The 139478-nt window shown below is 51.9% G+C and overlaps 6 protein-coding genes and 1 long non-coding RNA gene across 10 annotated transcripts; 2 read left to right on the forward strand and 5 right to left on the reverse strand.

Moving 5' to 3' along the window:
- Nucleotides 1-10455: 10455 nt before the first annotated feature.
- Nucleotides 10456-31839, reverse strand: FRMD8 (FERM domain containing 8). Of its 2 annotated transcripts, XM_005894051.2 has the most exons (11): nt 31680-31839; nt 31285-31369; nt 29466-29633; nt 27195-27296; nt 26808-26866; nt 26517-26683; nt 24039-24263; nt 22566-22689; nt 21516-21659; nt 15158-15356; nt 10456-12151 (listed from the first exon to the last, which is right to left on the reverse strand). In XM_005894051.2, exons 2-11 carry the CDS (start codon nt 31367-31369, stop codon nt 12033-12035), a joined length of 1392 nt encoding a protein of 463 aa, XP_005894113.1. In that variant the 5' UTR covers nt 31680-31839; the 3' UTR covers nt 10456-12032. The 2 variants fall into 2 exon arrangements, with proteins under 2 accessions (XP_005894113.1, XP_070215224.1); XM_070359123.1 differs by lacking the exons at nt 31285-31369; nt 31680-31839 and adding an exon at nt 30747-30893.
- Nucleotides 31840-38433: 6594 nt separating this feature from the next.
- On the forward strand, nt 38434-48872 carry SLC25A45 (solute carrier family 25 member 45). The gene is made up of 6 exons (XM_070358926.1): nt 38434-39694; nt 40603-40646; nt 40834-40905; nt 41222-41407; nt 43546-43804; nt 43929-48872. Exons 1-6 carry the CDS (start codon nt 39658-39660, stop codon nt 44195-44197), a joined length of 867 nt encoding a protein of 288 aa, XP_070215027.1. The 5' UTR covers nt 38434-39657; the 3' UTR covers nt 44198-48872.
- A 7369-nt stretch (nt 48873-56241) lies between these two features.
- Nucleotides 56242-60402, reverse strand: TIGD3 (tigger transposable element derived 3). The gene is made up of 2 exons (XM_005894054.3): nt 59192-60402; nt 56242-58271 (listed from the first exon to the last, which is right to left on the reverse strand). Exon 2 carries the CDS (start codon nt 58253-58255, stop codon nt 56840-56842), a length of 1416 nt encoding a protein of 471 aa, XP_005894116.1. The 5' UTR covers nt 58256-58271; nt 59192-60402; the 3' UTR covers nt 56242-56839.
- A 1944-nt stretch (nt 60403-62346) lies between these two features.
- Nucleotides 62347-75088, reverse strand: DPF2 (double PHD fingers 2). Of its 2 annotated transcripts, XM_070358944.1 has the most exons (12): nt 74930-75088; nt 70554-70714; nt 70062-70169; nt 69572-69735; nt 68668-68760; nt 68427-68505; nt 67876-67917; nt 66749-66886; nt 66493-66621; nt 66240-66352; nt 65638-65719; nt 62347-63645 (listed from the first exon to the last, which is right to left on the reverse strand). In XM_070358944.1, exons 1-12 carry the CDS (start codon nt 74959-74961, stop codon nt 63569-63571), a joined length of 1218 nt encoding a protein of 405 aa, XP_070215045.1. In that variant the 5' UTR covers nt 74962-75088; the 3' UTR covers nt 62347-63568. The 2 variants fall into 2 exon arrangements, with proteins under 2 accessions (XP_070215045.1, XP_070215046.1); XM_070358945.1 differs by lacking the exon at nt 67876-67917.
- A 9906-nt stretch (nt 75089-84994) lies between these two features.
- On the reverse strand, nt 84995-90917 carry CDC42EP2 (CDC42 effector protein 2). Of its 2 annotated transcripts, none has more exons than XM_005894056.3 (2): nt 90774-90917; nt 84995-86424 (listed from the first exon to the last, which is right to left on the reverse strand). In XM_005894056.3, exon 2 carries the CDS (start codon nt 86130-86132, stop codon nt 85500-85502), a length of 633 nt encoding a protein of 210 aa, XP_005894118.1. In that variant the 5' UTR covers nt 86133-86424; nt 90774-90917; the 3' UTR covers nt 84995-85499. The 2 variants fall into 2 exon arrangements, with proteins under 2 accessions (XP_005894118.1, XP_070215473.1); XM_070359372.1 differs by lacking the exon at nt 90774-90917 and adding an exon at nt 90079-90729.
- On the forward strand, nt 89883-98821 carry LOC138984661 (uncharacterized). Its single transcript, XR_011461908.1, has 3 exons — nt 89883-90081; nt 96592-96696; nt 97458-98821. It is a non-coding gene; the product is annotated as an uncharacterized lncRNA (long non-coding RNA).
- Nucleotides 98822-109281: 10460 nt separating this feature from the next.
- Nucleotides 109282-136311, reverse strand: POLA2 (DNA polymerase alpha 2, accessory subunit). The gene is made up of 18 exons (XM_005894058.2): nt 135855-136311; nt 132733-132857; nt 132147-132244; nt 131720-131777; nt 128278-128384; nt 125385-125578; nt 124654-124742; nt 123060-123215; nt 122485-122547; nt 121485-121527; nt 117994-118118; nt 117168-117206; nt 116073-116146; nt 112504-112612; nt 112144-112250; nt 111257-111316; nt 110488-110614; nt 109282-109775 (listed from the first exon to the last, which is right to left on the reverse strand). Exons 1-18 carry the CDS (start codon nt 135931-135933, stop codon nt 109626-109628), a joined length of 1803 nt encoding a protein of 600 aa, XP_005894120.1. The 5' UTR covers nt 135934-136311; the 3' UTR covers nt 109282-109625.
- Nucleotides 136312-139478: the final 3167 nt, after the last annotated feature.

The following is a 139478-nucleotide window of genomic DNA, read 5'->3' on the forward strand; positions in this document are numbered from 1 at the left end:
CAGCAGGGGATGCCTCTCCTCTTGACGGTTACCAAGATACCGACTCCAATGGCAACAACTTTCCCGTCTTACCAGATTACCAGAAGCAATGTTTTAAGTGAATGGGTAACCTCGAGAGAGTGAAGGGGAGGAGGGGGAGTGGGGGGTGGGCAGAGTGAGCTCGCAGAAGAGGTTAGCGCAGAACCTAGAGGAAAAGTCCAAAGGGGAGCACTGCCACCTGGAAAATAAAGTGAGGGTCAATTTTGTCTGCCTACAGCTCCCGCCTGCCAGACATAATAGTAACCGCTTGGACCGGCACCTTACCTCCTCACTCACTCCCTAGACCACCCTCACACCCAGACCTGGGTTTCACCAGGCTGGGCCTGGCTGGACCCTGTCCCGGGCCGAGCCAGACTTACATACCGCCCTGGGCCAGAGCTGTCAGCCCCGCGAAGCTAAGGGCAGCTTCCACCACATGAGGCCTCATCCCCAGGCAGGCTCACAACCCTTTGTCTGGAAAAAAAGGGGGCTGCTGGTATTGACAAGTTCAAGTCCTGCCCTCCCTGCCCACCTGCCACCCTGCACCCCACTGCCTGCCTTCCAGCTCCTTTTCAAAGCATCGACTGACCAACTCCGCCTCCAGCAAGGGAGACAAGACCCTCAACCTCCTCCACCTCTCCGTCTCTGTCTTCCTCCTCCTACACAAACCAGGGCACCGGGGGCCGCTCAGCCTACGCAGGAGCGGCGCCCACCCGAAGGTCAAGTTCCCCTTCTCCAGCAGACAGCTGCGACAGCCAGGCCTGGGGTGTCGTCTTCCCCCTGGACTACTAAGAGCCCTTTCAACACAGCTCTCCCCAGCACAATTTCCCCAAGATCTAGTCCGCCCGTTAACCCTCCTTCTCTTGGCACCCCAAATCCCCCAGGCTCATCTAACTCTGCCATCGCTCTCATCGGTCCCCTAAGACCCTAAACTGGTCTACTCCGCCCTCCACAACTAAGCCCAGGCCCCCGGCCCTCCCTGTCGCTAACTCCTGCTGGACAGGCCACAACTTTTGCTTTTATAGTCCTGGGCCGCGTCACTGGGGCACTGCTCAACGGGACGATTCCTCCACTGCCACTAGAAAAAAAGTCCCTCCCCGACCCTGGCCAAGTAGACGACTCGGGGCGGCTCCCAGTTTCCCGAGTGTCCAGGTCTCGAATTCCCCAATTATCCCCACTCCTCTAAGCAAGTGCTTCCTGAGATCGACGACAGATCTCAAGGTCACCTTGGGGGGGAGGCGGATTCCAACGGGGACGAGGATGGGGAGAGAAATCCCCTTCTCAGCCTGTGATGGAGCCGAGGGTTGGCAGGCTTCCTGTTCCTTGAGGGGAGGTGTGGGTGGGGAGTGGATGAGGCGGGTTGGGGCTGCTCTCTGGAAGCGAAGGGAACTGCTGGGGGTCGCCTCAGGTCACCCCTGCCCAGCAGAAGTCCGAAAGAAGCGCCGGCAGAGCGTCTGGAAAATTCCAGGCGGCGGCCGCGGAGGGATCTCTGCAGAGGGCGCATCACTCCCTAGCGGCGGGGGTGGGGTTGGAGCGGCAGCGCGTGACTCCTCGGGCGTCGGCTGGGCCTCGTGAGCGCCGGTGACGTCAGCGCTGAGGCCTGCGGGTGGGAGCGGGGCGGGGGAGGGGAAGCCCGCGGCCCGACGGGCTGGAGCCAGGGCTCCGCCTGCGGGGGTCGTGGATTGTGAGCACGTCTGCACCGGGGCGGCTCTTAGAGAACCGCACCCACAGCTGTGCTCAGTGTCTCTGGCTAAGAAACATCGCTGTGATTTTTAAAACGTTGATTAAAAAGTTAAGCCCCCATGTTGCTGCTTGGTAGCTTGAGGACGTGTGTCATCGCTTTGTTATTCTGTTACCAGGGGCCTGGAAGCTTGAAGTATTTCATCAGAAAAGTTGTGCCTGTTGGGTTAGAGTACTTTATGATTATTCATTCTCTATTAACTGGGAAAAGGTAGTTGTGAGGTAATGAAAAGCAAGAGCTTGTTTGTGCAGAAAACAAAACGTGTAATTGTATGGCAACAAGACTAAAAGGATATAGATAACCCTCTTTCCTTTGGGGTTGGGAGGTGAGGGAAAACATTTGGGGTGCGAAGGGAACTAGTTTGTCCAAGCTACTTGACAACCTGTGATGGGCCTCAGGGAGTCTGCCTGATGATTGTGGGGGGCACCTCCCGGTGACTGCCTACAGGGAGCAGGCCCTCAATGTGGCTCTTCCAAAGTGGAAGCAAAAGCAACCCCGTGAGCGCCTGTCCACTTCACCGAGGCCTGGCAGCGCCTGCGGGACTGGTGAGAATTTGGAAAGGGTCGCTGGCACCTCCCTTGCCCATGTAGGGACCAGAGTAAGGGGAGTCGCAGCCCCAGACCCCCACGGGGCGTCCTCTCAGCCCTGCCGCATGGGATGGAAGGACAGTGGTCAGGAGTAAGGAGAACTGAGAAGGGCCTCTTGGACCAACTCCAGCCAGGAAGTCTTCTCCCAGGATAAACACCCACACCCTAAACAAACCCACCTGTGACAACAGGCTCCCTTGGCAACAAGGGGAAAACTGGGGAAGGAGGTTTTTCCCCTCAGCCTCTGCAAGATGGCATCTGCAGCTGCTAGGTGGGGGCTGGGGCCAGCTGCTGCACCCTTCCTGGTTCTCGGAAAACTGCTGTTGCTCATGTGACCGTCGACCCAGAAGGTTGAGTATGTGGCAAGCCCAGGCTTGTTCACAGGGCAGCTCAGCTGCTCTCTCCAGCCAGGGAAAGATTATGGAAGCTCACTTTTCCCCAAGGTCTGGCTCATCTGTCTTGTCCTGACATTTCCGTAGGTGGGTTGGGGAGACTAGACCTGAAAGAACAGTGTGGAAAAAGGGAATTGCATGTCAGAATGTTCTAGAAAGGCTGAGAGGTGTGTGTAATACCAAGCAAGTACCTTCTCTGCTGAGTCACAGTACCAGGCTGTGGGCTCAGCTCTATATTTATCTACAAGGTGCCTGAGAGGATGTAGTCACTGCTGTGTGTCTGCTTGATGTCTCAGCTTGCCGCTTTCTGTGTGTTAGTCTCTCGGTCGTGTCCGACTCTTTGTGATCCCATGGACTGTAGCCCGCCAGGCTTCTCTGTCCATGGAATTCTCCAGGCGAGAATATTGGAGTGGGTTGCCATGCCCTTCTCCAGATGCTGCTCTCTACCTGGTCTAATAACTTTCTCATTCACACATACTCCCAAATTCCAGGACCACACTACCTTAGGTTTTCTTTTTCAGGAGAGCAGGAGTACGTGGAAGTAGGCACAAAGAAAGCATTAGGATCCTACAGATCTGATGACTCCAGCACAAAAGGAATGAACCACCTCCTCTGTGCCCTTATGTCTGGAGGAGCCCAGCTCCATTTCAAGGACAAAATGACAGGGTTGCAGTGGGTCCTGGTTTGTTTCTCCTGGCCATGGACTTTTCCACAGCTAGTTTTCTTTGGAAACGGGATGTGGGACGTGTTTGAGCTCAGATGAGGGTAGAAAGCCACACAGGGACCACTCTGTGCTGCCTTAAGGGGCCAAGGCAGTGCTCACAGTACGGTGGACAAATGTGGGACCTGGGTTCTGCCTCTTTCTCTGCAAATAAGGCTAAAAATACTTCCATCCTGACAGAGGAGGAGGGGCAAGGCGGCCAGTGTGTCAGCAGATTTCTGTAGATCAAAACAAGCTGTTCCAGGAAACAGGCGTAAACAAGATGACCTTGGATCCCTGGGTGGGGCTGGGTAGTGATGGGTCTGCCACACCCGGGTGGGTGGCTGAAGCCTGCTGCTTCTGGCCAGCCAGCTTAGGAGCTCATGGTTGGAGGGGAAAGGAGGTTAGGAAGGACCCCTTGGGCAACCGGTGTTGCCCAGGATTTCAGGGTCAAAGTCCAGGTTCCAAGTCTTTTCTCACAGCCAGGGTTGCCTCCCCGACTTGTTCTGCAGCCTGCTCAGCTGGATTGTTAACTAGCATACACACCACCTGGAAAAGGATCCAGCAGAGAGAAGATGAGGGGTGAGGGACATCCCTGGTGGTCCAGTGGTTAGAACTCCTCACTTCCACTGCAGGGGGAACGAGTGCCATCTCTGGTTAGGGAACCAGGATCCCATAAGGGGTGAAGTGTGGCCAAAAATGGAGAAGGAGAGGGGTGAGAAGGGGTGGTACTTCAGGTTCAAATGGGGACAGGATGACAGTATTGCTGCAGCCATTAGAGAAGGTGCCAGAACCCTGCCCCCCACCGCCCCCAGGTCCAATTCCAGAGCCATGGCCTCCTGGGTCACCTTGGGCTCACCACTCACAGGAGACCAGCGGCGGGGGCCTTTTCCCTCTGAGCCCTGAGGCCCCTGGTCCCCGGGCCTGAGTGAGGAACTGCACAGTCACCGCGTACTGGCCCAGAGCCCTTCCTGCCCTGGCCCGCCTCACTGCAGCCCAGCAGGAACCACAACCGGGAACTCCTGCCCAGCCCGCCCTGGCCTCTCCTGCCCTGGCAGGAAGCGGGCCTCAGCCTGGGCTTCAGCCTGCTCCCCGCACCCCCCTGCAGCATGACCCTGGCAGGCCCTCACATGCTCACAGCGCGCCTTCCTGTTCTCACTTCATAATTCTGATGAATACTGTCCTGCCTAAAAGCACTTCACCCAGTGGTCGCCTGGCCCAGTCCACACTCAGCTCCTCCTGGCTTCTGCCGGGGTCACCTTCTCATTGAGTCCCCCGCTCCCTACCCCTTCCCTGTGGCTCAGATGGTAAAGAATCTGCCTGCAATGCAGAAGACCTGAATTCTATCCCTGGGTGGGAAAGATCCCCTGGAGAAGAGAATGGTAACCCACTCTAGTATTCTTGTCTGGAGAATCCCATGGACAGAGGTACAGTCTATGGGGTAGCAAAGAGTTGGACATGACTGAGCCACTAACACCTTCATCCTACCCTACTCCACCCCCACTGGGACTTGAGCTCCTCAAGGGAGGGGTTTCTCTCTGTTTTGTCCTCCACTGGGCCCGGCAGTCTCTGAAAATGGCTCTGGCATGGAACAGACCTCCAGGCATGTGTTGACCACACAATTTACGTTGGTTTGGTTTTGTTATTTTGTCACTCAGCATGCAGGATCTTATTTCCCTGACCAGGGATTGAACCTGTATCCCCTGCAGTGAAAGCACAGAGTCTTAACCACTGGACTGACAGGGAAGTCCCTAACAATTATGTTTTGTAAAGGTCACTTTGCAAAAGGAGGTTATGGTTGGATGGCATCACTGACTCAACCAACATGAATTTGAGCAAACTCCAGGAGATCGTGAAGGACAGTGAAGCCTGGCAGGCCGCAGACCATGAGGTTGCAAGGAGTGGAACACAACTTAGCAACTGAACAACAAAAAGCTTGCTGTCCACTGTGAGGCTCTCAGTAAATATTTGGGATGTTTCTGGACAGATGGAAGGAAGGAAATGAGTTCCCAGGTCAGCAGCAGGCCCACAAGCTCGATTACAGATCCAGCTCTGGCGGCCTGTCCAGCCCTGGACTCCCAGGTCTTGAGAGGAGGAGAAAGGAGAGGGTTGCTCCCTGTGGCCCCCGACCAGCAGTTCACATGAAGGGTGGCCCTGGTCACTGCTGAGCAGCTCCAGCTGGGCCTCCGAGGTGGTGCTAGTGGTAACGAACCCCCCTGCTAATGCAGGAGACATAAGAGAGGCAGGTTCGATCCCTGGGTCTGGAAGATCCCATGGAGGCATTGGACAAGACTGAAGTGATTCAGCAGGCAAGCTCTTTTTTTTATGGCTCCCCTGGTGGCTCAGCTGGTAAAGAATCTGCCTGCAACGTGGGAGACCTGGTTCAATTCCTGGGTTGGGAAAATCACCTGCAGAAGGGAATGGCTACCCACTCCAGTATTCTGGCCTGGAGAATTCCATGGACAGAGGAGCCTGGCAGACTGTAGTCCATGGGGTCACTAAGAGTTGGACACGACTGAGTGACTTTCACTTTCATTTTTTGGGCGGCTAAGGGAACCAGGGGGCGCCTCTCTCAGCCACTGCTGGTGGGAGGCATTCCAGGGAGAGGGTGCCAGGGGTGGATACTCCCAGACCCTGGTGTGTAAGACAGAGGAGTAGATGGGCCAGCCCACCTGCAGTTCACACTCATTTTTTGGATCCATGTGTGTAGAAAAGTGGGAGGAAGGCAAGGAGGGGATGCTAAGTTAGGAGAGGGCTTTTCACAGGTGTGACCCACGCCTCCTCTGGGGGTCCCAGGCCACGTAGGTTCTGGGTTCCTGAAGTCCTTTCTTGGCCACTGCCAGGCAGCTCCAACCAGGAGCACCACCCAGTTCCTAAGGCCAGGCCTCAGGCCTCAGGCCATGCCTCCAGGAAATAACTTTGTCAATGTGTTTCTTGCATCCGGATGTTTGGGACTCCCTGCCACGTAAAGGGCATCAGGCCCTTGGTGCCTCAGCCCTTCTACCTGCCTCCCTGCCATCCCTGAGCCTTGCCCATGCTGGCCTCCTGCCTGGAGCTCTCTCTGCCCTTCTCCTGCCAGCTCCTTTACAGGTTCATGGTCCTTGTGCCCTGAAGCCCTGCCCCTAAGTGCTGACCAGATTCAGTTGTCCCCTCTGCCCCACCCTGAGCGGTTGTGTCCTCACCCCCAAGCCCCCAGCAGAGGGAAGGCCTGTGGAATGAGGGACTTGGTCCCACACGTCTTGCCCCCCTTGACCACTGTTGCCCCACTAGTGGCTTCCAGATCTCCTTGCCAGCCCCCCTGTTGCAGACTGTCAACTACAAATTGGCACGTGCCAAAAGCTTTGCCAAGGACTGAACAACAAGGCCATTTGCCATCTGCTTCTGTGGAGACTGAACCCTGTGCTCTGCAGCTGTTGACCTTCAACCCCTGGAGGGAGTTCCAGGTGGAGTGAGGCACTCTGTACCCTGGTAGGGCAGGTCTGTAGATAATTGGATATTTTCAGGAACTGATTTCATGGTCTCAATCCTGCATCTCCTCATATCTAGAAAAGCACTAAATCCCTTCATGATGACATCAGATGCTTGTGACTAGCAGAAAACCTCTTGTAAAGTAAGTGCTTGATTGCATGGAACTCCCCCTTCACCAAATCTTACATATTGACCTTCCGCCACTGCCTCTCTTTTGGACAAGGAAATGGCAACCCACTCCAGTATTCTTGCCTGGAGAATCCCATGGACAGAGGAGCGGTGCTGACACCTCCCATGTCTGGGTCTGCACAGCCCCCCTCCTCCTCTCCCAGACCCGCCTGCAGCCCCCACTGCCAGAGCTCGCTTAGGCTGCGTCCCTGCGGATGGGACTGTCTTCCGGCCTGAGCCTGTCTCACCCCCTCAGTGACCTCGCTGGAGCACTGGTTGTTCAGACTCTCCTTGACCCTCTGAAGGAGACTTTTCTGTTCCGACTCCCTTTGGCCGCCTGAGTGGCATCGGAGGGAGAGAGAGAGAGAGAGAGAGAGAAAGAGAGAAAGGCGTGTGTGGTGCCAGGGCTGCCTCTGGGCAGAGGAACCCCTCCAAATGGTTCATCTGCCCCTGGAGGCTGCTGACCTTGATGCTGGGAGCAAGGCCTGTGCTTACTGACCCAGAGAGTCAGCTATCACCACTTCCCCCTCCTCCCCAAACGCCAAGTTCAAAGGGGTAGGGGACACAGAGGTCCTGGGAAGAGCTGGAGCTATTATTACTCTGCTGCTTGCAAATTATACCTATGACAAGTAGCTCAAAATAGCTGAGGGCGCAGTAGGGGTGGGGGAAGGGAGGTGCTTAGAGATGGGCGGGACTGCCAGGAAGTGGGGTGGGGGGAGGGTTGGGGCCTGGGACAGTCAGCTCCTCCTGTGCGCAAGGTGGGGAGCAGGGCGGACCCCGGATGTGCCCACCCCACTTCCTGGATTCCATGGTTTTAAATATTTTGACTCTGTTTTCATTACATACACACAGCACACACACAATCCCAAAGCAGAATCTGTTTTCATCACACACACACACACAGTCCCAAAGCAGAATCTGTTCTTGGGATGTAGATCCTGATCTTTGAAGAACATGGTCCCTCACCAACCTAGACAGCATATTAAGAAGCAAGCAGAGATACTACTTTACCAACAAAGGTCCATCTAGTCAAGGCTATGGTTTTTCCAGTAGTCATGTATGGATGTGAGAGTGGGACCATAAAGAAGGCTGAGTGCCGAAGAACTGATGGTTTTGAACTGTGGTGTTGGGGAAGACTCTTGAGAGTCCCTTGGACTGCAAGGAGATCCAACCAGTCCATCCTTAAGGAGGTCAGTCCTGAGTGTTCATTGGAAGGACTGATGTTGAAGCTGAAACTCCAATACTTTGGCCACCTGATGTGAAGAGCTGACTCATCTGGAAAGACCCTGATGCTGGGAAAGATTGAAGGCGGGTGAAGGGGACGACAGAGGATGAGATGGTTGGATGGCATCACTGACTCAATGGACGTGAGTTTGAGTAAACTCCGGGAGTTGGTAATGGACAGGGAGGCCTGGCATGCTACAGTCCATGGGGTCACAAGAGTAGGACATGACTGAGCGACTGAACTGAACACCAACTGGGGACCACAGGGAGAAACCCTGTATCTGGTGCTCTTGAAGGCCCAAAACCCCTGATGGTGGACCAGAGGAAGGTGGCGGCGGTCAGAAGCCAGGGGGCCCCTCTGAGAAGCAGCAGGCATGCAGCGCCAGACCCGAGGACCGCAGAGCTGCTCCGGGTTCCGGGCTGCGTAGGATACGGGCAGGAAGTGCGGGCTCCGCCTCTGCCGCTGAGCTGGAGAGGAAAGGGCGGGCTCAACTGCCCCCTGCTGGCCACAGCCGGACCAGCAACCTACAGGCAGCCGCTCCAGCTCCCCTGCAACTGCCTACGCAGGCCTGGTCAGAGCCCGCTGAGAGGAGTCAAACCCATTGCCGCATGCAGCACAAAGCAGGAAAGATGGCGCGGTAGACAGAATAAGGACCCCCAGGATGTCTGCATCCTAACCCCGGAGCCTGTGAATGTTAAGTTACATGGCGAAGGGGAATTCAAATTGCTAATCAGTAGACTTTAATAGATGGACTTCCCTGGTGGCTCAGATGGTAAAGCATCTGTCTACAATGCGGGAGACCTGGGTTCTATCCCTGGGTCGGAAAGATTCCCTGGAGAAGGAAATGGCAACCCACTCCAGTACTCTTGCCTAGAAAATGCCATGGATGGAGGAGCCTGGTGCAGGCTACTGTCCATGGGGTCGCAAAGAGTCGGACACGACTGAGCAACTTCACTTTCACTTTCAGACTTTAATAGGGAAATTATCCTAGATTATCTGCCTTCAGTTCAGTTCAGTCGCTCAGTCGTGTCCGTCCCTTTTGCGACCCTATGGACCACAGCACGCCAGGCTTTCCTGTCCATCACCAACTCCTGGAGCTTGCTCAAACTCATGTCCATCCAGTTGGTGATGCCATCCAACCATCTCATCCTCTGTTGTCCCCTTCTCCCGCCTTCAGTCTTTCCCAGCATCAGGGTCTTTTCCAATGAATCAGTTCTTCCCATCAGGTGGTCAAAGTGTTGGAACTTCAGCATCAGTCCTTCCAGTGAATATTCAGGACTGATTATCTGCCTTGGCCCAGTGTAATCGTGAGGAAGAGGAAGGCAGAAAAGCCAGAGAGAAACATGGAGAGAGAAGGCAGAGAGCACTGCTGTGAGGACCCCACTGGCCTTCACTGGCTTTAGGGATGGAGGAAGGGGTCCCAGGAAATAGATTTATTCTCCCTTGGAGCTTCCAAAAGGAATGTGGCCCTGCCGACATGGATCTCAGCTTGGTGAGACTTCAGTTCAGACTGACCTCGAGAACTGTGAGATCATGAATGTGGGTTGTTTTATTTGTATTTATTTGGCCATGCCACATGGCTTGTGGTTTCTTCATTCCTGCACCAGGGATTGAAGCCGGGGCTTTAGCAGTGATAGCAGTGAGTCCTAACCGCTGGACCACCTGGCAATTCCCTGTGGGTTGTTTTATTTACTTTTTATCAAGTATTTTAATTGATTTTTTATTTTAAAAAGTATTTATTTGGCTGTGCCAGGAGTCAGTTGCAGCACGTGGGATCTTTGATCTTCCTTGCAGCACTTGAGATCTTAGTTCCCCAACTAGGGACTGAACCTGTGCCCCTTGAATTGGGAGCATGGAGTCTTAACCACTGGACTGCCAGGTAAGTCCTTCTTCATGCATATTTAACAAAAAACAAATATGCAGCCTATAATCAACTCCCAGACTGTAATTAACACACTCTCATTATTTGATAACATAAACCACCCCACAGTTTGCTGGAAATGGATTTTATTAATAATAAGTCACATGATGAGATGGTTGGATGGCATCGCCAGCTCAATGGACATGAGTTTGAGCAAACTCCGGGAGACAGTGAAGGACAGGGAAGCCTGGAGTGCTGCAGTCCACGACTTAGCAACAGAACAACAATAACAAAGTTTGCTGGAAATTGATTTTAATAAGTCACATGATACAAAAGGATAGGAACATTCAAAGGGCACTTAGTGAAACACTGCTTTGTCCCACAAGGGCAGAGAGAAAAAGTTAAGGCACAATGGATGCTCAGAAAACAGGAAGAGGAGGCTGAAGAGTCAAAACAAGTAATCTGTGTACACACACACACCCATCACGTCCCTCAGGCCCCTCAATCTGTCAGATAAGAATTCACTTGGCATCAAAACAGTGCACGGGAGCAGATAACCAGAGGGCTAGGAGCCGGAGGGGCTGGGAGCCAATGAGGTCTCCAGGAGAGATGAGATGTCCTCTAGCTGGGACATTTGCAAAGGCTGGAGACACCTATTCATTATGACAGATAACAAAGGCCCTACTGCTGGAGGGCAAGCCCCCCCCCCCAAACATCTGGAGTGTTCAAGAGCCAACAAAGGGAGGAGGAGGTGAGTGGGCTCTGACATCCGGAGACAAGAGGTTCACATTCCCTTCCCCACATTCTCCACCGGGAAGGAAAGACAATGCAAACCCTGTGTCGGGCTGGATCTGCCTCCTTCCTGTGGAAAGTCCCCGGAAGCGCCCCAGTGGTGGTGGTGAGGGGGGTGACCGCTGAGAAAGAGCCCAAGGCTGAGAGGCCAGCTCTTCTGGGAGGAGGCAGGAGGCCATGGGAAGAGCCCCACCCAGGCCACATCCACCGCCCTACAAGGTCCCCGAGAAAGAACAGACCCCTCCCTGCCAGGGACTTCCCGTGCATGGGCCTAGGGCTGGATGAAACCTCAGTATCATCCTGGAAGGAGCGCCAGCAGCTCCGAGATGGTGGGGGCACCCTCGTGAGTAGCCTGAGTTTGCAGGCTTCATGGAACCAAAGCGGATCAAAAAAAGATCAAAACTGAAACTGGAAGCCTCAAGGGGGTTTGGGAGCTCCTCTGGGTGTGGAATGTGGGCCCGCGGGCTGGTGGGTCCACAGGGCAGCCACCTCCCAGCACAGTGACATCACCAAAGATCAGCAGGCTTGCTTTCCTGCTGGTCAGAGTCTCCTGCTTACAAAGGAGACCAGAGTGAGGGGCACAGGGGGCCCTCCAGTTCCATCGAACTGGAGAGGGTTTTGTGGGGGCCTCACTGTGGAGGCCCCGACCCTCTCCTCGCAGGGCCATGTCCCAGCCTGGCCACATGAGCTGGAATGTGGGGATGTGGTCACCAATGTCCAGGGAAAAAACCAAAGACACACATGCTCCTCTAGAGTGTCCTGAGCCCTACTGCTCAGCCACCTGCCAACCGAGGGACTTCAGAGCGGGGGATACTCTGTCTTGAGAGGGCACAAAGGCGAGTCCCTGGGTGGGAGGGGGTGGCTGGGGCCTAGTCAGATTGGTTCTGAGACTGCAGCGGAGCCCGGAGTCCAGGGACAGCAGGCAGGCTGCAAGAGGGTGCCTGCAGCAGCCCCCAGCCAGTTCTGCACACCCCAGCCCGGCACAGCAGCGGCTTGGCCACACACGGAGGCCGCCCTACCCCCGGCACACGCCTTCAGGCAGCACGATGCCCCCATGCTCTCCCGCCTGCACGGCGGCCCTCAGCCTTGCTCCAGGCTGTCGGCGGGCTGGACCACGGTGTAGCTCCCCTGGCCCAGGGACAGCTGCCGGCTGAAGAAGGATGTGGTGCGTTTCGGTTTCACCCGCTTGATCGTCTCACCTGTTGGGGGAACAAGAGGGACGCACTGAGGAGGGTGCCCCCCCGGGGAGGGGCCCGGCCCCAGGGGAGCCCCTTCTGGAGCCTGTTCAGGCTGAGCTCCCCTCTTCACTCCCACCAGCTTCGTGAGCCTCAGCCCGACCCCCAACCCTCCCATAGTGAGAGGATCGGGGGTGGGGGGGGGGCCCAGTCTCCTATATCAGGTCACCAGGGTTTCCATTTGATGGTGGGCCTGCTGTGGTGTCTAAACCTGTTCGAAAAGAGACTGGAGAGGGGTACAAACGTCCAGCTAAAAAAGAACTCACAGGGATGTCCTGGATAGTATAAGGAATATGGTCAGTAATACTATAGTAACTCTGTATGGTGACAGATGACCAGACTCAGGAAGATCACTTCATAACGTATAAAAATACTGAATCACTATGGCAAAATCACTATATATACGAATATATAATATGTCAACTGTAGTTCAGTTCTGGAGTAGGAAAGGGCAGCCCACTCCAGTATTCTTGCCTGGAAAATCCCATGGTCAGAGGAGCCCGGCGGGGTGTAGTACATGGGGTCGCAAAGAGTCAGACATGACTGAGCACACACATCATTCAATTACAAAAAAGAAGAAAGAAGAGACCAACATCACAAAATACCTACACTACATACCACTGGCTGAAAATGATCCGTGATGAAACAGACAGACTTTTGCTGGGGGAGGGAGGAGAGGGTGGTGCTTGTGGAATTTTAGTTCCCCAACCTGGGATCGAACCTGGCAGTAGAAGCCTGGAATCCTAACCAGTGGACTGCCAGGAAAGTCCCTAAAAAGACTTCTTAAAAGTTAAAAATTTCAAGCCAGGTGATCAAGGTCAACATCAAAAGTCACAAATCATGTTGATAATGCACCTTTGATATGATGTGGCAAAAATGGCACATTACCTCTGTGACTTTCCTCCCCCAAACCCTTCACTCTTGTCTAATAAGGAGAAAAACAGAAGAGAGATTCCAGTAAAGGGGCATCCTACAATATGCCTGACCAGTCCTCCTCAAGACTTCAAGGTCATCAAAACCAGGAAGGTCTGAGAAACTTGTCACAGCCAAGAGGAGCCTAAGGAGACACAACAGCCACATGAGGTGTGGTGTTCTGGATGGGACCATGCATCTGAAAGAGGATGTTAGGTAGGTTAAAACTAAGGACTTCAGTTAATTTACTGCATCGTGTCAGTTCATTAATTCTAACAAACATACCGTATTAACATAATACGTTCATGTTAAAAAGCAAGTGACAGAAGAAAAACAGGCAACAGAAATAAATGGTAACGCATGATGAAAGTGAAAGTGGAGAGTGAAAAAGTTGGCTTAAAGCTCAACATTCAGAAAACGAAGATCATGGCATCTGGTCCCATCACTTCATGGCAAATAGATGGGGAAACAGTGGAAACAGTGTCAGACTTTATTTTTTTGGGCTCCAAAATCACTGCAGATGGTGACTGCAGCCATGAAATTAAAAGACACTTACTTCTTGGAAGGAAAGTTACGACCAACCTAGATAGCACATTCAAAAGCAGAGACATTACTTTGCCAACAAAGGTCCGTCTAGTCAAGGCTATGGTTTTTCCAGTGGTCATGTATGGATGTGAGAGTTGGACTGTGAAGAAGGCTGAGCGCTGAATTGATGCTTTTGAACTGTGGTGTTGGAGAAGACTCTTGAGAGTCCCTAGGACTGCAGGGAGATCCAACCAGTCCATTCTGAAGGAGATCAGCCCTGGGATTTCTTTGGAAGGAATGATGCTAAAGCTGAAACTCCAGTACTTTGGCCACCTCATGCGAAGAGTTGACTCATTGGAAAAGACCCTGATGCTGGGAAGGATTGGGGGCAGGAGGAGAAGGGGATGACAGAGGATGAGATGGCTGGATGGCATCACTGACTCGATGGACATGAGTCTGGGTGAACTCCGGGAGTTGGTGATGGACAGGGAGGCCTGGTGTGCTGTGATTCATGGGGTCGCAAACAGTCAGACACGACTTAGCGACTGAACTGAACTGAACTGATGAAGAAACTGCACGGAAAAACGGCCCTGCTTCACCAGCATCCGAACACCAACTCTGATGAGCCCACAGCCCTCAGGGTGATAACACCTGTCATGGGTGAGGATGGAGAGGCACGTGCGTCCTTCTCACTGGGGGGGTACAGTGGCTGCACACTTTGACCTGGCAACCTTATTTCCAGTAATTTATCTCGAGGAAACAGTTATGGATTCCAGGTAAGGATCTGGTATGCTGTTTATAGTAGCTGATGAACTACAAATACAGTTGGCCCTTAGATAACAGGCGGGTTGAGATGCCAACCCTCTGTGCAGTCGAAAATCCAAGTATAACTTCTCGCTGGCCCTTCATAGACGTGGTTCCGTCTCACCCACCAGTTCAATCAACTGCAGATCACGTGTGTATGTTTGTTAGTCGCTCAGTCGTGTCTTGCGTCTGCGATCCTATGGACGGTAGCCCGCCAGATTCCTCTGTCCATGGGATTCTCCAGGCAAGAATACTGAAATGGGCTGTCATTCTCTTCTGTAGGGGATCTTCCTGACCCAGGGATCAAAACTGCATCTCCTGCACTGCAGGCGGATTCTTTACCACTGAGCCAGCAGGCAAAGCATGCATTAGGGCACCTATGTCATCTTTACCAGCTGCACCGATTCCACAGGGTGTGTATCCGTCCTTCCTATACCCATAGCTTTAGTAACTAAGAACTACTAAAAACCAGTAGTTTCTAGTTTTTCATGTCTGGATATGCCTGTGGACACAGCAGTGAGGGGCTCTTACTGCTGGGGCCCCAGAGAGAAGCCTCCGACTCTCCATCAAACGATGGGATGCTCAAACCCAGCCCTTGTCCCCCGCCAGGTCCTGCCGGCTGGAAGCTAACTCATTGCATCTGGAACTGCTTCCCACTTCCAGAACTCCCCGTGGTGTGCATGTGCACCACGTGTAGGTGTGTGTGCACAGCATGAGGTGGTCACTCACCCTCCTCCACGTAGTCGATGGTGGAGAGATGCTGGATGCGGCTGCACACCACGCTGCCCTGCCTCCGCAGCTGGGGGCGCTGGTGAGGGGGTGGTGAGGAGCCAGAGGCCGAGGTGGGGCCGGCCTCCTGGGAGGCGGCGGGCTCTGCAGCCTGGCTCAGCTCGATGCAGTACTCGATGAGGCTGCTCATCAGCTCGGCCTGGGGAGGAGAAGGGGCTGGTGTGAGGCCTGGGGGGCTCTCTATTACCTGCTGCAGAGCGAGAGGATCCAGACCCACATGCCCTACCAGCTGGTGAGGGAGGCCGATGAGGAAACAAATACCTTTTACACAATAGAAGAAGGGGAGTCTGCTCTGTGGGCCAGGGGAGGCACCCCATTTGGGTTGACTTCAGGGGTCAGATTGTTGCTGTTTAATTGTGTGGTTGTGTCTGACTCTTGCGACCCCATGGACTGTAGCGCTCTAGGCGCCTCTGTCTATGGGATTTCTCGGGTAAGAATACTGGAGTGGGTTGCCATTTCCTCCTCCAGGGGATCTTCCCGAAAGAAAGGAGAGTGAAAAAGCTGGCTTGAAACTCATCATTAAAAAAATAAGATCATGGCATCCGGTCCCATCACTTAATGGCAAACAGATGGGGAAAAAGTGGAAGCAGTGACAGATTTTATTTAATTGGGCTCCAAAATCACTACGGATGGTGATAGCAGCCACGAAATTAAGATGCTTGCTCCTTGGAAGGAAAGCTATGACAAACCCAGACAGTGTATTAAAAAGCAGAGACATCACTTTGCTGACAAAAGTCTGAATAGTTTGAAAAGCAATGGTTTTTCCAGTAGTCATGTATGGATGTGAGAGCTGGATCATAAAGAAGGACCATAAAGAATTGATGCTTTTGAACTGTGGTGTTGGAAAAGACTCTTGAGAGTCCCTTGGACTGCAAGGAGATCAAACCAGTCCATCCTAAAGGAAATCAGTCCTGAATATTCATTGGAAGGACTGATGCTGAAGGTGAAGCTCAAATACTTTGGCCACCTGATGTGAAGAATTGACTCATTGGAAAAGACCCTGATGCTGGGGAAGACTTAAGGCACGAGGAGAAGGGGGTGGTAGAGGATGGGGTGGTAGGAGAGCATCACCGACTCAGTGGACACGAATCTCAGCAAACTCCAGCAGAGAGTGAAGGACAGGGGAGCCTGGCTTGCTAAATAGTGAGGTCAGCTGAGTGGAGTAGGCGGTTCCCCTGAACACATTCCTGAAGCCTTCTCAACAGACTTGAACATCACACACATTGACATAAAAGGTGATGTGACCAGATGTGAGAGGGCAGGGTCTGGGCACCTTAGGGCAGGGACAGCCAGGGCTGGCAGATCCACAGACAGAAAGTTGCCAGCAGGTGGCGTCGCCTAGGCAGGGCATGTTCAGGGAGCAGGACACAGCAAGGACTGGGGTAGACACAGGCTGGCCTTGGACCCCAAGATGAGAACCCACTGGGGAGCAGGGTCAGAGGCCAAGGGGGCGGTCGGTGACTGCCTGCCCGATGGGGGGACCCGAGGCTGCTCCAGAGCAACACAAGCCACCCTGAGGAGGGCAAGCAGGGCAGGAAACTGCATGGGAGGTCCGGGCCCCACACACCCTCCTCTCCTCCCTGAGGGAGCTGCAAGGAGCTGAGCACACCAGGGCGCCCTCTGAGATCCTCCAACACAGCTCCTGAGGTTGGGGGAGGCTGCCATTACAGCTCAGCTGCCTCCAACAAAATGAAATATTCACTCAGGATAAGACTCAGCAAGCTAGAAATGGAAGAGAACTTCCTTGACCTGATGAAGGGCATCTATGAAAACGCACAGCCAACACCACGCTGACTTAGAGCAAGACTGAAGGCTTTCCCCTCAGGCCCAGGATGTCTGCTCACCCCGCCTCACCAGGTGAGACCAGGGAGAGGCACGCAGCCTGCAAAGTTAGAACACAACTGCCCCCTTCACAGACGACGCTGAACGGCCCAGAGACAATCCCAAAGGAGCCTCAAAAAACCTGCTTTCAACGAGTGAGTTTCACAGGGTTATAGGATATGAGGAAAACAAAATCAACTGTGTTTCTATACGCCACAGCCAACAACTGGAAATTGAAATTAAAAAACGGTGTACCATCTCTGGCAGCACCAAACAAATAGGGAGGGGGATAAATCTAATAAAAGATAGATACGATATGTATGCTGAAAACCACAGAATGTTAGTGAAAGAAATCAAAGACAGATAAATGGAGATGTAAAATAAATGGACCAGGGGCTTCCCTGGTGGGTGAGTGGTAAAGAATACCCCTGCCAATGCAGGAGACACGGGTTCGATCCCTGATCCCGGAAGATCTCACGTGCCAAGGAGCAACTAAGCTGGTGTGCCACAACTACTGAGCCTGTGTCTAGAGCCCACGTGCCCCAACTACTGAAGCCTGTGCGCCTTAGAGCCCGTACTCCACAGCAAGGGAAGCTACCACAATGAGAAGCTCTATACCAAAACTCTGAAGTAGCCACCGCTCGCCACAACTAGAGAAAAGCCCGTGCAGCAATGAAGACCCAGTACAAAGTCAAAGTCGTGTGTTTGACTCTTTGCGACCCCATGGACTGTAGCTTGCCAGCCTCCTCTGTCCATGGAATTCTCCAGGCAAGAATACTGTAGTGGGTTGCCATTCCCTTCACCAGGGGATCTTCCTGACCCAGGGATCAAACCTGGGTTTCCTGCATTGCAGGCAAATTCTTTACTGTCTGAGCCACCAGAAAAGCCAAAAATAAATAAATAAAATAATTTTTAAAATATCATTTAAAATAAATGGACTGGAAGATTTAAAAACATCTCTTCAAAAGACACTTTTAAGAAAATAAAAAGTTGTAGACAAAGTTATAGACTTTGTCAAGTTATTAGACAAAACGTTTGTAAAATATTTATCTGATACCCTTATCTGATAAGGCACTGGTATGCAGAACATATAATGAACTCCTATAGCTCACTAAGAAAACAAATAAGCCAGTTCAGGAACTTCCCTGGTGACACGAGGGATCAGAACCTGCCTGCCAATGCAGGGGACACAGGTTCGATCCCTGGTCCAGGAAGACTCCACGTGCTGCAGAGCAACTAAGCCCACGCTGCAGCGACGAGCCTGTGCCACGACCACCGCAGCCCCTAGCGCCTGGAGCCCTTGTTGCTCTGCAACGAGAGAGGCCATCGCAACAAGGAGCCAGAGCACCGCCATGAGGAGTAGCCCCCACTTGCTGCAACTAGAGAAAGCCTGCACAAAAAGCAATGAATACCCAGCACGGTCAGAAATAAAACACATAAATAAAACTATGTTACAAATTTCCCGATTTTAACCAAGTGGAGAAATGATTTGAACAGACATTCCATCAAAGACCTACAGATAACAAATAAACACACAGAAGGATAATCAACATCATAAGTCACAAGGAAAATGCAAACGACAGCCACACTGACCTGTCACTACCGCAGTCATTACAATGGCAAACTAACCAACAACACTGACACCACCAAGCGCTGAGCAAGGATGCGGAGCTCTGGACTCGGACGCGGCTGGAGGGACTGCAGGATGGCACAGTCCCTTTGGAAGACGGTTTGGTAGCTTCCAGTAAGGCTGTTCTGATACAACCCAGTAACCCCACTCCTAGGTATTCACACCAGAGAACTGAGGCATATGCCACCCAACAGCCTGCACACAAATGTCTAGAGCAGCTTTATTCACAGAAGTCCCAAACTGGAAATACCCTTCAGTGGGTAAAGAGTATCCGCCCGGTGGAACACTACTCAACAGTCAAAAGGGAAAAACCGGTACACTGTGAAATGTGGACCATCTCAGGGGTGTGAACCTTAGTGAAAGTGGCCAGGCTCAAAAGGCTGCAGAGAGTGTGTATGCTGCAGCGTTGGGTTGCTATTTGTTCATCATCTACCAGCTGACAGGCATTCGTGTGGTTTTCAGTTCTTTGGTTATGACACACAAGCTGTATGAACATCTTAGTGTAAGTCTGTATGTGGACATATGTCTCTTTCTCCTGGGTAAATAAGATAAGTGTGTTTATATGACATTCTGGAGAAAGCAAAACTCTAGGTACAGCTAAGAGGAGGTATCAGATAGCAAGTGAAGAGATGAGTCTGAAGTCAGAAGAGATATGTATAAAACAGTTAAAAAAAAAAAGAGAGAGAAAAAACTCCAAAGAAAAATTGGCAGACTTCAACAAACAGGACATCCACATGGCAGATATATATGAGCCATCTATATATATATAAAGGTTGAGCATCATTATATATATATATATATATAAAGGTGCTCAACCTCATTTGTGTGTGTGTATGTGGGGGGAATGCCAACTAAAATCACGTGGAGATTTGGGGGTGATGGAAATAATGCCCATAAAAAATGGGCAAAAGATGTGAAGAGACGTTTCACTTCTAGGAAGATACGTGGACAGCAAACAAGCAGCTCTGTAGTTTGCCTGTGGTGGCGGTGGGTATGTGAACATGTTAAAACTCACCTCTCAAAACGGGTGCATTTTATTGTAAATTATATCTCATAAAGTTGACTAGAAAGTAAAGAAAAGAAGCACGAGGAGATATCCCTCCTCAACCACCAGAGTGGCTGAAGGGACCAGTCGGCTCCTGGGCCTGAAGCTGGGCGTGCACACAGAGGATACAGGCAGCATCTTCTGCCACAGTCAGAACTGAACACCCAAGGGCCCGTCAGCAACGGGACGGAAAAGTCAAGAGGGGCAAATTCATACGCGGGACTGCCCAGTGCAAGTGGGAGACCACGGCACTGGCACCTACAGTGGGGACGAGGATGGAGCCCCCGATACAGGGCTGAGCGCGAGACTGGGCAGAACAGAACGCGCCGTGGGGACCCTCTGCCGTAAAGCTCGAAGCCAGGCACAAAGACTCTGGGGTGACACAAGTCAGGATGCGGGGGTCCCTGGGTGGGAGGCACGGCTGGGAGGGGGATCGAGGAGGGGACTTCTTAATCTGAAAGGTGTTACATGGGTTTCTTTTTTAAATATATAATTTATTTAATTTTGGCTGCACTGGGTCTTCGCTGCTGCTTGGACTTTTCCCTAGTTGTGGTTAACGGAAGCTACTCTCCAGGCACGGGCTTCTCATCGCGGTGGCTTCTCTTGTTGCGGAGTGTGGGCTCAGCAGTGTGGCACAAGGGTTTTTGGTTGCTCCTCGGCCTGTGGAATCTTCCTGGACCAGGGACCGAACCTGTGTCCCCTACACTGGCAGGCAGATTCCCACCCATTGTCCACCCGGGAAGTCTGTTTCACGGGTTTCTTTTAGGAAATGTGTTGAGCCATATACACTTAGGAGTTGGGCACTTTTCTGTATGTATGTTGTAATTCAATAAAGTGGAGACTTCCCTGGTGGTCCAGTGGTTAAGAATCTGTCTTGCCATGCAGGGGACACAGGTTCGATCCCTGGTCAGGAACTAAGATTCCACATGCTGCAGAGCAACTAGGCCCGTGCACCGCAACCACTGAGGCTGTGTGCTCCGGAGCCCACACGCCGCAACCAGAGGACTCGTGTGCTGCGACGAAAGATCCCGCGTGACGTGACAAAGATCACGTGTGCCGCAGTTAGGACCCAATGTAGCCGAATGAGCATATTTTTAAAAAGAAAAGGACGTTTGAGATTTAGAAAAAAAAAAACTGTGCTAAAGAAATAAAAGAGAACATTTAGATTAAAAAAAAGAGACCTGGGTAATTCCCTGGTGTTCCAGTGGTTGGGACTCTGCTTTCATCACTCAGGGCCCAAGTCTGATCCCCGGTCAGGGAACTAGAATTCCACAGGCTCCAGTGTGACAAAAAAAAAAAGTCTAGGCCAGTAATAAGCGGGGGCAGAGGGAGCAGAGTGGCCAGGAGGGGTGAGAGGCTCAAGGTGGCGGCAGGAAGGGCCGTGTGCTTTCACCGATGGGGAGTCCCTGGAGCGTATCTCTGTGCTTGGGCAGGGCAGCACCGAGGCACACAGTCCTGGAAGGGCCCTCGGCCGTGACCAAGGTGGGAGGAGAAGGGGCAGGGGTGGAGTTTGGGGTGGGAAGACAGGGTGCTGAGCACACAAGAGTGAAACAAAGGCACGCTGGTCACACAGCGCTGGGCAGCCCCCCACCAACCACTGCCCCAGCTGCCCCACCACCTGGCTAGGCCTTCCCAACCCTCAAGGGTGGCTCCCGGTCGGCAGCAGTCACCTCCGTGGTGTCCAGGCCCTCAGCAGCCCTCTCACCTCTTTGCTAGCCAGGCTGAGACCTCCAATAACCTGAGGCCCCTAAGTCCACCCTCTCCACGCCCATCCCCGGGATGCAGGCAGCACCCACCCCTACCTGCTTGGAATAGATCTTGAGGAGTTTGTTGACCGGTGTGCCCTCGTTGTCGCCGTCGAACTCCAGCCACAGCACAGACTCCTCCTCCTCGGGGGAGGTATGGTCCCAGGACAGCTCCTGGAAGCGCAGGCCCAGCAGGACGTGCTGGCCAGCGGGAAACAGAGCTTGGACTCCTCTGGGCTGAGGCCCATTGCCCTGCCCCATCCCCGAGGGCATCACTAGGAGGGGACACCTGGCCAGGCTAATATTTACCTCCAAGGCTGAGCTGAAACTCACGTATGAGTTTCTCTCTGGAGAGGAATCCCCGCTCCCATCAGACCCTCAAGGAGGGCTGTGGTCCAGGAACTGAGACCCCGTAACCCACAGCCCTTCTCATCAGTGGGACAAGCCCCTGAGAGTTGGGATGGGGGGCAGGGGAGACCCTCCTTCCCCAGAGATCAGCTGGGTGGCATCTCGGCAGGAGGTGCAGCTGGACCCGGCATGTCGGGGAGCAGGTGCCCAGGAAGGGCTGGGGTCCCTCTCTGGGAACCACCAGAAGTACCCCCAAAACTTGTCTGCTGGCATGGGAGGGACTCCCGCTCAGGTGCATAGAAGCCCCCAGGGCGGGCTGTTGACACCACTTCTACACAGACTGAGACAACCAGCGGAGACAGCCAGCGCCAAAAGCAGGAGGCAGAGCAAGACTCCGACAGCCAGGAGGGCTCCCAATCGTGGGGTTTTTCCAGAAAACCACCAGTGTGCAGCCCCTGGTCGGGCAGAGCAGCCAGGCCCTGCCAAGCGCTCTCCATCAGCTGCAGCCCCTCCCCCCGGTCACCTCCATGCCCTGCAGGCTGGGCAGGAAAGCTGACCCACAGTAGGCTCAGCAAAGCCCCCAGAATGACAGTGGAAGCCCCAGAGACATCTGAGAGAGGGAGGCCAGAACGGCTGCCCACCCTGCCCCGAGGCCAACCACAGGCCCCAGGGAACCAGGAAGGCCTGGGTAAGGACCCCACTGCCCGCCTCTCCACTGAGGCTCCCGCTCCAGGTGCCCCCTGGAGGAGCAGGACGTACCTTCTCTCTGCAGTCGATGACATGCACGCCATCCAGGCTGATGGCCACAGACACTGGCTTGCGCCCGCCCCGGTGCAGAAAGCCCTGGGCCGGCTTGTCAATCTCGCCGTGGAAGAAGGCACACCTGGGGAGGGAAGCTGGGGTTAGTCTGTCCCCTCCAGCACCAAGAACAAGGCCAGGGTCGGGGTTCAACCACCAGTGAGTGCACCGGCCAGGCCCTGTCCCAGGCACCTGAGATGCTTACGCTGTTTGGGTGACTAAAGGTTAAGTGGAAACCCATCCCAGGGAGGGAGGAACAGAGGAGGTGGGCAAGAGAGAGGCTTTGTGGAGGTGGTGGCCTCTGAGCTGATCGGGCAGGATAGGAGGGCTGGAATAGATAGGACAGGAGGGGAACTGGGTGGCTCAGAGCGAGCTGGGCACCATGGGCAGAAGGCAGAGCATGAACACAGGTGTCAGACAGAGTGAGTGATGTTCCAGGAATGGCCAGGAGCCCGAGAGCTCAGAGATGGGAGCTGAAGCTGCTGGAGGCTGGGAGAGCCTGGGGGCGGAGGCTGGGACAGCCTGGGGGCTGAGGCTGCCCACGGTCCCCCGACGGGCTGCTCAGGCAGGGAAGCCACTTCAGGACTCGACGCTGACAAAGGGAAAGGGGCAGGGGCCTTGGGACACGCAGGCACTGAGCTGCCACCCTCTCCCTCCGGCCCCCTCGTGGCCTGTCGCACTCCGGCTGCCCTGGGCCCTCACCCCTGGCTAAGCCAGTGAAAGCAAAGGTGTTAATCGCTCAGTCGTGTTCAACTCTTTGAGACCCTATGGACTGTAGCCCGCCAAGCTCCTCTGTCCATGATATTCTCCAGGCAAGAACACTGGAGTGGGTTGCCATGCCCTCCTCCAGGGGATCTTCCCAACCTAGGGATCAAACCCAGGTCTCTGGCAAAGCCAGAGCCTTAGTTAAATCCTGAAGCCCCAGGAGGGGAGCAGCACCGCCCTCGGCCTGAGCCTCGGCACTCTCTGGAGTGTGGCCACTGTCCTCACAGCTCATCCTGCCTGCCCACGGTCTGTTCTCTGATTCTACTGTTTGCTGTCTCTCTTGCCCCTAGAACAGCCTCTTCACGGGCAGGAAGGTGGTCTCTTTTGCTCACCGAGGGGTCTCTAGCACCTCAAGGGTGCTGGCACCCAGTAGGAACCCAAGAGCTAAGGGCTAGAAGTGCCTATGTGAACAAGAGCTGGCGGAAGGGGAGGTGGCAGGTCCACGGGCCATGTGACTGTAGCAGGAGAGAGGAGAGGACCTGCCCGGTGTCTGAGCTCGTGACAGGGGAACGGGAGGAAGAGTGTCCAGCCCGGGACCCGCGGAGCCTGAGGCGCTGGCATCTAGACGCACCTCGAGTGAGGACAGAGCTCAGTGGGATTGGAGATGGGTTCACAGGCCGGGGAGGGACACAGCGCCCAGGGCTGTGGCCGCACTTGGGAGCTGCTCACCCGTAGAAGGGCAGCTCGTGGCACTTGAGGAGGTAGGCGCGGTAGTGGGGGCTCAGGGAGGCCTCGCGCTCGCCGTCACTGCCGGCCGCCTCCTGCACCCGGCGGTAGGCATTCAGCAGGCCCTGCTCGCCCGTTCCGGCCTTGGCCCCACGGCCCCGGAGAGCAGCGAAAAGCCCGTGGCCCCGCTTGCAGAGGTGGGCAGGGAGGAAGGAGTCCAGCTTCTCCCTGTGGAGGAAGGGAGATGGGGCTGGGCTGAGGACGGCTCCGTGCCTGCGGGCTGGGAAGATGCCACGGTCCTGGGGTGTGGGGAGCATGGGGGGCGCCTGGACACAAGCCCCCAGAGAGCCCACTGCCCCTATCCCTGCAGCGCGCCTGGTTGGTGAGAGGCCAGAAGGCAAAGCCAGGAGACAAGATGAGAGCTGAAACCAGGCCCACCCCAGAACCAGACTGTGACCAGAGGGTCTCGGGATCAAGTCTGTGTCATCAAGTCAGGAAGCTTTGGAATCCTAAGCCAGCAATTTTACGATCAAAAGATAGTGCAAATGACCTAGAGCTGGTGATGTTCTGTTCTGCTAAACACAGATGTTAAAAAAAATCACCACCAGCACAGGCTCATGAAGGAAAGGGCATTTTCAATCACACAGACTCAAGAATCCTGGCGTGACAGCACCGTGTCTCCCCCTCAGGCAGCCCTCCGACTGTGGCTGGGCGCCGCCCCTTCCAGTGGACCGCAGCTGGGGCTCGGGGCATGAGCGCCTCTCCAAGCCCGTTTCCCCATGTTTCAATGACAGGGATCCCTACTTATATAGATGGGTGCTGACACGTGCTTGGCACATGGCAGGGGCCGAACACACACAGTTGAGGTTGTCATTTTCACTGAAGAGGGAAGGAGGCTTTTGGAGGAGCAAGACTCCAGGCCACGGAGGGGGTGGCCAGCCCTGCGGCCCTGACACAGAAAGGAACATAATGCGGGGAGAGGCCTGGCCGTAGAGCAGCAGGAGGAGGGGCGTCCAGGGGGCTGCCCCTCCACTTCTCAGGGCCACCCACATCTCTGCTTCCAGCCACAGCTCCCCCTTGTCGTTTGGAAATCTGGCCTCCTACCCTCAGTCCATGGGGTCTGTGCAGGCTTATGGCGGGTCCAAGGGAGGATCTGGACCTCAGCCAATCAGTGTCCTGGCCACGCTGTCTCCTTTGGGTGGACCTGGGCCTAGCCGTCATCATGAGTCTCAGGACTCTGGTCACGTGAGGGATGAGGTCTCTTCTTGCCAACGTGCAACCACTGTGGCCACCTGGCCACTGTGAGGCAAGAGCTTGCCTGAGTGCAAGCTGGTCCAGAGGACAAAGGGCTGGCCAAGGAGAGCGAGGACCGGGTCTGGTGGGTGGGAGGGACCCAATCAGAGCCCCTGAACCTCAGTCACCCTCCACTGTCTCAGTTGTGTTCGACCTTTTGTGACCCCGTGGATTGTAACCCGCCAGGCTCCTCTGTCCATGGGACTCTCCAAGCAAGAATACTGGAGTGGGTTGCCATTTCCTTCTCCAGGGGATCTTCCTGACTCAGCGATCAAACCCGGGTCTCCATCATCTCCTGCACTGCAGGTGGATTCTTTACCCATCGAGCCACCTGGGAAGCCCTCAGTCACCCTGGGCCCGTCCATGTCCTGACAAAGTCCCTCAAGTCCAAACAGTCTGAGCTGGGTCTGCTGTCACCCGCAACAGGACCAGACATGCCATCACAAGAGCCGGGATTTCTATGGCTGCCAGCCTCAAGCCAGCTCAGCTGGGCGCGTTCAGGCTCCGCTGAGGTTGGGTGGCCCTGCTAGGCCCCAGCTGTTAGTCACCAGGCACAGGGCCCAACCTCTGCACATCCTTCCCCCCGCAACACAGCCATACACCGAAGGGCTGGTGTGGGGGGAACCCTGAGTCTAGGACAGGCTGTGTTTCAAGTACATCCTCATTGCAATTATTGCTAAACCTCAGGATTTGTCTACAGAGGTCAGAGGCAGGCCTGGTCTACTACCCGGGTAGACTCAGTTGTCACAATCCCAGGCCCTGCCAATCAAAGAGCACAGTTTCTTGAAAGACAGCTGGGAAGCACGGACCAGCATGCTGGAGTGTCAGGAAATGGGGCCTCTTCCCTGGAGTTCAGGACTAAACAGGACAATCGGTGGCAACTGGGACTCAGAATGTGGTCAGTCCCCGGCGATGACTTCCAAGAGAACAAGCCCAGCTCCCTCTGACCTCAGACGGGGGCTGGGCTCCACCCTTGTGCACAAGTAGGGGTCCTCTCACGGGTATCACTTCACCTGTCTCCCACTGCCCAGGCCCCTCAGCCTAGAGCAGATGAGGAAGAGGAGGTCCAGAGAGGTGGGGTGACTCACTCAAGGTCACACAGCATCAGGGCCTCCTGACTCCAGGACCTGGCAAGACCACTTGGAACCAGGATTCCGAGACCAGGGGCTCCCCTCCATGGGCCCTCACCTCAGGGCGCAGGCGGTGGGCTGGCCAGGCTGGTAGGGCCCAAGCTGCACGCGGCACACCAGGGCACCCAGGGCCTCGCAGTCCTCCACGTCGCAGGGGTACCGGGAGGCCAGCACATTGCCCTTGGCCTCCTCGTAGAGCAGCCGCAGGACCTCCTTGTCATGGATCTGCGAGCCGGTGTGGCAGGGAGGAATGGCTCAGTCCAGAGGGACACCCGTGTCCAGGGGCCAAGGGCCAAGGGAAGGCTGGATACCCTGGGGAGGTAGTACCGCCTGGGGCTCCCTGACTCACCTGGAGCTCCCGCCGTTTGGGGAAAAACACGTTTCTCCGGAACTGTAGGGAAGGCTCATCTGGGGAGAGAGGAGGGGGTCACCGGCCGCCTTGCACAGCCACCCTGCCTTCCCCACTGAGTGACCCAGTCTCCTTAGTCTTGGGGGAGTCTTCTCCACTACCGCTCAGGAAACCCCAGAGCCGTCCAGAGATGTGTGGCTTATCTCGAGGTGCTCACTGTTCCCCTCAGCCCACCCTATCCTGGGCTCCCCTCCCCTGGGGGAGATGCCGGCCCTGCCCTCAGCGAGCACAGCTCCACCTGCCAGGGGAGGTCTGGATGGGCCGGGAGGTCACACCCCAGACCCAGGTGGGCCCCCAAGCCAGGGACACACAGGCAGCAGCACTGACCCATGGCCACGTCGTCGTCCGGGGCGTCAGTGAATCGCAGCAGCAGCTCCTGCCACTGGCGGCCCAGCTTGTAGGGCTGGTGCTTGGGCTTCAGCTGCACCTCTGCGAGAGGAGAGGGAAAGCAGCTGTGAAGCCGTGAGCAGCGCAACTGCCCACGCTCACAGCAGCGATGCGCTCAGGGCCAACGTTCACCAAACCATGTCAAGTGCTTTACAGCAACTGCCCTGGAATAACCCTACTCTCACTTCATCCACAGGGAAAACTGAGGCTCAGAGAGGTTAAGCTGTTTGTCCAAAGTCAAACAGCAAGTGAGAGGGGGTCAGGTTCCAGGCAGCCAGCCTGACTGTTCCCTACAGTGCCCAGGGTGGGCTATAGCCGAGAGGCTGAGGCAGACGGAAGGTGCTGGGGGTGGAAGTCCTGCTGCCCCTGGCACTACCTGGAAAGCAGAGCCCAAAGCTGGTGACAGGCTCAGAGGCCCAGGGAGCTGTTCTCCCTGCTCCAGGCCCTGCCTGGGCCTCTCCCTTGCCAGCCCCCACCCAAGCATGTCCCCTGGGGGCTCTGGGCTCCAGATGGCCTTACCCCAAGCCCCGGCAGCTCAGAGGACTCCTGTTATCAGTATGGGACCCTGGTCCCACACTTCCAGATGGGGCCTTCCTGCCTAGAGGTTGGCCCCTCAGCGAGACGGACTGTCCCTGGAGCCCTGTTCCACGCAGAGTAACAATGGCACTCTGAGGGTCAAACCCTCCCAAACATCCAGCTTGAAGGGTGGCTCCAGCAGGCAGCACCCCTCCCTGCCTCACAGCCCTGGGGCGTGGGTCACCACCACACCCACTCTGGGGGCGGACTGGGGCCAAGAGTCCTGAGGGCCCGCGTCAAAGCTGAAGTGGCCTTTCAGCCTTCCTGAACCCAGCCTGGGAACAGAGTGGGCGCTGACCCCGTGCTGGGGCCCCCTGGCTGGGGTGGTGCCCAGCATAACCCACTGGCCACACAGGCAGCCCATTCATGTTCTTGTGAGGGGGCAGATGGAATGCGACGAGGAGGGAGTGGGGGAGGAAGTCAGCTGGCCGACTGCAGGGACAGGAGCTGAAGGCCGGGCAGGGGCCACATGAAACCACCACCCCCAGATTTCCAGAGACACAAGCAGAGGGGCCCGCAGTCCTGCCCAATAGCCAGAGGGTGAAGGTGGGGCGGCTGAGCTGGGTGGGGAGCGGCCAAGAGAGACTGGTCAGCAGGAAGAGGGTGGGCGAGAGCAACAGCTGGGCAGGAAGCTCCCACCGGTGGGTGGGGGTGGGGAGACAGGCATTCCCCTTCCCACCAAGCCAGCATATCTTCCCTCCAGGGCAGAGGCACAAACTCCTGGGGGCCCAGGGACCAGGCATACCCTTCTGCCCCTGTTTCTCTACAAGGGAGAGTATCTAATCCCAGAACAAGCCTGGCCCTGGCACCAGTTGGAGCATCCTCTCACTGGCCCCTTTCCCAACCAAGTCAGCAGGCTAGTGGCCCTGTTCAGAGGCCCTGGGGGCTCTCTGCAAGCCCGCCGCACATCCCCCAGGCCTGAGGGCTGGAGAGCCCCCACTGCCCTCACTCTTGCTACACTCCCACCTTGGGATCTCAGCCTGAAAAAGCAGGACAAGGTGATCAGAAACCGGGCAGGGCTGGAGGGTCCCTGCAGAGAAGCTGGGTTCCCACTCATCATCCGCGCTCTTTAAAGTCTCACCCTTGGGGTGGCTGCGTCCTGGGGCAGGTCCCACCTTCCTCCCAGCCTCCAAAGAGCAGGGTGCAGTTCAAAGAGGCTGGTTGGGGGCCCACCCAGGCTTCTGTTCCGATCTCTGTCCCACCACTCAATGCCCCCGCTGCTCCAAACCTCAATTTCCTCATCAGTATGATCAGGCTGGGCCATGAGGATAAGGTGAAACTCTACTTGCAAAATGCCAGCTCAGGTTGTGGCATGGACCATGTGCTCTGTGAACGTGCACAGCTCCCTCTCTGTCCCCCATCCCACTCCTCCTGATGATCAGGCTCCAGCAGCCCTGAGGTAAGGGGCAGGCACGGCCTCTTCTCTGCCACCAGCATCAAGAAAGGAGACGGGGGCAGAGAAGCCAGGCATCATTCCAAGGCTCTGGGTCCTGGAAGGCATGGGTGGCTCCAGGACACATGTGAGTCCCACCTTTCCCTGATGTAGAGTGGCCAGAGGTTCTAGAAGCTGCCCCCTCCTCCCCTGCCTGTGCCCTTCCAGCCCCCCAACCTGGGCTTCTCAGTGCCAAGCCTTACCCAGCAGAGGGGAGACAAGCCAGAGTGCAAAGGCGTCCAGGGCGATGTCTGGAAGCTGTAGGACCTCGCGGATGGCCCGATGCAGCTCGTGGGCGCTGAGTGAGGGCAGGTTCTCCACGGCCAGGGGCACCATCGAATCATCCGCCAGGTACACCAGCACGTCGGCTGCTGCAATGAGGGCCGGACAAGGTCAGCTGAGCCAGCTGGCACAGGCGTGCCATCTAAGCATCTTCCATTCCCCTGCTAGGGTTGGACCCTGTAACCCTTGGGGTGACCAAGGCTACACTCCAGAGGCAGAGCCCCAGCATCCCCGAAGGACACTGTGAAGAGTGCTTGTTAGCTCCATGCTGTCAACGCAGAGGCCCCAGGTTCAATCCCTGGTCAGGGAGCTAGATCCCACGTACCTCAACTAAGAGTTCACATGCAGCAACTAAAGATCCTGCACATGGCAACTAAGCCACAGTGCAGCTGAAATAAATGCATAATTTTTTTTTTAAGTCTGTTAGGACTTGCTGGAGACCTTCAAACCACCCAGGAAGACTGCAACTCTGGCCCAGGAATCAGCCTTGTCCCACCCTAAACCTCCAAAGTTTCAAACTGGGGCTGGCTGCTTCACCGGCAACACACTCCCCCGGCAGCCCCAAGGACTCTGCTGTGCTTCTCCCCTGAAAGAGAACATTCCACAGGTGGGACTGGGGCAGAGAGACTGAACCCATCCTGAGGTTACAGCAGTTAGTAAATCAAGCAAGGAGGAAGAGAGCTGGTGACAAGCTATTACCTTAAACAAGCCACTACCTCTCTCTGGCCCAAGCTAACGTGGGGACAGAGGAATCCCAAGGCCACCCCGCGGTATAGCAAGTTTCAGGGCTCAGCCTCCTTAGGATTCTTCAGGCCTCAGGACTCAACACAATGGCCTTTCAGAAGGACTTAAGTCTTAAACAGGCCAGCTGAGGTACAACCCTGAAAGCTGAGTGTTCCCTGGTGACAGCCTATGGATGCCTGTTTGGAGCCTGGAGCCCAAAGGAGACCCTTGGAAGGGCAGCTAGATTCAAATCTCCATCACTGGAACCACAGGCACTGTGAAGAAGCCCTGAGGGCTCCAATCCTGCCTGGCCTCCGGCTGGCTGACTGGCTTCAGCAAGTCAGTGCATCACACGCCTCAGGCACCAAGTAGGGCTAATTCCTATTCCCCACTACCCATCACCCTCTACCCCACCCAGAGCTTCTGTGAATCAAATGAGGTGAAGCCTGCGAAACACATAGGTATAGTTTATTACTAACACAAATGAAAGTGCTTTTTGGATCCCCAGTCTGTTAGGCTCTAACAGTCACTTTCTTGAGAGATCATAAAATAGTGTTCAGTTCAGTCAGTTCAGCTCAGTCGTATCGACTCTTTGCGACACCATGGTCTGCAGCACGCCAGGAGGCTGAAATTCAGAGGGACGTCTAGGGCAGTAAAGGCTCCAGTGTCCTGTACTTAACCTCTCTAGGGCCCAATTTTCTTCCTACAAAATGTAAATAACAGAGAAAGTGAATATGTCACTTTTCATTCATGAGATTTTATGTGAATTTCACAGCTACCTAAGGTTTTACAAGTGAGGAAGATTTACAAGCGAGTACCCAACTCTGCAAGTAGCCTAGTGTGACAGAGCCCAGGTCCTCGGACTGACTTGTCACTTTTCCACATCCCAACAGACCTTACTTGTTAATTAATAAATAAAATTCTCTTCAATGACAGAGATGATGAGCCAGGGCCACTTCCTCAGGGCTGGAACCCTAGGAAGTTACGGCGGGGTGGGGACTGGGGTCAGGGACCCACCTCGGGCTCCCACGGAGGACACACTGCTTCGATGGGACCGATCAGCTGGGCCGGGCTGCCCGGTACTGTCTTCCGGCCCGTCCATCTGCAGAAGAAAAGAGAAAAAGTTGTTCCTGGAGGGTCCAAGGATGGGGGTGCTGGGAAGCCCTTCAAGCTGTCACTGAGCAAGGAAGGGGTTCAGAGCTATCTACGAAGGTGAACACCAGGGCTGAAGGCACAGGTGTGCAGACTAGCGGGGTGAGGGACTGCGGGGGGCGGGTTCCTCAGTCAACTTTAGATCGGGGCCGTGGTGGTCAGGAGAAGGGTCAAGCTCGGCTCGCCGAGATGCCCAGGCACGACACTGCAACACCCCTGTCCGGGGCGGAGGCCCGTGCAGGGCGTCGCCGCTCTCTCACCTCGCAGGAACGCAGCGCCCGCTGCCTCAGTCCAGGTTCCTGCCCTGACCCGGGCCCCCAGGTGCCGCTCCGACCTCACCGCCACCGGAGACGCAGGATCCCGCCCGCGCCCGGGTTCCCGGGGCTGCGACGCGGAAGCCGGGGCGGAGGAAGCGCGGCGCGCACGGCCCCGCCTCTTCGGGCCGCGCGAGCCAATCGGAGCCCGGGGCCGCCGCGCACGCGCCCTGCCTCCCGCCCGCGCGCGCACGCCCCTTGCAGGCTCGCGTTTATCCCGGCCGCCCGCCTAAGGCTCCTGGTGGCCGACCGAAGAAACTGCCCCGCCACCTACCAGAGTAACTAGGGGGCCCGTGATCCCCACACACAGGCCCCGTCTGTTGGCCTGTAGCAGAATGTGGCGAAGGTTCAAGGAAATAGGGAATGGGGGCGCGAGCTCTGGCGCTCACACGCGTGTGACTTTGGGCTAGTCCCCTCACTTCTGAAAGGGAGATGCTTCGTGGGGACGTGTCCTGGAGCCACACTGTGCTGGGTGCTGGGTAAAGGTGATGCTGGCAACCTGCTGTACCGCAGTGCCTCGAGGCCGGGAGTGGGGATGAGGTGGTCAGTTCCCCACAGTAGTCAGGAACTGGGGTACCTGTCTTGACTATTCCAGACAAGTCCTTTCCCCTCGGGTCCCCAGTTACCCCTTCTGTCAGACGAAGACATTGGATTCGATGACCTCCAAAGATCCTCAGATTACGTGTCAGGAATCCAGGCTGGGCACTCTTGTTAATCCAGGGAGCAGTCACATGAGCCTTCACTATCTTAGACACACATCCTGGGACACCTTGCGGCATTCCCAGGCTGGGTAGAGGGGTTGGGGCCCAGAGGAGGCAGGTGTGAAAGCACCTATCCCCAGGGTCATGTCACCAACGTGTCCTGGCAAGGCCAGCATGTGTGTGCCTGGCGTGTAGATCTCAGAAAAAACAGGTCCGTGGATCACCTTCCTGAGACAGAGAAGCCAGAGATTGTTCCAAATGACAGCAATGGGCTGGGTGATCAGGAGGTGGGGTGAGGGGTGGAGGGTAGAGGGCTCACCTGCCCTGATTGCAGCGTGTTGGAAGGCAGCTCCAGCCTAACACAATCCAAGTCTCAATATTTGAAACAGCTCTCTGCCTAGCCTCCAGGACCCAGGTTGCCCCACGATTGGCCCATTATATCTTGTCTTCCTTCCCAACATGACCTAAGGACTCAGAGAAGTTCAGATGTGAACAGTGGGAAGCGGCACCCGCCTCCAGGTTCCCGGCTCTGGGATGGGACACAATGGCTCGGTGTCTTCCCTAAACTGGCTGGGGTAAAGTGCAAACACAGTTCAGTACGTTGAGTGCTTACTGTGGTGTCAGGCTTGGGCTGGGGCAGGGCGTGGAGACCTTGGTGAAACAAGGCTCCTGCCCTCAGAAAGGTTATGTTATGGTTTCACTGAGGGGGTGGGGGTGGAGGGAGAGAGGAGAGAGAACACTGAGAAAGATGCATGTTTTTTTTGTTTTTGCATTAAAAATTTTTTTAAATTGAAGTATAGTTGATTTACAATGTTGTGTTTATTTATTTATTTTAAAAATGTTGGCTGCACCCTGTGGCATGCTGGATATAGTTCCCTAACTAGGGATTGAATCCATACCCTCTGCATAGGAAGGCAGAATCTTTACCACTGAACTGCCAGGGAAGTCCCAAGTTGCGCCACCTGGGAAGCCCTAAAGCCCCATAAGGTGACAGAAATGCCATAAGAGCTATAAAATGTCAAAAGCAGGAAGAACAAGGTCCTCAATTCCTGAGCACCTACTGCGTGCTAGGCCCTTTCATGTGTGTTTCCTCATGTCAACCTCAGGGACGACCCTGTGAGTGCTGATAAGAATAATGGTAGCTGCTATTTGTGGAGCATAGAAAACGTGCCAGATCCTTTTCTAAGTGCTATAATCTTTCTCAGACGTTAAGAGGTGAGCATCAGATTTCCATTTCATGAGAAAACAGGATCAGCAGGTTCAATAACAAAGCTGATGTCTTGCAGTATGTGTGGTGGTGGTGGTGAAGCGACGAACCCAGGTCCGGCGAGGAGGGGAGCTGGAAGAGATTCCTAAAAGCATTCCAGGTAGTGAGAGCTGCAGGAGCATGGTTAGGACACCAGGGAAGGCCTGAGCAAACAGCACAGCAGGTGGGAAGGTGGGGTGGCACCCAGTGGGGGTCAGGGATGGCATGAACACCAGGAGTAGAAGTATGTGGGGGTGGGCACGGAGGGGGGTGTTGGCAGGCAGTGAAGCCATTTTGGAGGTTGTGAGCTAGAGAATGTCAAGACTTGAGCTCTGCTTTGCCAGGCCGAGGGTTAACCTGGTAGACCTTGCTGGAGAATTGGAGAAGAGCTAGCCGGGCGTGGGGTTGCCCTTCTGTAAGGCTCTGGGGAGTGGTCTCCCTTGAGCTGGGGGCGTGTGGTAGGCTTAGGGGACAGACTGGGGCCCATTCTGAAGAGACAGGCAGCCTGATGGCCTTTACAGCCAAGAAGCCTGGGACTCAGCTATCTGCTGGGCTGGTCCCTGACTTTTGCAAACAGTAAAGGCCCACGGAGGGATTGCCCAGCATCACTCAGGAGAGAACAAGCTGCAAAACTAGGATTACAGCTTAGCCATCGTGAGGGACCAGGGCTCGGGAAGGTCTTTGGGGGCAGCCTAAAGAGCCCAGGATAGTTCCAGGGGGAGGAGGTCGGAGGTTCTGCTCCCACCCACGAGTAAGTGGTGGTGGGGGATGCGTTCTGCTTTGGCAGCTGTGGGAGAGGAGAAGCACCATCAGGACTGATCCTTGGGCTGGTGGGAAACTAAGAGCTGGAGGAGACCTGGAGGGGCAGGTAGGGGGTGTTTGGGAACTGTACATTCTTTGGGGCCCTTTGGAAACGGGGAGAGAGAACTGGAGACCCAGGGCTCTCTAATGCTCTTCCCTGACTTGTCCGCTCATTCATATCTCATTCATTGCCTACTCTGTACCACGCATAGTTCTAAGCCTTTAAGATAACATGAGGGAACAAAACAGCCAGAGATACCTGCCCAGACAGACAAGTTAATTGCTTGGTGTGTCAGAAGGTGATGAGTGAAAGAGAAGGTTGGGCTAGGGAAGGGGCACCGGGAACGCTGGGCAGGTGGGGCAGACGACAGCGGTCACCGAGCCAGTCAGGGCGGGCTCACTGTGTAGGCGATGTCTGAGCCCATGGAGAGGAAGCCAACTGGAGGAGGGAGCAGCGGTGTGGGCCATTGCAGGGTGTGGAGCAGGGGAGAGACATGGTCTACTTCAATTTCAGTTGCATTATCGGGCTGCTGGTGAAGGACAGGCAGGAAGGGGAAGTGGAAGGGATGGGGCGGGGGCAGAGAGGCCAGCTGCAGGGAGGTATTCAAGTGGCTGTGATGGTGGTCTGGGGCCAGGGCAGAAGCAATGGGGGAGCCGGCAAGAGATTGGATTCAGGGGTATGTTTTGGAGGTACTATGAATGCGTTTCCTCATGGAAAGGTGGTGAAGTAGAGAGAAAGGGAGGTGTCCAGGCAATTCCAGGGGTTGGGGCTGCTTTGGGGCCATCACAGCTTTCTCTGAGCAGTGACACCTGAGCCTGAGGTCTCCGTGCCCTTGAGAGAAGACCCCTTTCTCCTCAACCTCCACCCCAAGGCCCCAATTGCCCAACATTCCTGAGAATAGAAATCGGAGAGAATATTTCATGTTTGTCAATGTGAAGCCCGTGTTCCATTGGAGTGCCCCCATGCTCTCCTAATGCCATATTCCTCCGGGTTTGCAGCCAAACTTGCAGTCAGCACCTTGCCTGCATCCGGGCATACCTCATAGGAATACATGTGAGATTAACAGACAATCAGAAACATGATCCTGCATGATGTGGTCCTGAACGGGGACACTGACAAAAGGAATGTTCACTTACTGAGGTGTGGGGGAGTCACTCTGGCTTATACATGAGTTAACTTGAATTTGATGCTAACTAAAACAGCCTGTTTGTGGCCTATCAAACATACACTGTAGATCTGCTTTAATTATTGACCAGAAGTAAAGAACATCCATGTTAAGGGACTTCCCTGGCAGTCTAGCAGTTAAGACTCTGGGCTTCCACTGCAGGGGACGTGGTTTCGATCCCTGATCAGGGAACTAAGATCCCACATACTGGGCAGCCGGAAAAAAAAAACAAAAAAAAAGAATGTCCATCTTAAAAATAAAGATGAACTGCCCCTCTTCCTGGGACACCAACACAGGTGCTCCCTCAGTGATGACACCCTTCCCAGGCACCAAGGCCATATTGCCTTGCCGTGTTTGTGCTGATTTGTTTTTCTGAAACTTTGAAGGAATATATCACTGATTCGCTTGATGTTCTTTGTCCTTGTCCTTGTTGTTCAGTCACTAAGTCTTGTCTGACTCTTTGCGACCTTATGAAGTGCAGCAGAGCAGTCCAGCGGGGCAGAAGACAGGCTTCTCTGTCACTCACTATCTCCCAGAGTTTGCTCAAACTCATGTCCATTCAGTCAGTGATGCCATCCAACCATCTTATCCTCTGTCATCCCCTTCTCCTCTTGCCTTCAATCTTTCCCAGCATCAGGGTCTATTCCAATAAGTCGGTTGTTTACATCAGGTGGCCAAAGTATTGGAGTTTCAGCTTCAGCATCAGTCCTTCCAATGAATATCCAGGGTTGATTTCCTCTAGGATTGACTGGTTGGACTTCCTTGCTGTCCAAGGGACTCAGGAGTCTTCTCCAACACCATAGTTCAAAAGCACAATTCTTCGGCGCTCAGCTTTCTTTATGGTCCAACTCTCACATCCATACATGACTACTGGAAAAACCATAGCTTTGACTAGACGGATCTTTGTTCTGATCAGACATAAAACTGTGCTGAAAACCATGCTTCTCCAGAGCTGTTCCTCAGGGTTATCTGAGGCTGTCTTCTGGGGCATAGTCTTCAGTTTGACTCAAATAAAACTCTTTTCAATTCTTATTGCAGATTGTTGTTGATTATTTTTGTAGACAACACCAATACCTGGAAAGCCCCTTTGATGGCCTCCCAAGCCTCCCAGATGACATGGGACAAGAGAGCCTCAAAAAGCACGTGCCTGACCAGATCACCTTGCTGGCCGGGGCAGCTAAGACTGGAACTCAGTTTCAGATTAGATCAGATCAGTCACTCAGTCGTGTCCGACTCTTTGTGACCCCATGAATCGCAGCACGCCAGGCCTCCCTGTCCATCACCAACTCCCGGAGTTCACCCAGACTCACGTCCATCGAGTCAGTGATGCCATCCAGCCATCTCATCCTCTATCGTCCCCTTTTCCTCTTGCCCCCAATCCCTCCCAGCATCAGAGTCTTTTCCAATGAGTCAACTCTTCACATGAGGTGGCCAAAGTACTGGAGTTTCAGCTTTAGCATCATTCCTTCCAAAGAAACCCCAGGGCTGATCTCCTTCAGAATGGACTGGTTGGATCTCCTTGCAGTCCAAGGGACTCTCAAGAATCTTCTCCAACACCACAGTTCAAAAGCATCAATTCTTTGGCGCTCAGCCTTCTTCACAGTCCAACTCTCACATCCATACATGACCACAGGAAAAACCATAGCCTTGACTAGACGGACCTTTGTTGGCAAAGTAATGTCTCTGCTTTTGAATATGCTATCTAGGTTGGTCATAACTTTCCTTCCAAGGAGTAAGCGTCTTTTAATTTCATGGCTGCAGTCACCATCTGCAGTGATTTTGGAGCCCCCAAAAATAAAGTCTGACACTGTTTCCACTGTTTCCCCATCTATTTCCCATGAAGTGATGGGACCAGATGCCATGATCTTCGTTTTCTGAATGTTGAGCTTTAAGCCAACTTTTTCACTCTCCTCTTTTACTTTCATCAAGAGGCTTTTCAGTTCCTCTTCACTTTCTGCCAAGGGTGGTGTCATCTGCATATCTGAGGTTATTGATATTTCTCCTGGCAATCTTGATTCCAGCTTGTGTTTCCTCCAGTCCAGCATTTCTCATGATGTACTCTGCATATAAGTTAAATAAGCAGGGTGACAATATACAGCCTTGACGTACTCCTTTTCCTATTTGGAACCAGTCTGTTGTTCCATGTCCAGTTCTAACTGTTGCTTCCTGACCTGCATACAGATTTATCAAGAGGCAGGTCAGGTGGTCTGGTATTCCCATCTCTTGAAGAATTTTCCGCAGTTTATTGTGATCCACACAGTCAAAGGCTTTGGCATAGTCAATAAAGCAGAAATAGATGTTTTTCTGGAACTCTCTTGCTTTTTCCATGATCCAGCGGATGTTGGCAATTTGATCTCTGGTTCCTCTGCCTTTTCTAAAACCAGCTTGAACATCAGGAAGTTCACCGTTCACATATTGCTGAAGCCTGGCTTGGAGAATTTTGAGCATTACTTTACTAGCGTGTGAGATGAGTGCAATTGTGCGGTAGTCTGAGCATTCTTTGGCATTGGAACTCAGTTTAGAAGATGCCAAACCCTGTGCATCTTTCACTCCATGTACATGTCTCCCCTTGTGGGGCAGAGAGAGATGACAGAGTAGGAAAAATCAAAGTACCAGACACTTATAGAAAACACAACCTGTGAGCAATCATCTGATTTATAAAAAGAGGCAACAAAATTTTTTAAGTCGAAGTATCGTTTATTTATTGGAAAAGACCTTGATGCTCAGTAAGATTGAGGGCAGGAAGAGAAAGGGGTGACAGAGAATGAGATGGCTGGACGGCTTCATGGACTCAATGAACATGACTTTGAGCAAACTCCAGGAGATAGTGAAGGGCAGGGAAGCCTGGCGTGCTGCAGTCCATGGGGTCGCAAAGAATGGGACAGGTCTTAGGGACAGAGCAACAGTAACACAGTTGATTTACAATGCTGTGTTAGTTTCCAGGTGTAAGGCCAAGAGGCAACACATTTTCAAATGATACAAAATAGCATTTTCAAAACAAAGCATGTGTGTTTTGGGGCTTCCCGGGTGGCCCTAGTGGTAAAGAACCTGCCTGCCAATGCAGGAGAACTAAGAGATGCTGGTTTGATCCCTGGTTGGGAAGATCCCCTGGAGGAGGAAATGGCAACCCACTCCAATACTCTTGTCTGGAAAACCCCATGAACGGAGAAGCCTGGCCGGCTACAGTTCGTGGGGTCACAAAGAGTCGGACACGACAAAAGTGACTTAGCATGGCTTAGCTCATAACAGAGCAAGAGGGTGACTGGAGTAACCTTTCGTTTAGTGAGCTGGCAGCAGGGGAAGTAGGTTTAAGAAGGCAGAGAGGAAGACAGGGATTCCGGTCCCTAGCCCGTTGGCTTGAGTTGTTGCCCTCAGAGAAGTGGGCATCATAGCTTGGTCACCCCAGGCAGAGAGACACACCATCCTTTATACAACATGTCCCTAGCTCTCCCCTGGGAAAGAGGCTCCAGGAGGAGAAGGCAAGGGAGGCTGTTTCTGACACATGCTGGGGAGTCCGTGGTAAACAACCCTCGGAGAAGGTGGCTTCCGGCCCTGGTGAGTCACTCCTCTTGGCTGGGCCTGGTTCCTGGTGGCCAGGCCCCACCTACCCAAGCTGGGGTGAGCAGCCTGCTGTGCAGGGCTGGGGGATGAACAGGAGTTGGGCCAAGGGAGGGTGGCTCCTTAAATCCTTGTACACTGAGGCAGCCCCGGAGGGACGCCCCCAGGGCCCAAGCCTGGCTGCCGGGCCTGGTCACACCACGAGGCCCTCGCTGGCTGTCAGGGGGCTCAGGCCACGGTGGGCCATCCTCCCTGCCCCGTGAGATCTCACACTCTGCACATCTCTAGAGCTGGTTGGCTCCCCATCCTGGTCCCCTGAGGTCTTGGCACCCGGCCCTCACCCAGGGTTAAACATTAGTAGCAGATTATCAGTCCAGGGTCCGGGGAGGGTGGAATTACACTTTCACCAGCGTCTCCTCTGCTGGAGCCATCTGTGCCCGCCCCTGCCAGACATGCCCGCGGAGGAGTTTGTGGCCGGCTGGATCTCCGGTGAGACACTTTTCTTGCCTCTGTCATATCAATGCCAATTGCAGGTCACTCTTCCTGGGGAAGGTGGGTGACCTGAGAGGAGCTGAAGCCAAAGTCCTGGTGGCCTGGGAGTGTCCAGAACCAGCCGTCCCTGGGCCTCCTGGGAGTTGCCCGAGGGGGCGAGGAGAGGACGGTGCAGTGGGTGGGGGCTACTGCCAAGCCCCAGGCTGCCCCCCGCCAACCTGGACACCTGTCAGGGGTGGGGCCGTGGTGAGCGCTCTCCCAGACTCACCTGTGCCGCAGATCCATCTCCAGGGCTCAGAGGACAGTTCACCTTTGACATCACCCGCTGTCCTGCATTCCGCTCTGGACCTCTGTCCTACCTGGCAATGGGCTGTGAGCCCTGAGGCCAGCTGTGCTGTCGCCCCGGCCCAGCATCTGAGTGACCTCCCCGAAGCTCCAGGACCAGCTTCTGCTAAGCAGAGCAGGACCAGGAGGTGGGGAGATGCTGGGGGGCTGGGCCCCCCTGGTGCCAGCAGGCGTCCTCTCAGAGCCCCCAACTCTGCACTGCCCGGGCAGAGCGCTGGGAAGGCGGGGCCTGGACCAAGGCCCTGCACTCGACAGCAGCTGTGAGCTGAAGGGAGGCCGGAGCCCTGGAATCCCCCAGTTAGACAAGTCAGCAGGATGCTCGGGGGTCAAGTCCGGACGGGCGATGACCCTGTGTGTCTGGGGTTGGCTCCTCCCCTCTGCATGTGCGTCCTCCAGGCAGGGCCAGGCTCGCTCTCTCTCTCTGCTCCCCACACCTTCCCTGCCCAGTGCCTGGCACGGAGGAAGGTGCCAGGGGGCAACTTCTGCTCCCCCCTGACACACCCTGGCTTCCTCAGCCCAGTCCAAGGGGCCTAACTCCTAGCACCTTCTCGTCCCCACAGGAGCTCTGGGCTTGGTCCTGGGACACCCCTTTGACACTGTGAAGGTGAGTCTAGGGGAGGCGCCCAAGGAAGGAAAGATGTCGCCTGAAGCAGACATCAGGGAGAGAGCAGGGCCTGGCTCGCAGAGGCTCTCTCCGCCTCTCCTGCCCTGCTGGGGTCCTGCCCAAAGGGCCCAAGGAATGAGCCGGCTGGACGCCCGGCCTTCCCGCCTGCTCTGTCCTCCCTGTCCAGGTGCGGCTGCAGACCCAGACCACATACCGGGGCATCGTTGACTGTATGGTCAAGACTTACCGCCATGAGTCGGTGGGTGGCCTGCGTTGCGGGGTTTGCGTGTGGGAGGCCTCTGGACTGTCGGGGCCAGCTTCCTTCTCTCCCAGCAGGGCTCTGCCCCCGGGAAGAGAGAAAGAAGACCCAAGTCTGGGGCCACCAGGGGATGGGCTGAACAGTAGCTTCATGCCCCCCAAAGTGGAGCTGAGGCCATCCCCGGCCTTAGCCAGCCTCCACCTGCCTGTGGGCGGACTTGGGAGTGGTTTCCAGCCAGAGGAGGCCGTGCCAGGCCTGGAGAGGGCCAATGGGAGGCTCCCAGAGCCCCTAGCCAGCTCGCACCGTGTCTCTGCAGCTCCTGGGCTTCTTCAAGGGGATGAGTTTCCCCATCGCCAGCATAGCTGTGGTCAACTCCGTCCTGTTCGGGGTCTACAGCAACGCCCTGCTGGCGCTGACGGCCACCTCCCACCAGGAGCGGCGGGCCCAGCCGCCCAGCTACACACACGTCTTCATAGCTGGCTGCACCGGGGGGTTCCTGCAGGTGAGGGGGTGTACAGGCGCGCGCACACACGCACACACACACACACACACTTGCATAGTGATGATCAGTTCACTCCTTTCCCTCCAACCCGCCTCTAGTGACCCACAGCCACAGACCCCCGGCCTTCTCAAGGGGAACGTGAGGAGTGGTGGGGAAAGGCCTGCTCCTGGGACCTGACCTGGCCGAGCAGTGGCCTTCTAGGCTCTAGGTCTGGAGGGGAGAGTCATGGAGAACAGAAGGGGCAAGGGGCAAGAGAGCTGGGGTGAGGGGGGAGACAGTGCCAGGAGGACAGCCGTTGGTGCCCACCTCGGGGGGGGCGGTCTGTTGCCATCTCTGACCCTCACCTGTGGCCCATCCACAGATCTCGCTGGGAGAGGTCCAGGGTGTTAATTATTAAGTGACTAACCATTTGGTTCTGGTCTTTGTTCTCGGCGCTCGAGTACTGGGTTTTGAGGGGTGGGGTGGAGGGGACAGGGCAGCAGGGGGAGCCCTAGCTAAGGGGGGCCCTGAGTGCAGAGGTCCAAGGGTGTGCACCTGGCTCCACGCCCCCCCAGCTAGTACCCCAGGTCACCCTCTACTTGACACCTGCCCTGATGCTCTGTCCACTTCAGGGTAGAGAGCAAGGACAAAGAACAGAGTCAGGGGCTCATTGAGTGAATTAATAATTCATGAGACGTGAAAGGTCCAGGCTTTGCTTCTGCCCCTAGTGCGGGGTTCATGCCTGCATATTTCCCAAACCCTGAGACATGCATCCAGCAAAAACAAGGAAGAGAGTGAGCCCCCAGGCCAAGTGGCCTGATTTAGGCTCAACCGGGCCCAACTTCTCCATTTCCTTCCTCTCTGGTTCCTCAGAAAGCAGAACAGATGGTGGAACTGGGGACTGTCCAGTCATTGATGGGGATAGGGTCCAGGGACCACATGGAGCCCCGTTTACTACCAAGACCAAGGCTCTGATTTCCACCTGGGACGGAAAATGTATATTTTGCGTGGAGATGGACAGGAAGACTCTAGTTAGCATAAAGCAGGGAATGACAACCTCTTGTGTACAAACGTTGCATTTGACTCGGCTAAGTCTGGTATAGTGTCTGACATCCCCACGGCCCCTGTGGTGGGCACAGGGTGGGGAGGGCAGGGACCCGAGCCCACCTCTCCCCGCCACCCTGCCTTTGGCCCAGCCATGTCTTCACCCCCAGGGACCCACCCCCCAGAGCAGCCCTCAGCTCAGTACTGCCCATGGGCTCTGCTGGGAGGGTGACATCACAGCACCACCTCACAGGGAGGGACCCCAGCCCACGGCCCTTCCTGTGGGGGCGTAAGTAAGCCAACTGCCACCCTCTAAAGATCACCACCAGAGCCAGCCTGCAGGCTCTGCCGCCGTCAGCCGTCTCCAGGGCTGCGAGCTTGGGTACCTTCCACGAAAGAAAAACAAAAAACACCCAAGTCCAGAAATGATGTGCCGATCTCGGCTGGGACTTCAGTCCTCACCTGAACGTGCCCTAGTTGCACCCCTGACTCACACCTCGGCCCCTCCCTTCCCTCCGAGCCCCCAGCACCAATGTTACCCCAGATCTGTCTCGTCCGCCTCAGCCATCGTGTTCGAGGACCGTCAGATCCCACCCTGTCACCCACCTTCTTGGGACGCTAGAGTCTGGGGCTTTGTGAGGCCAATTTCCCCACCCAGGGGCCTCTGAGAGGCGTCTGGCAGCAGGTGAGGCCGGAGGAGTCTATGAAGTTGAGTCCTCAACACTATCGAGGTGACCTCTTTATCCGTGGGGAGGGGTCCATCCCCCGCTGTTTTGTGAGCACAGATGGAATTCTCTTTTTGTTTTTTTTGGGCCCAGCCATGGCAATGAAAGCACCGAGTCCTAAGCACTGGCCCGCTAGGGAACTCTTTCTTTAGCGCCATGGGTGTGTCAGCAAGTTCGGCCGAGGGGAGGGCCAGGGCTCCTTGCTGTCAGGGGTCTCTGGCCCGTTCCCCACTGCGCGTGAGAGAGGCTGAGAGCGGCCACGGGAGCCCGCAAGGCCCTGCGGAAAGATGCTGCCGTGTCTGCTCGCTGCCTTCCTCCCGTCAAGACAACTCGGAGGGATTGTTCCTGTCCCAAGGTCCGCCCAGGCCCTTCCTGCTTCCTTCCCTACAGGCCTACTGCTTGGCTCCCTTTGATCTCATCAAAGTCCGGCTACAAAACCAGACGGAGCCCAGGGCTAAGCCGGGGAGCCCCCCGCCCCGGTACCGGGGGCCCGTGCACTGTGCGGCCTCCATCTTCCAGGCTGAGGGGCCCCGGGGGCTGTTCCGGGGAGCCTGGGCCCTGACCCTGAGGGACACCCCCACTCTGGGAATCTATTTCGTCACCTATGAGTGGCTGTGTCGCCAATTCACGCCGGACGGCCAGACCCCCAGTAAGTGAAGTGGCGTCAGAGGGCGGGGGACAGAGAGGAGGAAGGAAGGGGAGGACGGGGAGGGGGACTGTGACGGGGGCTGTTTCGTCCGTCGGCTGAATGCCTCTCCACTCCTGCCCCCCAGGCTCGGGCACAGTGCTGGTGGCAGGGGGCTTTGCCGGCATCACCTCCTGGGTTGCCGCCACCCCCCTGGACGTGATCAAGTCCCGGATGCAGATGGCGGGGCTGAAGCAGAGGGCCTACGGGGGGCTGCTGGACTGCATGGTGAGCAGCGCCCGGCAGGAAGGACTGGGGGTCTTCTTCCGGGGGCTCACCATCAACAGTGCCCGCGCCTTTCCCGTCAACGCTGTCACCTTCCTCAGCTACGAGCACCTCCTCCTCTCCTGGGGGTGAGCCGCCGGGCGACTCCGGCAGCTCCCTGGAGGGACCACCGCCCACCTGCCCAGACTGGAGGCCAAGCTGAGAGCACTGACTTGTGGGTCTGATGCAGAGGGTGAACCCCCTTTTACCAAGTCACCTCCAGTGCTCAGACCAGATGGGGCTGGGGAGACGGCATGGGAGCAGGAGGCCTGGGGTCCCTGGCGCGCCCCGCCCCCAAAGTCCAAGGCTGGCCTGGGCCTCTTGGCAGCACGTGCCCTGATTCCTTGGCTTCCTGAATCTGAGAAGTAAACTCAGAGCCAGCGGTGCTGGTGACATTCCGGCCCCCCCACCCCACCCGTCCTGTGACTTTGCCCCTTTAAGAGCTGCCTGGTGCTAACCACCCTCCCTGGATTTGAGTGAGGAGATCCTCATTGGCCCCCCACCTCACTTCCCTTCAAACCTCTCCGTGCAGGACTTGAGGGTAGCCTTTATGCCTCCTCTAGTCCAGAATCCTTCAGTGACTCCGTCACCTTCAGGAAAAGGCCCCCTCCTCCCCTCTGCCCCCCAGCTTTCTTCTCCTTCTGTTCTCAGCAGCCCAGTCCTGCTTGAGGTCCCTGAACAAGCCGTACTCTCTTATCGCCTCCCACCTAGAAGGTTCCTTTCCTCTCAGCCAGCAGTGGGCAGTGCTTGCAGGCTGACTCCCCCATCCCAGGGCTGAGCCAGCTCCAACCTGGGCCTGTCTCCTGGAGTTCTTCCTTGGCTTGCCTCCCCCTGCCCGGAACTGACTCTGGGGTTTCCAGACCTTTCTGCTCATCCCCATGCCTTGATCACAGCCTTGGCCTATACTTAATCATGGTTGCGGGTTTGCTTCTCGGCTTCCCAATTAGACTGGGTGCTCCTTGAGGTCAAGGGTCCTATTTCTGGTCGTTTCCCAGCACGGAGCCCCATGCTTGAAGGAGCCTGATAAATGCTTGTGAAATGAAGCGCAGTCCTAACCTCCATCCTTCACTCCAACCACCACACCGTCCTCCCGGGCACCCTCTTACCGGCTTCCACTGAGATCCCCTCCCCCGGCCCCTCTTGGGGTCTCCAGCGGAGTAGTGTCTGCCTAGCCCAATCCCATCGAGGGTACTTGTTTTCTTCACCATCTCTATTGCTAAAGGGGAAATAAAAACTAGCTGAAAAGGTTCACTTAATTGGCAAATAAAGTGAGCAGACATCCTAATCTAGTCTGGGATCAACCAGGGCCCCCTCCGCCCGCGCATGGTGACCTGAACGCCTGGGATGCCTGCCATTTACTGGGGCCCCCGTATAAAGACAATCACAGTATTATCACCACGGTTCACACAGGAGGTGGCCTTGGCTCAGAGACAGCGCGTCACCCGTCCCAGGCCGCACGGCTGCTGCTTTACACAGCTCGCCTGCACGCATCTGCGCCTCTGCCTCCAGAGCTCAGTTGCTCTGCTATCCTGCTCTGCCTGGGGCTTGTGACCGTCTCCCACAAGACACCTAAGCTCAGATTCACCCGGACTCGACCTCCCCGTGTGCTCTTCGGATCCCTTGTTTATGGGATCATGTGAAACAGCAGCAGACAGGACCCTAAGCATTCTTCCCTTCTCACAGCATGGCCGCTGGGCACGCGGCCGCTGAGTGAGGCTCTGTTCCCCTCGGTGGGGACTGCTGCTTGGCTTCTTGCTAGCGACATGTGAGCAGAAGAAATGTGTGCAAATTGCCCATCGCTTGCTTCAGAGGAGTTTCCTCACTGTTGGCTGGAAATAGGGGCCACTGGTGAGGATATAGGGGGCTCCTGGAACCCAGGGACTCAGTGAACACTGCTGACTGGCCGCCCTGGGCTGCTGCATTCTGACATCTCTTTAGCCTTCACCCGAACTAACACAGTGGGTAAGGTCGGGGTGATCCCAGCGTGGTTCATGGAGCAGCAGCAAGAGGACTTCCTAGAGGGGGTTAGAAAGGCAGAGTCCCAGGCCCCACCCTGAACTGACGGAATCAGAACCTCTGAGGCTGGGGCCTGGGAATCAGTGTTGCACAAAACTCTCACTGTGATCTTCTGTTGTTGTTCAGTTGCTCAGTCGTGTCCGACCCTCAGTCGTGTCCCATAAACTGCAGCACGCCAGGCTTCCCAGTCCTTCATTATCTCCCGGAGTTTGCTCAAACTCATGTGCATTGAACTGGTGATGCCATTTAATTGTCTCATCCTCTGTCGCCCCCTTCAATCTTTTCCAGCATCAAGGTCTCTTCCAACGAGTTCACTCTTTGCATCAGGTAGTCAAAGTACTGGAGCTTCAGCTTCAGCATCAGTCCTTCCAATGGATATCCAGGGTTTCTTCCCTTTGGGATTGACTGGTTTGATCTCTCAAGAGTTTTCTCGAACACCACAGTTCAAAAGCATCAGTTCTTTGACACTCAGCCTTTTTCTATTGTCCAGCTCTCACATCCATACATGATTAGTAGAAAAGCCATAGCTTTGGCTATATGGACCTTTCCAGGCTAAAGTTTAAGAAATGGTGCTCTGGATGCTTCTAAGGGAAGAAACGCATCACCTTTTCAAGCTGAGGAAGCTGTCATTCTGGTGACTGGAACTCCAGTTCCGGTGGCCTCCTCTCTTACACAGATTTCACGCAGATTCAGGCAGCCCATGTTCCTGGTGTGGAAAAACAGGGTCTGTCTGAGGCAGCCAGTGCCCGTTCTGTGCCCCAGTTTCCTCTGAGATCCCTTCTAACTGGTCCGTCCTTGAGCCCAAGTGGCCAGTCCAAGATCTCCAGGGTCACTGCAGTGTCAGGGATTTCAGGCCAGACACCGCAGTGTTGGGGAGTAGTCATCGGAACTTCTCAGGGGAGTCGGGGGCTGGTTCCGAGGGAGCGAACAGCATGCATGTGAAATAGGAGGTGGTTCTTAGAAATGGGGCAGGAGGCCAGAGTGGTCCTCTGTAGTTCGTCATTTCTCACCACCTCACCAGTTAGCAAGAAAAGAAAATTTAAAAATGCTTTTTTTTGGACTTTCGTGGTGATCCAATGGTTTAGCTTCAGCACTTCCAATGCAGGGGGTGCAGGTTCGATCCCTGGTTGGGGGACTAAGACTCCACATGCTGTGTGGTGCAGCCAAAAAATAAAAAATAAAACAGAATCACACAGCTTCAAAAAAAAATTAAAATAATAATGATAAAATTTCCAAAATTCTTTTTTGACTTTTTTTTCCCCAAGATTTTTTGATGTAGATCATTTTTTAAAAGTCTTTGTTGAATTTGTTATAGTATCGCTTCTGTTTATGGGTTGTTTTTTTGGCTGCACTGTATCTTCCTTGCTGCAAGCAGGCTTTCTCTAGGGGTAGAAAGCGGGGGCTACTCTCCAGTTGCGGCGCACAGGCTTCTCACTGCAGTGGCTTCTCTTGTTGCGGAGCACGGGCTCAAGGCGCTTCAGCAGTTGTGGCACAGGGCTCATTCGGTGTGGCTCACAGGCGCCAGGGCAGGCAGGCTTCAATCATGACACGTGGGCTCAGTCATTGTTGCTTGCAGGCTCTAGAGCACAGGCTCAATAGTTGTTGCACACTTGCTTAGTTGCTCGGCGGCATGGGAAATCTTCCCAGACCCGGGATCAAACTCATGTCCTCTGCACTGTCAAGCAGATGCTTATCCACTGTGCCACCAGGGAAGTCCTGCAACTTTGTTTTAATTAGATCCTTTGGGGGCTGTAATTCCACCCGCAAGCTTGCCTTTGCACTGCAGGGCACAGTTTCTGTTTCCTCACTGTGTGGAGGGGCGGGAGCTCCCTTCCTCTGTGCTCCTCGTTAGAACCAGAGAGAGTGGCAGGCCCCCCTCTGGCTGGCCATGCGGTCCCAAGCCTGAGTCGCTTCCACTGGCCTATGGCAAGGGCTGCCAGCTGGCCTGGAGAACAGTGCTGTGGTGAGATGAGGGTTAAGCGCAGTGTGATTAAAGAGAAAACAACTCACTCCTCTTGGAAAGGAGGGTGGAAAGACAAACAAAGATCAGGCAGGAAATGACCAAAGATATTTTTAAAAGCCAGATGGTTTCATATCAGCAGGGGGTCAGAATATGCCTGTTAAACTCCTTAAGGAATTAACACATGTTGTTTGGCCTTATTGGCCTTCCCTTATAGCTCTGCTGGTTAAGAATCCACCTGCAAGGCAGGAGACCTGGGTTTGATCCCTGGGTTGGGAAGATTCCCTGGAGAAGGGAAAGGCTACCCACTCCAGTATTCTGGCCTGGAGAATTCCATAGACTGTATAGTCCATGGGGTCGCAAAGAGTCGGACACGACTGAACGACTTTCACTTTTACGCATCATTATTTGAGACTCATTCAGAGAGGAGTCCCTGAGAACTAGGAAATAGTACAGGAACCTGCTTTGAGGTTGAACATGGGGGTGGTGTCTGAGGGTCACAAGTAAATGGTTTACAACTTGGGTAAACATGTTAAACAGTGTCTCATTGGATTTGGGTCATCAAATGTCTTACTTATTTTCTTAAGGTCTTTATTGAATTTGTTACAGTTGTGCTTATATTTTTTGTTCTGGTTTTTTGGCCCTGAGGCTTGTGGGGTCTTAATTCCCTGACCAGGACTCAACCTGTTCCTCCTGCACTGGAAGGTGAGGTCTTAACCACCGGACCATCAGGGAAGTCCCCTGTCGTATTTATTCTTACAGCATCAATCACAGTAGGAGAAATGGAGGAGATTAATTTCTGGGTATACAGACTTAAGGGCTACACATGCAGGTAAAGGGGGACAAAGCAGAACCCTGGGATGATTCTGGTTAAATCACTTTTGCCAGACTCACTGAGCCAAGAGGAGTCGCCCTTCATTGGCATCTCTGGCCTGAGTGCTGGCCTGAGCTCCCGGCCCACGTGGCCAACTGTCTCTGGTCGCAGATCCTTGAGCATCCCACACGTGCCTAGAGTTTCGGAGGCCAGAAGAGCAGCTTTCCTTCTCCCCTGCTCCCACTTCAAAAGGGTCCCCAACCCCTGTGAATCCTGCTGCTAAACTTGGGACTTGTTCTCCCTTTTCCAATCCTACTAATGCACCCCAAGTCCTGTCTGGAATCTGGACAAATAACTTTTCAAATGCGAATCTGATCAGGTCCCTCTACTCCTCTTGCCCCTGGATGGCCTCCCATTGCTCTGAGGAATCGAGGCAGTTTCCTTCCACGGCCTGTAAAGCACTTGGACATTCCTCCTCTCTCGCTTCCCTCCCATCGCAGGACATCTGCGTTGTGCACGCTATTCTCACTCTCTGTGCCTCTGGCTCTCAGTTCAGCATCACCTCCATAGTGAAACTGTCCTCAGCTCCTCTTTCTAGGTCAGTGTCCTTTGGTTTAGAGAGGGTCTGAGAATTTGCTTTTCACTATATTCCTGGATGCTGCTGGTTTCAGCCGCAGTTTGAGAACCACTGGCTTGTACTTTGATGTTCTCTCCCCTTTTCAGTCTGGAATCACATACTTTCATTTGTGTGGCCCTGGTGGTTCAGATGGTAAGAAATCTACCGCAATGCAGGAGACCCAGGTTCAACTGCTGGTTGGGGAAGATCCCCTGGAGACGGGAATGGCTACCCGCTCTAGTATTCTTGCCTGGAGAATCCCATGGACGGAGGAACCTGGTGGTCTATAGTCCATGGGGTTGCAAAGAGTCGGACATGACTGAGTAACTAACATTTTCTCTTTGGTTATAATTGTCTCTTCTCTAAACTACAAGCTCCACGAGGCAGAGATCTTGACTCTTTTGCTCATTAAAACACTAGTGGGCTTACAGAAGCTCAATATATAATTGTTGAACGAACGAATGAATGAATGAAAACTGGTCTTCCCCACTCTAGATTTTACACAGAGCCCTCCTACTATAAGGCATTAGGTTTCAACCATGATAACAAACATGATTGTAAAACCATTGCTAACTTTGCAAGACGTGAAGGAACGTCCCAAAGACCCCTTCAAAACAAGGCAGTGAGCATGTGTTGGAACTGTGCTGCCCTTGAGGCAAACGGTGACACTGAGAACTTGAAGATGAAAGAAACACACAAGAACAGAAGACTTTGGCCCAGAGAGTGAGGCAGCCGAACACAACCTTCATAAATTAAGTCAAGATCCTGGAAAGGGCTACACCTTTAGTGAGAGCAGAACAGAAAAACTCCACCCACCAGTAGAGGGAACCTACAAAGAAAACTGCCTTTCCCTGTGGTGGGAAAAAATTCAAAATAAGATGGCCTCCTGAAACTCTGGTCAGTATTATGTAACAACCCAAATAGGAAAAGAATTTGAAAAATAATAGATATATGTGTATGTATAACGGAATCATTTTGCTGTACACCTGAAACTAACATAACACTGTTAATCAACTATAATCCAGTTAAAATAAAAAGTTAAAAAAAAAAAAGATGGGCTCCTATGAACCACAGCATCTGCTACGGGAGTCCTTCAGCTCTGGGACACCTTCCTCCCAGGAATTAATTTATCATGAATGTACTGCCCCCTTGTGTCTCATAGGAATAACTACAGGTTTTTCCAAAGGAGAGTCCCCAAATGGGGATTTTCAGGTTTTCCAGAGATTAAGTGCAACCAATAAAAAAAAATTCCAGGACCAAAAAACCACCAGACCCACTAAGAAAAAAGCCACCACGAATTAAGGCATCAGGAGAAACAAAAGCAACAGATTTAGCCCGCCAGGATTTCAGGTATTACACTCAGCAAATGCAGAATTTAAAATAACCACGCATGAAAGATCTAAATATATAAAAGAATTAAAAGAGAGGAAACAAGAGAGTACAAAAATGACTATAGGGCTTCCCTGGTGGCTCACTGGTAAAGAATCCACCTGCCAGTGTAGGAGGCATGGGTTCGATCCCCGGTCCAGGAAGATCCCATATATCTCGGGGCAACTAAGTCCGTGTGCCACAACTACTGAGCCCATACTCTGAGCAAGAGAAGCCACTGCAGTGAGAAGCCCGTGCACCGCAACTGAAGAGTGGCCCCCACTCACTGCAGCTAGAGAACGGCCTGTGCAGCAGCAAAGGCCCAGCACAGGCAAAAATAAATAAATAAAATCATTTTTTAAAAGTTTTAAAAAATGAGTTATTGTTGTTGTTCAATCGTGTCTGATTCTTTGTGACCCCGTGGGCTGCAGCACGCCAGGCTTCCCTGTCCATCACCAACTCCCGGAGCTTGCTCAACCTCATGTCCATCGAGTCGGTGATGCCATCCAACTATCTCATCCTCTGTCGTCCCCTTCTCTTACTGCCTTCAGTCTTTCCCAGCATCAGGTCTTTTCCAATGAGTTGGCTCTTGGCATCACATAGCCAAAGTATTGGAGCTTCAGCTTCAGCAACAGTCTTTCCAATGAATATTCAGGACTGATTTCCTTTAGGATTGACGAGTTTGATCTTGCAGTCCAAGGGACTCTCAAGAGCCTTCTCCAACACCACAGTTCAAAAGCATCAGTTCTTCAGCACTCAGCCTTCTTTATGGTCCAACCCTCACATCCATACATGACTACTGGAAAAACCATAGCTTTGACTAGACGGACCTTTGCTGGCAAAGTAATGGCTTTGCTTTTTAATACGCTCTCTAGGTTTGTCATCGAAGGTGATGGCACCCCACTCCAGTATTCTTGCCTGGAAAATCCCATGGACGGAGGAGCCTAGTAGGCTGCAGTCCATGGGGTCACTAAGAGCCGGACACGACTGAGCGACTTCACTTTCACTTTTCACTTTCATGCATTGGAGAAGGAAATGGCAACCCACTCCAGTGTTCTTGCCTGGAGAATCCCAGGCACGGGGGAGCCTGGTGGGCTGCCGTCTATGGTGTCGCACAGAGTCGGACACGACTGAAGCGACTTAGCGGCAGCAGGTTTGTCATAGCTTGTCTTCCAAGGAGCAAGCGTCTGTTAATTTCATGGCTGCAGTCACCATCTGCAGTGATTTTGGAGCCCCCCAAAATAAAGTCTGACACTGTTTCCATTGTTTTCCCATCGTTTTGCCATGAAGTGATGGGACTGGATGCCATGATCTTAGTTTTTTAAATGTTGAGTTTCAAGCCAGCTTTTTCACTCTCCTCTTTCAGCTTCATCAAGAGGCTTTTTAGTTCCTCTTCTCTTTCTACCATAAAGGTAGTGTCATCTGCATATCTGAGGTTGTTGATATTTCTCCCAGCAATCTTGATTCCAGCTTGTGCTTCATCCAGCCTGGCATTTCACATGATGTATTCTGCATATAAGTTAAATAAGCAAGAGGACAATATATAGCCTTGATGTACTCCTTTCCCAATTTGTAACCAGTCCATTGTTTCATGTCTAGTTCTAACTGTTGCTTCTTGATCTGCATACAGGTTTCTCAGGAGGCAGATCAGGTGGTCTGGTATTCCCATCTCTTGAAGAATTTTCCACAGTTTGTTGTGATCCACACAGTCAAAGGCTTTAGTGTAGTCAATGAAGCAGAAGTAGATCTTTTTCCGGAATTCCCTTGCTTTTTCTATGATCCAACGGATGTTGGCAATTTGATCTCTGGTTCCTCTGCCTTTTCTAAATCCAGCTTGTACATCTGGAAGTTCTTGGTTCACGTACTGTTGAAACCTAGCTTAGAGAATTTTGAGCATTACTTTGCTAGCATGTGAAATGAGTGCAACTGTGAGGTAGTTTGAACATTCTTTGGCATTGCCTTTCTTTGGGATTGGAATGAAAACTGGCCTTTTCCAGTCCTGTGGAGTTTCCAGTCCTGTGGAGTCCCTGCTGAGTTTTCCAAATTTGCTGGCATATTGAGTGCAGCACTTAAACAGCATCATCTTTCAGGATTTGAAACAGCTCAGCTGGAATTCCATCACCTCCACTAGCTTTGTCCACAGTGATGCTTCCTAAGGCCCATTTGACTTCGAACTCCAGGATGTCTGACTCTAGGTGAGTGATCACACCATTGTGGTTATCTGGGTCATGAAGATCTTTTTTATATAGTTCTTCTGTGTATTCTTGCCACCTCTTCTTAATATCTTCTGCTTCTGTTAGGTCCATACCATTTCTGTCCTTTATTGTGCCCATCTTTGCATTGGAGAAGGAAATGGCAACCCACTCCAGTGTTTTTGCCTGGAGAATCCCAGGGACAGGGGAGCCTGGTGGGCTGCTGTCTATGGGGTCGCACAGAGTCAGACATGACTGAAGCGACTTAGCAGTAGCAGTAGCAGTTGCATGAAATGTTCCCCTGGTATCTCTAATTTTCTTGAAGAGATCTCTAGTCTTTCCCATTCTATTGTTTTCCTCTATTTCTTTGCATTGAAAAAAAATGATTATATATATTAAAAAAACAACCCAAAAGAATTGTCACAGCTGAAGAGAAGCGGAAGGTAGATGGAGAGAGATTTCTCACAGGACAATGCAGATATAAGAAGACAGGGAACCGATCTTCCTGCTTTGGGGATCTCTGCACCCCACGTTCATCACCTCTAGACTGATGCTGATGATGAATGTAACAACAGCAATAATTTCTATTGTGTGGATGCGTGCTCAGTCGCTTCCAACTATTTTCTGGCCCCGTGGACTGCAGCCCACCAGGCTCCTGCGTCCATGGGATTTCCCAGGCAAGAATACTGGAGCGGGTTGCCATTTCCTTTTTTCAGGGGGTCTTCCTGGCCAGAGATCAAACCCGTGTCTCCTGCACTGGCAGGAGGATTCTTTACTACCGAGCCACCAGGGAAGCCCTCTCTAGAACGTCGTTATTTTATTTTCATCTTGCACTTATTGCTGTCCAAAATGACCATGTGTATTTCTTTACTTGTCTCTTCTTTATCCCCTCTACCAGGAAAGAAGGGCTTAGCGAGGAAGATTCTCTCTTTTTTCTCTCTGTCTTGTTCAGCACTAGCTTCAGGTCCTGGAATAGGACCCACTTCACAAGCAAAGCATTCAGTAAATGTCAGTGAATGCTGCTTAAATGAGCACATGGAGCCACCCAGGAAGAGGTAAGTATGACACCTGGTAACAGTACAAGAAAGGAAGACGTAATGGATGGGTTTAAAAAAAAGAAAAAAGGCTCTGGGATGAAGTCAATGAGAGAACCCCATGCTGTATCCTGCTCCTGCAACAGGAATAGGACCCCTGGGAACGGAGCTCATCCGTCCCCTCTGTTACTCCGGTCAGGTCTTCACAGATCCTCTAAGTTTTGGCTTCAACATTTAAAGAGTTATGTCAGAACTGGAATGACTTTAGAAAAGGACAACTTAAATGAGTACAGGCAGGGGGACTTCCCAGGTGGTCCAGCGGCTAAGACTCTCACTCTCAGGGCAGGGGCCCTGGGTTCCATCCCTGGTCAGGGAACTAGGTCCCACATGCTACAACTAAGAGTCTGCACACCTCAACTCAAGATCCCAAGTGCCGCAACCAAGACCCAGAGCAGGGAAATAAACAAATACAAGGAAAAAGGAGTGAATGCAGGTAGGAAAGCAGAATCTGTGGGGAAAAGCAGGTGATTTGGGATCTTATGTTGGGAGTGAAAGCTGGCAAGAAGCTTCAGAACAGTTTACGAGTGGACCGTGACATAACTTTGTCTCACTGTTGAGCAGCCAGGCATAGAGGTGGTCAGTGAGGACGACGAGCCAAACTGAAAGAACAGTTGGCCTTATTCACTGAGGTGTCCCTGTGAGGAGCAAAAAAAGGTACCAGCTCCCCAGGGGCCCGTTTTCACCAGTCTGGAGGGGAGGGTCAGATGGCAGGCTGCTGGAGGGGCTCCTTCCACTTTATGGGCTCTGGGGGTCAGAGTAGGGGAGGGAGGAAGGGCTGGGAGTGAAAGATGCTGCATCAGGGTGGAAGAAGTGTCAGCCCGCAACCCCAGTAAGGATCCCAGTAAGACCCAGTAAGGGTCTTGGCTGAGGCCCCATAGGGAGAGGCCTGGACTGGAGATGCACAGCTGACCTGCGTCCTTGCCAGCGATGCCCCCAGAAAACTGCACTGTGCTGGCTTGTGATTCCTGCAGTCGACCTGAAAGGCCACATGAACGATTTCTGCCATGAGCTGGACTCCTCACCAGCCTGAGTCTGTCTGCGTCCAAAGTCCCGATCCTTTCCAGGTAAACTATGCCCTTCCTGCCCTGCTGCCTCGATCTGGCTCGGGCTGCCCCATCTCTCACGGGGACCAGTGAGTTTCTCTTCCTCTAGGTCTCACATCTCTGACCCATCCTCCACATGTTTTCTAGAACCTTACAAATAACCTGAAACTCTTTGGGGGTGCCCCACCACTAGGCTCAGTGGGCTCCAGGCCCCTCCTGCTCCCCCTGGGCCTCCCTGTGCGCTCTGGGAAAAGCTGCCTCCAAGCCCGCTGCCTTTTGGCCAGGACTGTCCTTGACTCTCCTGTCTGTCTGTCCTTCAGCTGCAACTCAAAGCTCCCCTCCTCCGGAGGCTTCCTGGGCTCACAGCCCTGTGCACACGCCTTTAGGATGGCCGTTAATCACACTCCACCGCCACTGTCTGCAAGGTCCTGCCCGGCAGGGACACGGCCTTTGCAACCTTGCCCTCAAGAAGCCTTGCTAAAGAGATGTGAAATAATCAGACAAATGAAAAAAAAAAGAATGAATGACTTCCAAGTTCTGGCTCCTTCTGTTTCCCTAGAATGTTCTTAGCCTGCCCCTTTTCCTTTCTCAGACAGCACCCCAATAGAGGTGAATTCCCCAAAGAGGGAAATGATCAGAGAAGCAGAATGTCCTGGGAATCTGTCTGTTAGCCCATGAGGAATCCCCATGCCCAGGGCTCCTTCTTGCTGGAATTCTGGGAGAGGAGGTTCACTCCTGGTCATTTCTCAGACAGCTCTAGACATCTGCATGGCAGCAATCTTTGGCAATCAGTTTAAAAAATCTGAGTCTTGGGACTTCCTTGGTGATCCAGTGTGTAAGACTTCGCCTTCCAATGCAAGGCATGAGGGTTCAAATCCTGGTTGGGGAGCTAAGATCCCACATACTTTGAGGTCAAAAACCAAAACATAAAACAGAAACAATACTGTGACAAATTTAATAAAGACTTTAAAAGTGGCCTGCATAAAACAAAAACAAAAAAACCTGAGTTGAAAGTTTCTATACCCTCCTTTCATGAAAATAATGGGCTTCCCAGGTGGCACAGTGGTGAAGAATCTGCCTGCCAATGCAGGAGATGCAAGAGACACCGGTTGAATCCCTGGGTCGATAAGATCCCCTTGGGGAGAAAATGGCAACCTACTCCAGTATTCTTGCCTGGAAAATTCTATGGACAAAGGAGCCTGGTGAGCTACAGTCCATGGGGTCGCAAAAAGTCGGACATGACTGAGCACACATACACACATAAAGATAAAACCTTGGCCGCTTTTCTGATTAAAAGCTTTATTTCCAGAAGCAGAACTGTTTTGAACACGGAGTTCAAGGGGTCGGTCTGTCTGTAAATTCCTATTCCACCTTCCTAAGTCCCAGCCTCCACAGAGGTTCCGAAACTACGCAGCTGAGCTTCACTGCCCCACCGCCCTGTGTTTAGACTCTCTTTTCTAGGGGTTGGACAACTTTTGCTCAGAGCCTAGACTTGGTCTCCCAACCTGTCTCCCTTCAACACCTTTCACAAAAGCTCCATTTCCACGGGAAAGAGACCAGCCCCCAACCTGCCTTCTGAGAGAGGGCGTTTCCATGGGAAACAGGAGAGAGGGCTGCGGCAGGAAGAGCCCTTCACAGGCAGCAGAGTCGCTCCACCCCCTCTTCACAGGCATAGAAATTTTCAAATAGCTCTGGGGTGGTGCCACTGCACTCCAACCACCTCCTCAAGGTGCCCAGAGCCTGGAGGGCATCAGCCTTGGTGGGCAGGGGCTCGAAGCCGTCCTCTCCGCCTCCCGCCTCGTCTGCAGGGCCCACCTCCTCTTTGCACGCTCCAGACACAGGCTCCTCACTCTCCAGATCCACAAAGCGGGAAAATTCCTCGAGGCTCAGCCCACCGGGGACCTGCAGCACCTCTGAGGCTTGGTCCTGGGCCACTGGCGTTTTGCCGGGAGCCAGCCCTTCCTGAATGAAGCTGCTCACAATGAGCTGGAGAGGCACCTTGGCCCAGGCCGCTGCTGCCATGTGCAGAGCGTCCAGAACTGTGATGCCCGCCCCGATCTCGGCCAGCAACGTGCCAGCCCTCTCGCTCTGGGCGGCAGCCAATTTGCTCAACAGACGCCGCCGATAATGGGCCTTAAATGCCCGGACCACGGAGCTGGGCAGGGGTTGTGTGGGGCTCGCAGCAGACAGAGGCAAGAGCCTCACGTGGCAGAGCCCAGGCAGGCCAGCCACCTCCTCCACCACTCGGGCAGCCATCAGCAAGGCCACCTGCCGGCCCTGCCGCCCCATGTCCCGATCGAATTGTGACAACCACTCCGACCAGGGGATGGCCAGGTCAGGGTGGTAGGAGGCAGGCAGGGCCTCACTGCTGACCCCAAAGAAGCATCGTGGGGCAGCCTGGGGCCCACAGACCAACAGCCGCCGTTTCTCTGTGCCCCTGCTGTTGGCACACAGCAGCACCTGCACCCGATCACACGTACCCGCTCTGCCAGGCACTGCCCGATACAGCAAGGGCACTTCAACACAGCCAAAAATGTCCTCTGGGGAGAAATCTTTAAGAGAAAGAGGCAGCTGGGCCTGGGGAGTGGGAGTTGGGGGAGGCGGCTCAGGGGGGAACGGAGGCGCCAATATGTGGCGGGCCCCGAAGCCCACGTTGTTTCGGCGTTTCCAGCGGACCAGCCAGCCGATGCTGGGCACAAAGTCCTGGCCCAGGATGTCGGCCAGCTCCTTGGCTTTGTGGAGCAGCATGGGCCCTGTCACGTCCCAGGCCTTGGCCCGGGCAATGTGGTACCAGCAGAGCAGAGCCTCGTCGATGCCACTGTACTTGGACTCCCGCTTGCGCTTGCGCTCCCGGTTGGCCGTGCCGCTGCACCAGTCCGCCAGCAGCTTCTCTTTATTCTTGCAGATGCGGGAGATCTGAGGCTGGGAGACCTGGAAGCGCCGGGCCACCTCCGACTGGGACATCTTGGACTCATCCAGGAGTTCCAGCACCTGGATCTTCTCGGCCAGGGACAGGGCGTGAAGCTTCTTCTTGCCACACAGCTCCATGGCCTCTCGGCGGCACCTGGGCAGGGAGGAAAGGGTGAGCGGGGGACTGACAGTGGAGGCCACGCAGGTTAGGAGAGGAGAGCAGCAAGGAAAAGAGAGTATATGAGGCAGGGAGACAGGTTGGTGTGGAGGAGCGGGGGCAGTCCAGGGAAGGCTGGACCAGCTGGGAGAGGGCGAGGGTACCCTGGGTAGGAGGTGAGAAGGCTGGGCTGAAAGGAAGGGAAAAGGCCAGGCTGAGTGGGCAGTGGGCCGGGCGTTGATGGGAGAATGACAGAACAGAGCCTGGAGGGGATGGCCCCCTGGTCAGAGGGAGAAAGGGGTCCCCGGGAGAGGGATGAATAGAGACGAGGGGACAGCTGCAGACACAACAAAGGAGCGTGGACGGGGGAGGACAGGGGCTGGGGCCGAGGGGGGCAGGTGTAGGGGATAATCAGAGCGGGCGGGAGGAACCCCCAGGACAGGGAGGGGGCGCCGGGCCTAGGCTGAATTTAGATGATGTTGGGGGCGGGTGGTGGAGTGAATGAACAGAGTTGGGGTGACAGGTGTACAGACGACAAAGAGGGACGGACTAGGGGCTGAAGAAGCAAGTCTAATTTGGGGCTGGGTCCTGAGCAGGGAAGGCTGGGCCGGGGTCCGGCCTGGAGAGGGGGTGGGTGGAAACACAAGGCCGAAAGGCAGGTGCACAGGCGACAAAGGGCAGGAGGGGTTAGGAGGCCGCGGGCAGCGAGAGGGGCGGGTTGTCCTCAGCGGGGAGGCTTGTGGCCTGGGAGGGCGGGGGGACGAGCGTCCGGGACCCAGGCAGGCGAGGAGTCGGGCTCCGCAACTCGGCTGGCCTCTCCCTCTGGTGACTCGGAGTCCATCGGCAGGGCGGACCCAGTCATCTGCCTGCCCGGCCTCCCCGCCTCCCGGCTTCCAGCCCTTCCGCCCTGCACCCACCTCAGGCGCTCGTCCCGCGGCTGCCGCCCCGGTCCCAACTCTGGCTGGGGCCGGACTCCCGAGCCCCTCTCCCGGCCGCTACCGGAGAGCAGGAGAGGGACGCGCCGAGAGGACAGAGGGGCTGCGCGGGCGGCGGGCGCGCGCACCCTCTGCGCGAAGCCCGCGCGGGGGTCTCTCCTGGCTGGGAAGACCGATGTCCGCCGATCAGCATCCACCCGCCGCAGCCCCGCCCCGAACCAATTAGATAGGCCTTCGGTGAAGTCCGTCCCGCCCCCGGCTAAGTCTCATTGGACATTGCGAAAGTGGCGGGTCGTCAGGTCCCCGAGGGGACGGAGCTTTCTGCAAGAAGGGATGGCGAGGCGGAGACTGGTCCCGGCGGGAGTCCTGCATGCGCCGCCAGCCTCAGGGACCCGGCCCTCGGAGCCTGACAGGACTCGACAGCGTGGACGCAGTACGTCTTCCTGGCCGTGACCCTAGGCAGCTTCCTCATCTACCAAACAGATCTCGTTCCCCTTACCCAGTGGTCTTTGAAAAATAGAAGCAGGTTATAAGCCACACAAAAGATGTTACCATGGACAGCACTGACCTCAGGTCGGTCAGCCAAGATACAACAGACTGTTGTAGCCATGCATTCTGGGAAACAAACTCACTCAGAAGGACAACGCAGATAGTGGAGTGCAGTTTATTACACCGGCGGGCCCAAGGCAGAGTCTCCTCTTAGGTAAGGACCCCAACCAGTTTTTGTGAAAACCTTATATACCCGTGAAGGAGGAAACAGAGCAAGCTTCATCTTGAAAGCAGGACTCCATCTTCGGCCATACTGTGGACTTTGAGCTGTACGCCCAGTATCTATGGAAATGACATACCAACTGGAAAACCAGACCCCCCTGGATGGAAGAGCCCCAGGGCTCATACCTAGACTCTCTGTCGCCTGAAAGAATACCCTTATTATCTGTGTAACCCAATGGAATCATAAATTTTATTATACTTCTTGGGGTATGACCACAGACCTATTGCTAATTGTCTACTGTTAACTACCTAGGCTACTTTGTATCTTTCTTTTCCTTTGTTCAGACTAGTTACAGGGAATTTGGGGAAGTGGGTTTGGGCACTGTACACTTAGGGTATATAAGGTTTTCACAAAAACCGGTCGGGGTTCTTGGCTAAGCGGAGACTGCTTTGGGCCTGCCGGTGTAATAAACTGCACTCCACTATCTGTATTGTCCAAGTGAGTTTGTTTCCCAGAATGCGTGGCTACAATACCCTAAGTGTATCTGCCCAAACCCACCTCCCCAAATTCCCTGAAACTAGTCTGAACAAAGGAAAAGAAAGATACAAAGTTAACCCATGATTCATATGCCTTAAGTCTACTGTGGTTAACAGGGGACAATTATCAACAGGCCTGTGGTCATACCCCAAGAAGCATAATAAAATTTATGACTATTGGGTTACACAGATAATCAGGGTATTCTTTCAGGCCATGGAGAGTCTAGGTATGAGCCCTGGGGCTCTTCCATCCGGGGGTCTGGTTTTCCTGTTGGTATGTCGTTTCCATAGATACTGGACATACAGCTCAAAGTCCACAGTCTGGCCCAAGATGGAGTCCTGCTTTCAAAATAGAGCCTATTCTGTCTCCTCCTTCAAGACTACTTGCTTGGGGCTAGTTCTGAGTTAGGGCATGTGGAGATTAATTTTTATTTAGTTTTGGTATCTTTTTGGCAAGACTCAAGTTCCTAAAGTCAAGATTTAGTATTCCTTTCCTTGGTAGACTTCAGTTCTTTGAAGTCCAATGTAGACTTTAACCCCGAGTCTGGAGTGCCGAATCCTCAGCTCTAGACTGCTTTCCTCTCCCTTCAGTCAAGTCAAAGTCTGGGGCCACAGGTGAGCCCCCTTTCTCACAGGCTTTCCTTCCTATCCCAACCCTGATCCCTCTTCCATCCTTCTATGTCCCATCCTAAATCCTCCTTCAGCAACCTTTCCAAATCTCTTCTCAATGATACAGGGCTCTCATCAGCATCTCATCTTCTACACTTAATCCACCAGCAAGGATCATTTCACTGCTTTACCCCCTCTGCTCCAGGCCTACTTCCAGGTACAGACAGGAGGATGGGGGCTGTGCTGTGTCCCTAATACGATTCCAAACTGGAGCACCTGGCTTACTTAACTGAGCACAGGGGCCCAGGCCACTCTGCCTTCCAGGAGGAACAAGTGGCCTTCAGGCTGGCCCAGAAAACCCTAAGCATGTTTCAGGGGGTTCATAACTGATTCATACCTTTCACGTGTTGGCTGAAGGAAAAAGAAACTCCTTTTTGTGCTCATAAATCTGTCTGGAAAGGCTGTAGCACTGCACTGTGGGCTCACTCACAAGGTTGGGGTCTCTCATCTCATGTTCACGGCTTATGCAAAAAGTCATGTGTCTCATCATGATGTCATGAGTCTTCTTGTCATTCTATTTATATAATAATCAAGCTTCTGGACCTATTTTTAAGTATCTTAAATTGCAAGGTCAACTGTTATAAAGTTGTCATTACTTGCATGTACAAATCCAGCAGAATCTCCCCCAAAGACACAAAAATACAGAAACAAACAGGATTCTCAAGTTATTTTTAACTGCATTTAAAACATTATTTTTGCCTGCATTGGGTGTTCGTTGCTACACAGGCTTTCCTCCAGGTGCAACGCTCTGGTTTTTCCCTGCGGCGGCTTCTCTCGCTGGGGAGCGCGGGCCCTAGCACGTGGGCCTCCGCAGTTGCAGCTGATAGGCTCTGGTGCACAGGCTTACATAGCTGTGGCCCCCGGGTTAGGGTTAGTTGCTCCGAGGCATATAGAATCTTCCCAGACCAGGGATCAAACCTGTTTCTCCTGTAATGGCAGGTGGATTCTTTACCACTGAGCCACCAGGAGTGCCCTCAAATTTTGTATTAATCAAAACAACTTCATTTTTCTTTATAAGAAATTGTCATAATTTACATAAAAGATTAAAACAAAGTACCCAATTTTGTATCAACTTAATCTACTAAGGTTAAGCAAAAATTTTAAGTTGGGTGAAAAGCTATGCTTCAAAACATTTAAAACCACTGTCCTAAGGAAGTTTTAGGATAAAGTGGCCTTAAACAGCAAAGGAGACCTGGAGATAAAAGAATCCAGCAAAAGGCTCTGTGTAAAAATGTTTATTTGTACTAATGCTTAGAATATAGGAACTAAGGAAAGAAAGAAAAAAAAGACACCTCAACTCCAAAGTGACAGTGAATTAGGGCCTGCCCACAGCCAAGGGGAAGGACATTCCAGGCTGTCCTGGGATGAACAGTCCCCCCTATTATTTAAAGTGTCACCAGGCAGAAAATTAAAGAATCAGGGTGTGAAGACCTTACCAGCTGCTAGCAAGTGTGCGAGGGAAGAAAGAGATGTCTAGGTGGCTTCCCCACGACCCAGGAGCCAGGATACACAGAGCAGGCGGCAGAGGCTCCCAATTCAGTTAAGGGCAGGAGCTGAATGCCCAGGTCCAGGAAGAACAAAAAGGGGATTTTGGAGGTAGGCTTTTTCATCGAGTTAAAAAACAGGCACATTATCCAATATCTCCCAGTGGCCCCCAAGCTTCTGGCCCGGCCCCATGATGCTTCCCCTCTCCCCACAAAACCAAAGGGAATAAGGAGGGGGGTGGGGCAGAAGACAGAAAATAACAAGGGTGGGGAATGCTTCAGTCACTAGAGACCAGGGCCTGTGAGAATGAGACAGGCAAGCACAAGGAACAATCAGGGTGAGGCTGCTACTCCCCCTGGGGTAGGTTTGTGGGAACAGGGTAGAGCCAGGAGCAGGACCAAGAGCATTTACCTGGCTCAGGTAAAGGATCCTGGGCTGCAGGAACAGAGGGCCACAGGAAGCCACTCTGGGGGAAGGAGGCAGTGAGGCTAAGCAGCACGAGGGCATGGGCAGCTGCTTGCCAGCTTGCTCAGTTCTCACTCCCAGCTGCTCTGGCATATGCCCCAGTCTGACTCACCTTCACAGGAAGGGAAAACCGTGGGACCAGAGTGGAGGCTGAGCTGAGAGAAGTGAGCTGCTCTCCCACTCTCTCTTGGAGGACAATGTTTGAACCCTGGCCTCGGCCCAAGGTAGACAGAGTGAATGCTCTTCAGGGAGAGCAGGGAGAAGCTGGGCCCACAGCTATGCCCTGGGCCAGGGTGCTGCTCCGTTCTCCCTGAGGGCCTGGGGCCAGAGGTGGTCAGAGCTGCCACCTCAGCTTGCTGCTGCCAAAGGCAGGCTGGCATGACCACCTGCAATTCTCTGGACTTGAGAAAGAGAGGGGGAAGGGAAAGTGGGTATGGAAAACAGAGAGGAGAGAAACAGCCCTAGATGTATGAGGGGTTGGGGGTGGCCACATCAAGAGGAGTTCTGATTCTGGTAGATGGAAGCTTTTTCCTTCAACAGGTCCAGACACAAATGGCAGCTCCAACTTCCTGCAGAGAAGCACAGAGGGTCAGGAGGGCTCCACACAATCCTCACCTCCAGTGGCAGGACTGGCTACGGGGAGGACTGGAGATGTGCTGCAGCAGCAAAGTTTCAGTTATCTTGAGCAGGGACAAACTCTAGGTCTTCAAACAGCATGAAAAATAATTCTCAATGGAGATGAAAGAAAGCATCACCTGGAGGCCTATTTTAGAAGAGAGATTCCCAGGGCCTCTGGGCCCTATAATTATAATCACTAAAGAGGACCTGGGGAGACAAAGAACTTTTTTAAAGCAACCGAGCTTTAAACTTGTGATTACAGAAGAGCCAGACTTTTGTTCTCATGGCCCCAAAGGCTAGAATAAAGATCATGAATAGAGGGTCTAGAGAAACCAATACTGATTCCACAGAAGACAGTTTTCTGCAAAGCCCACAGACAGAAGAGACGGGCTCTCCACTGTCACCAGCTGTCTGAGCAGAGGCTGAGGACCCAATGAGAGGAAAAGGGGGCCAGCTATGATGATGCAACTTACTGTGACCCAAGTCTGGTTTCATTAAAAAAAAAAAAAAAAAAAACCAGAAAATAATATTCCTTATAAGCAAAATAACTGGTTTATTTTGTTCATTTATTAATACTTGCTACAGCTAAATTCTTCTAGGCCTTGAGAAACAAAATTAGCCCTTAATACCTCAAAACTATAAACACAGTTGTACATACGTGTATTTCAACATCATTCTGAGGGAAAGAATCCATAGCTTTTATCAGCTCTTCAGAGGTGACTCTCAAAAAGCTAAGGTCCTTCCTAACCCAAAGGTCAATATATAGCAGCTGATAAATTTTTTCTGTAAACTGCCAGACAGTGTTAACTGCTTTAGGCTTTGTGAGCCACACAGTTTCAGTCATTTTTTTTTTTTTAATTCTGTTTGAAAATGTAAAAATAATTTTTAGCTTGTGAATTATGTATACTAGGTTCGGCTCGATTTGGCCTGGGGTCATAGTTTGGAACTCCTGGCCTAGAGGCTAGACCATCTGATGGTTGTGGCGGGTACTCCCCAGCTGTCTGCAACTCTCTACCACAGCAGTGTCTGACAGCACTTCCACAGGAAAGCCTTTCTACAGTTCATGCAGAATTGTGCCTGTGAATTGGTATTTTATGGTTAAAAAACAATAGAACACAAAACATGCTGCTTCTCCCTAAATGTGGCCTGACAGATAAACAAATGCGGTGTGACAAATGAGCAAGACATCCTCCCTGCAGCTGTTAAAGGGCCCTCAGACTTTGTCAGTGGCATCCTCCTAGGGGGTGACAGCAGTCTGACCTACACTGCAAGTCAGCTCACATCAGGCAGTGAGCTACTTTCTCTCGCCTGCAATGTTGGCCCACATCCTCTGTCACAGTAACAGCTCCTGGGCTTCATGTACTCCTGAGTAAGCTTCTGAATTTCTATAAAGGATGGACTTCAGCACGGAAATCTGGTGCAAAGAGGACTTGCGGAGAGGCAGCCACTTTTTGGTGTCCCCAATGGTTTCATTGAAGACCTTCCATAAATTTGAAGCATCTTACTAAACACTGCTGGAGGGCCTGAGCAAACTGTTCAGGTCCCAGGTTCAGCTCCCTCTCCCAACTGGTGGAAATGAACACTCAATCTGTCAGGCATGGAGTGGTGAAACCACAGTCCCCCACTAGACAAACTATGACTGAGTTTTGTAGGCTGGTTGAAAGATAACAGATCTCTCCTTCTGGTAATTATTTTCTGCTCAGCATCTGTTTTCTTTCAGGCTGTCCGTTTTCTGTGGCTGTGCATGTTATCTGGTGATAATGTACAAACGTTAAACCCCAAAGGTGCAATGCTAGTAAAGCACTCAGAACTGAGTGAAGGCTAAGAGCCTACTCCCTAACCTGGAAGACTGTATCACTGATACAGGAATACACTCACTATATAAGTGATTTTCCAAGTCACTAATAAATACTTGTTCTGAGTAAGAGTACAGGGAAACCTACCTTCAGGAGGCTCAGACATGGACGGGGTTAGACAATACATGTGGTAGCCACGATCGCAGTCATCACAGAAGAGCAGCTGGTCCTAGAGGAGGTGAGATGGAAGAGGAAGGGGGAGGTGAATGACTCCCCTTGCCTGGGCCGCTGGGAATGGGTTAGAAGGGCTCTTCCAAGAGGGGTGGGGGCAGATGGCAGGAAGAACAGACGTGGGACCCTCTGGCCAGAAAACTACTGCTGTCCCTCTCCATCCAGAAAGTCACTGTCATCCCACCGGGACCCCAACAGCCTCAGAAAAGCTCTATCTGAATCAGTTATTCACTTACTCTAACAGTTAACCACACTACTGCATGGAACGTTCTCTGAAGGGAACAGCATAAAGATGCCACTCATTTCCTTGCTAACTGTTTGTTCACACAAGAGGGTGACGCCCATGAAAGTAGGGACGTTGTTTGTCTTTAGTGTCCTGAGTGCCTAAAACAGGGTCTGACACAGATACTCAGTGAACACCTGCCAAACAAATCAAAGTTCCTCCTGGTGGAAAGGACAGGAAAAGCCGAGCAGGAGTGTGCTGGGGGTGGGGTGGGGGGGTGGGGGGGGACACGCACGTCATTCTCGGAGGTGCCGCAGATGTTGCAGCACTTGCACTCAATGCACTGCCAGCGGTAGGTCTTCACTGCTGCCATCATCACGGGGGTGAACTGGAGGCAGGACGGATGCCCTGTGGAGGAGAGCGAGCGAATCAGGGAGCTGAAGGCTGGGGAGCAGTGAGGGGACCCAGCTATGACAGCCACTGGGATGCTGGTGAGCCACGGGCCCTCAGGGTCTGGGTGTCGGCAGGGGCTGCACTGGCTCAGATACCTGAGCGGCCACAGTCAGAACAGGACACCAGCTCCTCGGGCTGTCCTGTCTTCTTGTTGATCTTGGAGTCCCCCAGACAGAAGTCGCAGTAGTTGTTGGGCAGGGCCAATCCATCAGGACCCTTCTTGGCTATAACGAGAAAGGGAAGAACTCAGATGATACCCATGCAGGCCTCTGGGTCTCCTGACATCCCCGCAAGGAGGGTTTTTCACAGCCCGGCCGACTCCTGCTTGCCCCGCCCCTGACACCAGCTTACATTTCTGCTCCTCGGACCTCTGGGAAACTGGGGTGGGTGGCTGTGAGTCTTCCTTGTCCTCGCCCTCCTCCTCAGCCAAGTGGGAGTGGGCATAGTGGTAACTCAGGCCTGGTCGGTTCTTGTAACGTTTTCCACAAACTGAGTGGGGAGAAGATTGCAGAGAAAGGTGTTAGGATCTGAGGGTACCTCATCCCTGCCCCTCTAAGCTGTGGGCTCCACCTGAGGCAGAGGTAACCGCCCCCATCAGCTCTGCTCAGGGACAGACGTCTACTGAGAACCGCCTCCCCGTGGCCAGGAACAGCAGGCCTGGGGCTCAAGCTTCCACGGCTCCTCCACTTACTAAAGCCCAGAGCACGGCCACCTCTGCTCCTCCACTCAAGCTGTCTGGGAGACTGAGCTATTGCCTTCTGCCTGCCCTGGGAATAGTCTGGGGAGCTCCAAGTCAGGAAGGAAAGGGACCTTCTATAGTATTGCAATAATTTTAAAATAATGGCAGGCAGGAGGAAAGCTAAGACTCCAGACTTTTTTTCTCTCTCAGTAAATGTAGGCTCATGCTACTCCCCAAATACAACATAGCCCACCTCTGGATCTCTTGGGGAAAATCTATCAACTGAGTCTCCTGGGGTAGCTGTCCCCCAGAGAAACTCAAAGACATGCCCACATCAGTGCTCTATCCAACCAACGACCCCTCAACCAGCAAGGAAAGCAGATCCCGACGAGGCACCCTGTACCTTTGAGCAGTGATACCAAGAATAGGGGGTAGCAGGAAAGGAATGGGGAAGGGATGGGAAGGGTGGCAGGATGGTGGGGAACATTAGCTGACCACCACATGTCTGTTTTGGGGAAGCGGAAGCAGAGGGATCTGGGACAATGGGTCCCTCAGAATGCTTCTAAAGCCACCCCATGCAGTGGGCCCAAGCAGCCCTAGAGCAACATGGTGGGAGACAAGCAGGGAGAGGCAGCTTCTGGGACTGTGAGCAGTGGACCGCAACAGAAGGGCCAGGGCTCCTCTCTCCATGCCATTCCAGGGACCTTAACACTAGCGTCACAGATGAGAAAGGCAGGAACAAAGGGAGAAGGGAAAAAGGGATAGGAAAACCAAAAGTCTGAGAAGTTGAGAGAGCTACCTCTCTGGGGCGCTTTCGAGGTATGCTTTTGTTTGAAACTATCTGAAAGACAGAAAGAAAAGTCATGAGAAGAGGGCCTTGGTACACTTGAGACAGGTATAGCAGCAGCAGGAAAGCAGAGCAAACGAGAGAGAAACCCCAGTGGCGACGGTGCTCCCAGGGTGGAGGGACAGAAGTGGGGCGAGTCAGAGAAAAGGGGAAGAGGGAACAGACGCTGGAAAAGTTAGCGTTGGACTCCTGGGGCCTGACTAGATTGGGGCCAGCAGGCCCAGATGTCATCTACTGAGAGGCCAACTCTGCCTGCTGTGTGTCCCTCGTGGGCACCCCCACCCCAGAGGACAGGAGAAATCTCCCCCAGAGCATGCAAGGCTCACCCGTCGTGCAGCAGAGGCCAGGGCCTCTCAGGGATTTCAGAGGGAACCAGTCAGCAGGCAGGACAAGAGTCCAAGCTTGTTTTACCACTTTGAGCAAGAATACAACCTTCCCTCCTCTCATATCCCGAGGAGCTGGGTCCAAGGCAAGGACTACCCACCCACTCGTGAGGCACTCACTGTCACAGGCATAGGGTTTGTCCCGATCCTCCAGGATGGAAGCGTCCAGCTTCTTACGGGCACTGCCCACACCTTTACTCTGCAAATAAGAGCAAAAAGATGCCCTTACTAAGGTGTCTAGGCCTGAAGAGTTACTCTCCTGGTAGTGGCTGCTAATCTCATTCAGGAAGGATGATGGCAACAACAAGCGGTAAGACAGTGGGACTCTGCAGGCTCCCCAATCCCCCGGGCTGCCCCTCACCTTGGACTTCCCCTTGCCCCGACGCTTGGGAGTGTCTTCTTCATAGTCCTCATCATCAAGGTCATCCAGGAAGTCATCTGGTTCTAGGATCCGCTGAGTAGACAGGAGGATTAGGATGGGCAGAAATGAGAACATCCAACAGCTCCCCCACGTTGGGACTGGCCAAGGCTGCCAGGGCCGCCTCCATGACCCAGCGGCTCCACTCCAGCCTCACTCCTCACTGCTGTTCTTTCAAGGCTTTGGGCTCTCCTTTCTCTGGGCCTTTCTTCATGTTGTTCCCCTAGCCTGGAATGCCTTTCCCACCATCTCCAAGTAGCTAAATCAAATGCCACATTTTCATAAAACTTTCCGATACCCCAAGTGGCATGCCCTCTCCTGCCTCTGATCTGCCACCTGGGAGCATGTCAGCAGCGGTTCCCTTCCAACACCTAACGTCCCAGAGTTAAACTATGCTGCTTACTTGTGGCAAGTTTTTCTTTTCACTAATGTGCTGCAGCGCCGCCCCCCACCATGTGAAATGGGCAAAGGTACCTATTTCCTAAGATCGTAGAGACTGCAGAAAATGACGGGAAAGTGCTTAGCACAGTGCCTGACGTATTTTTATGTACAGTTTTTGCTTCCTTGTTGGCAGGGACATCACCTAGGTAACCCCAGGCACTAAAAAAACTCAGGTGGCAACAGAAGATGAGAGTCTATAGTTACCAGAAAAGGAGCAGGAAAGACGGGATGATGACAATGAAGCCCATCAGTACCCAGTGCTCATTAAGGAATGGAGCAGGAACAGAACAGCAGGGGCCTCTCCTGGCCCATAGCTTCTGCTTCTATTCTGATTACTGGCTGGCCTCTGATGAAGAGGAGACTGGTTTCCACCACAGTTTCCTTAACCACAGTGTTAATCGTGTACCTTCCGTGCTCGACTGTTCGTCACAGGAAATTCGCCCAGGCTGTCATCATCAACTCGGGGATCGGGGGCGCCTCGCTTCTCCAGGGGGTCGGTGCGTAACAGAGCCTCTAAGCTACTGCCATCCTGAGAGATCAGCCCCTCCTTCTTCAGGGTCTGGTCTGTGTCTGCGGGCAAGGTCAGGAGGAGGTGAGGCTCAGAAGGGCTGAACGCAGATCTGCCTGGTCTACACAGGGTCAGACCAATCACAAGCCAGTCACTGCCTTCTGGTTTCTGGGTGCCCAGGAACCAAGATGCTCTGGTTTACTTGGCACCATAACTTGTCTGTTTACTTGTCTCTTAACTATTAGGCTGAATTCTTTACAGAAAGACTCACATCTCATTCATTTTAGTATCTTTAGAATCTAGCACTGGGCCTGGTACGTAACAGGTGATTAGCAGGCCTCTGACTCTGCAGCAGGGTATATCCCGCTCAGGAGGGACTATGCTTCACCTGGTTTAATAGATGGGAAAGAAAGCCTTGGATCCTCAGGAGGGTGGGCTCGCCGCTTTTTCCGCCAGCGCCGGGCAGGGTAAGAATACAGCTGCCCAGAGGCCAATCCTAAGGAAGGAAGGAAAAGAGAGAAATTAAACCCTAACACAGCTCTAGAAAATAGTATCAAACACTTTCCACATGAGTACCGTTCTAGAGCAAGGGAGGAATATGGCTGGTGAGCACCTGGGGCTGGAGGAGGCATGGCTTATGGACAAGAAAACAGATTAAGCTCAGGAGCTTTGGCTAACACATAGCTCTCCAGAGCCCAGCAAGACCCTGAGCAGTGTAGCCCTGTGGAAAACAAAAGGTGTTTCGACCTCTCCAGGATTCTAATCACGGGAAGACCGTACGCATCCCGGGGTGGAAAGCAAAAGGGAAAACCTATTCAGCTGGCTCATCACCTAAGATGAGGAAGCTGCTTCCTCCTTGGGCTCCTGAGTGGATTCTCACCTGGACCCCGATGTCGCTTTTCCATCCAGATATAACAGTTGCTCTGGGCTACTCCCGTCTGTGAGTCCAAGAAAGGCAGGCGTACGCTGCGCTCAGCACACAGTCGGGCGTTGTAATTGTGGCACTGCTCCATGGCATCTTTGTAATACTGCTCCCCAAGGCTTCAGGAAAGACAAAACTCAGGTGTGACTGCGCACGTGTGTGTGTGTGCTGGGCTATCCCTCTCCCTTGCCATCTGCGTCTCTAGAAGGCTCAAGGGACTGGGAGAATGTCACTCTGCTTTTATTTGCTTCCATTTCTGCCTCATGGGACACCAACCCCTTCACTAGGCCATTATGAGGAAAAGTACCTTACAAATAAATTACCGTCAGAGCACATGATTGCACCCTGTGTCTAATCAGTCCTTAGTCTAACCCACAAAGAGGGGAAGAAAATAATGTTTGTTCTGTGCCTCTCCAACCCTTTGGTAACCAAAGTGCTACGTCTCTTAACCCTCAGGATTCTGAGAAGCTGAAGTTACTCCTGTTTACAAACAAGAAGAGTTCAAAAGATCTGGAGGGACTTACTAAAGTTTACCAAACCCCATCTACACAAAGAAATTCAACTTAGCTGTAACAAAAAACAGGAAGCTCTTCATGTACAAATATTAAACAATCTCCAAGATAACTACAAAAAAAGAGGGGCGGTGGGGTACAGGGCTGAGGAGTGTTATGGGATGTCCCTAAGTGGTGGAAAAGAAACTGTAGGCGTCCAAGGAGAAAAACCAGGTGACTAGGGGACTTTCTCCTTTGTGCCATTTTATATCTTTTGAGTTTTAAACTAGGTATTTGCCAAGTAGCTAATTCTATATACTAACTTTACAATCAATAGAAAACATTTGGAAATACGTGAACACCCTTGAAGCCTACTTTCTACTGAGTACCATTACACTGATACAAAACCTGTTTGCAGAAAGGCCTATTCTAGACCCTTCTCCATTCTCACACTAACAATTTTTTTAAGAAAGAACCTTTTTGAACTCAAAAGACCTCCTTTGAAATTTGAACTTTTTAAGAGCTTTAAAAAGCTGCAAAACTGCAGTGCCAGGAGTAATCTGGTTCTAAGAAGCATGTATATAGAACCAACCTTGTTCTCATCCTTCAGGGTTTAACAAGCACAGTAATACTAGAGCTTAAATTAATACAATTCACATTTATATATTCGAGCAAACTTTTTCTTTCTACGCACTAAGTGGCTTGAAGGATCTTAAAGTTTGCCAACCAGGGATTGAACCTATGCCCTTAGCAGTGAAAGCGCCAAGTCCTAACCACTGGACCGCCAGGGAATTCCCCTTGATTGATCTTAAAGTAAACTAACTGAGGGCAGATGATTTCTTCCCCACAATATCCTCAGCACCCAAGAAGGTGTCTGGAATATCCTGACTCAGAAGTAAAAAGATCTGGCTTGGCTGCAAGTCACCACATACATGTGGACATTTAGTCAACCCATGTGGACCTCAGGTATGCTACTGACTAGGGTGGCTGAACTAGATAAGCTCTGACATATTCTACAAGAGGGAGACTCCAAGCATGAGAAGTTGAAGACAGTAAATCTCTGTAGCTTATGTTCATAACTCAAGCTGCAGCAACAAACCCTGCTCTGGAATCTAAGAGGGGCTTTCACTGGGCAGCCACAATAGACCACTGAGGCACAGCTTAGAACGTTCCCAGCAACCAACAAAGATATACACTGCACGCAGGCAGTGACACAAGACAGTCTGGCTTGATTCAATGTGCTGTAATGACTGTAATTTGAGGCAGACATGAAGCCTGTGCTGGAGAATAAAGAGAAGGAATAGGCTCATATTTGCTCGCCTTTAGGAGGCAGCCATGTCCTCACTAAACAGAGAAAAATTGGATAAACAAGGCTGAGTGCAGCAGCGCCTTTGTTTCTGATGATGGAAATTGATACTGACACTGTAAGTCAGATGGAAGGAAGGGCTAGACAGGCTGAGAACTGCAAAGTCAGAGCAAGGAGGCTGGAAACTGTCAGGGGTGGGGGTGGGGTTGAGGTATGGATGAGACATGTTCTATCAAAGCTCCTGTGAGTTAAAAGGGATTTCAGAAGGTGGGGCAAACTGCATTGTGAGTGAGAGAGCTGATAAAGAAATACAAGTTGGAGGAAGAGAGGATCTGATGAGGATAGAGCAAAGAAGAATGAGAGCTCCCTTAAGAATCTAAGGCTCCTACTACAAGAAATTTTAAGCTAACATTCTCCATATCTTGTTACCTAACTCAGAGGATTTCAAAACCAGTCAGCAACCACAGCTCTTTTATACTATTATTTTGCCCCAGTAAGACCCCTTAAAGATTGTTTCAATTCTGACACCACATTTGGGAGGGATGGAGAATTTACAAAAGGAAAATTCTTCTCCCAGAACAAGATGCAAGTCAGAAAAGATGAGCTAGTAGTCCTGACCTCAATGTAAAACCTCAGCAGTCAGACGACTAGGCACACCGTGGTCAAGAAAAGCGTCTCTTTCCAGGACGAGAACAGTACAGGAAGACTGGAAGTCTCTTTTTAAAGAGCAGGTTCTGTAGGAAAATGTATTAACTGTGGTCCACAGCTCTTTACAGCTAGAACTGAGGGAGCAGAAAGTTGGTTAGTTATTACTGGTACTCAGGAATCAGCGGTTGGTGACCTTCACTATCTCTACAGATCTTTAAAGAGAAATAAGAAGTCAAGTTCTATTTAAACGGGCAACCCCTCACTTCCAATACTGCATGAAAGGGTTGGTGACCTTATTTCTCAGATGAAAGTCTTCCAACCTAAACAATCTCACTACGTAAAACTCTTAAACCTAGGCAAGTTTTGACATTCCCCCATTACAGTAAGCTTTCCAAGGTAGAAGCTTTGATTCTTTTTTGAGAGGCATAAAACCTGTGTAAAACCTCCCTTTACAATGGGACAGGGGCAGTCAACAAAGAGAAAGACAGGGAAACAAAGAAAGAACATCTGAGTCAGTATGGATAACATATAAATGGTAGATCAGCAGCGTCATTTCTAAACTGAGGGAAATGTCAGCTTGGAGAGAGTGCTGGGGAAACTGAAGTGGGCAGATCAGAGAGGAAGATAATAGTGCTGGGAGTAGGGGTGGCTGAAGAGGCAGCAGGATGGAGCTGAAAGCATGTTAGAAGAAAAAAAAAAAAAAACGACCAAAAAACCCACAAGGAGAAGGCACTTAGCTTAATGGAAGTGGGAAAGCATTCTCAAAGAAAAGGCTCCAGGCAGGAGGAGGGAGAGAAGCAACGTCCCCTTAGAAAAAAGGCTCTTGAGAACAGTGGGGCTCAGTCTACTACAAAGACAGATGAGAAGCTGTGTGCCCCTTAGAAGAGTTCCCAAACCTTTACCTTCTCACCCAGTCAAAATCCAAAAGCCAAGTTGGACAGCTGGTCACCTCATTTTTCCTACCGCTGCACCAAGCCAAATGTGTCCATTAAAGAGCTTGCTGTATTGGCCGACGGGGGTGGGGGTGGGGGTGGAAGACCCCATTGGAAAACTCATTTAGATTCTTCTTCGGGGAGGAGGCTGGGTTAAATCAAGTCCCAAAGCATCTTTAACTCACAGCTAACAGGCCATTCTCAGTTTGCCAAACAACCACGAACTTTAACTTCGCTTGAAATCTGCCCAGTCGAAGAGTATTGCAGAGCGAAGACGGCCGACCTAGATGCCCCTAGGGGCGGCCAGGGCGTCCTGGACTGCGTCCGTCCAGTGCCCACTTTCCGATGGTTGGGACTGGCCGGCGCCAAGCCCCTCTTCCCTGAAGTTCTTTCCCTCTGTATCTGCTCTTCCACAAATTCTCCCCAGGAATATTTTTGGTCTCGGGTACCTGATACTCAAGGACCACCCCACCCCCGCCCCCGCCCGCCCAGGAACGTCACGGGGCTGTTCAGAACAAAACAGCCCTGAGCGCTCAACGGCGCCAGGGCGGCCAAGCCTGCTCCTCCGGGGCCCGCTGCGGGCAGCCGATGGGGAGGGGTCGCCGGCCGCGCTTCGCGGGGGTCGGCCCGGCTCTCCCGGACTGAGGCGAATCCGGGACCGTCTCCCGTACGCAACAAGGGCGCCATACTCTGGAAACCTTTCGCCTGAAGGAGCGCCCAGCCCCACAGGGAGGCTGCCCGTTAGGGGCTCCCGTGTGCCCCCCTCAGGGCCTCCACAAGTTTCTAAAGAAGCGCAACGTCTTCTCCCGAGTCTCCTGTTGCCCTCCCCTCCAGGAGTCGCAACACGGCGTCTCCAGGCACGTCCCTCTCTCCGCCTCGTCCGTTCCCACACCGCCCCCTGCTTCCAGGTCCCTTACAAGACCTCCCAGCCTGGAAGAGAAAAAAACGGCCACTCACAGCTTCACTACATTTTCCACCACGGCCGCCATCTTCCCGGCTCCTCTCCCTCAGGCCGGGAGGCCCGGAGCCCGCAGCGCGCAGGCGCTGGGACCGCAGAGAGAAGTAATTTCCTTGTCCTTCTGCGCAGGCGCCACTCGGGCGCGTGCGCCCGAGAGCGAGCGACGGAGAACGAGCTTCTGCCGGGTTCTCCCCGGCCTGGAAATCTGGGGACGAATGCGCAGGCGCAATGGAGGCGGGCGCGCGCCCCGAGGCTTCTGCTCCTGTTTTGCCTCATCCGTTTAGTGAGAAGGGAGAAGGGAGAAGGGAGCGAGGATCTGACCAGGTCCAGAAATGAGAAGGTGAGAGGTTGGTGAGAACTGGCAAACCCAGAGGTGGTCTAGATGGAGGTCATGCGTCCTGTTACCTTTCTGACCTTTAACCTCGTGGTTAATAACCCTTTGCCCTCACGTACAGACTAGGGGTTGGTGGGTAGCCGAAGGTAAGAGCAGTGCACACTCCTTTTGGGCTGCCCATTTTAGGGAGAGAAATATTAACTGCAAGAACCTGACAGATCTTTGGCCCGAATATTGGGGTCTGACAAAAGTTCCCCCACCTTCCTGCCACCAACTTAATTGATCCCCACCTCTTCTCCCCTGTTTCCTACCCCTAAGCTCTTTTCCTCCTCTGAAGAACTTGTCTCTTGCAACTTCCTCTCCTGTACCATTCACTTCTCCTTCACTATTGAATCATGCAAATTCATCTGCAAACATGGCTTAATATCCTCTTTTTAAAATATCAGAGCCCTTCCTTAAGCCCTTTCTGCCTTTATCACCCTCTTTCTTTTCACCCTTTCAGAGCACATATTCTTGTTTATACTCACTATCTCTGTTGATTGATTTCTGAGTGTCTCTCTGCCCAGTTTAATGGGGATTTTGTTCTCATCAGTTCATTGAAACATCTAACAAAGACACCATGATCTCCATTTCAACAGGTTTAGAGATCTCCCTGTCTTTATCAGGGAGGAAATAGCAACCCACTCCAGTACTCTTGCCTGGAAAATCCCATGGACGGAGAATCCTGGTAGGCTACAGTCCATGGGGTCGCAAAGAGTCGGACACGACTGAGCAATTTCACTTCACTTCACTTCACTGTCTTTATCAACCTATCAGCCCCCATGACAACACTGGCCATTCACTTCTTTTTCAAACTCATCTCTGAGACACACACTCTCCTGGCTGGCTGCCTATCACACTGGCAGCTCCTTCAGCTTCTTTTGCTGGCTCTCTATCCTCACATCTTCCTAGACCTGTCAGAGTCCCCAGGGCTTGGTCTTTGATCCTGATAATATGCTGTATTTCATCAATTCTAAGATGCACATAATCTCCCCCCCCCGCCCCATTTTAGTATTTCAGAATCAGGACATATCATCATTATGCCTTAAAATCAAGTTTGGGAGGTGAGAGTTGAGTGGTATTTGTCACTGTTTACCCTGCACCAAGTTTGCAGAATAGATGTCAGCAGCTTGGAAGGAAAACCTAGGGACTATACTGTTGCACTCTTGTTCCCAAATGATTGTGGGAATCAAAGGTGACACCAAAAGAATTCAAAAGTATGTGTTTCAGCATGAATGTTTGTGAAAAGTGGAAGTGTTAGTTGCTCAGTTGTGTTCGACTCTGCAACCCCATGGACTGTAGCCCATCTGGCTCCTCTGCCCATGGAATTCTCCAGACAAGGACACTGGAGTGGGTAGCCATTCCCTCCTCAGGGGATCTTCGCAGCTCAGGGATCAAACCCCAGTCTCGTGCATTGCAGGCAGATTCTTTACTGTCTGAACCACCAGGGAAGCTCCCACCCCCAAATTCATAGGTTTAAGTCCTCCCCACTAAGTCTGATAGTATTTGGAGGTGGGATCTTTCAGAGGTAATTAGATGCAGCCTGAGGGTGGAGTTCTCATGGTGGGATTAGTGCCCTCCTTAGAGGAGGAAGCTGGAGATCTCTCTGTGAGGAAAGGCCATGTGAGGACCCAGCAAGAAAGCAGATGTCCACAAGCCAGGAAGTGGACTTCCACCAGGAACCAAATTGCTGGCACCTTGATCTTGGATTTCCCAGCCTCCAGAATTGTGAGAAATAAATATCTGTTGTCTATGGTACTTTGTTACAACATCCTGAGCTAAGACAGTGTGTGAGCACTGAAGCTGAACACACACATACCCTCTGACCCAGCAATTCTATTCGTGCATGCATATATGGAAAACCATGTATAAGAATGCTCACAATAGCATTAATTGTATTGGCCCCAAACTAGAACATTCCAAATGCCCATAGCACTAGAGTGGATTAAGCAACATGGAAAAAAACAAACTATTGCTACACAACAACATGAATGAATCTCAAAAACTTAATATTTGAAAAAAAGAAGCCAATTTCCAAAGAGGACATATTGTGTGATTCCATTTATATCAAATAATCACACATGCTAAACTATGGGGCAGAAGTCAGGAAAGTGGTTCACTTTGGAAGTTAGTAACAAGGAGGGGGCATAAGGTGGCTACAAAGATGCTAGTAATATTCCTTGTTGGGTTACACAACTTTGTTCACTTTGTAAAAATTCATTGACCCACCCAAGATTTGTGCACTTCCTGTAGGTACATCTCAATAAAAGTTTTAAAATAAAAGATATTAGTAATGATAAGTAGCCTAGTTCTCTGTTATTGGAAAGGCAGTTTATGAGCCCAGTGCCAATGGCTTTTGATTCTTTTAGGATTTTTTCTTTATTTGGTTGTGCTGGGTCTTAGTTGCCACACGTAGGAGCTCTGATCTTTGTTGCAGCATGTGGGATCTTTAGTTGTGACATGTGAACACTTTGTTGGGGCATGTGGGATCTAGTTCCTTGAGCAGGGATCAAACCTGGGCCCCTCTGCATTGGGAGTGTAGTCTTAGCCACTGGACTACCAGGGAAATCTCTCTGTTAGGATTCTTTTAAGAAATGCTCCATCATTGAACAGTAGATCCTCTATATGCTCTGAACCAGTGACTGATACATATAGTGTTTCTCTTACAGAGAAGTGGAAGTGGGAGTGCAGCCTCTTGCAATCTCAGCTAATGGTTCTTTTGCAAAATGTTTGTTTTCGGTTCTCGCCACTCTGGGCTCTGGCTGATCCAGAGCCTTTGGGACACGAGGAAGGCTTCCACCAGGGGGCGCAATAATGATTTCTCTGAATTATTAATAGGATCTGAGATTGCCAATGGGCTGTTTTGAGTTCTACCTGTCACTGGGCAAGAAAGTAAAAAGGAAGTATCACTGATGGCTGGGGTGATTGATTCTAATTGTTTAGGGTAAGCAGGATTGCTGTTACCCGTTGAGGACAAAGAGAAATGTAAACAAAACCCAGGAGATCTTTCTAATATTGCATTCAGGTGGTTAATGGGAGACAGGCCTCCTGGTTGGGTATTTAATTCCAACCTTTCTACTGAATAGAAAATAAAAAAGGGAGAAATAGAAAATAAGATTTTTCCTCTTTTTAAGAGGAAAAAATCTTAAAAAAAGAAAAAGAAAAAATCTTAAAAGCATTGACAAGCTAATAATATAGTGAAGAATTACTGATCCAACATTTAGAAAGTTGAAACCCAGAGCTGTAAGCCCAGAATTCAAGACAGTTTTTGTCTTGGGGACATTTACTGATCTTGAAGATATAACTGAAACTCAGCTCTTATTTGGTGGTCTTTGGTGGGGAGGGTCAAAATCAAAACTCAGAGCCTGTGCAAGGTCAGATACTCCAAGTCAGATACCCCGCTACTAATACATATATACTTTAAGGTGTGATCCCAACATCAATGGACTAGTGGTCCCGGGAACTCAAGCCTTGAATTTGGATTAAAGTGGACCCATCCTTATAAAGCTCAACATTCAGAAAACTAAGACCATGGCATCTGGTCACATCACTTCATGGGAAATAGATGAGGAAACAGTGGAAACAGTGTCAGACTTTATTTTTTGGGACTCCCAAATCACTGCAGATGGTGATTGCAGCCATGAAATTAAAAGATGCTTACTCCTTGGGTGGAAAGTTATGACCAATCTAGATAGCATATTGAAAAGCAGAGACATTACTTTGTCAACAAAGGTCCGTTTAGTCAAGGCTATGGTTTTTCCAGTGGTCATGCATGGATGTGAAAGTTGGACTGTGAAGAAAGCTGAGCGCTGAAGAATTGATGCTTTTGAACTGTGGTGTTGGAGAAGACTCCAACCAGTCCATTCTAAAGGAGATCAGCCCTGGGATTTCTTTGGAAGGAATGATGCTAAAGCTGAAACTCTAGTACTTTGGCCTCCTCATGTGAAGAGTTGACTCACTGGAAAAGACTCTGATACTGGGAGGGATTGTGGGCAGGAGAAGAAGGGTATGACAAAGGATGAGATGGCTGGATGGCATCACCAACTCGATGGACATGAGTCTGAGTGAACTCCGGGAATTGACGATGAACATGGAGAAGGCAATGGCAACCCACTCCAGTACTCTTGCCTGGAAAATCCCATGAACGAAGGGGATTGCATGGTGGGCTGCAGTCCATGGGGTCGCTAAGAGTCGGACACGACTGAGCGACTTCACTCTCACTTTTCACTTTCCTGCATTGGAGAAGGAAATGGCAACCCACTCCAGTGTTCTTGCCTGGAGAATCCCAGGGATGGGGGAGCCTCGTGGGCTGACGTCTATGGGGTCACACAGAGTCGGACATGACTGAAGTGACTTAGCAGGGAGGCCTGGCGTGCTGCGATTCATGGGGTTGCAAAAGAGTCAGACACGACTGAGTGACTGAACTGAACTGATCCTTATAATGCCTCTGTTCACCTAGTAGAAGTGAGCATGTTTGGGACGAAGAAATATCCTTTTTGAAAGAATGTACTGTCATCCAAGGCCTTAAATTATGTCTTAAAAGTACTTTTTCATATACAATATCCAGCACTTAGTCAAAGACAACCAGGCACAGAAAAAAAACGAGAAACCTTGCATAAGAACTGACTGCACCCAATAGAAAGCACAAATTGACCTACAGAGATTACAGATGCTGCAATTATCTGATACCGACCATAAAAGAACACTGCTTACTGAGTTTAAAGAAGATAAAGACAAGTGTAAAAACATCTGCAGGTGACAAGTTTCTGTTAAGTGTCACAACAGAATTTTTAAAGAATCACATCGAACTCCTCCAACTGAAAAATACAATAACAGAAATTAAGAACACGATAGATTGGTTAAAAAGAAAATTAGACACAGCTGAAGACAGAATGAGTGTGCTACCAGAGTGGTCCCCAACCATTTTGTTACCAAAGACCCATTTCGTGGAAGGCAAGTTTTCCATGGACTGGAGGAGGGTGGGATGGTTTCAGGATGATTCAAGTGTATTACATTTATTATGCACTTTATTATTCTTGCATCAGCTCCACCTCAGATCATTAGGCATTAGATTCCAGAGGTTGGGGACCACTGAACTGTATGATATGCAGGAAGATATTATCTTGTCCTTAATACAGCATGGAAGACATATGGACAGGAAATACAGAATTAGGGTAGAAACAGGATAAATATAGAGATCTGAGATATATTTAATTGGAATCTCAGAGGGTGAAGAGAAAGAAAAGGTGTAAAGGCAATATTTAAAGAGAAAATGATCAATAATTTCCCAAAAGTGATGAAATACACCAACTCACACATTGAAGATGGCAAAGAAAGCCCAAGAAAGCTAAAGAAAGACTTAACAGAAAAAATACTGACAAGTTGTGACATCTGTAACGTACTTTCAAAAGGTCAGGAAAAAAGTTTTTATATTCAAGAGAGAAAGCAAATTAGGAAAAACGGTAATAATTGGCAGATCTAGATGCAGATATGTGGGTGTACATTGTTGCTGCTGTTCAGTGGCTACGCCACGTCCAGCTCTTTGTGACTCCATGGACTGCAGCACGCCAGGCTTCCCTGTCCTTTACTATCTCTCAGAATTTGCTCAAACTCATATCCATTGATTCGGTGATGCCATCCAACTGTCTCATCCTCTGTCGCCCCCTTCTACTATACTTTCAGTATTTCTGTAGGTTTGAAATGTTTCAAAATAAAAAGTTTGGGGGAAATATCAGTTCTCTACAGGGAGATCCACCAAGTGCTCAGATTCTTGAAAAAAGTAGGTCTGGAATGTGTCAACCTGGTGAAGAACCCTGAACAGGCAAAATGCAGGCTGGAGGGAAAGCGAACAGGAGCCGTGTAGCAAAGAAGGGAGGTTATTCATACCAGCTACAGCTTTGTTGTAGAAAAGTCTATAGCTTCTACATATATTTCTTTTCTTGCTGTGTCAAGTATAATTTTAAATATATTTTAATTCTCCCACGCTTCTCTGTTTTTCTCCACTGTTGTACACAGTGGTGATTAACTGTACAGTGTAGTTTATAGTTTGCAAACTATTGAGATGAGCTGGTAAAGAACTGCAGGGGTAATGGGCATCATCTCGACATCCTGGACTCGGAAGTGGATGTGATCCTTTACAAGGTTTTGAGTTGTCTCCCTTTGGGAAATGAGTGAATGCATTTTTTAAATTGTTATTATAATAATTAATGAGTTAGTATTTATTTGGCTGTCCTAGGTCTTAGTTACCGCATGGGATCTTTAGTTGCAGCATGCAGACCCTTAGTTGTGGCACGTGGGATCCGATTCCCCACCAGGGATCGAACCCGAGCCCCTTGCACCGGAAGCACAGAGTCTTAGTCACTGGACCACCAGAGAAGTCCCAAGTGGGTGTGTTTTTGACAGGGACAGACATTATACCAGAGGTGATATATACAGGTTATAGAAAATAATATATGTAATATTTTTAAGAGTAAATACTCCAATAAAGAAGTGCATGGATGTCAGGCATTTAAAACAGTGGACTGTGGGGATATTTGCTTTTTTTTTTGGCCATACCACATAGCTTGCAGGATCTTAGTTCCTCAACCAGGGATTGAACCCAGGCCCACAGCAGTGAAATCACTAGTCCTAACCACTGGGAAACCAGGAAATTCCTGTGGGATTTTTTTTTTTTTTTGGCCATCCAACAACTTCACTTCCTATATAGGGGGATTCCTTTGTGGGAGTGGTATCTGTAGGGAGTATGTACAGCTCTATTCAAACTGAAGGGGGAAGGTCCTTCACTCCACTTCTGTCCACCTTAGTCCCAAGTTTAGATAATCCGATGCTTCAGTTTCCCCATCCAGTTCCCTTTCTCCACCCAGGCATGGTAGCCCCGAGCGGGTTCCCAGAGTCCTTTGAATGTGCCTGCTAGGTAGGGAGCAGTTCCAGGGACCCAGGACAAGAAGGTCCGCCTTCCATGGCCACTTTATCCTCATCTCAGGTCTGAGGTGACGTGCTGTTTTCTGGCTGGGTGAAGCTATAAGGAAAGTGTCGTGTTTCCTGTCTTCCCCTCCTGGGCAGATGGGGCCAAGTCACCCAAGAACTGAGGGGGAGCCTGCAGGCAAGACGGTGCTGGCCTTCAGCTCCCCACCCTTTGCCTTCATACATTACCAGGGTCTGAAGCTGAACCCCAGTGGGAGGAGAGGGTTGCAATCATGTACGGGCTTTGGGGCCTCACAGACCTGGGTTCAAAATCCCACTACAGATACTGCAACTCCTATTCTCTAAATGATGGCCAAAATTTCTGATTAAAAACAAAAAGTTTGGAGGTGGGTATGTAAAATGGTGCAGCTCCAATGGAAAATGGCTCTTCCTTAAGAAATTAAATATAGAATGATAATAGGATTCAGCAATCTCACTTCCGAACACATCCCAAAGAAGTGAAAGCAGAGACTCAGATATATGTACACCCATGCTCATAACAGCATTATTCACAATTGCCAAAGGGTAGAAGCAACCCAGTACTCTTGCCTGGAAACTTCCATGGACAGAGGAGCCTGGCGGGCTGCAGTCCATGGGGTCTCGAAGAGTCAGACACGACTGAGCGACTTCACTTTCATGCATTGGAGAAGGAAATGGCAACCCACTCCAGCGTTCTTGCCTGGAGAATCCCAGGGACGGGGGAGCCTGGTGGGCTGCCGTTTATGGCGTCGGACAGAGTCGGACACAACTGAAGTGACTTAGCAGCAGCAGAAGCAAACCAGGTGTCCATTGATTGGATGACTGGATAAACAAAACGTGGAATATACAGACAATGGAATATTGGGTGCTAAGTCACTAAGTTGTGTCTGACTCTTTATGACCCTATGGACTGTAGCCCACCAGGCTCCTCTGTCCATGAGATTTCCCAGGCAAGAATACTGGAGTGGGTAGCCATTTCCCTCTCCAGGAGATCTTCCTGACCCAGAGGTTGAATCTGTGTTTCTTCTCTTGCATTGGCATGTGGGTTCTTTACCACTAGTGCTATGTGGAAAGCCCAATGGAATATTATTCAGCCTTTTAAAAGAATGAAATTTCAGTGCCTGCTACCGCATGGATAAACCTTGAAGTTGTCATGCTAAGTGAAATAAGGCAATCACACAAAAGACAAATAACATGTGATTCCACTTGTGTCAGGCCCCTAGAGAAGTCAAAGTCATGGAGACAAAGTAGAAAGGTGGCTGCCAGTGGCTGGGGTTGGGGGATGGGAGTCAGTGTTTAGTGGGTATGGAGTTTCACTTTGGGAAGATGGAGAAAGTTCTGGAAATGGATAGTGGTGATGGTTGCAGAATAATGTGAATGTATTTAATGCCACTTAACCATATGCTTAAAAATGATTGAAATGGTAAATTTCACATTATATATATTTTATCAGTTTTTAAAAAATCACTGAGAAATAAAAAGGTAGTATGGCCAAGAAAAATGTCCCCTGCTCCAATTCTGCCTCTGCCTCTAGTATGAAATCTTGGCCTAGAAATAGGAAAGGCTGGAGGTGAGGTGGGAGTCAGATTTGTAGGGTCAAAAGGATGGAAAAGAACCAGCAGAGAGTGGAAGAGCAGGGGTCACTGAGGCCAGCACGCGCCTCCAGACATCAAGCCCCACCCTCTCTCTCAGTCCCCACTTGGGGCCAATTCTCTTCCTGCAACAGCTTTTTCCTCTCTAATCTGGGATCTATCTCCCCCTTGGCCTCTGTAGTGACCCTTCTAAAACCTGGGTCTGACCACATATCTCTCCTTCATAACCATGTTTGAATACCTTCTATCTGCAAATAAAGAAATGTTATCCCTGATTTTCTCAGCAACCCTGCAAGGCAGGTGTCGCTGATTCCCATTTTAGAGATGGGAAAACTGACTCTCAACAAGGCTAGGTTGGACTCAGAGACCTAGGCCCTTTTGGCCAAGCTTTGGATCCTCTCTCATTCACTCAGGTGCCTCAGCGTGTTTGTTCAAGAATGAGCATAAGCCCGTCTGCCCTCAGGCTTGGCTCAGAATCTTGACACCACCCCACCCTGCCCCAGGCATTCATGATTTTGGTGTCTTCTTCACGGTGTTCAACACGGTTGAAAATGCACTTGATTACAGATTTGCTATCCTTCCCCCCACTAGACTGCGAGCTCCAGGAGATCAGGGGGTCACGTCCCAGCACCTGGAGCACATGTGATGCGCTGTAGACCAACAAGCAGCACTGATGAGATGGGTCCACTGAGGAACACAGTTGGATCCCTCCCAGCGCCAGGTCTAGCCTGCCCTTCTGCATGCTCCCTCAGTCCCCTGACGCCAGAGAAGCTGTTGGTCCCTTGCACTAGGCCTGTGGTTATTCCTTGGCTCTTGGGCCTCTCTTGCTAGACCTCAGTCTCCCAGGCCCAGTGCCTGGCCTACTCCAGCTACCTCTCATCAGACACCCCAGTCAATGTCAGAATATCCCCAGTTGGCATTTGGTTAGTGCCATTCTCACTATGGGCTTCATTCTCACTATGGGCTCATTCTCACTATGGGCTTCATTCTCACTATGGGCTCAGAATACCGTACAGTTTCTTCCAGAAGGCAGGCCTTTCCTGCACCCCATCCCACCATATAAAGCCCTCTGGGGCTGGAGTGAGTTAGCCCGAAGCTCCCAGAGCCTGGCCTGTCTTGAGGAGGGGCCCGGAACAGAGTACCGGGAACACAAGTACTAGCAGCAGCAAGTTTTATTGCAACTTGAATCCCCTGATCATGTGGGAGGGGTGGGGTGGAGGGACACCGGTCACTGATGCCAGGTTCCCAATCCACAGCATGGAGCCAGAGGTCCAGTTGGCTGTGCCCCGCCTCTTCCCTGGCCCCCCTCCCATCAGGGTGTCATCGAGGCTGAGTTAGAGGCAGGTGAAATGTGGAGTCCATTTCAGCAGAGCCTTCGTCTGAGGGATCTGAGGAACATTTGGCGGTGGGGGTCCAGGTGGCCTGAGACACACAGGGGCGCTTTGGGCTGACGTCGGCATGTGTCCTTGTGGGGCTTAGGCGGAAGCAAAGAGGCCACTCTGTCCATGTGGAGAGGGTGGGAGGGAGGGAGACAAAGGCTCAAAGTGAGAAATCGCTGGCCAACAACCACACAGGTGGGACCCAGGGACCCCGAGTCCTAGACCAGGGTTGGTGTCCACCCCCTGCCTCGGTGGCATTCACCCCACTAGCCGCCCTCGGGTCCTATGTGGGGATCTGCAGGTGGCCCAGGTCTTGGTCCATGATCTGGAGGACGTCGTCCAGGATGGAAGGCCCCAGGTCCACGTGCAGGGACAGCAGGGAGCTGGCGTGGGACAGGAAGGGCTCCTCCGCCCCGGACTCAGTGGTCAGCTCACTGTGGGCGGCACCAGCCTCTGGGATCCTCCACACGTCCACAGTCCCCGCCTCCTGCGGGGAGGCCTGCGGGGTCTCCAGGTGCAGGCGAGGGGGTTTGGGGGGGGCCTGGGCGGCGGGCAGGGTGAGAGCCTGGGGCCCGCCGATGACCGGCAGGGAGATGGCATTCTTGAGCAGAGGGGACGGCCCGTCCGGGAGCTCCCGCCCGCACAGCGTGGCCGTGCGTGTGAACTGGAAGGGCATCTCGAAGCCGCTGTCCTCCTGGGTCTCGTCCACCGCCGTCCCCGGCAGGAGGTGGAACTTGCCCTGCAGGAAGGAGATGTCACCGAACGTGTCGTTGCCACCTCCACTGCCGATGTGGATGGTGTGGCGGAAGTCCCCCAGCGGCGGGCTGATCATGTCCGAGGACAGCAGGTCCCGCAGCTTTTCCTTCTTGCCCTTGCGGCTGCCGCGCTTCAGATAGATGGGCACCTTGGTGGACATCGCGACCTCACCCCCGGGGACCGGGACCAGCCACTCGCAGGACCGCGCCCTCCGCTGTCTCCTCTCACCCCCGTCCACCACAAACACCCAGAGCGAGGTGTCCAGACACCAAACACTTGCCAAAGGGCTAAGAAACGATCAGCGAAGTCAGAGGGCCGAGACAGCCAAAATCACTTTCTCCCAAGAAGGCTGAAAACGCTTCTGAAAACCGGAAGCAGGCAGGCGCAAAGCTGGTAGGCAGCAACTCTCCGGGCTTGTCCTTGAGAGATTCTTTCCGGTCCGGGCTGAGGAGCTGAAACACGAAGGATATGAGTAAGAGATGGAAGGACAAAAGCGAGGCACCTGTCTGGTTTCCAGGTGCCTTCAGGAGCCCCAGGAGCCCATGCGGGGCTTACTCTTGTGGGGAGCCCTCCTGGAAAGATCCTGTGTTCCTCCACAGATTTACTGCGGCCTCAAGGCCTGGATCCCAAGCGCCAAGCCCCTCCCTCTGTGAGTGGGGACCCTGAGTGACAGGCCTGAAGTCACATACACAGCCCTGGTTCTGGTCTCCTGCTCTGAGTCCACAGCTCTGTTCATCTTCATCATCTGCACTCAACTGTGCCCGAGACGTGACCAGTGCCGTCATCAGGGGTGGGGGCGTGGGGGGCAGACGGGGGCACTTGTCTCAGATTTGTCTCAGCTCCTGACTTGACCGAGGATGGAGGTCTTGTGACCTCTGTCTCACCCACCTGGGCTGGGCCCAGGACTGGATGCACAGCAGGTGTTCAGCCCACCCAGCCGAAAGTATACCGGTTTGGCCCAATCACATCCCACCTGGAAGGGAGATGCCTGCTCAGAGCTTCCCTTTTCTCTTCCTCCCGGTTAGGAGTTCCTTATGGGCAGAAACTGAGTCTACTGTAGTTTCTGCCCCTCCTTTCTGTCCCAGCAGCTAAGGAGAAGAGGGAGTGGAGGATATAAATACTTGGGGAGTGGAGGCTCTGCTCCATGCCTGGGATTTTGTTGCGTTCTTTGCAAACCCATCTCATTCATCATCGCAACCGCTCTCCTTTCATTCCCATTTAAAATTAGAGCTCTCGGAATTTCATAGTGGTCCAGTGGTTAGGACTTGCAGTCACTACTGTGGGTCCAGGTTCAGTCCCTGGTTGGGGAACTAAGATCCTGCAAGCCACATGACATGGCCAAATAAATAAATAAAGTTAGAGCTATCAGACATTCTGGAGAGATTCCCATAGGCATTGCAAAATGAGAGAAGCAAAAATGCAAAAATGTAGTCTAGAAGATCCCATTTGCTGAAAGCAGTTCCACTCCCCACTCCCCATACATGCATGTATGTGTACCTACACATACAGGTCTGCATAGGATTATATCTTATATCGGAGCAGGAAATAATATAGAAGGCTGGCACTAGGTTGGCATAGGGGCTACCTAGAGGCAGGGGGGGCAGGGATGGAGTGTGGGGGTCTGTGACATGGGAGGAAAAGTTGCCCTCAATAAAAAATTATCTTTAATATCTGGTCTCATTACTAAAAAATGATATACATAAGCTAAGTATGAAAGGATGGTTGCCAAATGTTGATGGTAGTTCTCTAAAGATGGTAGAATTTCAGGTGACTTCCCCTTTCTTGTTCATACTTCTATAAGCTCAAATTCTTAATAAGAAGCATGTATTATTTATGAGCAATATTATTCATGTAGTCAGAATAAACACAGATATTTTTAAGGTGGAAAAAATAAATACACTCTGGAGGGATGTCATACAGGTTTAACAGAAAAAGGAAGTGGAACGAGCACTCCCTCTAGTTCCCACAGCAGGGGACTGGCCTGGTGTGTAGAATCAGCGTGAAAGGCAAAGAAACTTGTCCAAGGTCGCCCAGTGGGTGACCACGTGAGCCCACCCTCCTGGGGCCAACAGGGGCTGAGCAGGTGGGAAATTGCTGGGGAAGGGTCAAGCAGCCTCTGCCAGTTCCTCTGCCCCATTCTTCTTCTTCATCTTTTTTTTTTTTTTTTAATATTTATTTATTTATCTGACTGTGCCGGGTCTTAGTTGTTGCACTAGGGTCTTTAGTTGCAGTAAGCAAACTCTTACTTGAGCACATGGGATCTTTTAGTTCCCTGACCAGGGATCGAACCCAAGATCCCTGTATTGGGAGCACAGAGTCTTAGCCACTGGACCACCAGGGAAGTCCCCTCTGCATTCAGCCTCAGGAGCAGGGTGAAAGAAGAAGGAGGGGGCTGGCAGGAGGGAGCAGGATGGAGGAAGGAGGATGCAGGAGAGGCAGAATCCCAACTACAGTCCTCCCCCCAGCCAGGCCCTTACTCAGGAAACCCCACCCCAGGACTGGACAGCTCGGGTCAGTGGTGCTGAGCCAGAGACCGGACATCTTGCCCCTCCCAGAGCACCTGCAGCTTAACAGGAAACAAAGGAATGACTCTCCAGTGGCAGAATTCCAGCTAAGCTTGGAAGGAGCTGGAGCAGGGGGAGGGAGGCAGGACGTGCTCTGAGGTCCTGGACTCCCATCACTCATTTATCTAAAAGACATTTATCTGTGCCCACCATGCCAGGTCTGGAGGCATGCTGACATATATCCTATCTGTCCCCTTGGCAGGCGAGAAATCCTGGGATAGTTTTCCTTCCTTTTCACTCATGGAGAAGGAGGCCAACTGGTGGGATCTGCCCAGAACTTGGGCCAGACCTCCCCCCTCCCCCCGCCCTCCATCATACAGGGGCGCCAAGACAGCCTGAGTGTTTCCACAACAGATCCGGCGTCCCTGACAGCTCTCGCGCTCTGAGCCAGATGTATCCACCCAATTCCAGATGTGAGGAGAACTGAGGCTGGGGGGAAGGGTTGGGCCAGTGTCAACCACCAGGGGAGAGCTGGGAACTGCAACCATCAAGCCCCAAATATTCAGATTTGGCAACACCAAGACCCCAGGCTCCAGCTAGCCTTGCATGGTTTCCATTTTAACCTCTGAGGCACAACACAGTGTCATCACTGGCCTTTACAGAGGCAGACGCTGAATCTCAGAGACATCAAGCAACTTTGCCCAGGTCACCCAGCTAGTAAGAGGAAGAGTGGGCACTGCTACCCAGCTGGGTTCCAGTGTCTCTGATACAATGGGCCATACCATAATATGTGCACTGCCTGGGGAGCAAGAGGGAAACGGATCCATCTGGGCTGGGGTTGCCAGGTCCCCAAGCCTCCTCCATTTAAGTCCTACCTCTTGGCTGCTTCCATGTCTCAACGTGCAAGTGTCCAGATGTATGAGAATGAGCTGTCCATCAGGACAAGGCTCTAGGGGCTGGGCTGGGCTGCACCCTGCAGCTTTGGGAGGAGCAGACAGGAGCCATCCCAGCTCTGTGGGCCTGCTCTGGAAGGAGCCCGGGGCCTCCTTTAGAGAAAATGACTTCTTGGAGGCAGAGCCCCCTCCTCACAAGAAATACTAGGCCACTTCCCACCAGGGGTGATCCAAAGGCAGGCCCCTAACCTTGAACTCACTGCTACCTGGAAAACATCTTTTCTCTCTGGGCCTCACCTTCCTCATCCATGAAATGGGATGACAACAAGGCCATTACCAGGGAGTTACTGGAAGTCAGAGTGTGGATGTAGGAGGGGGTTAGCGGGTCACTGTCAGCCTTGACATTTATTCAACCAAATACCTATAGGGACTTCCTCAAGCATTCTGGTTCTCCGGGGACAGTGCTCCAGACAAGACCGAAAAATAACAGCCCCTGGGCCTAGGGGTCCGCCGGTACAGGCGCCCTCGCTGGCCGCGGGGTCTCCCAACTTCCCTGTGCAGAGCGGCGCTCGGTTCCGTGGCCACCAGGTGGCGCGCGCTTTCCCTCTACCGCCCTTGTCCCGGAGGGGTCCTGCACGCACCGGGGTCTCCAGCGAATCTACAGATCTAGGCGGGCACTTCCCAAGGAGAGGCACGCAAGTTGGCTTACCAGGTGCGGACTGTCTGCAGGATCTTCTTCCCTTGGAGGATTCTGGGCTCACAACCAGACAATCGGGGGAAGAGGGAGCGATCGGGGACCCTGCCCGGGTATCCAAGCTCAGGGAGGAGCCTCCCCTGTGCTTTCCGGCCTAGGCGATGTCCGAGTGTCCGCTCGGCGCAGGGCCAGAGTTCGGGCGTGCGGCCCCCGCCCCGTGGCTCCGGCGGGTCCTGCTACTCAGCCCCAGCTCGGGTTCCGGGGCCGACCCCCTCCCCGCCCTCTACCCGAGCGCAGCCCAACCCAGTCCAGATCCGTTTCAGAACACTCGCGGCCACGGCTAAAGATAGGAGGACACCTCACCATCGACTAAAAATACGACCCCGGGTTCTGGCGAGGGCGCTGAAAGGCAGGAGGGCACTCCTGGGTCCCGGGGGTGGGGCGGGGGGCCCAGCGCAGCATGGAGGACTGGACCGGGAATTCGGGTTCGGGATGCGCGGCGCCCCGCAGGCTGAGGGGAACGCGGGCGTGGCCGCCGGGACCGAAGCGCGGGTGAGAAATGCCGTGCATCTCATGGCAGAAAGGACCTACGTAGAGATGAGTTGGGGACCGAGGAGCGATCGGGGATGAGGCGCCTTAAGGATGCACCTCTCGAGGGACCCCCCGCCCAGGAGCCGAGGTCTGGCTGCAGAGTTCGTGCCTGAACTCACCTTGACGTGCGTTTAGGCGGCTGACCGGCGAGAGGCGAAAGCGCAGGAGCTGGACCGCGCGGCTGTGGGATAGACCTGAGCTGCGAACTTACAGGGAAGACTGTGGCCCCTATGGCCCCGCCCCCTGCCCGTAGAGCCAATGCCGGAGCCGCTCCATCTAGGCCACACCCACAGCCTCGCCCCACTCGCGGGCCCGCTTGGGCTCCCTCTTCCGAGGCGCAGCTGAGGGGTCCAGCAGCCGCAGGACCGGGGGTTCTGTCCGAACTCGGGCCGCTGCGGGCTGGGCCGAGTCGAGTGATGGGGCTGGACTCCGCGGACTCCGGCTATGTCCGTCAGAGCCAAAACTCTCGGTTCTATGAGGGCCGAGCGGGGAGGTAGCCGAAAGACCGAATTCTTTAGAATTCAGAAGAGGAGCGTCCCTGGAGGGTTCCCTCCCTGGAGGGCACGGGCATAAAAGTATTGAGTGACTGCTGAGGAAATGAATGAGGCCTCGGAGGCGCTTACGTCAATATATTACAGACTTCCGAGAGCTTTCAGGACTTTGCCGTCCCCTAGAAAAGAGGGCTTTGAGGGTGTGCGCGGGATGAATGGCCAGGCCACGCCCGTATTTACCGTATTTATCTTCAGGCTAGGTGGCTTCCGGGGCGGGGGGTGGGACTGGTACTCAGTCTCTTTACAACGTTGGATGGGGCCTGAGCGGCGGCAGGGTGAGGTCCTGGGGCTTGCGGATGACGGTGACCAGGAGGCTTATTGATTGGTCGGTTGGTGGGTTCATTCATTCAGTAGAAGAAACATTTACTGAAAGGCAGATCCTGCAAAGAGTGGATGGTAACGAGGTAAGGGGACCTGACAGCTGTGACAGTACAATGTGACCAAGATGATAAAATCTTCCATACTGTAAAGGTGGGAGGGGAGGAGAGGGGGTCAGGAAGGCATCTTGAAGGAGGGGAGGATGCTGAGGGTGGAGGCGAAGGTCACCTAAGCCAGGAGGGAGGGAAGGATGGGGAGAAGCAGAATCCAGTAGGCAGAGTAATGGCTCCCCCTAAAGAAGGGAAACCTGTGAATGTGTTTTGTTACATGGCAAAGAACAATTAAGTTTGCCAGCATCACTACGAACAAAGCTAGTGGAGGTGATGGAATTCCAGTTGAGCTATTTCAAATCCTGAAAGATGATGCTGTGAAAGTGCTGCACTCAATATGCCAGCAAATCTGGAAAACTCAACAGTGGCCACAGGACTGGAAAAGGTCAGTTTTCATTCCAATCCCAAAGAAAGGCAATGCCAAAGAATGTTCAGACTACCGCACAATTGCACTCATCTCACACACTAGTAAAGTAATGCTCAAAATTCTCCAAGCCAGGCTTCAGCATCATGTGAACCGTGAACTTCCAGATGTTCAAGCTGGTTTTAGAAAAGGAAGAGGAACCAGAGATCAAATTGCCAACATCTGCTGGATCATGGAAAAGGCAAGAGAGTTCCAGAAAAACATCTATTTCTGCTTTATTGACTATGCCAAAGCCTTTGACTGTGTGGATCACAATAAACTGTGGAAAATTCTTCAAGAGATGGGAATACCAGACCACCTGACCTGCCTCTTGAGAAACCTTGTTTCTCTAACTGTTGTCAGGAAGCAACAGTTAGAACTGGACATGGAACAACAGACTGGTTCCAAATAGGAAAAGGAGTACATCAAGGCTGTATATTGTCACCCTGCTTATTTAACTTATATGCAGAGTACATCATGAGAAACGCTGGACTGGAAGAAACACAAGCTGGAATCAAGATTGCCGGGAGAAATATCAATAACCTCAGATATGCAGATGACATCACCCTTATGGCAGAAAATGAAGAGGAACTAAAAAGCCTCTTGATGAAAGTGAAAGTGGAGAGTGAAAAATTTGGCTTAAATCTCAACATTCAGAAAACAAAGATCATGGCATCCGGTCCCATCACTTCATGGGAAATAGATGGGGAAACAGTGTCAGACTTTATTTTGGGGGGCTCCAAAATCACTGCAGATGGTGACTGCAGCCATGAAATTAAAAGACGCTTACTCCTTGGAAGGAAAGTTATGACCAACCTAGATAGCATATTCAAAAGCAGAGACATGACTTTGCCAACAAAGGTCCGTCTAGTCAAGGCTATGTTTTTTGCTGTGGTCATGTATGGATGTGAGAGTTGGACTGTGAAGAAGGCTGAGCGCCGAAGAATTGATGCTTTTGAACTGTGGTGTTGGAGAAGATTCTTGAGAGTTCCTTGAACTGAAAGGAGATCCAACCAGCCCATTCTGAAGGAGATCAGCCCTGGGATTTCTTTGGAAGGAATGATGCTAAAGCTGAAACTCCAGTACTTTGGCCACCTCGTGCGAAGAGTTGACTCATTGGAAAAGACCCTGATGCTGGGAGGGATTGGGGGCAGGAGGAGAAGGGGATGACAGAGGATGAGATGGCTGGATGGCATCACTGACTCGATGGACGTGAGTCTGGGTGAACTCCGGGAGTTGGTGATGGACAGGGAGGCCTGGCGTGCTGCGATTCATGGGGTTGCAAAGAATCGGACAGGACTGATCGACTGAACTGAACTGAACTGAACTGAATCAACTGACTTTAAAACAGAGAGATTGGGACTTCCCTGGTGGTCCAGTGGTTAAGAAGCCACCCTGCAATGCAAGGGACATGGGTTCTACCCCTGGGTGGAGAACTAAAGATCCCACGTGCAGCGGAGAAACTAAGCCGGTGCACCCCCAGCTAGAGAGCCCTTGTGCTGCAACAAAATATCCCATGTGAGGCAAGTAAGACCCAATACAGACAAATAAATGAATTTTAAAAAATTGTGTTGTGCTTTTAAAAAACAAAACAAAAAACCAGAGAGATTATCCTTATTATCTGGGTGGGTCCAGCACAATAATGATTGATGGTTCTTAAAGTGGAAGAGGGAGACTGGAGTGTCAGAAAAAGAGATGTGATGATGCAGAAACGCTGTATGGCTGCTTAGGAAGATGGAGGAAGGGGCCACAAACAGGCAGCCTCTAGAAGCTGGAAAAAAACAAGGAAGCGGGTTGTCCCCTCGAGCATCCAGAAGAAACACAGCCCACTGAGCTTGATTTTAGACCCATGTTGGAACCTCTCATCAACGGGACTGGAAGTTTATAAATTTGTGTTGTTTTAAGCCTCCAACTTATGGAAGTGAGAGCTGGACAATACAAAAAGGCTGAGCACCAAAGAACTGATGCTTTGGTATTGTGGTGCTGGAGAAGACTCTTGAGAGTCCCTTGGACTGCAAGGAGATCAAACCAGTCAATCCTAAAGGAAATTGGTACTGAATATTCATTGAAAGGACTGATGCTGAAGCTAAAGCTCCAATACTTTGGCTACCTGATGCGAAGAGCCAATTCAATGAAAAAGACCCTGATGCTGGGAAAGATTGAAGGCAGGAGAAGAGGATGACAGAGGGTGAGATGGTTGGATGGCATCAGCAGTTCAATGGATATGAGTTTGAGCAAGCTCTGGGAGTTGGTGAAGGATAAGGAGGCTGGCATGCTGCAGTCCATGGAGTCCCAAAGAGTTGGACAGGACTGAGCGACTGAACAACAACAAAGCCCCCACGTTGGTGGCGATTTGCTACGGTAGCAATGGAAAACAAATGCAGGGAAGTTTCAACTGTTAATCTGGAGCCTTCCTGGCCGCTCCTTCAACTCCCCAAGGAGCGTCAGTTAGGTGGATTCTGCCAGGACTGGCCTAGTGGCTCAGAGGAAAGCTGAGACCTGGACAGTGGAGGAAGGGGGCCCTAGGCCAAGTTGTGGTGTGGGTGGGTAAGTATTGTACCCTCCCCCTTCCTACCACCCAGGCTTTGTCAGCCACCAACTCACCCAGGCCGGCCTGTGCCCCTTGCCCAGTGCCTTTTGCCCTTGAGCTCCTCAAATCCTCTGAGAGCCAGTGAGATGGACAGAGCCAGCATCACTATCCCCCTTTATAGAAGTGAAAACTGAAACTCGGGGCACTGACAGTGATCTACTTAGCCTGAAAGGGCAAGACCTGCTGGCTCTGGGTCCTCCTCCCCGCTTAAGCTTCCCACCCAGCCACTGTCACTCCTGCCCTCCCCTCATTCCTACAAAGCAATCAGGTTGGGGGGACAGCTCGATGCCCAGCCCTGAGCACTGTCTCTGAGCCACAGACCCAGGTTCTGAGCTGACTGTGCTGCTGACTTGCTCTGTGGCCACAAAGAAAGGGCAATCCCTTTCTGAGCCTCCTTGCCTGTAAAAGTGGAGTTCCATAAGTCCCAAACAAGATAAGGGACTTGCGCTTGTTTTGTTGATGGGGACACACAGTCCCTGCAGGCAGGAATTTCATGGAAACATTATAACTGGAGCTTTGGGGGATGGCAGGTGGCCTTGCCACCTGACTTGGAATGAGTCTAATGATGAATAGCTGACTCTGTTAATGACTCCCCTGAGCCTGTGGGAATAAGGCTGAGACGCAGCCCCCACTCTGCCCATCAGTGAGCATCCTCCGTTGGGGGAAGAGACTTGGGAAAGGTCAGAAGCTCCATTCAGGGCTGGTGACAAAACAAAATTACAGGGACGAAAGCTTGGAGAGGCAAAGACCCTTATCCAAGGCCACACAAAGCCAGGAAGCAACTCCAGAGCTCTCTGGAGAAGTTCTGGTGTATCAGTTTAGTTCAGTTCAGTTGCTCAGTCTTGTCCGACTCTTTGCGACCCCATGAATCGCAACACTCCAGGCCTCCCTGTCCATCACTAACTCCCAGAGTTCACCCAGACTCACGTCCATCGAGTCAGTGATGCCATCCTGCCATCTCATCCTCTGGTGTATGGGGGAGGGCAACTGGAAAGCCCTGGGGATGACAGAGCACTTGGGCGATGATTTGTCCCCCAAGCCTGACCCAATCCTGGGCCCTTCCCTCAGCAGTCAGTCATCTGCCCAGCCTGGCTGAGTGGTCAGGGCTCCCAAGCAGGGCCCAAAGCCACAGGAAGAGCCACCTGCGCTCTGGGGCTGTTCTAAGCCCACCTGGATGTGACACTGTTCCACCCAGCGCTGGCTCCCTGGACGGTTCCTACTCCCCTTGTTATCAACCGGAGTTCCAGCCCCTGCAAAGCCCACATCCAAGGCCTGCTCTGTGCCTGGCACTGGGTTCTGCACTTTGCAAGCGCTCAGGTAGGCGGTCCATTCTCCCCATTCACAGAGGCAGCTGTGTGGCTTGGCTGGGGCCTGCGGAGTCCCTGGGGAGCCTGCTGCTGGCTGCTCTCAGCTCTGCTGAATGGACGGGATCCTTGCAGACACACCCCGTGTTGCCATGGTAGCCCTGCAGTTAATGAGCATTTATAATACAGGATTTCATTGACTAGAATTGTGTATGTGGTTTTTTTTTTTTTTTTATGCAATGTCTCAGGCTGTGTGTAAAGGCCTGAGTACGGGTGATGAGGCTGGGATCCTGGGCCAACGGAGCATCGAGGTGTCCTGTGTTTCTGACCCAGTGGACGCTCAGGCCAAGTGCCTCCTGTTCAGGGCCTGGACTGGTCTTGCCGGAAGGTGTCTCGGACAGCCTAGGGTCTAAGGGGTAGGACCCTGAGGGACGTTCAGGAGAGGCGAGAGGCGAGGAAGCCTGGAGGGAGAAATGCCCCAATGGGTCATTCAAGTCCCTTCCCCTCAGCCTGGAGCCTCGCCTTGATCCTGAGCTAGGCCCGGGCGCCATAACCCTGCCCCTCAACCCCACAGCTGCTTCCCCCACCCAAGGACCTGTAATCGCCACACAGGGACTGACTCAGCTCTTCCTTCCCCTCCCGGCCTCTTCTTCCTGGAAAGCACCAGCGTCAGCAGCCCCAGCCCCTGAGGGCCCTGGGGGATAGAGCTGGAGGCCCCCTTCTACAAGGTCATCTGGGGAGAATGATGGAGGAACCGAGCCGGAGGGTAAGACTCCCAGGCTGGAGCCAGCTCTCCTCGGCCCCTCCCACAGGGCACCTAGGGAGGCAGGTGGGACGAGGGGGCCCAGGAGTCTGGGGACAGGTCTGGGGACAGGGCATCACAGGGGAAGGGACATCAAGGGAGCAGAGAGAGGAGACAAGGTCCCCGAAAGGGCCTAAGCTCCCCCCACCCCCATCCCCTGCCACAGGAGGCAGGGAGTGGGACAGGCTGCATCCGCCCCTAGGAAGCCTCCTCCGTGGCGGCCTGAGGTCAGCCTGCAGGGCCCTGTGGCCTGAGCCAACCCCCGGCCTGGGATGGATTTTTCCTTGATTGTTTCTTGTTTCCTTCCTCCCCTGGGCTCCTGCCAACTCCAGCCCTGTCCTCCTCGCTTCTCACCCGCCTTTAGGGAACTCTGACCCAACGGAGGCTGGGACTCCAGATGAGAGCTCCCCCAGAACTCCCCCAGCTCCTGCCTCTGCCTTGGTCCCCTCCGTGGGAAATGGGTGGCAGGGCCTGACTGGAGGACTTCTCTATGGGTCTGGATTTTTGGTCCCAGGCCCAGGGCCAAGGGGCTTTCCAGAGTCGTGACAGCCCTGTCCTAGAAGGGACCAGTCCAGGCACTTCCTTGGGAACCTCCGAGCCACATGGCCGTCTTTTGGTCAGGGCAACACAGAGTTAGCAGAGGTTGTGTTCAACACTTCCCACCCTTTTGAGACACTTTGTCATTATTCATTTTGAAAACTCATTGGCATCTACCTTGTGTCTAGGGCTGTGCCAACTAGAGAAGACACAGATGGCCAAGGCTGAGTTCCAGACCTCAGAAAACAGAAACTCTGGGTAAAACAAACAACCAATTCTGTACCATAATGGAGATCCTTGAAAGCAGAGGCCAGCTCTGATTTATCTCTTTCCTTCCCGGGCGGCATGGATGAGGCCCAGTCAGTCACAATGGATTGCATGCATACTATTAATAAGTCGCTTCAGTCGTGTCTGATTCTTTGCGACCCTGTGGACTCTAGCCCTCCAGTCTCCTCTGTTCATGGGGTTTTCCAGGCAAGAATACTGGGGTGGGTTGCCACGCCCTCCTCCAGGGGATCTTCCCGTCCCGGGGATTGAACTCACATCTCTTAAGTCTCCTGCATTGGCAGGCAGTCTGTTTACCACTAATGCCACCTAGGAAATGGGTTGAGAGAAGAACCAAAAAGAACAGCAGTAAGACCGGTTTGTTCTGCTAGTGGAGGGGAAGCAGGTGGAAGAGTCAGGAAGGCTTCAAGAAGAGGTGATATTTGAGCAGGATATTAATGGATAAGTAGGAATTTGCCAGTTGGAGAATGGAAAAGATATTTCAAGGGGAGCAGGCAGGGACAAAAGCAAAGGCCAGAAGGAGTACGAGTAGATGCATGGTGTGATCAGGAAACAAGAGATGTCTAGCAGACCATGGCATAGAAGAGGGGGAAAGACCAAGAGGGTAGAGGGCACCATTTGCCTTGCCCACCTCCCATCCTTCTTATTCTGGCGACCACCCATCAATTTTCCAGAGTCTCTAGTATGATTGACCCCACTGCCAAGCTCTAAAAGTGGGTCTGAGACCCTGGTCTATCCAATCTGAGTGATGGGGATGGTTTAGGGATAGGCATATATCAGCAAGGGCTTCCCTGGTGGCTCAGTTGGTAAAGAATCTTCAGGCAATTCGGGAGACCTGGGTTTGATCCCTGGGTTGGGAAAATCCCTTGGAGGAGGGCATGGCGATCCACTCCAGTATTCTGGCCTGGAGAATTCCATGAACTGTATAGTCCATGGGGTCTAAAGAGTCGGACATGACTGAGCGACTTTCACCACCATATATCAGCAATGAGCTTCAGCCTGTGATTGATACGGCGACAGATGGCAAGACGTCAACTCAGGACTCCCGGCGGCCAGCTCTGTCCCTCTGAGGGAAGAGCCTGTCAGAGAATAAAGCCAGCACAGAGAAAAACAGAGCCAAGAGAATGACTTTCAATGACATGGCTTGTGCTCCTGCATCCAGTCTTGCCTGAGGCAGACATCCATTATATGAACCAACAACTTAACGACTTTTGTTTAGTGCAGTTGGAATTGGGTTTCTGTCACTTGCCACCAAGAATCTTGCCTATTAAAGAATAGTTAAAAGCAGGACTTCCCTGGTTGTGCAGTGGATAAGAATCTGCCTGCCAAGGCAGTGGGCACGGGTTCGATCCCTGGTCTGGGAAGATTCTACATGCTGCAGAGCAACCAAGCAACTCAGCAACAACTGAACCCTGGAGCCCTGGAGCCCGTGCTCTGCAACTAGAGAAGCCACCGCAGTAAGAAGCCCTCGCACTGCAACGAAGAGTAGCCCACGCTTGCTGCAGCTAGAGAAAGCCCGCTCGTAGCAACGAAGACCTAGCACAGCCAAAAAGAGAATAATTAAAAACAGACAATAGCTCGTGGTAGCTGCTGAATGGGTGGGAATCAAGGATCTGTGTAAGTGCGATATGACCAGAATTGCATTTTTTCACTGAAATTACTTTTTTTTTTTTGACATGGTAGCGCTTTCATTCGGTTCACAATTTAGAAATCACAAGGGGCAGAACGTCTCCCTCTCACTCTTGTTTTCCAGGCACCAGTTCTCCTCCCCACGGACAACCAGTACTGTTTCTTGTAAACACTTCTAGAGATACTCTTTGCACAAGCAAGGCCTCTCTCATCTTCTTTTATACAAGTGAAAGTTGCTCAGTTGTGTCTGACTCTTTGAGACCCCATGGACTATACAGTCAATGGAATTCTCCAGGCCAGAATACTGGAGTGGGTAGCCTTTCCCTTCTCCAGGGGATCTTCCCAACCCAGGAATCAAATCAGGGTCTCCTGCATTGCAGGTGAATTCTTTACCAGCTGAGCCACAGGGGAAGCCCTTTTTTACACAAATGGCAATATTTAGACAAGGAGAGCCCCAAAGTACAGCAGGCCATGGTGGGAGTGGGGAGAGGAGAGGCCGCATTGCCGGGGGTGGTGGGGGAGAATCTGCAGGGGCTGTGGGAAGCTGCATTTTTTAAAACCCCTACTATTCACATTGTCCTGCACCTCCCTTTTTTCAGTTAACACTATACTCATGACCACATCATATCCGTTCATAGAACATGTCATCAGTGTAATTTTTTCACAGCTGCATAGTGTTCCACATGGGGTGCCCCATAATTTACCTAAACTATGGCCTCTCCAGTCTCAAGCTACTCCTCTGCTTCCTCTGCTCCAGACACAGGCTTTCAGCTCATAATGGTCTCAGCTGACAGGCGTTTAGCTTGTCCCCAGGACTTTCTGTGACAAGCAGTGCTGCAGTGGGTCATCTTGTATAGATGCTGTTTTACACACATGTGAGCACAGCTGCAGAATAAGTTCATAAGAACTCAAGAGTCATGTGCTTCCCAGTGGTGCTAGCGGTAAAGAAAGAGTCCCCCTGCTAATGCAGGAGACGTAAGAGCCGTGGGTTTGATCCCTGGGTCTGGAAGATCCCCCGGAGGAGGAAACGGCAACCCATTCCAGTGTTCTTGACAGAGGAGCCTGGGGGGCTACAGTCTATGGGGTCACAAAGAGTTGGGCATGACTGCAGCAACTTGGCGTGCGGCACACGGGTGTCACAGGACGCTCGCAGCTGTCATTTGATCAGCTCTGTCCACTTGTCCTTCTCAGGGGATGTACCAGGTCCAGAGTCCCCACATGGACCACATGGCCTGTTTCTCCTCAAGCTTCACTGGTACCAGGTTCTCAGCCTTTTTGATTATTTTTAAAAATTCTATTTAGTTATTTATTTGGCTTTGCCAGGTCTTAGTTGAAGCATTCGGGATCTTTAGCTGTGGCCTGTGAAATCTAATTCCCTGACCAGGAATCGAATCTGGGCCCCCTGCTTTGGGAGCGCAGAGTCTTAGCCGCGGAACCACCAGGGAAGTCCCAATCTATTTTATTGTTGTCACCGTGATTGGCAAACACTAACTAAAGACAGGGGAAGCTTGAAAAGTGAAAGCAAAGGTGTTTGTCGCTCAGTCGTGTCCGACTCTTTGCGACCCCACGGAGTGCAGCACGCCAGGCTCCTCTGTTTATGGAATTCTCCAGGCAGAATACTGGAATGGGTTGCCATTTCCTTTTCCAGGGGAGTCTTCCCAACCCAGGAATTGAATCTGGATCTCCTGCATAGCAGGCAGATTCTTTACCATTTGAGACACCAGGGAAGCCTTGGTATGGTTTTAACCTACATTTCTCTTATGATAAATGAGGTTGGCCATTTTTCATAGTCTTCAGGCCAACTTTCTTTCCTTTTCCATGAGCTGACTGAGAAGTATGCTTTGGAGGGTCGATTCAGAGACGAGGGTGGGGCAAGAGGCCTGATTGGAGGCAGGGGCCACTTTGGGGACAGTTGGTTCAGAAGAGAGACAGAACTTGGGTCTGAGCTGTGGTGTAAAAGCCGGCGCTGGAGACAATGAGGTCGAAAGATTGGAATTTGGTGACAGATGGGCTACGGGGGCCAGGGAGGAAGGAAAAGGACGGGTCAGGCCAGTCCAGGGTGATGACTTGGTTGATATGAGGGGGCAGGGTAGGAAGGGAGGATAGGTGAGTGAGTCATCAAAGGCGGTGGAGGATCCCAGCGGGTCCCTGCCCACTCTCCATCCCACGTAGTGACTGATGCAAAACACCGAGCTGATGGCCACACACCCCTGCTCACGTGCTTCGGTGGACACAGACCCTGGGCAGTGCCCCCGCTTGCCTCCAACTCCAAGCCACTGCTTGGTTCCTTCTGCTCTGGACCCGGCCTGCACCCACCCAGGCTCCAGGCGCAGGTATCTTGCATGACTTCTCCTTTCTCGGGCCATCTCCCTTTGTTCTGCAGCTCTCAGCCATGGGGTCAACCCCAGTTGATGTCAGGTTGCCTTGGAGAAACTCTGGACCATGGTTCTCTCTGTGCCATGGTCATCTGACTCATGTCCACCCCCTCACCCCGACACTGGACTTTAACCACGGTTGTCTCCCCAGAGTGGATGCCCATGAATGTGAGTGAATGAATGAACGAAGGGCAGGGCGCTGGAGGCAGCAGACAGGGGGCAAACAGGAGACGAGGGTTTAGGAAGCCAAAGGGCCTGGCGCCGGCCGCCTCTCTGTGAGGCACAGCCACTCGGCCCCTCCCTGGCGCCCCCTCTCATGCGGCTTGCTTGGGTTTCTGCTTAGCATTTGTGTTAGTGCTTGGTGGCTTGCAGTTTCTACCTTGGAGTGGAAACTCCAGGAGTTCCCTTTGGTTGAGGTCTGCATCTCGATGCTGAGACGAGATCCCAACAGGAGCTGGCAGCACGGCAGGCGTCTGAACAGGAGCGGGTGTGGGAACTGACGGGCTGAGGCCCAGGGTGGCACGCTGCTGCGTCCTTCTCTCTAAGAATCTGTTTCTGTGGATGGACTGAGGACGTGTTATGACCCTGCATTCCTTCGGTGGGTAGCTCTTGTGGGTCTACTGTGTGCCAGGCACTCTACAGGGACAGGACAAAGTCTTTGCCCTCAGGAGACAGGTTTACAGAGCTGAAGGGCGAGAGAGTTGTATGTAGATCTATATGGGGCTTCCCATGTGGTGCTAGTGGTAAAGAACCCACTTGCCAATGCAGGAGACTTATGAGACTTGGGTTCGATCCCTGGGTGGGGTAGGGTCACATAGTCAGGCACTACTGAAGCGACTTAGCATGCACACACATATATATATACATTATTTTCTTTCTTTTTAAAAAAGTTCATGCATATGGCAAAAGATTTTAAACAGGATGTGAGGATGGACATGACTAATTCCCTGAGACCTCCTGCTCCTGACCCTGCTTCTTCAATCCCCAGCCCCAGAGGAAAACCACTGTGATTGGAAATATTTTCTTGTGGTTTTTAAAGACTTTTTTTTTTTTTTTTGATGTGGATCATTTGAAAAATCTTCACTGAATTTGTTACAGGATTGTTTCTGTTTTATGTTTTGGTTTTTTGGGGTGTGTACCAAGTGGGATCTTAGCTCCCCTACCGGGGATTGAACCCACACCCCCTTGAAGTGGAAGCCAAAGTCTTAACCACCAGACCACCAGGGAAGCCCCCGGAAATATTCTAAGAGCAGAACATTGGAGATTTTTTTGTTTTGCTTTTAATTTAATTTATTGAAGTATAGTTGATTTGCAGTGTTGTGTAGTTCCTGGTGTAACAGAAATCATTTCTGTGTATAACAGCACAGTGGTTCACTTATACATACATAATAATCCGCATCTGCTAATCTCAAACTCCCAAGCCATTCCTCCTCCACCCACCCCTACTTGGCAAGTCTGTTCTCTATGTCTGTGAGTATATTCCTAATTTGTAGATGAGTTCATTTGCGTCATATTTCATTTTACTATTATTTTTTTTGGCATGCCACAGCATGCAGGATCTCAGTTTCTGGACTAAGGGATTGGTGTGGCCCTCCCCCACTCCCCGGCAGTGGAAGCCCAGAATCCTAACCACAGGATCTCTGGGGAATTCCCCATTTGTGTCATATTTTAGATTCCATGTATAAGTGATATCATATGGTATTTGTCTTTCTCTTTCTTACTTCTCTTAGTATGATAATCTTTAAGTTGTTGCAAATGGTATATATGTATATATATATATCTTTTTTTTTTTTAATATTTGGCAGCATGTGAGATCTTAGTTCCCTGACCAGGGATTGGACTCTGCCCCCTGCTTCAGAAGTCGAGAGTCTTAACCACTGGACCACCAGGGAAATCCCTACCATATTTTCTTTATCTATCCATCTATCGATGGACATTAAGATTGCTTTCATGTCTTGGCTATTGTAAATAGTGCTGCTATGAACCCAGGGGTGTCTGTATATATATATATATATATATTTTTTTAATTTGTATCCATCTTTCTGAATTATAGTTTTGTCCATATATATGCCCAGTAGTCAGATTGCTGGATCATATGGCGATTCTGTTTTTAGCTTTTTGAGGACTCTCCATACTGTTCTCCATGGTGGGTGCACTGGTTTATATTCCCACCAATGGTGTAGAAGCTTTTCCTTTTCTCCACACCCTCTCCAGCGTTTGTTACTTGTAGACTTTTTTTTTTTGTAAACTTTTTAATAATGACCCCTGACTTTTTAATTTCTGACCACTTCCTCATTGCAGTTTTGATTTGCATTTCTCTAATAGAGTCTGGCGGGCTACAGTTCAAGGGGTCACAAAGAGTTGGACATGACTTAGCGACTAAACAACAGCATGTTATTAGTAATGTTGAGCATCTTTTCATGTGCTATTGGCTGTCTGTATGTCTTCTGTGGAGAAATGGCTATTTAGGTCTTCTGCCCATTTCTTTTTTTTTTGCCCATTTCTTGATTGGGTTGTTTGTTGTTGTTGTTGTTGTTGTTGTTATTGTTATTGAGTGTATGAGGTGTTTATATATGTGTGAAAGTGTATGTCTGACACTTTGTGACCCCATGGACTGTAGCCCACCAGGCTCCTCTGTCCATGGAATTCTCCAGGCAAGAATACTAGAGTGGGTTGCCATGCCCTCCTCCAGGGGATCTTCCTGACCCAGGAATTGAACCCGAGTCTCTTAAGTCTCCTGAATTGACAGGCAGGTTTCTTTACCACCAGCGCCACCTGGGAAGCCTCTGTGTGTGTGTGTGTGTGTGTGTATGCGTGTGTATATTTTAGAAGTTAAGTTGGGGGCAGAACATTTGAGGAGGATTCCAGATCTCAGGGAAAGATGGGCCCCAGGGCTCAGTCAAGGCGAGCCTTCCAGATTCTGCTTGAGGGCTCCTCCAGCTCCTGGGAGCAGAGAAGCCGGAGGGGCTGCTGCGGGGCTGCCTCTGCTGGCCTGACTCTCCTGCCTCTCACTCCTTGGGGCGGGGCCCACTGACTCAGCCCTCCAGGCCTCCTGTTCTGTTTCTCAGCAAGAAATGCTTCAGACCCTGGGAAGATCTGGAAGCAATGGAGCTGGCAGGAGAGATGGGGCTCTTTGGGGCCCCACCGGCTCGGGGCGGACGCCTGGGCTCTCAAGGAGCAGTGTACAGGGGCAGGGGTCAGCGGGGTCACAGCCAGCAGCTGTCCAGAGACTCCTGAGGGGCCCTGGGCAGCTGCACAGTGCTCAGCTGTCAGGCGGGCTCTGGGCTGACAGGAGGAGGAGGGTGGGTCTGGGCGGGGAGTCTGGAGCTGGCCATGGGCCTGGTGGGCCCAAGAGCAGGCCAGCCCTGAGGCCCCTAGGGCCCTGGCATTTCCAGGAAGACCCAGAGGGAGCAGAGATAGGCCTGGCTGCTTAGGGATAGAAGATATAGAATGATGATGTCAAGGAGCCAGAGGCGTCCAAATGCCTGAGTGCAGGTGGTTAAGTCCCATCCTTTTGACCTCTGGACGTTATGGCCAGACAATGTGGCCTGGTGCTGACCTCTCTCTCCCCCAGCTTCCGGTTCTCTGTCCTTTAGTTTGATCCATACTCAGGAGGAAGCTTCCCCTCATGGAAGCAGGATGGCTGCAGCAACTCCACCCTCGTGGCTGTGTCTTTTCTCCTACCTCCAGCAGAAGCCTTGGAGCCATGGTGTTTACCGTGTCTTAGGTGGCGTCTATCCCTGGCCAACCACCGAGGCCAGGGAAATGCAGTGTGTTTAGGCAAGGGAGGAGGGGGGAGGTTCCCCCCACCACGGAAACTGGGGTACAGTTTCTGTAGGAACAGAGGGTGCTGGGGAGGCTCTGTCCTCTGTTTTTTTTTTTTTTCCTTTCTTTTTTGGGCATGTTTGTTGCTACGTGGCCATGTTTGTTGCTACGTGGCCATGTTTGTTGCTACGTGGCCATGTTTGTTGCTATGTGGCCATGTTTGTTGCTATGTGGCCATGTTTGTTGCTATGTGGGCTTCATTAGTTGCAGCATGCTGGCTCAGTAGTTACTGTGCACGGTCTGTTTCCTCTCTGCAATGGGAATCCTCCTGGATCGGGGATCGAACCCATGTCCTCTGCATTGGCAGGTGGATTCATAACCACTGGACCAGCAAGGAAGTCCTGTCCTCTGACAGCTGTTAAAGTGTCTCGCATCTCTCTCAGCTTCACTTTGCCCTGTGTGGCACTGCCAGCCCTTCCCTAAGTTACAGGCTGGATGTTGTCTGTCCACTGTAGAAAAGCCTTCAAAGATCCCCTGAGACACACAGAATCTGTCCAAACTCCTTCACAAGTCTAGACTGTTTGAGTCATCTGGCTCTAATACATGGTACCAGGTCACTCAGTTCTCTTTTCTTTTCTTTTTCCCCTTCTCCCTCCCTTCCCTTGTATTCCCTTCCTTCATAAATTTAGAGCCTGGGTGTATACACAAGAGCACTGAGAACACGTTCACACAAAAACTTGTACACGAGTGTTTATAGCAGCACTACTCACAATAGCCCCAAAGCGGAAACAGCTCTAATGTCCATCAACTGATGAATGGATAAACAAAATACAGTCCATGTGTACAATGGGATGGGGCTTCCCAGCTGGCGCTAGTGGTAAAGAACCCACCTGCCAATGCAGGAAACCTGAGAGACTTGGGTTTGATCTCTGGGTCAGGAAGATCCACTGGAGGAGAGGATGGCAACCCACTCCAGTATTCTTGCCTGGAGAATCCCATGGACAGGGGAGCCTGGCGGGCTACAGCCCACAGGGTCGCAAAGAGCTGGGCATAACTGAGGAGACTTAGCACGCATGCACGTACAATGGAATAGCATTCAGCCATAAAAAGAAACGAAGTGCTGATAATGCTACGACTTGGGTGAACGTCGAGAACATTATGCTCCGTGAAAGAAATCAGACACCAAAGAGCACACTGGTATGATGCCATTTATTCGATATGCCCAGAAGAGGCAAACCCGTAGAGACAGAAAGTAGATTAGCGTTTGCCAGGGGATGGGAGCAGGGTGGAGGCGGTGAGCAACTGCTAGTGGGTATGGGGTTTATTTTGGGTGGTGAAAATATTCTAGAAGTAGTGGTGATGTTTGTACAACTTTGTGAATGTACTAAAACCCACTAAATTATACGCATTAAAGTGAAGTTTGGGAATTCCTTGGCTGTCCAATGGTTAGGACTTGGTGCATCTACTGCCGTGCTGGGGCCCCTGGTTCCATCCCTGATTGATTAGAGCTAAGATTCTACAAGCCACATGGCAAAAAAAAAAAAAAAAAATCTCTGTTACAATTATAAATTATTCGAGTTTTCTGTACTGACAATCTGAATGAACTTTTTGGCCAACCAATATCTCAGTAATTAATTAAAAAAAAAAAACTACCTTCCTCTACCCTCCACCAGTCAAGGTCTCTCTCGTCTACTTACAGGGTTCTTTGAGGGAGAGGCCACGTGTGTCCCGCAGGGACTGGCTCTCAGGTGGCTCAGCCAGGAGCCCCAGGGTCAGGGGAAAGGAAGTGTGTATCAAACAGAGAAGTGAAAAATCAGCCTAAATGACTATTCCCAGCACCAGGGGAAGCAGCGAGGCTGGGCTGAGCCAGCCTGGGTGACCTCGAGCTGAGGGAAAGGAAACACTGAGGTCAAAATGGCCGCAGGAGGCAGGAAGGACGGATGGCAGAGGAGAAGTCACGGCCCTGCCCAGGTCCTCACCCCCCAGGACCTCCACCCGCAAGAACCCCTAGCTTCCTGGTTAGTATACACTTGGGGTCCCAGACACAAAGCGATGAGGGGCTTTTATTCCTTCAGCAGCTCTCCCCTGACCTTCCTTGATACAGAGCCTGAGCCTAAAGGGTGGCTGAGCAGGGCTAAAGGAAGCTGGGCAGGCCCCTGGGCCAGCGGGTGAGAGGGCTGGGGGCCCTGCCAAGGGCAGAGCTGGGGCATCGAGGCGTGGAAGGCAAACTTGGTCTGAGTGCAGGACTTTGCTTCTTCAGAACCACCTGCTTCACCCTTGGGCTTATGTCTCAAGGGCCCGGGGCACGACCCGGACCAGGGAAGATGCCACCAAAGCAGGTTCTGGAGCAGGTGGGTCCCAGGGGTCCAGGCCCAGCTGGACTCCTCTGCTTCTCCCCGTCGCCAAGGCCCCCCACCCCCCCAGAGCCTTATTTTAGAGTCGTGAGCCCCACACGAGTGAGAGGAACGAGGCTTAAGGAAACTGCTGAGCCAGCTAGAGGGGGCTGAGGAGCAGTCGGCTGGCAGTCGTTGGGCACTGACTTCCTGCTGAGAGCAAGGGAAGTTTCTGGTGTGGGGGGCACGTGTCTGCCAGACCTGTCTGAATCTGGGGTTCTCATCCTGCTTTTTCTGTTTGTTTTCAATGCCTGCCTAGGCCCTCCCAGAATGCTGCCCACAGTCACACGACTTGTATCCAGGCAACGGGCTCTTGTTCCCATTCATGCCAGCTCCGGCTTTCTCCCCCAACCTGCCCTGCACGTGCTTCCCTCCCCTCCCCCCGCCCTGCCCCCACCCCCACCAGGATACAGGTATTGTCTCCCCTCTGCTAACCACCCCCATCCCACTGGGATCTCTGGACCGTCCTTGCCAAATGGGCACCAAGACATTACCATTCCCCACACAGCTTCTCCAGCAGCAATGTGAAAATAAGTGCCGGGGTTATGGCACCCTGGGAGCCACACGTGGCTCACAAGATGAGGGTCGTTTTGTTTATTGTGGCCAAAGGCTTGTCATCTTCCCAGGCAAGGGTTTCCCGGGGGTGGGGGGTGGGGTGGGGGTGGGGGTGGGGTTTTTTTGCTGACATTTGGCTGGGTAAAATGCAAATGACATTCTTGAGCTGCAGCAATTCTATGGGGTTGTGGAAGAGGGGCCCGGGCTCCAAGAATGCCGGGTCTGGAGGCTGATAAGTCACGGTGGCCTTCTGGACCATGGTTGGGTGCTTCACGTGTGGGGGACCCTGGGGAGCAGTGAAAACCAGCCTCCTCAACCCCCCAGGTGGGGCTGGTCTCTAATTCTGGTCCTCAGAGGAGGCGCCTGTAAAACGAATGCAATGGAACAGCAGCTGCTTGTTTTCAAAGGGAGACCGGTTCTGCCCAAGCCTGGTCAGATCTGTTGATTCCACTTCGCCGTCAGACGGGGGAGGCAAAAGTTGGACAGTTAGGTTACCTATTTATCTCTGACTCAAGGCATTGGCCCTTGGCCTGGCAGCTGGGAGTTTCCAGCCGTGGCTCTGGAGTCTGAGGCAGGACGGCCACCAGCTGAGAACAGAAACCCACTCCTCATTTAGCAGCGATAGCCTCTTGCCAGGTGCCAGGACCCCCAGGGGTGGGGACATGGTGGGGGCCCTGGAGGGCCTGGCCTTGTCCGAGCATTATGGGTTGGAGGCGAGACCTGGCAGCGGTGCAACTCGGCCAAGCCAGCGCAAGGGGATCCGGCTCTGGCGCAGCTCCGGGAGGCCCCGCTCCAGATGCAGGGGTCGGGCCAGGACCACGTTGGGCCCGAGAGGACCGCGCCTGGCGGGCCCGGCATGCAGCCAGCTGCACGCTCCTCGGCCGAACCCAGCGCCTCCTCAGCAGAGGCCATGGGGGCCTCAGAGGGTCAGAGCTGGGGCTGGGCGGAAACTCAGCATGACAGACGCTCTGCTTCTCTGGACAGAGGTCGAGGAGGCAACATTCTTTGTTCACTACCAGGAAAAAGAAGGAGTGGAAGACAGATTCAACGCAGAAGTTACAGAATTTATTCTATTTCTCCAAAAGTTGTTTTCCTGTCTGACTCATATACAAAATCGTAAAGCCTTGACCTTCCTGAGCGTGCTGCACCCACGGCCAGTTCTCTCTGGACTCTAAGTGTCCAGGAAGAAACAACAGTTTTCTTCCAGAGAAGCTGGACTCAGGGGTGGGGACCAGCTGCCCGAGGCCTTCCCGCAGGGCCCCTGCCCCTTCCACTGCTGGGACCCTGTCAGGGGGCTACTCCCAGTCCCGACGTCTGTGAGGCCTGCGCGACGGGGCTGACGAAGGACAGCGGCTCAGATCCTGACCACCTGGGCGGCAGCACACGGACTCTGCCGCCCCTCGCCGCCTGCGGTCTGCCTCCTGAGGTAGAGTCGGCCGAAGGTGCCCCCCACCTGGCCTTTGGTGAGGCGCCCCGGGTTCACACAGACGCAGCCGAGGATGTCCTGGAGGGGAGGAAAGAGTGACTGTGGGTCTGGAAAGGCTGAAACCATGGGCACGGATGTGAAGAAGCTGGACTCATCTAGGGGTTCAGCCCCAGAGGATGTTATAGAAACTGGAAACAAAGGCAGACGAAAACCATCTTCGGGCCAATGTGTTAATTTATTACAGAAAACTCTGAGTCCCTCTTGTGTCTCCAAAACAAAATAAAGAAGGTGACTCAGCCAATTCCCAAACGTGGAGACAAACTTGCTCTATTGGTTTCACAGCGTGAAAGGTTTACCTCCTGAGGTTGGACTGGCTCTGCTTTGGCAAGAGGAGGTTGATGGGGTACATTCCCCCACGAGAGCCCGAACCTGAACGTGCCCAAGAGCTGCTGGGAGCTCATCTCAGAATTCAGGGAGGGGACAGGCAAGCCCAGGTCACCCGAGGTGGCCATGGGTGAGAACCGTGGTTCGAGGGCCTTCCTAGCTGCCTCCGGGGCTTCCAGGCTGGGCTGCCTGAGCGCCATGCCGTGGGTGGGGTGGGGTGGTGGCAGTGGGCAGCAAGGGCGCATCACTTAAGCATTATACTAACAGATTTGTTTTCTACTCCTACCCCTCCCCCAAAGGAACGAGGCCACTGTCCCCACCAGCAGACCCGAGAGGAGTTAAGTGCCAGGGCTCCAGAAGGGAACTGGTTCCGGCATTGCTGGGAAATGGCTGAGTTCAAACCCACCTTCACGAAGTATCTCAGCTCTGACGGGGCTATGAAGACGTCGGGGGTGACGGGCAGCTGAGCGTAGAGGTAGAAGTTCTCGTAGTCGATGGCCATGTCCTCCTGGGGTGGGTAGAGCGGGTAGTAGCTGCAGAGAGGAAGAGAGAGTCAGCAGCAGCGGACTCGGGAGCCGTCCCCAGATGGACTCCTTCTCTGCCGCTGGTTTCCACGCTGTCACACCCTGCCTCTCCCCGCCTCTGTATCTGGGGGACAGAGCAGGCCTGTCATGCCAGGAGGGAGCTCCCTGGTGGGGCCTAGGGAAGGCTGTTGTTGTCCAGTTGCTAAGTCGTGTCTGACTCTTTGTGACTCCAGGGACTGCACAGGCCAGGCTTCCCTGTCCTTCACCATCTCCAGGAATTTGCTCAAACTCATGTCAACTGAGTCGGTGATGCCATCCAACCCTCTTATTCCCTGTTGCCCCTTTTCCTTCTGCCCTCAATCTCTCCCAGCATCAGGGTCTTTTCCAATGTGTTGGCTCTTTGCATCAGGTGGCCTGGCCAAAGGATTGGAGCTTCAGCTTCAGCATTAGTCCTTCCAATGAATATTCAGGGTTGATTTCCTCTAGGATTGACTGGTTTGATCTCCTTGCTGTCCATGGGGTTGCAAAGAGTTGGACACGACTGAGCAACTTTCACGTCCACTGGGGAAGGTTCTTGAAGTCAAATCTGTCCGAGCTCTGTGACTCCAAAGCACCCCGGGCACGGGCAGGTGCCCCACCGGGCGGGCTCACCTCCGCTGGGTCAGGATGTGTCTAAGAATTCGGCTGAACCGGTCTGAAGTTCCAGAAGAACTGCAGAAGGAAGAAAAGCAAGAAACGGAATGTGGAAACTTGTCTCTCGGCACCTGTTTCTCTTTGGGGAGGATTTCTTAAACTAGAGAGAAGTGATGTGGCCAAGGTGTGTGACAGGAAGTTGCCTCTGGGGAAGTTTAAAGACGTATCTGTAAACAGCTCGGTCTGTTGAGCAGGACACTGGGTTGAGAAGGGGAAGAGCGGGAACTCCTTGTGATCAGGCCCAGGCAGGCCGTCATCAGCCCCACACCGTGCGAGAGCACGTGGGGTCTGCCCCTCGAGGGGCCAGCTGTAGCTGGGTGACCCTTGCACCTCCAACCAGAGCCAACCTGCACACACCCATCTCGCCTAACACACGAATGGCTCCACACTCCTTCCCATCACAGGTGATGGAAGAACTGAACCGCTGAGCCTCAGCTCAACAGACCCGGTAGCATCTGATCCCCTGCAGAGTAATACCTTGTTCTGGGAGGGGGAATACCCTCCAGGGTAAATACAGTCACCCCATGCGCATGGACAGCTTGTTTAGGTCACACATGTGGCGAAGGAAGCAAAGTAGATGAATGTCTATGACTAGAAATTAGGGGCAAAGATAGGATGGAAGGGACCCCGCAGGGCCTCAAACACTGCAGACAAATGGTAACAGACACATGCGTGTCCCGCCGCCCCCTGTGGGTGCAGAGAAACTCAGTGGCCAAAGGGTTTGGCAGAAAGTGCTGCTCTAGGGACTGCCCGTTTGAGACTCTGCCCAGCAGGCCTTTGGCCAAGGACAGGACCAGGGTCCAGAGGGCCAGAAACTGCCCGTGGAACTGGAAGCCCCTTCTCACCTACTGATCTCCTCGGCCCCCATGTGGAACAGCAGGTCGGTGGATGTCAAACCAAAGATCACTCCGTTGATGGAAAGGGTGCAGGGCTCGGACACGAGCCTCACTCGCTGGAACGAGAAGGGCGGGGCAGGTGTTAGTGTGTCGCAGTTAGAAACTTCTCCTCTGGGAAAGTGGGGGATCCAGAGGGCTGGGGAGACCACGGAAAGTCCAACACACAGTACATAACACATGTGCTTGTGATAAAGAGAAGCTGAGAGTCAGGCCCTCCATCTCCCCACCCTCCACTTCCAGATGGAGCTGGGTGGTCGCCACCGGCACGTTGCACTCGGCTGCCTGCTGTTACGGAGGGGACGCGTGTACCTTTTTGTCCTCTCGAAGCAGGTCGGAGCAGCTGAAGGGAGGCTGTGGGTACACGGGCTCGTGGTGCACGTCTCTCAGCGACGGGACGATGATGAGGTGGGAGCCGGAGCTGGTTTGCAAAAAAAACATGTCAGAAGAAGGAAGATGAACACAGCTCATAGCCGGGTGACAGATTCCAAGTGTCAGGGCCTCAGACAAGAGCCTGCTTCTAAGGGAGATGCTCAAACAGAGCTCTTCCATGAGGAGGGGCTGCTGTTTCCCCATGGGGTACTGGGTGTGAGAGACGGGCTGTTCTATCACACGACCACCTCGACGGGCTCAGGACATGTTTTCTCGCAGCTCCGCATCATGTTCTACTGAGAGAGGAAGAGGATGACCGGCAGAAAAAGGGAAGACGAGACAGAGATCTAGAAAACCAGGAAGGACAAGGATGTGACCAGAAATCCTCAGAGCCCAGATGGCGCAGTGGTAAAGAATCTGCCTGCCATGTAGGAGACCCGGGTTCGATTCCCGGGTTGGGAAGATCCCCTGGAGAAGGGAATGGCAACCCACTCCAGTATTCTTATCTGGAGAATTCCATGGACAGAGGAGCCTAGAGGGCTGAAGTCCACGGGTTTGGAGAGTCGGACACAGCTGAGAGACTGAGACATCTTCACCTTCCTCAGACCAAGAGCTGAAGCCAAAGTTCTGACTCTTCACACTGGGTGAACAGATGTGGCTTTTAGGTGTCCAGTTGCCTCCCTGACTGGGGGCTCTTCCCTCGGGAGGGACCAGGCAGGCAGACTGGATCCAGGAAGGGGAGAGATGGTGCATTCTCCCAGAGCCCATGCCCCTTCCCTGCCCCTCCGCCTCACACGGGGAACCAGGGCTGGTTTTTATTCCTCAGCTGACGGTCTGACAAACACGAAAGAGAGATCTACCAGCAACAGTAGGAGCAGAGATGACAGACTTCCCTCTGTGGAGGCTTATAACACAGAAGGGAAGAGAAACCCCGAAACTCTAGGGGCCGACGCCTTATCCTCTCCAGCCACACGAGAGAAGAGGGAAAAAACCCACCTCCTTGATTCCCTCGCTGTCCTTGGCAGAGGGGCCTAAGGTGGAAGGTGTTATTTTGGAGGCATATCTGACATCCGCTGGGCTTCTCTGGTGGCTCAGTGGTGAAGAATCCACTTGCCAAGCAGGAGATTCAGGTTCGATCCCTGTGCATGCTCAGTTGCTCAGTCATGTCCGACTCTTTGTGACCCCATGGACTCGCCAGTTTCCTCTGTCTATGGGATTTCCCAGGCAAGAATACTAGAGCAGGTTGCCATTTCCTATTCCAGGGGATCTTCCCTACCAGGAATTGAACCTGTTTCTCTTGCGTCTCCAGCATCCGTGCCTGGGGAATCCCATGGACGGAGGAGCCCGGCAGGCAACAGTCCATGGGACCACAAGAAACGTTAACAACTTAGCCACTGAACAACACCCACCACTAGCTTTCACTTCTAGCGCCCTCTCTTGCTTAAGACGAGAAGGCTTCCCAAAGGTGGGCACAGGCAGGTACCCACCTGTGCAGGTATAGGGACACAGCTGCCTCTCACGAGGGATAAAGGTGCTGCTGATGCTCACACACGTGCCACTTGTTTGTCACGCCTGCTCAAAGCGTGAGCCGACACTTCTGCAGCGGAAAATCTGAACCTCGAGACCAAGGGTGCTCTGCAAATGAGTTACTGTCCCTTTGCCACTGAGAAGTTCCCTGTGATTATCCAAGACTACCAATTTGGGTGCTGAAGCCTGGCAAACGAGCGAGGGGTGGCCTGGAGGGGACAGTGTGTGTTCCAGACCCCCGGGGCTCAGTGTGTGATGGACACAAAGAGCAGAGGTGCAGCCGGCCGCTGTTAAGACGTGGACTTGCTCTGTTTCCTCGCAGGAGCTGGCAGAGCAACAGTTAAGGAGGAAACGGGCCTCCTGCTCTGAGTTATACACGGGTTGTAGGGGGAGGGATCCGCGAGAAAATTCCAACTATGCTGAGCATTGCACAACTTCACACATCATGGTGGGCCGGGCCTCGCAGCCGCTCCCTCAAGCTCCGGGGCTCTGCTGGGCTCCCGGGAGGGAGGCGGCACTTCCTCATGGGCTCTGGTTTTCACTGATAAATGGGCTCAGTGCTCTGTACTGCTGACCCCTCAGAGTAAAAATAAATCCCCCCAAAGAGGGCCATTTTTATACTGTTTGGGGAGGGTGGGCAGCCCCTCTCCCCGAGGCGCACTCTGGCTGCAGATGAAAGTGCCTGGTGGTGCTGGGAGCTCACCCCCAGGGCAACAATGCCCGGTCTGTTCTTTGTGTGGCACTGCTGTCAATACCACATGGGGTGAGGAACCAAAAACAACCCCATCTCAAAGGGAAAGCACCCGGCTGGTGTGCGGGGCGGTCCCTGCCTATCCCGGAGGGGACCCAAGGGCTGACAAAACAGAGACACCAGGCCTGCCCCTGGTTTTCAGGGACTTATCTCCTGAGGAGCCTCCAGGTCTGACAAACTCATTCAGGGTCCCAACAACCCTGGGGGTGCAGAGGGAAGACACCTGTCGTGTCACTTGGAGTGGGGGAGGGAGAAGGGAGTGGCAGGCCCAGCTGCAGGCTGTCACACCGCACGATCCGAGCCCCCCGATTCTGGGGTCGGTTGGGGTTCTCCCCCAGTCCGAGAGGCCTACCCTGCTGGGATGAGAAGGTAGAATGACAGCTAATCATTGCTGGGATCAGTTCTCACCGCCAAGGGCGAAAGACTATACATCTTGTTTCAAAAACCACCCTTGTTCCAGACGTATTTTACACTTAGCCTCAGGAATGTTTGTTTTCGATGAGCTCAGGTCCTGGCAGGCAGATCCCCGGAGGAGGAGATCCACCACCAAGAGCAGCTTCTCTTGAACCCGGGCACTGGAGGGGAGCGACAGGAAATGGGGGTGTCAGCTTCCAGAAAAACTTTCTACTTCTAGCTTAGGCTCTTCCTGGAATAGAGACTTTTCTCTCAAATTAGAACTGCCCAGCCCTCATCACCGCTATGACCTTTCCCAGTCCCATCCCTCCAGTCCGTGGCAAGGGTTCAAAATCCCCACCCTCATGCGTCCCCACCCACGTACGAGCTGTCGCGGGGCGCCGTGAAACCAGCGAAGCACTGACTCGGGGAAGGACTTGGGCTCACCCCCCAACTCTCACTCACAGGAGATGTTAGGCCCCCTGGGACTCTGTGCTGTAAGCCATCAAACACTCCCCAGCCCCACCCCGGGAAGATTCCCAGGGAACATGAATTTCTACAAAAGGGAGTGAGAAAAGGAAGGAAATGCAGAAAGAGCCAGGGAAGAGCGAAAGTCTGGGCAGCCTTGTCCTTTCCAGCGTGTTTATCTCTGTTTTTACAAAGATGCCTCTTCACTCAGGGTCGGCGCGCTTGAAGTGCAAGGGTTCTAGCTGATCTCCGCAGTTCAAAAGGATACAAGGATGGAACTACCACGACTTCTGAACGGTTTCAGCACTAACGGGGAGCCCTGGAGAAACTCAGGAAATGTAAGGTTCTGCCCAGTATTTTGAATGCTGACCTTCGTGTTCCTTCAATAATTGTTCGGAGACATTGCTTGAAAACATCTTCAAATGAGCTCGTCAGCAGACAGCTCTGCAAGAAAAGAAAGGAGATTTACAGGGTGAATGTTTGGTGTCTGTTCACTTGTAGAGCGCTGGTCAGACGGCCATGGGGGCAGATGCTGGGTGAGGAGCTGAAGGAGATGCAAAGATACACGAGACAAAGGTCTCTGTCCTTTTGAGAACTGAGTCTAGTTGGGAGCAGGCAAGGAGGTCAGGGAAGAATCAGTCCTGAAAGTGAGCCGAGGGGAGGAGTAGGACGAGCTTTGCAGCCTTTGCTGTGGCTGGTAAACCTGAGAGGGCTTCCCTGCTGGCCCAGGGGTAAGGGATTCACCTGCCAATGCAGGAGATCCCTGGTCTGGGAAGATCCCACATGCTGAGGAGCAACGGAGCCTGTGCCACAACTACTGAGCCTGTGCTTTTAGAGTGCAGGAACTGCGACGACTGAGCCCACGTGCCGCAGCCACTAAAGCCTGCATGCCCTAGAGTCCATGCTCCGCAACAAGAGAAGCCACTGCAACGAGACGCCTGCACGCCAAAACTGAAGAGTAGCCCCTACTTGCCCAGCTAGAGAAGAGCTCGCCTGCAGTGAAGACCCAGCAGTTGAAAATTTAAAAAAAAAAACAAAAAACAAAGAAACCCCTCCAGAAGGGCCATTTGTGTGTTAAGTTCAAAGGACAGTGACACTCAGGGCCCAGAGCTGTCGCAGCCAGCAAAGGGCTTTCACAGGCACAGCTCCGGGGGACCACGGGCACCTCCCCCACCCTCCTGCCCCAGAGCCACACGTGTACACGAAGGGGACCAGGACTCAGATATTTGGATCCCCTCCCCCACCCACCTCAGCTTCCAGATGGCTCTGTACTCTGGTGAAATGAAGCCCTCACATTCAGTACCTTTATTAGACTTGCCCTGCAATCATGTTTTTCTGATCAGCCACAGGGATTCATTTAGGCTGTTACAAATGCAGGATAAACTCCAAGAAATGAAAGTAACAGTGAGGCCTTGACTGAATGCGAGTACCCAGTCTCTCCCTGACTCCAGCCCCAGCCACTTACCTCAACCTGTTCATGCTTAGCGTCCAGGAAAGGGCCAAACTGCAGAAACGAAGGTACCAAAAGAACACATCAGAATTGCACATGCCTCTGAGTACCCTCACACACCCGATCCTAGCAGTTCTTTGCCCAGGGTCCATCTCTCCCTCCAAGGCTGCCTGTACAGGCTGGGACAGGTGGCAGGTGGCGGGGGTGGGATGGTGCCCAGCCATATCACAGGCAGAAGGACACAGCCTCCTGGATGGCCAGGCACTGGGCCGTCACTAGCTGCTTTGCCTCCTATAATGCTGGGTTTTGTTCCCCCTTCAACCCAGCAAGGGCAATCTACCTCCAAGAAGCAGTACTCTGGGCTTTCAAAAGAGATGAGTCCACAAATGGGAGTAATTAGACAAGAGGTGAAATACTGAAAAGTCAGTGCAGGTGGCAAACCCCTTGGGCTTTTTGATTACGACCATGCACACAAAGGGACTCCCTGGTGGGCCAGGGGCTAAGACTCTGCTCCCGACGCAGGGGGCCCGAGTTCTATCCCTGGTCAGGGAACTAGATTTCACACGCCACAGCTAAAGATCTTGCATGCTGCAACGAAGATCAGAGACCCCACGCACCACAACTAAGACCCGGTGCAGCCAGATAAACAAACATTAAAACAAAGACCACACACACCTCGCCAAAGAGGGAGACCAAGAACTCAGAAATACTTTTAAGAAGGAGGAGAGTTTGACACTCTTCCTAAAAATTTAGAACCTCATCAGACCTTTTTCTAAGATTACGCCCACCCCATTCTCCCTTCGGTGCCTCCCTAGGTGAACTGTCCCTGGAGGGGCCCTACCAGGATGCAGACGTCCGGTCGGTCGCGGTTGATGATGGTGATCAGGTCGAGCAGGGGGTCAAAGGTGATGCTGTCAGATGTGGTGTACGGCCCACAGGCCACCAGGACCATGAACTGCTCAGAATCTAAGCCGGAAAGGATTGTTAAGGTGTTGATGAGAAGATGCTGGGATGGTGGGAGAAAGGACAATGAGGGCAAGAAGCCTCGGGACTCAATTAAGAGTCCCACATGTGCAACTCTGGGGATTGAAAGGAATGAGACCTCACCCTGCCCTCAAAGAGTCCTCCATGAGCTGCACAGACAGGCAAGTGTGCAAGCAACCAGAACTCCAGAGACGATGGGAGGAAGGTGGGAGTCATGAGAGAATTGATCAAAGTGACGTTTGCTTACGTGGTTTTCCTCTTAACTTTTTTTTTTTGGGTGGTAAAATATATACAACACAAAACTCAACTTTTTTGGGGGGCGGGGGGATGTGCTGCGTGGGTCTCAGGACCTTAGTTTCCTGACCAGGGATCGAACCTGTGCCCTCAGCAGTGAAAACTCGGAGTGTAACCACTGGACCACCAGGGAAATCCCTCCTGATCACAGCCATGTTTAAGCCAACATTTCAGTGGTATTGCTGCTGCTGCTGCAAAGTCGCTTCAGTCATGTACGACTGTGCGATCCCATAGCTGGCAGCCCAGCAGGCTATTCTGTCCCTGGGATTCTCCAAGCAAGAACACTGGAGTGGTATTAGATAAATCCATAATGTTGTGCAATTGTCACCACCTTCCATCTCCACAGCTCTTTCTATCTCGTAAAAATGAAACTCCGCACCCGTTAAACACTAACTCCCTGCTCCCCCTCCCCCAGTCCCTGGCAACCACCTCTATGATTCTGATGGCTCTAGGAACGTCATCTAAGGGGAATCATGTGGTATTTGTCTTTTTGTGACTTTGCTTACACTTGAGAGCAGAGTTTTTCGGGAGCCCGGGCAAGGCAGGTCCCCAACAGCACTGAGGTTTGCGAGCTCAGTGGGAGGGACCATCAGTGTTGAGAGTAGCTGGAGAATTTGGTACATCGAGGGGTCTGGGAAGACCAGCTAGGGGGCAAGGCTTGGGACGGGAGACTCTCGTGTTATGGGGTGCAGGGCCTTGTTTCGGGGTGCCCTTTTCCTCAAAGCATCTGCTTTCCTTTTAGAGAATCCGCCTTGGCGTCCATAAGGTCCTCTCCCCTCCACCGGCTGCCCTATGGAGATGTAAGTTAGGTGCACCGTCCTCCCCAGCCAAAGAGCAGCAGGCATGTACTGGCTTAAGCCATTTACTCTCTCCTCTGGATTCCAGAATCTCAAGGTGAACTATGCAAGGACAGAAAAAAGACGGGCACTGACCCATCCAGCTGAGGTGCCTGGTCAGTGCAGCCCAGGACTCCCTGCTACCTGGACACCTGGCGTTGCTGAGCCGTGATCCGGGCTGTAAGCCTGTTCCGGCCATTGTCCGGGCTGTGTGCTACCTGAGTTTCCCCTAACAAATTCTCTTAAGTTAGTCTGAACCAGGTTCTGTAGCTTACAACAAAGCCAATGATCCTTGACTTCTTAACAGGCAGCTTTATTAGCTTCTTATGGTTTTGGTAACAAACTACCACAAACTTGGTGGCTTAAAACAATACACATTTGTTATCTTACAGTCCAAGAGGTCGGAGGTCCTAAAATCAAGGTGTGGGCAGGGCAGCATTCCTTCTGGAGGCTCTGGGGAGAATCCTTTCCTGGCCCCTTCCAGCTTCCAGAGCTGCCTGCATCCTTGGCCCACGGCCCCTCCTCCATCTTCAAAGCCAGAACCTGACATGTCCATCTCTGTGACCCGCCTTCTCCCGCCCTTCCTTATAAGGACCCTTGTGGTTACACTGAGCCCACCTGGACAACCCCCATCTCGAGAGCCTTAACTTAGTCACACCTACAAAGTCCCTTTTGCCATATAAAGTCATATGTTCAGGAATATATTCCAGGAATGAGGGCCACTGTTAGTCGAGCGTAGCAGTAACTGAACTGAGATAGAGAATTCAAGGAGGAGAGTAATACTGGTGCTGTGCAGAGGGGAGGCGACAAAGCTACATTCAGTTCCAAGGCGCCCGGGAGACGCCGGCCCCAGGTAAACGGTGAGCGCCCGGGGCCAGGTCCATGTATTCTGTGTCTCCACACCCAGGTGTTGAGCCCAACACCTTGCTCACAAAATGTCTATTAACAACTTTTTCAGGGACTTCCAGCAGTTAAGATTCTACACTCCCAGTGCAGGAAGTTCAGGTTCGATCCCTGGTCAGGGAACTAGGGTCGGCATGCCACAATGCAGCCCCAGTGCAGCCAAATAAATAAATGACTATTAACAAAACAAAAGCAACTTATTCAATTGCTTCCAAAGATTTCCATGGCGTAGCTCCGGCTCCGGGCAGTTCAGCCCTGTCTGTCCCCTTTGCTACCTGAACTTGATTCAACACCAGCACTCCAGTTTCCATAAACACTTACTTCCTGAGAGAATGTGCAAGGTCATAAACTCCTAAATCTTGCTCCCAATTCCAGGCCGCCTCTAAGGATGACCTCACACAACATTAACGTGGAGGGGGTGTTGACAATACAGCTAGCATCAGCTATCTCCCTGCTAATCCTCAACAGCCTACTGCTCTGCTTACAAAAATGCTTGGAATTGTTCTGAAGCCAAGTTTACTGAAATGTTCATCTTTTCTCATCTAGGTTAGCTACCAAGATGGTCTAGGCTTCCTGAGAAATGTGTGTAATTTTAAAATACAGTTTCCTTTTTGGAATAACCTTAGAATTGTAGAAATGTCCCAAACAGAGTCCAGAGTTCCCGTATGTACACCTTTCACCCAGCAACCGCTAATGCTAACATCTTACATAACTAGGGTACATTCATCAAAACGAAGGCATTAATACTGGTATGTTAGTGTTAGCTCGTGACTTTATTTAAATGTCACTGGTTTTTCCACTAATGTCCCCTTTCCTTGTCCAGAATATCACATGGCATTTAAAGGAATTCTTTTTTAAATTGGTGCTCTTTACCCTTTTCTTGTTTTTTTCCTTTTCTTCCCCCTTCCCTTTCATTTTTTGGCCGCATGGCATGCAAGATCTTTCCCAACCAGGAATGGAGCCTGTGCCCCTGCATTGGGAGCTTGGGGTCCTAAGTACTGGATAGCCAGGGAATTCCACTGTTTTTTTTCTTTTTCAAAGCAACCTTCAAACACCTGTTAAACATTAGTCTTGAAATGCCAGCTCTTGTGGAATCAGAGCACAGGAGGTAAGGCTGACCAGCCACACAGGCTCAGACCCCTGGCCTTCCACAAAGGGCCCGTGAACCCATGAATCTGCGGTCGCCCTGGAGCTCCAGAATGGTTCTCTCACAGCTCCTGAAGCTTTCCCAGGGCCAGAGGAACTGTGCTCCAGACCCTGGCCCACCCCTCTCCACCCGCACTGTTGGCAAAATACCCTTGGAAGTCTAGCTCACCTCCATCCTCTTCATCGGGCTGATGGAACGGGAGCGGCACACCCTTCAAACAGGAGAGAAAACTGTGGTGAGGTTTTGCCCCAGGTTCCGCCTCTGGTCAGGAACGGGGTGGGCACTGAATGGGGGCTTGTTTGTGGGTGTCTTGCTCCTTGGAGCGAAAAGCCCACAGAGTTGATGAAAGTGGAAGTCGCTCAGTCGTGTCTGACTCTTTGAGACCCCATGGACTACGAAATCCATGGAATTCTCCAGGCCTGAATACTAGCGTGGGTAGCTGTTCCCTTCTCTAGGGGATCTTCCCAACCCAGGGATCGAACCCAGGTCTCCAGCACTGCAGATGGATTCTTTACCAGCTGAGCCACCAAGCAAGTCCAAGAATACTGGAGTGGGTAGCCTATCCCTTCTCCAGCAGATCTTCCCGACCCAGGAATTGAACCGGGGTCTCCTGCATTGCAAGTGGACTCTTTACCAGCTGAGCTATTAGGGAAGACCACAGAGTTGATGCCCCTTCCCTTTTCCTCTACTGCTCAGAGTGGCCAAGACACCCGGTAGCATGAGGTCACGGCTAAACTCAAAACACACCCAGGAAAGAGCAGGAGCAAAACGGGCGACTGCAGGATCAGTGTCCTGCCTGGGAGGGCAGGTGCTGCTACTTCTTCCACGTCCCCTGGAAGCCGGCAGAGGGTCACTGCAGAGCAGGGGCTGCTAAGCTACGGCCAATCTGGCTACTGCCTGTTGCTGTAAGTAAACTTTCACTGGCACACAGCCACGCTTTTTGGATAATGGGTTGTTCGTGCCTGCTTTTGTGCTACGATGGCAGAGTTGACATTGTATGAAGACCAAGTCTGTGGAGTCTGAAATATGTATCGTCTGGCCCTTTAGGGGAGCAGTTTGCTAAGCCCTGACCTAGAAGTAGGTCATACTCTACAGAGAATTGAGAAGCGAATCAACAGGCCTTTACAGAGGATGGGCTCCAGGATGGAGAGAAGCCCACACACTGTACCTCGTAGAGTCTGGTGGCAACAAGTTTTCTACCCGTGGTGTTGATTCCTTCCATGACCACCACCTGAAAGGCAGGCAGCAGACAGACTTGGTCAACAGGAGGTCTGGAAGAAGTTACTGTGATAGAGTTACAAGTACTGTCCAGCTACTCTCATTCTGTAATTGTAAGCTTGGGGTGTTTTTCTAGAAAACAAATGAAGGGGGTTATATTAGTGTAATAATAATTACGCTTTACATGGTGATCTCATTTTTACAACATTCCTATAAGGTGAGGATTATCATTTCCATTACACAGATCAGGACACTCTGGGTTTGGGAGGTTAAGTAACATCGCCACAGTCATCCGCCCTGCGGGGTGGAGCTGGGGTTGAAACCTGGCAGCAGATCCCAGAGCCAAGGTCGGAGCACACAGGGGATTGGAACCCCCACACTGGCATCCGCTCTGGTGCCTGAGCTCCAGTTACACCTCTTGGCATCAGAGGTCAAAAGTGCGGGGCACCTGGCCACAGTTCACTACACACACCAGGAGCAAATAGCATAGCCGCATCCAGAGGGGAGACACACCCCTGATCTCACCTGTCCAGGAAATAGAGAATATTCTTTGAGCTCAGATAGATCCACTGGAATCTGAGCGCCTGAGGAATGTTCCAAATCTCCCTCCAGAATCACTGACTTGTGGTTCAGCTTCCCGTTGCTGTCACAGCCGATCTGGCCCAGCAGGGTGACGGGCTCCTACCGAGATACACAGGAGAACAACAGTCTTTGGGACACAGGAGCTTACAATCTGGTCCGCCCGATGGAGAGCAAAACAGCCCTCCAATAACAGCACTCATGTTTTTGGTGGCGCATCACTTTGAGCCCGAGGCGACCACAAGTATCATCACTGGCTCCCAGGGGTGAAAGGACCCTTAAAGGGCACCTAGCCCGTCCACCATCTAATGCCCCAGCCCCTCTAAGTGGCTGTCTGAGCCACAGCATCTCCAGTGAAGGGGAACTTGCGCCCGAGCCCACCGTCCCCACTGGCAGCCCGCTCACCACATATCTCTCTCTCTTTTTTTAAGTTCTACCAGCTTATCGCTACCAACCTATCCATCTCCCTCCACCTTCCTCATGCATGCGTGCTCAGTCATGTAAACCCATGGACTGCAGCCCGCCAGGCTCCTCCGTCCACTGACTTTTCCAGGCAAGAATACTGGAGTGGGTTGCCATTTCCTTCTTCACCCATTTCCTGAATAACGGTTAATGACAGCTCTGGTTTACTGGGCTCACTGAACACCAGGCACTGTTCTAAAGGCTTATGTGTATCAACTCACTTAACTCTCACAATAACTGTGAGGTGGATATTATTATTGCATCCATATTAGACATGAGAAAAACCAGCAGCTGAAAGGTTAGATAATTTAATCAACGTCAAACAGTGGGCAAAGTGTGGGTTTGAAGCCCAGATGTTTGGCTCCAGGGCCATATCCTTTAACCACACACCATACCGCCTTGTAACAGGAAGTTCTTCATTAAACTGAGCTGAAATTCCTCTCTCGGTGGCTTCCTCTATCCTGTTCTCACTCCCGGGAGCAAACCGAGGAAGTCTAATCTTTCCCCAAGAGATTGTACAACCCAGCCTCCCCTCCACTACTTCCTCCCAACTCCCCCGAATCTTCTTTATATGACACGGTTTTACATATCTTCCCCAGCTGACCATTCTCCTCTGAATGCAAATATGTGACAGAGGCGCCGTAAAGAAACTCGGAGAACACATCTCCCCTTAGCGTACATGCTAGAGAGAAAGCACTGTACACGTGCTAGATTAAAGTATGACGTGGACATTATTCACAGCACCTGATCCCTGATGACAGAGACCAAAGAAGGGGAGAGACCATGAGTCACCATTTCTGGAAATCCTCACTTTGCTGCTGTTCTCATATCCTGACACTTGAATGCTTAAGGCCCTCAATCTTGTTTACACGCAAGGCTCTAACCCAAGTGCAAAGCAAATGACTTAATCTGGTCACAAAACCAGACAGCACTTATAACCCATTTTACCAAGTTCATCCAAGGTAGATGTTCTAACTAGAAGGTAGACAGTTAGTGAAAAGGAAGCTGGAGGTTGACTTTTCATCATTGATTTAAAAAAACAGTATCAATCAGGAAAGACTATTAGAACAACTCTTACCTGTGCTGGGACTAGAATAGGAGCAAAAGCCTCAATTTTGTAATGTTCCTTGAGTTCACTGCCAAGTTCTTCTATCTTACAGGTCAGAACTGAAATCCCAGAGGGAAAAAGCGTGTTTAAGACATTTTACTTGCCAAGCAGAGAAAACACAGCACCTTGTAAAACACTAAAGTCAGTCATTTCACAGAAGCAGGCAGGGTGCCAAGGACAGCAGCCAGTCTGTAAGCTGCTCAAGCCCGAGCCAATTGCCCAATATTTGGTTGCTGAACCCGGCCTTCCATTTGGCCATGGTCGGGGGGAGGGAGGGGTCACGGATGAGGTCACAGTCCCAAAGTCGGCCTGGATCCCTCCCCAGCCTGCCTCTTACTCAGGTGGTCAGGGGGGTTTCAGGGAAGCCAAGAACAACCCTAAGAGCCTTCCAGTCTTTCCAAGGAAGAAGCCATAAATGTCTCCGCTTCCTTTAACACTCTAATTGGCTTCCTCTACACAGTTCAAGTGGTTGTTACTGGGAAACGGTTATGTGCTTTTTCTTAGCAAAGTGCTTGTGATTTGGGAGAATTATTGAGAGTGGTCATCTCATATCCGTTTCCTAATAGGGGCGCCCAGAGGACATCTATCAATCAAAGGGAACCTTGAACTTGTTCTACCAGCCTAGCTGACGCTTTGTTACTGATTCAAGCCCCTCCAGGTGGTTTTATACCCTCCAGAATGTCAAAGGGAAAAACAAATACCTTCTCGAATGTCTGGGAGCTTCTGAAACATGTATTTGTAGCTCCCGGTGAGCGGCTCTGGATGTCCCAAGACCTTCAGGCTGAGGGGACTAGCTCCTCCTCTCCCGGACCAAGACACCCCCTGAGCCGAGCCAAAGGAGGTAACCACTTCTCCCCGGTTACTTCTCGAGCTGTATTTCTGAGGGGGAGTAGCGCTGATTGGAAGCAAAAGACATCAAAGTTACCACGTTCACATCTAAAAGGAGAGGAGTCTAAGATGAGGTTACCTCTTGGAAATTTGGGATTGGAGGCATGCCAGCCTGGCCTCACATTTTATAAATCTAATCAGCTTAATGGGGTTGGACATTCTGGACCTTTAAGGAATTTTAGGAATGAGTGGGGTTGAGGAATACCAAACGTGTTTAGAAAAGCTTAGACACAGAGACACAGTTTAAAAGGTCTTCTTCTGGCTTAAAACTAACAAAGTAAAACAAAACCCAAACTCTGAATTGATTAAGAGCCAGTTTCAAGTACCATTTTCTTCCTTATGCATTTTTAGCATTTGTTAGAATATCATCAGAGCCTCAACTGTGGATAAGCCGAAAGTTGCTCTGTGTACACGTAACACCTCATGATACAGTTCAAGGTAGAAACAGTAACAAAATGAAGTTAAATGAAAGGGAATCAGCTTTCCCCAGTGTCTCTGGAGGTGGACAGGCAATGAATTCTGTCAGCTAGTGAACAAACACTCCCATTCTCCAAGTCTCAATCGGCAAGTTCTTGTCTTTCTCCTCACTCGCTGATAAAGTCCACCTCCGGGGACACACGAGTGTGGCTGATCTGCTTAGAGGACAGCGAGGTCCTCTAAGCCTTTGGTTGTGAACACAGTGCACCGAGAGGCCTGCTTACAACAGGCTTCATCTGATGCCCTGAAACCCTGCGGGAGCCAGTTCTACGTGGGCACTGTTCCAGTGGGTGCTGCCGGTTCCTCCTTTGCAGAGAGGCTGCAGCAAACGAGCCTGACTAATGACCTCTGTCTCCAGTGCTGCCTCCACCTGAATAATTTAGAAGTTACTTTCATAAATTACGAAGCCAGTTTCTGATGTCGGCTTTACTAGCGTGCATTACAGAATGACTAGGCAGGGCATCTCGACTGCGCCAAGCACGAAGCTCTGTGAGGTGCACATTACAGCCGGCCCTTTAACCCAGGAAGATGCTCACACGGGGTCTGCTGCAAACAGATCTACAAGTTTCAAAGTCTTGCTTGTTGAGAGAACAGAACTGCTGCCATGGTGCTGGCACCTACAAGAACCACTCTGTAACCAGCCATCTCTGTGCATCCAAAGATGCCCTTCTAAGTCTAGAAAGTTCTATTCGGAAGCCAGGGTGAAAACTCCTGAAAGCAGGAGTGGGCCACACCAAAGTCAAATCTGCCCTCGGGATCCACTATCTTTCAGGGGACTTCCCCAGTGGTCCAGGGCCTAAGACTCTGTGCTCCCAATGCAGGGGGCCTGGTTCAACCTCTGGTTGGGGAATGAGACCCTGTAGGCTGCAACCAAGAGTCTACATGCCACAACTAAAGAGTCCACATGCCGCAACGAAGACTGCTGCTGCTGCTAAGTCGCTTCAGTCGTGTCCGACTCTGTGCGACCCCATAGACTGCAGCCCACCAGGCTCCGCCGTCCTGGGATTCTCTAGGCAAGAACACTGGAGTGGGTTGCCATTTCCTTCTCCAATGCATGAAAATGAAAAGTGAAAGTGAAGTCGCTCAGTTGTGCCCGACTCTTAGCGACCCCATGGACTGCAGCCTACCAGGCTCCTCCATCCATGCAGTTTTCCAGGCAAGAGTACTGAAGTGGGTTGCCGTTGCCTTCTCCGACAACTAAGACTAGGCAGAGCCAAATAAATAAATAAATTGAAGAAAAAAAGAAGAATCTGACCTGCTCTGATCTTGAACAATGCTAGCGCTCCCTTTTTTTTTTTCTTTTGTGTGTTTTGGCCCTGCCAAGTGGCTTGTGGGATCTTAGTTCCCTGACAGGGATCAAACCTGGGACTACGGCAGTGAAAGAGCTGAGTTCTAACCACTGGACTCCCAGGGAGGTCCCTATCACCTCCTTTCTGATGTGACAGAAAGTCTTAGGTTGGCAAGTCTTAAGCTCTGCTTGGTCTAGAAGTGACTCCCGGCAGCCAGTGTCGCCCTAACTGGTTCACATCACTGTTCTTTTGCCCCATCCCGATGCGGCAGCACCTAAAGCCCTTTCTTCTCCTCAGCAGAGCTCCCACTACGGAATTCTCTCATGGAACACGTGTCATTTATGGATTTCCAAAAGTCACACGTGATCCCTGTGGATTTATGTGCAGAAGTGGCAGCAGGGATAAAATACCAATGAAGTTGGGGTAGGTTCAGGGACAAGAAAACTCAGCAACTAGTTGTAACCTGAGTGAGGAACAAAGAACAGGTTACGCAACATTATGAACAAAGATACGTGCTTTTCTTTTTAAAAAATAAATACCTAAAAAAAAGAAGAAAGAAAGAAACCAACAACACATGAACTAACAGAAGCAGGTGGAAACCTATTAGCCTCCTCCTGACAAGAGACTCACAGGCTCCCCAACTTCTGAATAGACAGTTTGTTTTCGGTAGGAGATATCAGTTTCTGAGCTAGAAAATGAGCCCTAGAAAAGAGGGTGGAAAGTGAGTTTCCTTAACTACAGCTAAGAAGCAGTAACTTTCCACACAGGATGAGGGTGGGGAGGGGAGGGAGCAGTCGGCCGTCCAGCCAGTCGACTGCAGAGGGAAACGTCCACCCCTCTTCCTTAAGTCAGGCTGTAGTGTCTGGTTACCTCCACCAGGTAACCAGAGAGAGGGGAGGGCAGGCCTGCTGCCTGACAGCTGAATTATCAGAATGCATACCTTGGAGAGAAACTTGATGGTGAGAGGAGCTGATGGGGGCTCCGAGCAGACACACTCCTCTTTGTGAGGGGGGTTTCTGGGGTGGTGATAGTTCGCTTCTGAGAACCCTAGAAGCAAAACAGGAGAAGGGCCCAGTCACTCTAGACCCAGGTTGCTAAGTGAAGTGCGCATATCCTCAGGAAGAAAGGGAGGACGTGCCCGGATGAAGGGCACAGACCGCACAGGTCTGGGTTTCTTCTGAAACCCATCTTTCAAGCAGAATCTCAGACTTCAGCAACTGTAATTCAGTCCTCAGCAGTACGCTGTCTCCATTTGGGAGGCAACTATGAAACAAATGCCAACAACATCCCCCCGCAGGACTGCCAAGCAGGCGATCTGTCCTGTCAAATCGCTCGCGTGCTCACTTTCCTTCCCCACCTCTCTGCTTCACCGCAGCTGGGAGTCTGGCTACACACACAGTTTTAACCTGCACGGACACATTTTCCTGTCAAGGGATGGGACCATGTTACTATTTATTCTGGCAAAGTCTACCACACGTTTTCAGAATTAAAGAAGGGAGTGACTCCAGGCAGATAACACGGGTGAGCTCATACTTGGAGAGTATTTAGCACACGCCTCACTGATGGTCAGTTTTGTTTTCTGAGTGGTTTTGCTCATTAAGAAGAATCCAAAGAAATGCCTGGAGTGGAGGGTGAAACTGGCAAATCCCGAGATCACTTGCTCCCCAGAGTCTGGGACAACGGACTGTGGCTGAGCAAAGACAAAATCCTCCGCTGGAGGGAAACCAGGCAGCCGGCTAGTTGGCTGGCGTTCCCCTGCCCTTGGGCTCCTCCTGGCTTCGGGTTTAGGTTATGCCACCAAAGCTGCCTACAGGGGTGACTACAGACAGGCAAGGATAGAGAAAGCAGGATTTGAAACCACCCTTAAGTGGCTGGAATGGAAACTAGATTTTAAAAGGACCCTTCCTTATGTACCACACTTATACAATAGCCATTTAAAAATACTCCTTTCTAGTATTTCAATATTTTTCCAATTGAAAACATTCTAATAGTTATAATCTTAGTTTGAATATGATCCTTCATTGAAGTATTGTATACACTGACTTTTTTGCTCTATATTAATTCTGAGCATTTCTCCTACTTTGTCAGTCTTCACCCTTTCTGGTAGCTGTGTGGATGGAATTGATACATAATAGTCTACGTAACTACTTCTCTATTGTTGGGTGTATCTGTTTCTGGAGACAACAAATACTGAGGTGCTATCACACACGTAGCTTTTCCTGGAATTTGGATGATTTCTTACCAGAGATTCTTACTAGGAGTGATTACTGGGCCAAACGATGGCAAAGATTTTATGGTTTCAATAGGCTTTTCTCAAACTATTTTTCCCGAAGATCCTTCTAATATATAGGGGCTACAGAGCTCCAGGTCCATCTCCCAGGATGAAGCAAGAGGACAGGACTCTAGGAAAGAGCAGAGCCTTCGGGCTCAGCCCTCAGCCACGTGGTGAAACCTGACTGTGTCAGCAAACCAGCTCGAGACGTCCCTGGGGTGTGCTCACTCGAAGCAAGCTCAGGAGACTCACTGCTAACACTACGGGCCGGGTTATCCACCCATAACGAGACATACAGAGGGACTGCAGTCTCATACCCTGGGGGGAGCTCATCCTCACAGCACACAGGAACCCAAGTTATAGCCAGATTATCCACTTATTAGAAGCATGACGCCAGCAGCACGGGAACTTCAAATCCCCAGGCTGACACATCTTTCCCTGTCAGGCGGGACATGTGGGGAGCCGGACTACAACCCGAAGATTTATGGTGAGCACGGGGGGCAAGAGTAGCTGGTGGGGCTTCCCTGGTGGTCCAGTGGCTCAGACTCTGCACCCCCAATGGAGGGAGCCTGGGTTCAGTCCCTGCTCGGGGAACTAGATCCTACATGCTGCAACCAAGACCTGGCACAAAGAAATAAATAAATATTTTAAAATAAAAAAAGAGTAGCTGTCATTGCACAAGTTAAATATTTAATGGTGACAAGCTAAGACCACTGACATACTCACCTCTGCAGTATGGGCCCTCCTGCCCCTGGCACTAGTCTGGGTGGGAAAGGCCAGCCCTGGGCTCTGACCCTGTCATCGTGCTGTGCTGATGCCCGAGTTCCCACGTGCTGGGCACTGTTCAAGTCTTTTTCCTGTTTCTACCCCAGATCCAGTCTGCCTCTCCTCTGAGCTCCAGATGCATATTTCAAACTGTTGACTCATTTCAGCTCATCTCTTGGCTATGATTCCATGGCCAAACTTTGATCTGTGTTCGAGCCTCCTGAGTACTTCTGTAGCAGGAATGAGGTGTCCTCAATGTGGTATTTCAGCCATCGGAAATGTGTATACTTCAACAGTAAATTAAGTAAATTTGCATCTGATTTATGTATCAGTCTACTGAGAGCTGAGTTACCACGAGTCAGTCCTCCCAAATATGAACAACTCTGATGCTGTGAACATTTTAGCTTTTTTGCTCTCCACAAGCACATTTAAATGACTCACCTTTCCTTCCTTCTTTTTTTTTTGGGTGGGGGGCCGTGCAGCGTGGCTTGTGGGATCTTAGTTCCCAGATCAGAGACTGAACCCAGGGCCCTGGCAGTGAGAGCACCAGGTTCTTGCCAGGGAATTCCCTTATCATCTTCTTTGTTACAGTGTAATTTACTTTGATAGATTAAGGCTTGCTCCTTGTTTAAGGATTGCCACAAATTCATTTTCCATAAAGACTAACTATGATTATTGAATACATTGCTTTGGGTTTGGCACTTTACATGTTCATTTAGTTTTCAAGCCCTTCAAGATATTATTCAAGATAATATCACGGGGTATTATCTGCTGGCTACTGGCTTCTTGAGGGCAGAGCACAACCTTGGCTGCTTCATTCACCAGTTCATCCAGTGTCTGGCTCACAGTAGTTGCTCGGTAAGTGAATGAATGAACCCTGATTATGTAGGAAAGGAAATGGCAGCTCAGAGAGATAAAAGCAGCTCACTCGAGGTCACTTATGCCTTTGACTCAGGCTTTGAGGACCGTGCCCTTCCACCGCTCTACTCCGCCTCTTACCACGGGATCCAACACATAAACTGGACAAGCAGCAGTCACAGGGCCTCCACCCGATACAAAACGAGACTCCCACCAAAAAGAGCAATTACGGGGAAATCACACTGACCAAAATTTTATGATATGCTAACTGAAGACAGCAGGATAACTATGTGTCCACAAGGACTGCCATCATGTAAAATCATCTACGCACATGATCGGAAAGGAAGATGCATACGTGGAAACAGAGTAGGAACTGTATGAGTGGCTAATTTTCTCCTTCAGAACTTCAAGTGCTGTGCTGATATTTTTAGAATAAAGAAAAAAAATGCTACATGTAGAATGCAATTTCCAAACAGGGTACACGCACCTTAGAGGGTGTGGTGTAAGAGTTCAAGAGGGTCTCCTCTTCCTCCTCCACTTCAATTCTAAAAACACTGGTTAAGAGAAACAATAAACTTCCACCCAAAATCTAAGGCAAGGATCGATCAAATAAGAAATCTGAATACTAGGTATATTACTTTAAATTTGAGTTTGTTCTTATGTTTTTTGTGGTTTTCAAAAAATTATTTATTTATTTAAAAAATTTTTTTAGGCCATGCCATGTAGCACGCCAGATTTTAGTTTCCTGACCAGAGATGGAATCCACGTCCCCTGCATTGGGAACTCGGAGTCTTAACCACTGGACCACCAGGGAGATCCCTTATTACTTGCTCTTAACTTACACATGCAACTATAGACAAATGATAAAATACAATATGTAGATTGATACAAGGGCCTTGAGCAGAAAAGGATACAGCTCTTGTATGGAGACAATGTCTCTGGCTCCTGCGTGCCTGAGCCCCTTGTCCTTGGAGGCGCCATGTCGGGTTTTGGACACTCTTTTGCTCAGAAACTGAGGAATAAAAGATAATGAATATATTATTCCATAGTCAAGTAATAGAGGAAGCGTTTCCCACAGTCATGAGGTAATAATGGGCATTTTGAAATATAATCGAAAACATAAAATTCCTCAAAAGAAGAATGAAGATGTACATGATAGACTAAAGACTTAACCTGTCGCTGTTTCTCTCCAACACGTAACAATTCTAATATTAACACCAATTACTTGCTGACAAACTACCACCTGCTGAGCATAGTTTTAGGAGGGACTTACAACCATTCTCAATTCATTCAATAACCATAAAATATACACATCATGGGGACCACTGACTGAAGAGGAAACTGAGGTTAGGAGTCATTAAAGAGTTGGTCCAAGCTCACTTTGGGACTGGGATCCAGGTCTGATTCTAAGGTACACACTCTTCTCAATACAGTGCTCCACCTTCCGACAGAGCAGACACGGAAATTTACATTATTAGTTTGCCTACAGTTTCTTCTTACCTCGTGCTCAAAAGAATTCAGGGTCTCTAAGGTAAAGCAGTCTTTACGTGTGCTGGTGCAGAAGGCTATAAGCTCGCTGGCCATTCCCTCTTCATTCTGTCCATACAGAATGCACAATTCTACCACTGTAGGGGGAAATTGGACACATAAGAACTTAGTTCATTTCTTGTGGCTTTCACCTTGAAAAGTGAAAATAATCTTTTATTTATTCAATAGTCATTTATTCAGCACCTACTAGGGACAGGCACTGTTCTAGACACAAGGATATATTAATAGCAGTGAATAACAAAGAGACAAACCCTTGTTCTCACGCAGCTCACTATGGAGAGGAGACAGAAAACAACCAAATAAGTAAAAAATGTATGTTAGCTGGTTAAATGTGTTTTGTAGAAAAAATAAAGCCTGGAGAGGGATCAGGGGGCTGGCAATTTTAAACACAGTGATTAGGGAAGGCTTCATTGAGGGCATGACATCTGAGTAGACTTGGAAGAAGTAAAGGAGTGTGGCAGGCAGTGTTGAGGGGATAGAGCTTTCAGGCAAGGATCCTGAGGGAGAAGCAAGAGCAGCAAGACCTCCACGGCTGGGATGCAAAGAGGAAGGAGGAGACAGAGACAAGCTGAAAGGGTAAAGGGGGTGCAGACTGCTGGCCCCTGTAACTATTCTGAGCAAGCTCAGAAATCACTGGGTGGTTTGAATAGAACAGTAACACAACCTGACTTCCAATGAACAGGGTCACCCTGGCTGCTGTGTTAAGCAGATTGAAGGGGACAAGGGCGGAATCAGGGACCAATGAAGAGAACCATGGCAAAATCCATGGCGAGAGATGACAGTTGCTTGGGTCAAGGCAGTGTCAGTAGAGGAGGGGAGAAGTGGTTGGACTCTAGACTGGAAGCATCCTGAAGGTAGAGCCCCTGGGATCTGCTGACTGGATGTGGGGTGTAAAGAGAGGAAGTCATGAGGATGATGCTGTGGGTTTAGCCTGAGCATCTAGAAGGGGCCAGTTACTATGAACTGAGATGGGGAGGCAGCAGGAGGAACTCTGAGGAGAGGGAGCAGGAGCTTAGCTTCAGACACTGAGGCTGAGATGCCAATCAGACTTCCAGCTGGAGACATGTGGGAGGCAGACTGGCCTGCAGATCAGGCAAAAGGTCTGGGCTGAGTTATAAATCTGGGGACCACTAGCAAACACATGAGATCAGGTGAGATCATCAAGGAGCTGGGGCTTAGAATGCAGAGGAATGTGCAAAGGCTAAGAGGTGGTGGCATGCACATTAGAACACCCAGGAGGAGTGTCCAAGCAGCTAAGAGGAAAATGCATTTTAAAGAAGAGGACCGGATGAATGGCATCACATGCTGCTGCTCATCCAAAGGCGGACAGAAAAACGCATCTGCGGCTTTGGCCAGGTGAAGGTCGTTGGTGACCCTGGGAGGAGCAGTTTCAGTGAAGCGGTGGGGATGAAAAAGCTGACTGAAATGGGCTTAAAGAGGAAAAACTGAAGAAGAGGCCATCGTTCTGAGAAGATTTGTTGTAACTGGGAGAAGATAACTGGAGTGGGATGGGGCAACAATGGAGTACTTAGAGGTTGGGGTAAGAGTCACATTCCTAGGCTACTAGGAAAAAATATCTTACGGAGAGAAAACAGAAAATAAGAAAGGGAAGAATTACTGAAGTGATGTCCTTAAGGATGAGAGAAGGAATGGGATTCAAGACTCAAGTGGAGCGGGTGGCTTTTGCTGGAAATATGGAGAATTTATTCACTGTAATGGGAGGAGGCAAGGAATATAGCATAGACACAGATCCTTCTATTTTTCTCAGGGAAACAGAAAGTAAGTTCATCAGCTGAGAGTGAGCATGGGACAGAAGATTGTCAAAGGAGGACCAGGTGACGAATGTCTCCCATAGGAGACTCAGAGTGAACAGATCAGGGAAATATGCTAAGATATGTCAGGCAATATTGAGGTCCAGGTGAGGTTAGCAATCATGAAGCACAAGTCTAGAATTCCAACATCACGGCCAATTTGGTCCTACACGAAATGGGACCAGGAGGCATCTTGGATTGAAGCCTTTACAAACTTAGTTCACACAACTCATTTCTCTTGTTTTGACTCTAGGCTCACCAAGTAAACTTCTGACTATGATTGGTCTTCTCATTCAAGTCTCCTGTTGGGAAGAGAATGCCCTGGACATAAAAATTTAGAGTATTCCAGTCTCTCATAAATTAACGTTTGCATTCTGGTTTTCTATATTAAAAAAGAAGTTCAATGTGCTGATGAAGGGTAAAGGCAGATGCCTGATCATCCTGATTCTAAAACCGGTAACTCCACACCTCCTGAGAGTTTGCTTCCTGACACTGCCCTAGAGCCTCACCAATACAATGGACTACTGGACGTGGGCGCAGGAGATCTGGTTCACAGCCCAGCTCAGGCAATTAACTCTCCTTATCTGTTTCTCCGTGGCTCAGTGGTAAAGAATCTGCCTGCAGTGCAGCAGACATGGGTTCGATCCCTGGGTTGGGAAGATCCCCTGGAAAAGTAAATGGCAATCCACTCCAGTATCTTGTCTGGAAAATCTCATGGACACAGGAGCCTTGCAGGCTATAGTCCATGGGGTCATAAAACATTTTGACACACCTAGCCTCTAAACAACAACAACAATAGGTTTCTCCACCTGTAAACTTTGTCAGCAACAGCTGCTAAGCTCCTTAAAGTTCCTTGCAAAGCTAAAATTTAATTTTAGGAACCCAGGACAGGGACTCTTATTTGCACAGACCACCAACAGTTTTGATGAGAAGTGATGGATCAGCAGAAGTTAAGGTGTAGGCTGGAAAGGGAGGAGCCAGGAATAAAAAGCTGCATTTCAAAATCCCAACATCTCTTGCTTTTCTGTTGGGCTTTAAACATTTTCCTAATTCTGTGCAACTGCGCTGACTGAAAACCATTCTTCACATTCTTATTTTTCAGTTGGGATCCAAGCAGTACCCTGTGAGCATTTCAAAGTTTCAAACTCAGTTTCACTCATCTCACAAACACCGACAAGCCCCATCTAGGGGAGGTGAACCTCGGAATAGAGCAGGGAGGGGGTGGACCTGGGCTGGGGACCAGAGAGGGGGCAAGGAACTCACATTTCTCAATCACAGCCTCCTCGCATTCTAGGCCGAAGATCTGCAACTCCTCCACCAAGAGCTGGGCGGACACAGCCATGATGACCCAGGAGGGGGACCGGGGCCGGGCCCACCCTAGCTCCGATCTGACGCCAAGAAACCCACAAGCCTGGAGATCGATGAGCAGAACGAGGTCCCTCTGATCCTTTCACCCTCCGAGGGCCTGAGGCGGGGAGTGACCAAATGGCCCAAGACCTCAGGCGGTCAGAAGGGCCCAGTCGTCAGTCACGGAGAAACACTATTTCCTTCTTTTTTTGGAAGCCCTCAAACGCCTAGAGAAAGAAAACAGAAAGCTTGAGAAGTTCGCTCCCCTGGAACGTCCTGCTTCCTAAAAGCCACTGCAGAACTTCTCAGTGACGGGAGCAAAACAGAGTAGCCTGGAAAAACCCGCCAAATGCTTTGTACGGCGCACGCATGCGCGAGACCCAGGTTCAACCCCACCACTTCCTCCTGCTTCCGGCTGTCAGGTCCCTGACTAAGCGCGCGCACGCGCGTCCGAGAACGCTTGAGCACAAATGCCTGAGCGCCGGCTCGCGCGCCGGTGCCTGGCTGCCCGCCCGCTCTACAGGCGGCTCCGCAGTTAGCCTTGGTGCTACGCCAAGTCTTCAGTCATGTCTGACTCTTTGCGAGCCCATGGATCATAGCCCGACAGACTCCTCTGTTCATGGGCTTCTCCAGGCAGAGTACTGGAGTGGATTGCCATTTCCTACTCCAGGGGATCTTCCCAACCCAGGGATCCAACCTGAATCTCTTTCTTGTCCTGGATTGGCAGGCGGGTTCTTTACCACTAGCGCCACCTGGGAAGAGATTCCTTCAGTTCAGTTCAGTTCAGTCGCTCATTCGTGTCCGACTCTGCGACCCCAGGGATTGCAGCACACCAGGCTTCCCTGTCCATCACCAACTCCCAGAGTTTACTCAAATTCATATCCATTGAGTCGGTGATGCCATCCAACCGTCTCATCCTCTGTCGTCCCCTTCTCCTGCCTTCAATCTTTCCCAGCATCAGGGTCTTTTCCAAGGAGTCAGTTCTTTGCATCAGGTGGCCAAAGTTTTGGAGTTTCAGCATCAGTCCTTCCAATGAATATTCAGGACTGATTTCCTTTAGGATGGACTTGTTTGATCTCCTTGCAGTCCAAGGGGCTCTTAAGAGTCTTCTCCAACACCACAGTTCAAAAGCATCAATTCTTTGGTACTCAGCTTTCTTTATGGTCCAACTCTCACAACCATACATGACTACTGGAAAAACCATAGCTTTTAGTAGATGGACCTTTGTTGGCAAAGTAATGTCTCTACTTTTTAATATACTGTCTAGGTTGAACATAGCTTTTCTTCCAAGGAGCAAGTGTCTTTCAATTTCATGGCTGCAGTCACCATCTGGAGTGATTTTGGAGCCCAAGAAAATAAACTGTACTAATTCCATTGTTTGCCCATCTATTGGCCATGAAGTGATGGGACCGGATGCCATGATCTTAGTTTTTTGAATGTTGAGTTTTAAGCCAGCTTTTTCACTCTTCTCTTTCACTTTCATCAAGAGGCTCTTTAGTTCCTCTTTGCTTTCTGCCATAAGGGTAGTGTCATCTGTGTATCTGAGGTTATTGATATTTCTCCCGGCAATCTTGATTCCAGCTTGTGCTTCATCCAGCCCCGCATTTAGCATGATGTACTCTGCATGTAAGTTAAATAAGCAGGGTGACTTACCTGGCACGAAAGCTAGCCTTCTGCATGCAAAAGCTGTACCTGTACTGGGGTTAGTTGCTCAATCGTGTCCAACTCTTAGCCCACCAGGCTCCTCTGTCCGTGGGATTCTCCAGGCAAGAAAACAGGAGTGGGTTGCCATGCCCTCCTCCAGGAGATCTTCCCAACCCAGGATCGAACCCAGGTCTTCCACATTGCAAGAGGATTCTTTACCATCTGAGCCACCAGGGAAGCCCATGAATACTGGAGTGGGTAACCTATCCCTTCTCCAGGGGGTCTTCCCTATCCAGGAATTGAACTGGGATTTCCTGCATTGCAGGCAAATTCTTTACCAGCTGAGCTACCAGGAAAGCTCAAAGCTGTAACTGCCAGCACCAAAATCCCGGCTTTGTACCTTGCCTTCCAGGCACCCCCTGCTCCATGTTACTCGTTGAGATGTGTCTGTCACTCTTTTGTCTTGCCCTTTGGTGCGTAGGTGCTTCGAGTACATGCCGTTACGTGTCCCATTCTGTGCCCAGTGCAGGAGAGGAAAGCCTGTAGTCCCACTGGGTCTCCTGGGTCACCTCTGCCCTCAGTGTGATTTCTTTAGGGAATCTGGTTGCCATGGTTATTGTCATGGTTACTACCATGGTCCCAGTCATAGTGATAGATCTGTTTTCTGGATCTGGAGCATTTCAATGGAGAAGAAATGGAAAGGAGACAAGTGATTTAGTTTTGGAGACAACCTAATTAGAATTTTCAGGTAGAGGTTCCCAGTGAGTTACTGGAAGCTTGGGAGTGAAGATGAGTCAGTAAATGGGAAAGAGTTCAGAGGTAAGATAAGAAGAGGGTCTTCCCCCCAAATACCTCCTAATTCGTTGAGCCAAAAATCTCCATTGGCTCAGCTTAGATCAAATAACCTTAGACATCATACTTCAGTAATGGGATGGTAGGTTGGTAGAGTCTCTAGAAAAACTTGGCGTTATATATCAGGAGCCTTAAAAATATTCATCCCTCTTGACTCAGCATTTCTTATCCTAAGAAAACCAGCCAAAATTCAAAGTTTTATAAACAAAGATGCTCTTCATTTCTTGTTGTTTGTGAAAAAAAAATACAATTAAAAAATGGAAACAGAGTGTCCAGAGGTAGGAAAGTATAGAGGATCACTAGAGCAGTGATTCTCAAGACTGCACTAGAGAGACTTTCTGGGCGGTGCAGTGGTGAAGACGTGGCACTTCCACTGCAGGGGCACGGGGTCTGGGTTTGATCTCTGCTTGGGGAAAAAACATCATTATGCCTTGGAGTACAGCCAAAAAATAGAAGCAAAACAACAGCAACAGACATTAAAAAGAGACTGCACTAAAGGGGTCAAAGACTTTCAGGGGGCACCTGAGGACATGAGAGAGGAAGGGCCAGGCAGAGCCCTGTCTTGGCCTCAGTCCAGCCCTGTGAAACAGGGTGTACTCTGCGTATTAACTGCGGTTGGGAGAGGGCTGGGGAGGGAAAACCACCTTACATTCCCCTAAGACTTATTACTGGTGGGTACCAAGGACAGAGGGTGGGATCAGTTCACCTGGGTACAAGCAGTAGAGCATATATTTGTCTGTTGCTATGTAATAATTTATCACCAATTTAGTGGCATAAAACAACATTCATCTATTAACCCACAGATCAGTAGGTCAGAAGTCTGGGCACAACATGTCTGGGTTCTCAGTAAGGTAGAAATTAAAGTGTGGGCTAAGTTGCATTCCTTTCTAGAAGTTTCTGCCACCAGCTAGGGACAGTGCTTTTAGTGGGCTCATGTTATTAGGTTAGGACCACCTAGATAATGTCACTTTCTTAAGGTCAGCTGATTAGGGGACATAATTACATCTGTAAATCCCTTGATAGCAGTGTGAGGAGGGCATTGCT

This window comes from Bos mutus, chromosome 22, assembly GCF_027580195.1.
Source record: "Bos mutus isolate GX-2022 chromosome 22, NWIPB_WYAK_1.1, whole genome shotgun sequence".
Lineage (NCBI taxonomy): Eukaryota > Metazoa > Chordata > Mammalia > Artiodactyla > Bovidae > Bos > Bos mutus.

Bases quoted from the DNA above. Each gene is read 5' to 3' on its own strand.
- SLC25A45 (XM_070358926.1), top strand. From the start codon at position 39,658: ATGCCCGCGGAGGAGTTTGTGGCCGGCTGGATCTCCG. The intron at 40,906-41,221 runs GTGGGTGGCCTG...GTGTCTCTGCAG, and splicing joins AGACTTACCGCCATGAGTCG to CTCCTGGGCTTCTTCAAGGG. The intron at 41,408-43,545 runs GTGAGGGGGTGT...CCTTCCCTACAG, and splicing joins GCACCGGGGGGTTCCTGCAG to GCCTACTGCTTGGCTCCCTT.
- POLA2 (XM_005894058.2), bottom strand. From the start codon at position 135,933: ATGGCTGTGTCCGCCCAGCTCTTGGTGGAGGAGTTGCAGATCTTCGGC. The intron at 117,207-117,993 runs GTAGGGCCCCTC...TCGTTTCTGCAG, and splicing joins GACCGGACGTCTGCATCCTG to TTTGGCCCTTTCCTGGACGC. The intron at 109,776-110,487 runs GTGGGTTTGAAC...CCTCCCCTCCAG, and splicing joins AGCTGAGATACTTCGTGAAG to GACATCCTCGGCTGCGTCTG.
- CDC42EP2 (XM_005894056.3), bottom strand. From the start codon at position 86,132: ATGTCCACCAAGGTGCCCATCTATCTGAAGCGCGGCAGCCGCAAGGGC.
- DPF2 (XM_070358944.1), bottom strand. From the start codon at position 74,961: ATGGCGGCCGTGGTGGAAAATGTAGTGAAGCT. The intron at 70,715-74,929 runs GTGAGTGGCCGT...TCTTTCCTGAAG, and splicing joins GTGGAAAATGTAGTGAAGCT to CCTTGGGGAGCAGTATTACA. The intron at 65,720-66,239 runs GTGCGTGTCCCC...CACCTCCTCTAG, and splicing joins GCGGCACCTCCGAGAATGAC to GACCAGCTGCTCTTCTGTGA.
- TIGD3 (XM_005894054.3), bottom strand. From the start codon at position 58,255: ATGGAGCTGTGTGGCAAGAAGAAGCTTCACGCCCTGTCCCTGGCCGAG.
- FRMD8 (XM_005894051.2), bottom strand. From the start codon at position 31,369: ATGGACGGGCCGGAAGACAGTACCGGGCAGCCCGGCCCAGCTGATCGG. The intron at 27,297-29,465 runs GTAAGGCTTGGC...CTCCTCTCGCAG, and splicing joins GCTTGTCTCCCCTCTGCTGG to AGGTGCAGCTGAAGCCCAAG. The intron at 24,264-26,516 runs GTGAGGGCCCAT...CTTCCTCCACAG, and splicing joins CCCACCGCCTGCGCCCTGAG to GGAGAAGCTGGACTCCTTCC.